Genomic DNA, 130,006 nt, shown 5'->3' on the forward strand with positions numbered 1-130,006 from the left:
ACACACGCATCGGTCTAAGGCACTGCAAGAGGCGTCACTACAGTCCCTGGTTCGAATCCAGGCTGTATCACATCCGGCCGCAATTGGGAGTCCCATAGGGCCACGCACAATTGGCCCAGCACTGTCCGGGTTTGGCCTGGGTAGGCCGTCATTGTAAATAAGCATTTGTTCTTAACGGACTTGCCTAGTTAAAAAATGGTCACACACACCAAAAAGTTATTTTGTTAGCATTTACGTATGTCACCATTACCAGTAAAACATAATCAAAACCTATTTCTTTCACTTACTTGCTGTGCTGTTTCGTTGTTCATTTCTTCAGTCGTTTCATTCTCAACCAGGATTTCTATGGAACGCCGTTTGGGTCTTTGCGTGTCAAAAAATATACTATTTAACGTGTCAAATAAGCTTTTTGACCAATCAGGACCTGAAAGACTGCACATCACATAAAAAAATGTATGAACACGTTAAATTATTAAGTAGTTATTACACATTACACTATCACTACAATTCATCGATACGTATGCTATGATGCTGGTAAAGTTCTCGCGCGTACCTACAGTGCTGGTCATTTTTTAAAAGCTAGCTAGCTCATGGATGCAAAAAATGTTCTTCCCCATAAACATTGCAAAATGACAATCTGTTTCAGTAGCTATAGTTAGCTAGCTAACGAAATAGCTAGGTGTCATCTAAAATAATTTATAAGACAGTTCTTATTTGATTAATGGTGGTCGGACCCATCTATGTGAAGCTAGCCACAATAGTGACTTTGCGGTTAGGCTTCAAAATAAAAGTATGGCAAAATTCTACTATGTATTAATTTGCATCACTGTCAATGACATACTTTCATTTTTAAGGCAAACCACAAATTCCACTATTGTGCCTAATCTTTATTGCGGCGAGCTTCACAACACATAACCCGGTCCGGTCGAGCCGGACTAGCCAGATGAAGCTAGCTGGCTGCTTATAACTTTAGCTTTGGGCAACAGGGTTAAGTAGCTGGCTAGCTATTTATTTTCATGGACCGAAATTTAATTTCAATTTGCGAACAACCTATCTAATACTTACTCACAAGGATTCCTAAATCATTGCTAAGAATAATGAAAATGACTGCAGTTTCTACTGGTCATTATTTTCAAGTTGGTTGTATTGGTGCTAGCTAGGTACCAAGCTAAAGCTAGCTACCCCAGAAGTTGAGGTCAATCAAATTATGCTTTATTACCAATTCGGTATTGTAAACACATTGTTAGTGGCCGGTATTTGCAGACTTTTTTGTACAGCTTTGACAGTGCTACTGTATCTTTTTTGACACAAAGACCCAAACGGCACGCCACAGTATGTATGTTGTAGAGCTAATAGCAGTGACACTATTACTGCATAACAACGGGAGGGCAACATCTGAAAAATAGTGCACTTGGTAGTGTGTACCGGTGCTCGACCAGTCGGCGAAAGCCAACATCACCCACGACAGAGAACAGTTGATTGTCAAGGGCAATGAAATTCATCATATGGCTTTAATGGATTTCGCCTTTGAGTTGTCTCACTGAAATGTTGTTACTCTTTCAAATTACTACTCGACTTGTTGACTGCTCGATCCACACAGCAGACATTGTGGGTTAGTTTAGGAATGCTGTGTTGCACGTATAGCGCAAAATTTTACGTGGCATCATTACGTCATGTACCAACGTTATATTGGTATGCACGTCAGCTTTAACAATGGTTTTGCACCTCGGCGTTAAATTAGACATCGCCCGATACCGATGTTGGCATTTTTAGCTATTATCGTCTGATTCCGATATGTTCACCGATATATCGTGCATCCCTACTTATCACTGAGACTTCAACCATTTAAAATGCACTTTGAATACAGTTTGATTTAATCCTATTATTCAACTTTTATTTTGGGTTGAGATGGAGACGTGAATCCAACATATTTATTATTAACTTGTAGATTCTATATACTGTCTATTTTTAGTTGAATCCTGGGTTGAATTTAAACAATAGCTGTTGATGACGTCCCAAATTCTATATACAATAGGCATAAATAGCAGTGGTATGAAGTACTTAGGTAAAAATAAGTACAACTTAAGTAGCTTTTATGGGTATCTGTACCTTAAATCGTTATATTTGACAACTTTTACATCACTATATTCCTAAAGAAAATAATATACTTTTTACTCCATACATTTTACTTGAAGTACTTGTCACATTTACAATGCTTAGCAGGACAGGAAAATGGTCCAATTCACACATTAACAAGAGAATATCCCTGGTATTCCCTACTGCCTATGATCTGGCTGACTCACAATCTACAAACAAAGCATGAATGTTTAGTATGAGTGTTGGAGTCTGCCACTGGCTATCCATACATTCAAATAACAAGAAAATGATTGCTTAATATAAAGAATTTGAAATTATTTATAACTTTAGTATATTTACTTTTGATCAGAGAGAGCGAGAGCGAGAGATTCAAGTAGTATTTTACTGGGTGACTTGTCCCTTTTCTATAAAAGTATCTTTGCTTTTAGTCAAGTATGACAACTGAGTACTTTTTCCAACACTACTAAATAGCAACATTGATAATGTATATGATTTGTTTGCTCTGTTGAACCTACCCTTTGGAATGACTTCGATAGCAACGGTGAATCTATTAAGTGGAGATTTATCAACCAATCCTTCTCACGATAGTACATTGGTAATAGTCAGTGACAAATAGTAAAGCGAAGCAGGGCTGGGAGACTGAAGGGATCGCTGTAGATAGAAACTCTCCAGTAGGACGTGCTATCCAGCCTATATATTATGTTGAAGATCTGGTCGTTTCAAAGGCACAAAATCAACATTTATACAAGGTTTGTCTATGTTGAAAATCGGTCACCAGGATTTAATAATCCTGTGGTGGAAACATTACCCTCAAAACAACAGTTTACAATGTATTTTCCACATCACAATGCGTTGACAAATTGCGTTGAAACAACATTGATTTAACCAGTTTGTGGTTAGTGGTCAAAGACTTTCTTGGTGACACAAGGCTGACAAAGTGATCAAGTTGTCACGGACAGTGTAGCCTTTGCTGAGCAAACAAGTCAAACAAACGCCCAGTCAAGGATAACTAAAGAAAAAGCTGAGCAACTGTGTGAAGTCCATACGGCCCACCACCTCCTCAAAGATCTCAGTACCGGGAGAGTGGTTCATTCTCATCCTAATGTATGCCATATGCATAGCCAATCAAGCCAATGGCTGTGGCTGCGTCCCAAATGGCACCGTATTCACTATTCACCAGAGGGATTTGGTCAAAAGTAGTGCACTAGATAGAGGAGAGGGTGCCATTTAGGAAGCATGGGGATCTGAGTTCAATAGCTGTGACTAACAGAAGCAGACAAGTCTGACACATGGCAGTAGTCCATGAAATTGGAATCTTTATCACCGCACATCAGTTGCCTCTCTCTCGCTCTCCTCTCTCCTCCTGGCCAGGTGTGAAAGCAGGCAGCAGAGTGGAGGAGATTGAACAGGAGGCCCCAATCGATTCTCCAGTCGAGCGCAAAACACACACAGCCATGGAACAGCCTTGGAATAGCCAATGTGTTTCTGGAGGTGGAACCAAGACTTTAAGACTGGAAGAGTGCTCAGTGTAACGGCCGTTCTGCCTCGCTGAGCCTCACTGGTCGTCCCCAGGCGTCGGGTGAAAAGTTCACCATCAGGAGATAGAAAAACAACAAATCTTTCGTCACAAAGCCAGGATTCACACGTTTGCGTCAGATGTCAGGCAAACGTTGCAACCAGTTGTGACATTTGAAGAGCTAGGTTTACTCCTTGGGCTCCATTTTAACAAACCTAGAGCAATGGTCAATCTAAGCGCCGGCGTTATAGGTTCGGGGGTGTGTCAAATAGTTTAGCTATTTTCACAAGCACAATTATTGGCGCAGTTGCTGGCATTGGCGTGAAAAGGGCTGTGTTTTGATGAATACACAAGTTGCAGGTGTGTCGAGGCTTGGCACCTCTGGCAAGGCAGACTGTGCTCTATGGTTAAATATGTTTGCTTTAGGTTGTGTATTTACGGGTTTTTATATAATCAAATCCAAATCCAACGTTAGGGAAAGGGAAAGACCTAGTCAGTTGTCGAACGGATTGTATTCGACTGAAATGTGTCTTCCGCATTTAACCCAACCCCTCTGAATCAGAGAGGTGCGGGGGGCCTTAAATCAACATCCACGTGTTAGTCCATTATAGTTTGTTAAACAGCTTACAGAAACAAACATGTCGATTATTCCATCATTGTTAAATATGTTAACTTGAACCTGTTGGTAGTCCACATTGTTCTGAGTAGTTGCATGGCTTCAATGTGGAAATATGCATACTGTAGCATTCACCCTGATATAGGGGCTAGGCCTACAGTAAATTGCATTATGGCTGAGCATGGTCATGCTAAATGTTGTCAATGAGCAAGATTAAAATTAATTATTGATAAGGCCTAAAAACACAGCGAATCAAAACGTGTTTTAAATGGGCTGTCTGAATACACTTACCGGCACCATAATTGCTTCCTGTGGGCATATAATATTAAAACAACGCCGACTATGATGGGTTTTACGCATATCCAAAACTTTTCACAACAGCTGAAGAGAAAGGGAGAATGTTCACTGACCGTTACACTGCGCCCAAATATGTTTCATATACATATAGAACCCATCTGACAGATCACATTCACACTTCTCCTGAAGTTGCTTTGCATGCGTGCCACGGACATTCTCACGGACATTCTCACCATTAAATCAGGACAGTGAATAATTCGAATAAGTTTGGTTTTAATAAATTGCAACCATTAAATTCCAACCACAATAAATAGATGTAAAACGTAATGACAAAAATCACCAGCATAAAAAAAAAGACAACGCATTGTGGTTGACCCAGCCTTCGTTATCATAGGCCTATGGTAAGGGTAGTCTACGGAGGGCTTGGGTTTTTTAAAATATGAAAACGGAAAACATAATTGTTACAAGAAAACCTAAATACGAGGTTCACCGGGGTTATCATCTCGCTTCATGATGGGCATGGATACATGTAAAAAAATATTTAAAAAAAAAAAAAAAAAAAAAAGGGAACGTCAACTCACTGTTTTGCGCCTCTCAAACTTGATATTTGAATAAAGCTTTGGTGATGAAGATTGATTTCCAAGCCGTCTCACGAACGTTATCGACGGTTTTACTTGATTACTGTACATTGGGCAGGACAAAGATAAAAACAGCCTTTATTGAGAGAAGAGGCCATGCTTGGATTTTTGTCAACTAAAACGGGGGGAAAACTAAATTTTTAAATCCTAAGAATACAGGCACCAGGGGCAGTGTGCGTCACAGCTAAAACCAGTTGTTGGTTGGTCTTAAATATCCCCACCAAGCGCTGCCTGAAATTAGCCCTTTGGGTAATTGTTTTAAATGACACACCTCATATTTCCACCGCAAACATGTTAGACAGGTAAATTGCCAAAACTGGCGTTAGGGCTGGAAAATGCCAGTGACCCAGTTTTTTACATGACGAAATGTTTAACTAAAGTGCGTTTGACACTAGCACCGCCTTAAAGCCAGCCGACAAATAGAGCCCCTTGTGTGAAAAGCATGGAAAAGACATAAACATTGGATTAAGGGATCTTTAAATCTGGGACTAAGCGAGTGTTTACACCTGCACATTCTAAACTGGGTTAGCACCGACTTTTCGGGGCTAGCCAATCACAGAGTTATTACACTGTTACCTAATTTGAATATTCTACTCCATAAAACGTGACATTTGGTTTCAGGTAGCTCTGGTTGTGTGGACACAGGCTAAGCTAGCCCAATGTCAGTCATAGCCTTGGGCTAAGAACAGCCCAGGGCTAAGAACAATGCCGTGTGAAAGGGCCTATCGTTTCTATAACCTAAAGAGAAATCCAAGGCATCTTCCTTGTTCTCCCTTCCACATCAACTCAACACCCACACGCCCCCCCCCCACTATGTTCAATAAACCAATCTGCTCCTTTCAGGGTCTTATGGGAGCTAAATGCAGAAAACACCAATTACAACACACCCCTGCTATTCACCATCAACAAACACTCTTTCATCTAGCGAGCCTCACGCCTTCGTACAGGGAGAAAACCACACTGAACCATTCATGCTAATCTGTGCATGCGTCTCTAATGGCACCCTATTTTCCTATGGGGCCTGGTCATATATAGGGAGTAGGATGCCATTTGGGACGCAGCCTGCCTCTAGCCTCCAGTCTGTGCTCGGGCTAAATCTGCGATGCTTTACAGGAAGAGGGAGGAAAGAAAAATGGATTTTATACAGTTATTGTCAAGGCTCCCACTACCGCCACATTGTTATTTCGGTTTAGGTTAAACCTGCATTGTCTCCCGCTAGGAAGTATTAGTAGACACCCACCACCATAACCCTGCATTTACTACAGTCTATTCAAAGGCTAAACTGCTGCCTTGTGAAAACATGGGAGACCTGTTTGCATCTTAATTCCAAAAGACACTGCTCCATTTCCCACTCCCTTTTACATAACTAAGATACATGGCTTTTTCACAAATCTCATTACAGAACAAAAAATAAAATGATAGAATTTGTTGTGTCACCTGAGAGTGCGCTATAGCGGAGGCCAGGATGTTCTAGAATGTTCCTGGCAGATGTTTCCAGTGGAGGCTCTGAGTGTTCCGACGGTTATGCCACGCCCAGTTATTTTGCAACGCTCGCGCACGCACCGCGACCGATGTGGTCAGCATATTAGGGTTAGAACCAGGCCCCAGGTTCTGGAATTCACCCTCTCTTCCCCTCCAGACCCACAAACACATGTCCAAAAGAAAATGACCCCTGAAGATCATAGGGGGTCATTTACTTAGGACCCTTTGTTGTTATATGTTTTTACTAGACACTAGTATGATCCTGGAGAAAATAGGATGTTAAGTAGAAATGTCCCTTTAAAAGGGTCAGGTAAACAGAGTCTCCTCTGGAATTCACACTCCACCTCCTGACCCATCTCCACAGTTCAGCTCAGCCGTACCTTTGTTGTGGTCATGTAAGTCTGCTCAGTATCATAGGGGCATAGAAATGTACTTGGAAGCAAGACAGGTAGATTTGTGGGAGGCTAGATATGTAGCATGTGCACATTATCTCCAATGGTAACATACAGCCGTGGCAGTCGGTGCAGTTTTTGATGAGGGAGGAAGATAAAAAAATATATATATATGAGCATGGCCTTTATTTCTATTAGAGCATATTGGATGACTGTCATTCATATTCCATTCACCCAGTTCAATGTAATGTTGATAGATTTAGGCTACTACATGATACTCAAATTTTCCCTATAACAACCATTAGGTTGCTACAACCTAGCCTATGAATTCTAGTTTACAACGTTGGCGCACGAGGTCGAGAGAAAAATTTGAGGTGACAGACAGTGACACATTCAATACCGCTATGCACACTCGACTGCATCTAGACGATCTAGGGTATAATCATTAGTCCAACAGTTGTAAAAGAGAGTTTCTATTGAACAAATTCAGGTATGTTTATCCCGGTTTCGTTCAGTTTGCTTCCATCAACAGATTCAGCGGAATGAATACACCGCTGATCACGCATAAACAAAGTTCACTTTCATAGCAGCCACGTCGTATTCCTTCTCACATATGCTCTCCCCTCCTCTCACCTTTTCCCCTCACTTGTGGACTTCAAATGGACAACACATCAGCTGTATGTGACCAAGTCAAACCATATAACCGCTACACACAGCCTACATCGTTGTCACCATATTAGCTAAAGTAACTTCATAGTCAACATAGCTAATAGAACTAACGCATTAGTAAACACGGTACAATGAAGCAGTAGCATTGCAGTGTATGGTCAAGTAAGCAGTTCCGCACTTACACCGGTGAGCCCCAGTGGCAATACATTTGTTAAACCAAAAGCTTACCTTGACAAGGAAGAGTTCCAGTAGTGTGTTGGATAGCCATAACCAGCTAGCTAACATAGCATCGCTCTGTTTGAGCAGGGTGTTTGAGTAGGCTAAACTAGTTAGTTGCATTTTCTAGCTAAGTGGAACTGAAAGTAAAAAGTAAAATAAAAATAATCTTGCTTCTCCTTCATTTTGGAAGAAATGTATTTGTTCAAACCTGTTCAACTATTGCCTCTCTGAGTCAATTACTCACCACATTTCATACACTGCAGTGCTAGCTGGCTGAAGCTTATGATTTCAGTACTAGATTAATTCTCTGATCTTTTGATTGGGTTGACATGTCAGTTCATGCTGCAAGAGCTCTGATAAGTTGGAGGACATCCTCCGGGAAGTTGTGATAATTCATGTGTAAGTCTATGGAAGGGGGTGAGAACCATGAGCCTCCTAGGTTTTGTATTGACGTCAACGTACCCAGAGGAAAACGGAAGCTAGCTGTCCTCCGGCTACACCATGGTGCTACCCTACAGAGTGCTGCTGAGGCTTCTGTAGACCTTCATTGCTAAACAGTCTGTTTTAATCAATAAATTGGGTGACGTGAATATATTTTGTATAGTTTTATTTACAAAGGAGCCTCCAGAGTATCTCTTACAGTAACATACACTGAGTGTACAAAACATTTCCATGACTGACTAGGTGAATCCAGGTGAAAGCTATGATCCCTTATTGATATCCCTTGTTAAATCCACTTCAAAATCAGTGTAGATGAAGGGAATGAGTCCGTTCAAAGATGGATTTTATTGGGGCCTTGAAACAATTGAGACATGGATTATGTGTGTGCCATTCAGCGGGTGAATGGGCAAGACAAAGGATTTAAGTGCCTTTGAACAGGGTTTGATAGTAGGTGCCAGGCACACCGGTTTGAGTGTGTCAAGAACTGCAATGCTGCTGGGTTTTTCACATTCAACTGTTTCCCTTGTGTATCAAGGATGGTCCACCACCCCAAGGACATCCAGCCAACTTGAGACAACTGTGGGAATAATTATTGAGTCAACATGGGCCAGCATCCCTGGGGAACGCCTTCGGCACCTTGTAGAGTCCATGCCCCGACGAATCGAGGCTGTTCTGAGGGCAAAAGGGGGTATAATTCAATATCAGGAAGGTGTTCTCAATGTTTTGTACACTTAGTCACAAGTCGTTCATCTGTTTTGTACACTTAGTCACAAGTCGTTCATCGAGTGGGGTTAAAATGATCCTGAACCTGTATTTGTAGGAGGCAGAGGCATCATGTGTATCTATTCCTGTCATTTGAGGGTCAGTTGCTCTGTGTAATTAAATCACTTCTAAGCAGAGTGGTGGTAAAATGATCCAGATCCTTGCTGATGAGAACATTACACTGCACATCATCTTAACCCTTAATTACATTTTAGTTCATGCATTGTAAAGGTATTGCATTTACTACTTTTACAGCATTCACATGCATGTGATCACCAGGTCAGCCCACATTTCTGGTTTGGCATCTTTTAAAGGATCCTGACTCAAAGATCAACAAAGCTGATATACGATCCAGACGGCCGTTTAAAATGTGCAGCTAAGGATAAATAAACTATCGAGCTAGGAAAGGACAGTCCTGGAACAGAACAGAGCAGGGGATGGCCTTGCCCTCTGAACTTGGCCTGTCCAATCCCCTCAACCCCTAAATCATGCTGGGGACAGCCAGCGGAGCCCAGTGGTGATGCTGATGAATCCACATGTTTCAGCTCAAGTGGCTGACCCCTGCCCTCTAGCATAGCAGCATCACTCTCACACACACACACACACACACACACACACACACACACACACACACACACACACACACACCCTCCCTCCTCTTCCCTGGCCTCTAACATAGCAGCATCCAGTCAAACACACACTCACTTATCCCTTCCCTACCCTGGTCTTGCATCTGGACATATGTGACATGGTTCTTTGTGCTAACAGCACGAGATCAGGTTCCTGTAACCTTACGGTCCACTGTTTCTCAACACTGGTCATACTGTACATAGTGTTACCCATTCTGTACTGTACTGCTCTGTCCAATGTTTCCCATCACTGGTGATTGAGTCAGAAAGGTTGGGAAACAAAGGAAACAAAATGTTACTCAAGATGTCATGGGGAGGAGGGTCTATACTTCAGCTGGTTTGATTCCTGCTGGTAACATTTGTTTTGTTTTTATCCTCTGTGTGAGTGAGGAGTCAGCTCCTCCCCCCATAGTCACATCACATACACTGTGGATTAATGGTCTCACTCTGTCCAGATGTTTCCCAGAGCTTGGAGGTGGGAGGCTAAGGCCCGGGAGAGTAGACCTATCTATGCTCGCTCACACGGGGTTCTTTAACAACCTCAAAAATGGTCCATATCCCAGGACATGTCAAAAATGAAATAAATAAGGAGCCCCCTTATTGCCCCTTTATTGTTAGATCTGGGCCGAAAAGTTTCTGGAATGTTCATTCTTTAAAAAGGTCCAGTGTAGTCAAAATTCAGTTTTGCCTGTATTTTATATTGTACAACATTGTAACACTGTAGAAGTGTGAAATAATTTGATCAGTTTCATTTCCTTCTATTTGCTGGTTGACAACACTATCTACACAGGACCTTCTAATCAGCAGGTTTGCATGGGCGGGAGTTTAATCTTTCCATGGTGACATCTCCATGCAGTAAATTGGTTCATTGACCAATAAAGTGAGTTTGAAACGGCTCTGCAAATAACAGATAGATTTCAGTTTTACCCCTCCCACTCAGACCACTCAGACAGTCCTAGCAAAATTCTTGCTTCAGAAAAGCATTTTTTGCCCATTTTAATGCTCATTCTTTTTCGTGCATACACATCACCATACACGTGGTCTGCGGTTGTGAAGCCAGTTGGACGTACTGCCTAATTCTCTAAAAATACATTGGAGGCAGTTTATGGTTTATTCTACTGCCAATGTTTGTCTTAATGTCTGTATTAGTGAACTCTCACTCCACATTGATCCACTTTGCCGGTTTGATTGGCAATCAACATGGTACAAATGTGAAGGCTACCGGTTGGCTTCTGGTATTTTTATGGGGCGCATGTAATAAAAACTACATTGAAAAGTTTGTTGTTTTATTAAATGAATCATTTCAAATGTCATGGTGTATCCTTGTACGTAGCAATGTCACATGGATATTTTTATTTAAATTTAGAAAAAGCCATTTCAGTGTCAAAAATAGGCCTATGTTTTACACACACACACAAAAAAAAGGGAATACTCACACACAATACTCAGTGTTCGAATAATAACATCTGTTCGGATATTCATAACCATGCACATCCCTATTCCAGTCCAGACCCAAAATCAACGTCCGTGGACATTGAAATCAAGGCCGGTCCATACCACACCAAAAAAAAGATGGCCAGCCCAGACAGGACCAAAAAAAGACATTGGCGTCAGTCCGTGCATAGTGGGTTCATTCCATTTCATTCAAGTTAACCATGCCAGTGACACTACAAATTATGGTCTACTTGACACTTTGTATTGCCAAGACATTGCCAGATGTTACAAATCTTTGGCTACAATGTTCTAGCTCTGAAAGTGCATGGCCACGGACAGAATCATTGTTGCAAGGACGCACTGTAGCCAGTCATTATTCTCAAACTAGCGAAGAGTCCAACGCAGCCCTGAGAAGCACATGAGGATTTTAGGATGGCAATACATTGCAACATTATTTAATTCAGTTTTCTATAGGCTACCTGACTGTCATCAATGTTAGTATCTGTTGTGATTCATGTAGTCCCCCCCCAGACATAAAATTCACTGCATGTCAGGACAAGTCATGACAACAGCCTACCTAGGTATAAAGATCACAACTGAAAAACCAAACACAGTTGTTTTTACTGCTTGCAGCTCAAAACAAACATGAAAACGTATATATCAACACAGTGATTCTGTTTGAACTATACCTTCTAAGGTGTAGCCTGGTCACTGCTAAAATCCTTAGTTTACAGCAGCCTGGTCTCAGAGTAGACGTAACGTAGTAAATGTAAATCTGGGACACTAAAATGTGTATGATGTTACGTTTGGTACGGTTACATAAGATAGAATTTAACCCTTTGACACATACCAACACACAGGTGTGTTCATTTTACAGTGGTCCCTGCAGCTCTACGCTCAAACCGGTGTGATTAGAACGCTTATTTAGAACGTCCAGTTTCGATTGATGCAACAGTCAGCGTTTGAGCTGGCCACACTTTTTTTCACAGAAACATTTTGCACAAACACAGATCTTACAATGTTACGTCCTGAATGTGACCAGTTTATTTTTTTAGATGCAATGTTCAGACATTCACAGAAGTAGCGACAGCATAGCACAATCATCCAAATCCGAAAAATGTGGGCTACATTAGTGCACGCGCTAACTGAGGAAATATTGACATAACACAAGTGGTCATATTTAGCCAACTCTAGCTCACCATTGATCGAAATAGTTTTGTAAAACACTTTCTAAAAGTCAGAAGTACTTCGACGATGGGTAGTTTGTGCGCACTGCCATGTTTGTTTTTTCGTGTCAACCAAAGATAAGGAGACAAAGATGAGTTTGGTCTGTTTGTAGTAAGCATGTTAAAGGGATTGTGTCACCTACCATCGTTCCCTTCCGGAAATCTACAAGAAAGATGAGTGAACCATCCGTTCACCTCATTTTGTCATAAGAACAGAAAATAAAGGCACTTACTTTGATAGGAATGCACACATGTTCAAAGAAAGTTATTGTTTGTAGGCGAAACAACAATGAAAGCAATGCGAGTGCCAGACAGAACATGTGCCAGGGGGAAAGGTTTCTACAAGACTGTGCCAATGTCTGCATACTTGATCTGGGGAAGTGCTTGGGCTCTCGTTGAAGAGAGAAGTTTGTCCAACTCAGTAAAGCCTCATAATAAATTGTCTGCTACAGTGAAATGGGCTACTTCTATGTAAATGAATGAGGAGGCGGAACATGCCTCAAATAAAACTTGGGTTAACTGTCCTGTTGCACAACAATTACATTGGAACAGTTGAGTGCACTGTGACCTCACAGGCTCAATTATTATTATTTTTTTTAAATCACGCTGGGGCAACGTTAGAGCTATTTGGAACTCAATTGTGAAAAGATATTTAGGCAAAAACGAAAGGAAGGTGGTTGGTTGGGGTGGATCGTGGGTGTATAACGGTTGTGTGTTCAAATCTCATCAAGGACAACTTTTCAACTACTTACTACTTTTTAGCTACTCTGCAACTACTTAGCTAACCCTTCCCCTAATGTTAACCTAACTCCTCACCTTAACCTAGCTAACTTTAACTAGCTAATGTTAGATTTAGCCACCTAGGTAACATTAATCACAACAAATTGGAATTCGTATCATAAGTTTTGAGAATTTGTAACATATTGTAGGTTTTACAAATTTGTAACAATGCATGAATTGCACATTCATAACATACCATACAAATTGCGTAACATCACACGAAATGGATGATCCACAAATGAATACATATCTTAATAAATGTGTATATCGGATTTATGTAGAGAATAATACGAAATGCTCTGAGAGCAGGTTGCAGCCAGACCAACAGCCAACCTTTCTGAACCATAAAGGATTCACACATAGAAGGCTACCGTTTAGAACCTGCAAATGATACAAATGTTGGGGGATTCCACAGCGGAGAAATCGGTGAAAAGCAGAGGCATGTTGATCGGGTCCGTGTAGCCTACTTATCGAATCAAGGTAGTGTGCTGCTGTGTCTGTCTAGCCTACCTAGAACTGGGGGGAAGCAGGCCTTTCACTGATGTGCTGAGATACCATAGCCTTGTTCTACCTGCTGAATGACCTTACAACATTGAACGACCACCTTCTTCATGAGCACGACAACAACAGAACATGAACAAAGGGCATATTAATTCTGAAACATTTGTGGGGCTACATCTGGGAATGGGAGTAAAACAGAGTAGCGGGCAGCACAACACTGAAGTCAATGTAGCCATGCACCGCTTTGAATCCCCGCTGATTAAAGCCAAAAAAATTCTGCCATATGAAACTCAACATCTGTGGACGAGCAGTTGTCTTTGTCATGTCAACAATACCCTAAAGGAAGCATGTATGCTAGGCTACAGCAGGTGGTCATGAAATGAGCAATTGCCAAAAGGTGGGCAAGCTAGATCGCCTTTAGGCTGTCACACAAACATGGCACCTCCTAGGTTGATTAGCTTAGCTAGAAGGAAAAGCCCATGGCTCATATCGATCACATCGAGTCTGAAGCCTATTGGTGTTATGAAGGCAAATAGGCTAGCCTACCGTGTGGTGAATAGGCCTACACTGTATAGGCCCTATGTTGCTAAGTGGACATGCAGTTTCACAAAGCCATAGGCTAGAGCACTAGAATGTCACTTACCATCAATAGCTCCTGTAGGAGACAGGATCTCCAAACCGAGTAGAAATCCCACGAAGAACAACCTCATTGCTAACACATTTGCATCACTTCTGTAGAAAATAATGGATAGAAAGGTCGATGGAATTCTAAAATCAAAGAATCTATTCAAACACCTCATCCGAACCCCGGAACGGTCCGGTGCGATTGTCCGTTCTCTTTACGCCCTGCAACCACGTACTACGAATAGCAAAGGTAGCTTCACAGTCAGCGGTATGGATAAAACTGCAGAAACAGGAGGGGGAGGCTTGTTACAGCCTAGTTGAAGCTAAGGGTTGTGCTCATGCACAGTCATGTATATTTCTTATATATACATTTCAGCATGCATAATCCATATAAACCCACACACTATTTTTCAAATTAAAATCTATTGTGAACACAATGTGGCTTCAACATTCCTTTAGAAAACGTCCAACTAGTTCTCAAGGTCCTCAGATCTCCGTCACTGCAGCATTGTTGAAAATATCCCATGCCATGAACCAAAAACTAAAAGCGTCTTTTTATTTGGGAGCTCCACTGCCTGTGTTGCTGGTGGTTACAACACGTTGACTGGATGGTGACTCTGAAGCACCAACACACACAGCCCTCTCGAACCAGATGACATCACCAATTAAATTCATTTGGAAATCGCGAAAACTACGAAGCAAGCTCCCTCTGAACAAAGGTTTTCTCCCGAATTTCAACGCTTTTCAAAGCATGAAGCTGGCGACCCTACACCAGCCATGTTGGCGCATGAATAGTTGTGCTCTGCGGTTTTCATTTGATACACATACAATAATAATAGGCATCAACTTGCAAACAAGTGGACACTCTCAAATGTATCTATTACTTTAGTAACAGGTCAGAAATATTTTAACACATATACAATTTAAGAATGCCACCTGGGTCTTGCAACATTGTAAAAGTGTTCCCCTGAGCTTTTTGCACGTGTGAAGTAACTAAGTAGAAATACTTTGAAGTACTAGGCTACTTAAGTAGTTTTGGGGGATATTTGTACTTTACTATTTATATTTTTCGCAACTTTTACTCTATATTCCTAAATAAAATATATGAAACAAAAATGTAAAAGCAGTTACAGTTCTTATAAGTGAATCAGTCAATTCAAATAAATCCATTAGGCCCTAATCTATGGATTTCACATGACTGGGCAGGGGCACAGCCGTGGGTGGGCCTGGGGAGCCAGACCCAGCCAATCAGAATGAGTTTTTCCCCATAAAAGGGCTTTATTACAGACAGAAGTAGGCATTGGCTTCGGCAACATGTCTGGTGGACATTTCTGCAATCATCATGCCAATTGCACGCTCCCTCAAATTTGAGACATCTGTTGCATTGTGTTGTGTGACGAAACTGCACATTTTAGTGTCCTTTTATTGTCCCCAGCACAAGGTGCACCTGTGTAATGATCATGCTTTTTTAAAATCCGCTTCTAGATATACCACACCTGTCAGGTGGATGGATTATCTTGGCAAAGGAGAAATGCTGACTAACAGGGATGTAAAACAAATTTGTGCGACTGGAACATTTCTGGGATCTTTTATTTCAGCTCTTGAAACATGGGACCAACACTTTACATGTTGCGCTTATATTTTTGTTCAGTGCATGTACTTTTACTCCATACATTTTCCCTGACACCCAAAAGTACTCGTTACATTTCGAATGCGAAGGCAGGACAGCAATATGGTCTGATACACACACCTATCAATATAACATGTCATCACTACTGCTGCTGGTCTTCCATTTTTACTTGAGTCCTTTACTTTTCCCACCACTGACACACAGCTGCTCTCAAGGTTATGTTATACACAATCTCTGATAATTGTGCATGGTAGAACTCTCCACAATCGTAACCTTAGGCTACTATGTTACCATACTGAAAGATGAGATGCATCCCGGCCAGGGTTGGCCAGTGGAAGGATGTTCTATTTTCTAAACAGTTTGTTGAATTTTCTATTCTATGACATCCAACTCAAGAGAACATTTCTGACTCGGACCCACTCCAAGTGCATTTCTCAGGAGAGAACCCCCTCTGGTGGTAGATGAAGGACATAGCAGATCATTTAGAGTGAGCACCATCTGTTCATCTCAATAGTGTAACGTGCTGAACAATAACTTTAATACCCAAACATTTGCACTGACTTCAGACAAAAGCACCAAAGTTAATGAAACATAACCAAAACTACAGTACTCTTCGAAAATTTACTCTGGACTCAGACATAAAATCTGACATCATGGTCAAATCATTTCTGATATATGGATTCCCATCCATCTATGAATGTCAGCTGACTTCACAGTGCTTTATAAAAAAATATCTACATTTTCTTCCCAAAGCAGCAGAGTTGTATTCTGGTTTCCAAGGATGTGTACCAAAAGCTTCAAGGTCCTTCACTTGAGGACCTGAAATTGTCCCACCACACCGACACCATGGGGAAGAAACCCCAACAACGCTTCTACAACCTATGGAGGCTTGTGTGCGGCTGCTCAGCCATGGAAACCCATTTCATGAAGCTCCCGACAAACAGTTCTTGTGCTGACGTTGCTTCCAGAGGAAGATTGGAACTCGGTAGTGAGTGTTGCAACCGAGGACAGATGATTTTTACACGCATCAGCACTCGGTGGTCCTGTTCTGTAAGCTTGTGTGGCCTACCACTTTGTGGCTGAGCCGTTGTTGCTCATAGACGTTTCTACTTCACAATAACAGCACATACAGTTGACTGGGGCAGCTCTAGCAGGGCAGAAATTTGACGAACTGACTTGTTGGATAGGTGGCATCCTATGACGGTGACACGGTGAAAGTCACTGAGCTCTTCAGTACGGGCCTTTCTACTGCCAATGTTTGTCTATGGAGATTGCATGGCTGTGTACGCGATTCTATACACCTGTCAGCAACAGGTGTGACTGAAATAGCCAAATCCATTCATTTGAAGGGTGTCCACATACTTTTGTATATATAGTGTATATTTTGGCGTATACAGTTGAAGTCGGAAGTTTACATACACCTTAGCCAAATACATTTAACCTCAGTTTTTCACAATTCCTGACATTTAGTCGAAGTAAAAATTCCCTGTCTTAGGTCAGTTAGGATCACCACTTTATTTTAAGAATGTGAAATGTCAGAATAATTATTTGTTACAGCTTTTATTTCTTTCATCACATTCCCAGTGGGTCAGAAGTTTACATACACTCAATTAGTATTTGGTAGCATTGCCTTTAAATTGTTTAACTTAGGCCAAACATTTCGGGTAGCCTTCCACAACCTTTCCCACAAAAAGTTGGGTGAATTTTGGCCCATTCCTCCTGGCAGAGCTGGTGTAACTGAGTCAGGTTTGTAGGCCTCCTTGCTCGTACACACGCTTTTTCAGTTCTGCCCACAAATAATCTATAGGATTGAGGTCAGGGCTTTGTGATGGCCACTCCAATACCTTGACTTTGTTGTCCTTAAGCCATTTTGTCACAACTTTGGAAGTATGCTTGGGTTCATTCTCCATTAGGAAGACCCATTTGCGACTAAGCTTTAACTTCCTGACTAATGTCTTGAGATGTTGCTTCAATATACCCGCATAATTTTCCTCCCTCATGATGCCATCCATTTTGTGAAGTGCACCAGTCCCTCCTGCAGCAAAGCACCCCCACAACATGATGCTGCCACCCCCCGCGCTTCACGGTTGGGATGGTGTTCTTCGGCTTGCAAGCATCCCCCTTTTTCCTCCAAACATAACATAATGAACATAAACATAATGATGGTCATTATGGCCAAACACTTCTATTTTTGTTTCATCAGACCAGAGGACATTTCTCCAAAAAGATTTTTGTCCACATGTGCAGTTGCAAACCGTAGTCTGGCTTTTTTATGGTGGTTTTGGAGCAGTGGCATCTTCCTTGCTGAGCGGCCTTTCAGGTTATGTCAATATAGGACTCGTTTTACTGTGGATATAGATACTTTTGTACCTGTTTCCTCCAGCATCTTCACGAGGTCCTTTGCTGCTGTTCTGGGATTGATTTGCACTTTTCGCACCAAAGTACGTTCATCTCTAGGAGACAGAACGCATCTCCTTCCTGAGCGGTATGACGGCTGCGTGGTCATACATGGTGTTTATACTTGCGTACTATTGTTTGTACAGATGAACGTGGTTCCTTCAGGCATTTGAAAATTGCTCCCAAGGAAGAACCAGACTTGTGGAGGTCTGAAGCCATGACATCATTTTCTGGAATTTTCCAAGCTTTTTAAAGGCACAATCAACTTAGTGTATGTAAACTTCAGACCCACTGGAATTGTGATACAGTGAGTTATAAGTGAAATAATCTGTCTGTAAACAATTGTTGGAAAAATGACTTGTGTCATGCACAAAGTCGATGTCCTAACCGACTTGCCAACAAGACATTTGTGCAGTGGTTGAAAAATGAGTTTTAATGACTCCAACCTAATTGTATGTAAACTTCCCACTTCAACTGTATTGAATTTGTTATTTGGATTGTCAACTGAATTCATTCTGACATTCGTGGTTTTCTTGTTTTTATTATTATTGTTATTGTTGGTGTACTTGGTTGACATTTTTTGCTGCACTGTTAGGAGCTAATAACGCAAGCATTTCGCTGCACCCGCTATAACATTTGCTGAACTGTGTATGAGACCAATCGACTTTTATTTGAAATGGCAATCCATTCTCGGTATAGTGCACTCCCCATGGGCCCTGGTCAAAAGCAGTGCACTACACAGGGAAGAGGACGCCAGTTGGGGAGCAGACAAGGCTTGAGGCAATAGAGGAATTTGGTTTCCATCTGGTGTAGTGAGCCAATGACAATGTCTATGTCCCCCTCAGAGAGAGAGTAAGAGATCTGAAGCTGGCTAAGATAACTAGCCATAACAGAACAAGATTGCTGAGTTTTAGCGGGGCCCACCATACTGTGCCTGTAGTCATTACTGAACTCTATCTCTCGCTTTCAGTCTCTCTCTTCCAGGCTCTCTCTCAGTCTACTTTGAAGACTGATACTCCAACAATCTGAGTGACTGAGTTGAAAATAAAATGATAACTGCTCCAACTTCCTACACAGTATACTGTGTAGTGAGTATGACTGTCCCGGGCAGTGGATTCCAATCGAAAGCACGTAGACGGTGTGTCAAGACATGTGGATGTAGCAAAGTTCGGGCCATTCATAATCCATTATCATGGCCTTAGAAAACATACAGGGATTTGGCCTGGTTTCCAAGGCCTGGAGCGAGAGGGGAAGTCAGAATCCAAACAGAGATCCTGTCTAGATCCCCTCTCTGAGAGAATCTCTATGTCCCAAATGGCACGCTATTCCCTATATATTGTATTCGTTTTGTTAAAGGTAGTGCACTATGTAGGGAATAGGGAGTCATTTGAAAGGGAGACAATGTAAGGCTGGGTTAGGCTCCTACTGCTATAAGAAGTAAGCAACTTTTTACAAAATGGAGAGGAGGGATTTGGAGGGAATCTCTGTCTGAGTTCACTGTGTCCCTTACCAGACTTACTAAGTCGGTCATATTGAGACGATAACAGTACTATATTTACCTTACCAGTGATACCTAGGGCTGTTAAGAATACATGTGCTGTACGTAAAACCCAGTGAGGCAGACAAGGGGCAGACCATCAGATCACAAACACATATTTTGCATGCCTCTACTCATGACTTCTGCGTACAGGAGTTGACCTGGTTTGTTGCCATAATCAATCTTCAATAATCAGCAAACTATCTCAAAAAAGTTCTTGGCACAAAAAAGGTTAATTATATTGTGATGATATGCCTTCTGATGGATTTTAGATAGAGAGCTTATGGTCAGTTGATGTTAGTGTGAAAACACCAACATCATGTCGACTGCAGAAACTCTACTTCTCTAGTAACCCTTCCAGACCTGCAGAGGGCGCTGAACACTTCACATGGTGTAAATGGAACGAACGCTCACTATAGTATAGATTTTCAACGGATATCAAACATCAAGATATGTGGGATCAATTATTATTGATGACAAATGATTATCAACACATATTTAGGGGTCTTTAATATGTTTACTTCTGTTATTTCATCTAAGAGCACAATAGCCATTTAATCATTGTAATAATATACTAATAACATTGAGATTCATTTTAAAAGTGGGAGGAACATTTTATAGAAGTAACGGCTGCAGCTTTCATTCGTGACGTTTGAGCTTACTCTCACCGACAAAGGCTGCAGGGTGGGTTTGGTGCAGAAGTGTTCCAACGCATTGATTGGTAGGAAACTAGATTCAGCCACAGTACGTTTTTTTTTTGTCTGAGCAGATGGTTGGGTGGCCCAAACATAATTATAATAACTTTTACACTGCAAATTGACCACAACAAAGCCCAAAAAGAGATTGTATTTGAAAATGACAATCATTCCATACTTTGATTACATTGAGACACGATCACATTTGTCTTTTTTTTTTTTTTGTGGGAATACTTGGTCTCCTAAATTAAACTATTTTTTTGCTGAATTCATGGTGATTTTTAAAATGTATTTGTAAAAATTTGGGGGGCAAAAATAAAATACCCGGGGCCACCTGTTGCCAACCCCTGCCATAGATGTTTGTTAATTAAGAGACAGAAGTACAGAATGGCAGAATGTGAGGTATGTGGAGAATCTGTGAAAAACAGTGTCTGGGTATCCCTAGACTCCAGCAGAATGTCCAGACAATCACACCTCAGCCCTTAGCTGAGAATAAACAAGCTTGGGAAGCTGAAGTGAATCAACCTCACTACAAAGCAACATATCTGACTGCCTTTTATATTTAGTTTAGCATATACTTGAATTCCTTTTATAATCCTGTTTAGTTGTTATCCTGTTTAGTTGTTTGTTCTGTTAATACAAATAACCGACAATGATCATTTTTCACAGTTCAACCTGATAATCCCCCTAGAAGTCAGTGCTGGCATTGTGAAGCTGGCATGGACACAGCATGTGTGGGAGACAGTTTGAGAGAGTGCCAAGGTAAACAGTGCCTGACCACATGTTCTCCCAGGCAAGGCAATCTGGCCCCTTTCCAGACTGCACATCTGCAGCAGCGCACAGTCAATCCCCCTGCTTAACTGACCCAGCCAAGGAGAGGAGACACGGGAGGGCATGAGAGGAGAGAGTCTAGGGGTGGAAGGGAAGAGAAGGAGTAGAGGGGGAAGGGAGGGACACTAGGCCAGGGGGAAGGAGTGGAGGGGGGAGGGGGGAGGGAGGGAGTCTATTGGGGGAGTAAAGAGGGAAAAGTAGCAGAGGAGGAGGTGAGGAGGGGCATTTTCCCAGATAGACAGAACCTGCTTCCGTATCACAGACAGAGAACCCCCCGACAACCCCTACACAACCCAGCCCAGGTGAAATGACAAGAGAAGTAGGTCTACCTGCTGATATATGGGACAATTGAACAGATGAGAGACAACACAGGTGGAAAAACCTGTCTTCGAGATAAGATAAGATAAGCTAACTTGCCATCTAAATGAAATGTGAATCCATGGACCCATATGCTGACAGTATGGGATTGATGGAGGTCAGTGTCACAAAGCGATTGAGATGTGTCCACACATTCGCAATGGTGTAAAAAAAAAAAATTATACCAGCAGCTGAATAGTGTCCCACTACTGGAGCTGTGTCAACATTACCCAACTGCATCGGCCCTCAGCCTTGGAATAAGAGGGATTGTTGTTGCATAAAATAAATGATGTTCTCTGTCACACATGTCCAGCTTCCGCTAGTACGCTGTGCTTCCATCTACAGTATGTTTGCAAGGAAACATAAAGAACATGTGCTTGCCTGTACACAAATCCTGGGCCTTGAAGGAACTGGAGACAGTTATAGTATGCGTGCCTGTTCAATAAGCCTGTCTTTAAGAAGAATGACTTCTCAAGCCATCTTGTGACAGTCCGTGTGAGTGTGTACTTCTGTCTGAAGTCCATTGGTATTATCAGATAGATTAGTGGTTCGGGTCATCAGGCTTGCTTCCTAACACTATACTACAGCTTAATTGACCCATATCTCATTTATTGCAATATTACCTGAGCTCGTACATATGGTTCCAATCTCTACGCATTACTCATCACACAAAATACATTTGCAAGACGAGCCACCCCCTCTAACTACTTGGCTCCATCTGCTCATCTGTTTAAGAAACTCATTATATTGTCTCTATCTACATCGTTAAAATACTCCAATTATGCACCTTCATCTTCAAATATACATACCTCCCAGACAGCCTACCTAAACCTTTCAATGGAGTCTGCCAGGATCATTCCCAAATCCATGCATACAACACAAGACACTGCGAAATCCTTCCCCCTCTCCACCTCACATAGTCAATTCTCTAGCAGATACAGAGGTTCCATTCTTTGTCATTCTTATCTTCATATTGCCAAAACATCATCATTCCCCTAAATAACTTCAAGCGTAGACTAGGGGTCAGCCTGATGAACCAAACTACCAAGTGCTCCCCTCCGTGTAGCCTAGCTGTTACTATCACGTTTCAGGTAAGACCCAAATGCAGACTGTGTTGAAGTAAAAAATGTTTATTACAGCAACAGGGGCAGGCAAACGCCAGGTCAAGGCAGGCAGGGGTCGATAATCCAGAGTAGTGGCAAAGGCACAGGCTTAGGGTCAGGTCAGGTCAGATCAGGTCAGACAGAGTGGTCAAACAGGCGGGCTCAGAGTCAGGACAGGAAAGGGTGAAAACCAGGAGAGCGAGAAAAAGAGAGATTGGGGAAAAGCAGGAGCTGAGACAAAATGCTGGTTGACTTGAAAAGCAGGAGCTGAGACAAAATGCTGGTTGACTTGACAAACAGGACGAACTGGCAACAGACAAACAGAGAACACAGGTATAAGTACCCAGGGGATAATGGGGAAGATGGGTGACACCTGGAGGGGGGTAGAGACAAGCAAAAGGACAGTTGAAACAGATCTGAGCGTGACAGTTACACTCATATACACACACATGCACACACAAACATTATCAAACATATGTTTTTATAATAATTTTCTAGGGGGAGGATCAGTTTTAATATTGCAAATAGATTGTGGCTTCTATCAATGTAATTGTCTGCACATTTCCAATCCGCCATATACATATGTTTTATAAATACAGTGTATATATATATATATATATATATATATATATATATATATATATATATATATATATATATTATTAATTTGATTTATATATATACACTACCGGTCAAACGTTTTAGAACACCAACTCATTCAAGGGTTTTTATTTATTTTTACTATTTTCTATATTGTATAATAATAGTGAAGACATCAAATCTATGAAATAACACATATGGAATCATGTAGTAACCAAAAAGGTGTTAAACAAATCAAAATATATTTTATATTTGAGATTCTTCAAATTGCCACCCTTTGACGTGATGACAGCTTTGCACACTCTCGGCATTCTCTCAACCAGCTTCATGAGGTAATCACCTGGAATGCATTTCAATTAACAGGTGTGCCTTCTTAAAAGTTCATTTGTGGAATTTCTTTCTGTCTTAATGTGTTTGAGCAAATCAGTTATGTTGTGACAAGGTAGGGGGGTATACAGAAGATAGCCCTGTTTGGTAAATCTCAAATAAGCAAAGAGAAACGACAGTCCATCATTACTTTAAGACGTGAAGGTCAGTCAATACGGAACATTTCTTCAAGTGCAGTCGCAAAAACCATCAAGCACTATGATTAATCAGGCTCTCATGAGGACCGCCACATGAAAGGAAGACCCAGAGTTACCTCTGCTGTAGAGGATAAGTTCATTAGAGTTACCAGCCTTAGAAATTGCAGCCCAAATAAATGTTTCACAGAGTTCAAGTTGACACATGTCAACATCAACTGTTCAGAGGAGACTGTGTGAATCAGACCTTCATGGTCGAATAGCTGCAAAGAAACCACTACTAAAGGACACCAATAATAAGAAGAGACTTGTTTGGACCAAGAAACACAAGCAATGGACATTAGACAAGTGGAAATGTATCCTTTTGTCTGGAGTCCAAATTGGAGATTTTTGGTTCCAACTGCCATGTCTTTGTGAGATGCGGTGTTGGTGAACGGATGTTCTCCGCATGTGTATTTCCCACCGTAAAGCATGGAGGAGGAGGTGTTATGATGTGGGGGTGCTTTGCTGGAGACAATGTCTGTTATTTATTTAGAACACTTAACCAGCATGGCTACCACAGCATTCTGCAGTGATACGGAATCCTATCTAGTTTGGGCTTAGTGGGACTATCATTTGATTTTCAACAGGACAATGACCCAACACACCTCCAGGTTGTGTAAGGGCTATTTTACCAGTAAGGAGAGTGATGGAGTGCAGACGACCTGGCCTCCACAATCCCCCGACCTCAACCAAGTTGAGATGGTTTGGGATGAGTTGGACCGCAGAGTGAAGGAAAGCATCCAACAAGTGCTCAGTATTTGAGGGAACTCCTTCAAGGCTGTTGGAAAAGCATTCCAGGTGAAGCTGCTTAAGAGAATGCCAAGAGTGTGCAAAGCTGTCATCAATGCAAAGGGTGGCTATTAGAAGAATCTCAAATATAAAATATATTTTGATTTGTTTAACACTTTTTTGGTTACTACAGGATTCCATATGTGTTATTTCATAGTTTTGATGTCTTCACTATTATTCTACAATGTAAAATTAAATAAATAAAAACCCTTGAATGAGTAGGTGTTCTAAAACTTTTGACCGGTAGTGTATATATATATTTTTTTTTTTCCTCTGTAATTTTCTCCTAACCCTACCACCCCTCCCCTAATTGGAGTAAACTAAAGGACAACAACACTTAGGCTTCTACTTCCAGCTTATACATACTGAATACTATTTACGGCCACATTATATTTTGTATTAGTTTGTTTATCGTTAGTTTATTTTTAGTCCCATCATTCAGCTACCCTCAACCCCTCCCATCTATCTCTGAACACCATCCAGTCCCATCATTCAGCTACCCTCAACCCATCCCATCTATCTCTGAACACCATCCAGTCCCATCATTCAGCTACCCTCAACCCCTCCCATCTATCTCTGAACACCATCCAGTCCCATCATTCAGCTACCCTCAACCCCTCCCATCTATCTCTGAACACCATCCAGTCCCATCATTCAGCTACCCTCAACCCCTCCCATCTATCTCTGAACACCATCCAGTCCCATCATTCAGCTACCCTCAACCCCTCCCATCTATCTCTGAACACCATCCAGTCCCATCATTCAGCTACCCTCAACCCATCCCATCTATCTCTGAACACCATCAAGTCCCATCATTCAGCTACCCTCAACCCCTCCCATCTATCTCTGAACACCATCCAGTCCCATCATTCAGCTACCCTCAACCCATCCCATCTATCTCTGAACACCATCCAGTCCCATCATTCAGCTACCCTCAACCCATCCCATCTATCTCTGAACACCATCCAGTCCCATCATTCAGCTACCCTCAACCCATCCCATCTATCTCTGAACACCATCCAGTCCCATCATTCAGCTACCCTCAACCCATCCCATCTATCTCTGAACACCATCCAGTCCCATCATTCAGCTACCCTCAACCCATCCCATCTATCTCTGAACACCATCCAGTCCCATCATTCAGCTACCCTCAACCCCTCCCATCTATCTCTGAACACCATCCAGTCCCATCATTCAGCTACCCTCAACCCATCCCATCTATCTCTGAACACCATCCAGTCCCATCATTCAGCTACCCTCAACCCATCCCATCTATCTCTGAACACCATCCAGTCCCATCATTCAGCTACCCTCAACCCATCCCATCTATCTCTGAACACCATCCAGTCCCATCATTCAGCTACCCCAACCCATCCCATCTATCTCTGAACACCATCCAGTCCCATCATTCAGCTACCCTCAACCCATCCCATCTATCTCTGAACACCATCCAGTCCCATCATTCAGCTACCCTCAACCCATCCCATCTATCTCTGAACACCATCCAGTCCCATCATTCAGCTACCCTCAACCCATCCCATCTATCTCTGAACACCATCCAGTCCCATCATTCAGCTACCCTCAACCCCTCCCATCTATCTCTGAACACCATCCAGTCCCATCATTCAGCTACCCTCAACCCATCCCATCTATCTCTGAACACCATCCAGTCCCATCATTCAGCTACCCTCAACCCATCCCATCTATCTCTGAACACCATCCAGTCCCATCATTCAGCTACCCTCAACCCCTCCCATCTATCTCTGAACACCATCCAGTCCCATCATTCAGCTACCCTCAACCCATCCCATCTATCTCTGAACACCATCCAGTCCCATCATTCAGCTACCCTCAACCCATCCCATCTATCTCTGAACACCATCCAGTCCCATCATTCAGCTACCCTCAACCCATCCCATCTATCTCTGAACACCATCCAGTTCTATTTGCCATATACATTTCAACTGTGCTGTGATGTTTCACAAAAGTTCTGAACCTTTCTATTCTCATAGTTTCTACAGATTGTAAACGAAATTAAAACAATTTTGCGAAGAGTATACTATTGATAGGTTGATTATGACTTTTCATATCACTCAGCAGTGCTTACTTGCAGAGTTAACTCCGGGTAAATGTTGCAATTCTTCAGCCACTCCGAAACCTGTGACCAAAAACAAGCTACATATGGACAGTACCAAAACAATAGAATGATTATGTCTCATCGCAGAAAGGTCTGCAGAACTGGGATGGTTGTATATACAGTGCATTCGGAAAGTATTTAGACCCCTTGACTTTTTCCTCATTGTGTTACATTACAGCCTTATTCTAAAATGGATTAAATAGTATTTTCCCCCCTCATCAATCTACGCACAATACCCCATAATGACAATGCAAAAACAGGTTTTTAGACATTTTTGTACATGTATTAAAAATAAAAACCTGAAATATGACATTTACATAAGTATTCAGAGACTTTACTCAGTACTTTCTTGAAGCACCTTTGGGAGCGATTACAGCCTCGACTCTTCTTGGGTATGACGCTACAATCTTGGCACACCTGTATTTGGGGAGTTTCTCCCATTCTTCTCTGCAGATCCTTTCAAGCTCTGTCAGGTTGGATGGGGAGTGTTGCTCTGGAGAGACCCAGAGATGAACCCAGAGATGTTCAAGTCCGGGCTCTGGTTGGGCCACTCAAGGACATTCAGAGACTTGACCCGAAGCCACTCCTGTGTTGTCTTGGCTGTGTGCTTAGGGTTGTTGTCCTGTTTGGAGGGCAACCTTCGCCCCAGTCTGAGGTCCTGAGCGCTCTGGAGCAGGTTTTTATCAAGGATCTCTCTGTGGTTTTCTCTGTTAATCTTTCCCTTGATCCTGACTAGTCTCCCTTTCCCTGCCGCTGAAAAACATCCCCACAGGATGATGCTGCCACCACCATGCTTCACCGATGGTGCCAGGTTTCCTCCAGACGTGACGCTTGGCATTCAGGCAGAATGCAGAGTTCAATCTTGGTTTCATCAAATCAGAGCATCTTGTTTCTCATTGACTGAGAGTCCTTTAGGTTCCTTTTTGGCAAACTCCAAGCGGGCTGTCATGTGCCTTTTACTGAGGAGTGGCTTCACTGGTCACTCTACCATAAAGGCCTGATAGGTGGAGTGATGCAGTGATGGTTGCCTTCTGGAAGGTTCTCCCATCTCCACAGAGGAACTCTGGAGCCTTGTCAGACTGACCATCGGGTTCTTGGTTACCTCCCTGACAAAGGCCCTTCTCCCCGATTGCTCAGGAGCCAGCTCTAGGAAGAGTCTTGGTGATTCCAAACTTCTTCCATTTAAGAACAATTGAGGACATTGTGTTCTTTGGGACCTTCAATGCTGCAGACATTTTTTTGCTACCCTTCCCCGGATATGTGCCTCAACACAATCCTGTCTCGGAGCTCTACGGACAATTCCTTCGAATGCATGGCTTGGTTTTTGCTCTGACATGCACTGTCAACTGTGCACTGTCAACTGTGAGACCTTATATAGACAGGTGTGTGCCCAATCAGTGTCCAATCAATTATATTTACCACAGGTGGACTCCAATCAAGTTTTTGAAACATCTCAAGGATGATCTGAGCTCAATTTCAAGTCTCATAGCAAAGGGTCTGAGTACTTATGTAAATAAGGTATTTCTGTTTGTTTTGTTTTTTATACATTTGCAAACATTTCTAAAAACCTGTTTTCGCTTTGTCAATATAGGGTGTTGTGTGTAGATTTACGAGAAACAACATTAATTGAATTTTAGAATAAGGCTGTAACGTAACAAAATGTTGAAAAAAGGAAGGGGCCTCAACACTTTCCAAATACACTTTACATCAAAAATCTCCTCCCAACTCTTTAGCAATCTGTATGGCACAGGTGTCCATTTTTGGTCATTAAACGAAACTGGTATTCTTTTTTATTTATCACAATTTTCTTTAACCCATTTTGGTCTTTAATGCAGGGCCAACAGACAAGTTTCTTACTTTCTCCCCCTTCCTCCTGCCTCTTCCATTTTTTAGGTAATGCTGCGATTATTTGGTTGTTTTTATTTTAAATAATGTTTTTACCTTTATTTATACAGGTTTTTCTCATTGAGATAATATCTCTTTTTCAAGAGAGACCTGGTCCAATAGCAGCAGGGGGAACAACGTTTCATTGTGTATTTTTGTTGTGTATTTTTTTTAAATATATATGTATATGTTTAATCAATTAGTATATTTGTGTTTAAGCATAATATTAGTTGTAATTTTTCTTCTGTCTTTTCTTGTGGATTAAACTGATTTTGCAACTAACTTTCAATGGCTTATTTTGAAAATAGCTATATTTTATTATATTTTTGGAGGTTATTTAATTTACAAATAACCAAAAGAGAGAGTTTGTAATCTGAATAAAGATAAAAAGGCCATTCTTGAACACGGGGTGAGCCATTCTTACTAATCTGTTAGAGAACCAGTTCAGATTTAAGTGCAGATTTTGTGAGAGTCATCATGCTTTCATTTTTGTACTATCTGCCCTCCGAATTTATATCAACTATATAAATCGGCCATTTTAATATTGTCTGGCTTGCCATTACAAATGAAATGGAATATATTTTACTCATATATTTATTTTTTTACAATTAGTTAGGTGTAGGCAGGACCATAAGCAAGTTAAGTCCCTAAGTTTGTTCTATTCACTGCTTTAGCACACTCTGCCAACCCGGATATTCTAGCTGTGTCTGAATCCTGGTTTAGGAAGACCACCAAAAATTCTGAAATTTTAATCCCAAACTACAACATGTTCAGACAAGATAGAACTGCCAAAGGGGGCGGTGTTGCAATCTACTGCAAAGATAGCCTGCAGAGTTCTGTCCTACTATCCAGGTCTGTACCCAAACAATTTGAACTTCTACTTTTAAAAATCCACCTCTCTAAAAACAAGTCTCTCACCGTTGCCGCCTGCTATAGACCACCCTCTGCCCCCAGCTGTGCTCTGGACACCATATGTGAACTGATTGCCCCCCATCTATCTTCAGAGCTCATGCTGCTAGGCGACCTAAACTGGAACATGCTTAACACCCCAGCCATCCTACAATCTAAGCTTGATGCCCTCAATCTCACACAGATTATCAATGAACCTACCAGGTGCCTCCCCAAAGCCTTAAACACGGGCACCCTCATAGATATCATCCTAACCAACTTGCCCTCTAAATACACCTCTGCTGTCTTCAACCAAGATCTCAGCGATCACTGCCTCATTGCCTGCATCCGTAATGGGTCAGCGGTCAAACGACCTCCACTCATCACTGTCAAACGCTCCCTGAAACACTTCAGCGAGCAGGCCTTTCTAATCGACCTGGCCGGGGTATCCTGGAAGGATATTGATCTCATCCCGTCAGTAGAGGATGCCTGGATATTTTAAATGCCTTCCTAACCATCTTAAATAAACATGCCCCATTCAAGAAATTTAGAACCAGGAACAGATATAGCCCTTGGTTCTCCCCAGACCTGACTGCCCTTAACCAACACAAAACATCCTATGGCGTTCTGCATTAGCATCGAACAGCCCCCGTGATATGCAGCTGTTCAGGGAAGCTAGAAACCATTATACACAGGCAGTTAGAAAAGCCAAGGCTAGCTTTTTCAAGCAGAAATTTGCTTCCTGCAACACTAACTCAAAAAGTTCTGGGACACTGTAAAGTCCATGGAGAATAAGAACACCTCCTCCCAGCTGCCCACTGCACTGAAGATAGGAAACACTGTCACCACTGATAAATCCACCATAATTGAGAATTTCAATTAGCATTTTTCTCCGGCTGGCCATGCTTTCCACCTGGCTACTCCTACCCCGGTCAACAGCACTGCACCCCCCACAGCAACTCGCCCAAGCCTTCCCCATTTCTCCTTCTCCCAAATCCGTTCAGCTGATGTTCTGAAAGAGCTGCAAAATCTGGACCCCTACAAATCAGCCGGGCTAGACAATCTGGACCCTTTCTTTCTAAAATGATCTGCCGAAATTGTTGCCACCCCTATTACTAGCCTGTTCAACCTCTCTTTCGTGTCGTCTGAGATTCCCAAAGATTGAAAGCAGCTGTGGTCATCCCCTCTTCAAAGGGGGACACTCTTGACCCAAACTGCTACAGACTTATATCTATCCTACCATGCCTTTCTAAGGTCTTCGAAAACCAAGTCAACAAACAGATTACCGACCATTTCGAATCTCACCATACCTTCTCTGCTATGCAATCTGGTTTCAGAGCTGGTCATGGGTGCACCTCAGCCACGCTCAAGGTCCTAAACGATATCTTAACCGCCATCGATAACAAACATTACTGTGCAGCCGTATTCATTGATCTGGCCAAGGCTTTCGACTCTGTCAATCACCACATCCTCATCGGCAGACTCGACAGCCTTGGTTTCTCAAATGATTGCCTCGCCTGGTTCACCAACTACTTCTCTGATAGAGTTCAGTGTGTCAAATCGGAGGGTCTGCTGTCCGGACCTCTGGCAGTCTCTATGGGGGTGCCACAGGGTTCAATTCTTGGACCGACTCTCTTCTCTGTATACATCAATGAGGTCGCTCTTGCTGCTGGTGAGTCTCTGATCCACCTCTACGCAGACGACACATCTGTATACTTCTGGCCCTTCTTTGGACACTGTGTTAACAACCCTCCAGGCAAGTTTCAATGCCATACAACTCTCCTTCCGTGGCCTCCAATTGCTCTTAAATACAAGTAAAACTAAATGTATGCTCTTCAACCGATCGCTACCTGCACCTGCCCGCCTGTCCAACATCACTACTCTGGACGGCTCTGACTTAGAATACGTGGACAACTACAAATACTTACTGTAGGTGTCTGGTTAGACTGTAAACTCTCCTTCCAGACCCATATCAAACATCTCCAATCCAAAGTTAAATCTAGAATTGGCTTCCTATTTCGCAACAAAGCATCCTTCACTCATGCTGCCAAACATACCCTTGTAAAACTGACCATCCTACCAATCCTCGACTTTGACGATGTAATTTACAAAATAGCCTCCAATACCCTACTCAACAAATTGGATGCAGTCTATCACAGTGCAATCCGTTTTGTCACCAAAGCCCCATATACTACCCACCATTGCGACCTGTACGCTCTCGTTGGCTGGCCCTCGCTTCATACTCGTCGCCAAACCCACTGGCTCCATGTCATCTACAAGACCCTGCTCGGTAAAGTCCCCCCTTATCTCAGCTCGCTGGTCACCATAGCATCTCCCACCTGTAGCACACGCTCCAGCAGCTATATTTCTCTAGTCACCCCCAAAACCAATTCTTTCTTTGGCTGCCTCTCCTTCCAGTTCTCTGCTGCCAATGACTGGAACAAACTACAAAAATCTCTGAAACTGGAAACACTTATCTCCCTCACTAGCTTTAAGCACCAACTGTCAGAGCAGCTCACAGATTACTGCACCTGTACATAGCCCACCTATAATTTAGCCCAAACAACTACCTCTTTCCCTACTGTATTTAATTTATTTATTTATTTTGCTCCTTTGCACCCCATTATTTTTATTTCTACTTTGCGCATTCTTCCACTGCAAATCTACCATTCCAGTGTTTTACTTGCTATATTGTATTTACTTTGCCACCATGGCCTTTTTTGCCTTTACCTCCCTTATCTCACCTCATTTGCTCACATCGTATATAGACTTGTTTATACTGTATTATTGACTGTATGTTTGTTTTACTCCATGTGTAACTCTGTGTCGTTGTATGTGTCGAACTGCTTTGCTTTATCTTGGCCAGGTCGCAATTGTAAATGAGAACTTGTTCTCAACTTGCCTACCTGGTTAAATAAAGGTGAAATAAATCAATTGTGGATTTAAAAGAAAGCAGGAATCAATAGCATCCAATGACACCTTTGCTTTTAATTGCTGGATTTCAAGCCCCTTGATATTGTTGTCGGGTCTCATTTTAATAGCTAACATTTATATGGCCATAATAAAGAAATATGTCGATAGTGGACAACCTTGTTTTACTCCTTTCTAAGAAGTAGCCATTATTTACTATTTTATACGTAGGGTTACCATACATAACTTTAACCCATTGTATAATATATTTTCCAAAATTGAAATATTCTAGGCATTTATATATAAATTCCAGTAGTACTTTATCAAAAGTCTTTTCAAAGTCAGTTATGAATACCAGGCCTGGTTTCCCAGATGTTTCATAGTGTTCTATTGTTTAGAGTGACCTTTGATTATCCCTAGTGCAAGGTGCACCTGTGTAATGATCATGCTGTTTAATCACTTGATATGCCACAACTGTCAGGCGGATGGATTATTTTAGTAGAGGAGAAATGTTCACTAACAGGGATATTAACAAATTTGTGGACATTCGAGAGAAATGAACTTTTTGTGCGTATTGAACATTTCTGGGATATTTTATTTCAGCTCATGAAACATGGAACCAACACTTTACATGTTGCACTTATATTTTTGTTCAGTGTATGTAATCTCCTGAGCTGCTTCCCTAGGCTGCCTTTCAGGCACTGTAGCTATAGCCTAGTTAAGGGTGTGTGTGTTTGTGTGTGTCTGGTACCTACCAGGGTATCTAGCCTTGTAAAGGGAGTATCTGCATGTTATCACAGATAGGTAATTACTTAGCTGGCAAAGCTGACCTCAGGAATGTAGACTTCTCCCTTCCCCCTAACCCCGCCCTTCCCCCTCCCGCTACACCCCTCCCCCTATGCCCTTCTCTCCCATGTCTCCCTTCCCCCGGAACTCATTCACCTTTACCTTCCCCCTGCACTCTTTCACCTTTCCCTTCCCTCCACCCTACACTGGCATCCCCCTACCTCCTTTCTATTACACTCACCCCCTTCCTTCCCTCGCTTCCTCCCTCAACCCCTCCTTGACGGCACACCCCCTCTCTCGTGAGGCTCAAAGTTCACCCCGACGCTTTCACAGAATTCTTAGATTACCTGTAATCTTCTTTTTTTTTTAAAGGAAAGGGAGAAAAAAAACCTGTCGGTACAAGGCTGAATGGAATGGAATTATCAGTGTTTTGGTCATAGCGAAAATGGTATATCGACGGATGAATGTAAAAAGTACACCATTGCACAACACAACAGAGTTTTCCCCAAAGACTGAAAAGCATATCTGGGGAATCAGTTTTCGTCTGCATTTCACAAATTGAGGAATTTGATGACCTCAGTCACTGCAGCTCGGCTCCTTTCCTGACTACTTCTTTCCTGTTACTTGTGATGAGGAGAGTTCTGCTGAAGTCCCAGGCTTACCTCTCATAGTACACTACATAGTACACTACTTTACATAGTACACTACTTTTGACCAGAGCCATATAGGTCCTATAAAGGGAATAGAGTGCCGTTTGAAATTCAGAGAGGTTGGAAAAAGGCTTTATGCTGGCTCTGACACATACTGACTGAGTCACTCTACAAACTGTCCTTGAGCAGAGGGAAACACACTCCTTCTTGCCAGGACTGAACATCAACAGAGGCGAAGCCATGGCAGAGCCGGGCATAGGCCCTGCCAGATTGAACACTGGCCCTCCCAATCAGGATGGCTTAAAATTTTAAAAAATCAATATAAAATTAAATAAATGATTTTGACTTGTTGTTTGTATTGCCTCCTTACTAATCATACATGTTGAAAAATGCAGTAGGAGGTTCCAGGGATATAACTGGCTATATCGTAATTATATGGTACAACTTATTGCAATAGCCATAGATATGGATCATTGTTATATTGTCTGTGGTAATAACAATAGTGGCAGGCTACATACATTGTAGCCTACTTACAACTGTTACAGTCTACCTGTCCCCATGAAAACGAAACAATATACTCTCAAAAGGATAACGTTGATTTAAATGCAGGCCACTTGCACCCAGCCAATAATAACACCTTATAATTTGGTTTCAGTCACTTTAGTCACACGGTCCTGGCTCAAGACGGAAACAAATGATCACACTATGATGACATCTGGGTGAAATCCCACCTGCCTTATATTCTGTATATCAAGGAGATGAGAGCTTGTTTCTGTGTGCTGACTAGCCTAAGCTGGCATTTAAACAAGGTTTAAACTGTCATTTGTGACTGTTCGGTGTATTTCTCTATCAGAAAGAACACTAGTAGTTGTATCTGTCATGTGAATTCATGAGTTATGCTGTTATGTGTTTATTATCTAATATGAATGCCACAACCAAAGTTCCCCCTGGGAACAATAAAGGTATTCTATTTTTTACTCTATTCTATTCTGTGCACATTCATACTACTATGTGGCTGAGAGTACGCTTTTGCATACACACGTTGTGCACACTTGAGGGCTAATCAGGGTAGATACACAAGGAGTCAAGGCAGAGGGTTGAGGGACTGTGTTGCCAAGCAACTTGCAGTTGATTATAAAAACACTTGTGCCATTACATGATAATATGAGCCATCCCAGGACATCAGTGTCCTGATAATGACTAGGTTTTGAGATCATCCATGACCCACTGCCATTCGTTTTTTTACTGATGGTGTAATGCCATGTACCTTTACCAAAATATTGGGCCATGGTCAAGATTATAACATTAGTCTATTAGTCCCTATGTTAGATATGCTTAATGATGTGTATTAATAATTGATAATGTTATTGAAGACTATACAAGCTACAAAAAGCCTTTATAAAATGCCAATAAAAGTGAAATGTGTGTCCAGACTTTCATAGGAAATAGTAACATGTCCAAAGTCATACGTGTTCATTGTCTGGTGGTTTCCAGGTTTACCAAATAGCCTACATGGAAAGAGGAACACAGAAACGCGCGCTTTTTTTTTAACGCAAAGTCACATAGAAGGCTACACAATACCAGTGGCTGGGAGCTGGGAGAGCGCTAGTCAAATCACAACCCCAGTCAGATTCTAAACTGAATTTCCCTGTCTGACGTCAGCTGACTGCCTGCCTTGGCTGTGCTCTTCGCTCCAGACATAGTGCTGCTGCTGAAAAAAATGCTGCTCTCTGTGCCGCCGAGGACAGGATTCAACCCATACAACGGCTACACTAACAGAACCAGTAAAAAGGTAAAGCGATGCTGTATTTTACTCCATCTGAATAATGTGCTATATATGTTATATGTAGGCTATATGCCGGTCTCATTCCTCCTGGATTGTTTCTGGCAGTTAGGTTGCCTGGCTATTAAGCTGCAGTGTCCTTGAAAGTGGACCATTTATGCTACAAAATAACTATAGGCTATTTTGTCGATTTAAAATAGCTTGTAACTCTTGTCTATCCCCCAAACAAGATTGGGAATAGATAATAGAATAGAATACCGGTATAATGCATGGATTTATTGTAGGCTATGCGTCGGGGTGAACGTTAGTGCTCTTCCTCGCTCTGGTCATTGGCACAGAGAAAGTCAATGTACGGATTAAACTTGCGCGGCGAATAGCCTAGATCATTTTTGCGCTCGTTCTCGGGTTTATACCAATGTCTAATTGTTAACTGAACGACCTGAACGTTGGATGTGTCAAATACATTTTTCATCGTGATGAGAGTAAGATCTCTCTTTGAGTAGACCGTAACGTAAGTTAACCAAATAAGTTTATTTAGTGTAAAGATTTACACCACCCCTTGAAATCCAACCTGGTCTCAGAGTATTTCGTATTATTATTTATGTAAATTCGAGATACGCCAATTAAAGGTAAAGGGAAAGGAAACTGAATGTATTCACCTGGAATTAGTATGATATATTATGTTTCGTATGATATGTATTAATTTGTGGCTGTCCATAACTAATTTTGTATGTTATGTTATGAATTTGCAAAACGTATGATATGTTAGCAAGGTGGCTAGGTGGCAAACATTAGCTAGCTGGCTAATGTTAGTTAGACTAGGGGTTAGGCGTTAGGTTTACATTTAGGAGTTAGGTTAAAGGGTTAAGGTTAGGGGTAGGGTAAGGGTTAGCTAAAATTTTTAGGGTTAGGGTTAGCTAACATGCTAAGTAGTTGCAAAGTAGCTAAAAAGTTAGTAGTAGTTGAAAGTATTAGTAGTTAGTAGTAGTTGAAAGTAGTTGAAAAGTTACTAATTAGCTCAAACGCTAAAGTTGTCTGTGTTGAGATTCGTACTCACCTTTGGGTTCCTAGATGTTTGCTTTATACGCCTATCCGTCCACCCCAATGTGTGTAACCATACCAAACATAATACATCATACTAATTTGCATGTCCCGGATTCACATTTACTATGTTACGTCTAGTCTATGAGACCAGGCTGTGAACCCCTATATTGTCCGATGGCTGGTAACATTGGTCAATATAAAACAGTGATTTATAGATATGGAAATATGAATATGCACTGCTGTACATAGTGTAGCCTATTGAAATTGTTCAATTCAATATGCTGATTATTATTTAACATATTTGTAACAACCTAACAGTTTGTAATGATAAATTATATTTTTGGGAAGTTGATAAGATTTTTTTATTTTAAGATGAACATCCAGAAAACAGGAAAAATATAATGATGAAGTTGAATATGGAGTGTTGGATTGGGTGAGATATTACGGGAATTGAAATTAAGAAACGATAAAGCATATATTTTTTTCAAATGTAGCCTAATTGTAAAATTATACATTTTAATAAATTTTTTTGTGATCCTAGTTTTGATCCTGATGCTTTCACATTATGGATGGGGAAAAATGCATGTTTCTTTTGTCAAAAGCATATTCTATTATTCTGCATTGTGAATCTTGGTGCTGACTTGGTGCAACATTGCTGAAATACGCATTGGTAGTGTTCAACTTTCCTGAAACATAACCCTAGCTTCCACCTCCCAGGGCTGTGTTATTCCTTTCCCTGCGTCATGGTTTGCAGGAATTCAGATTGCTCAGATTAATGGCCTGGAATTCCTGGAATTCTGCATGCATCCCAAATGGCACCCTATTCCCTATACAGTGCACTACTCTGCCTTCAAACAATGTGCTCGTGTCAGGATAGAAGGGGTGTCTGCTACTCTGCTTTTGCAAACTCATGCCTTTTTTTTTTTTTTTTTTTTTTGCTCATCGTGAGAGCTCAAACGTCACTCTGAGGGAAAACATGTAAACCCAAGGTCAAGTGGTAAACCCTGCTTTTTTATACCAGGAAAAAAGGGTGGAGGAAAGAGAGGGATTAAGATTTTTTTTCTTTCTTTCTTTCTTCTGCTTTCGATTACGCACCCCTCCCTTCCCGCACCCCTCCCGCACCCCTCCCTTACCCTCCTCTCTTCCCTCCCCCATTTTCTTCTTTTTTCCCTCTCACATACCTTGATTTCTTTGGTTGTTAGGGGTTCAGTTCCCGTGGACAAGGGAGCCACCAGACCTTTCCTCTGTATAGAGTAAAGTGAACCACTTTTCTCAAACCCAATGTGTTTGTCTTATTCATCAGATTGCTCTGTCTCCATTTTCTCTTTCTTCAATGTCTTTTCTGCATATCTGAAACAAACAAAAAAAACGGTTTAGTTTTTTTTTTGTACTTTTGAGTGTAGAGTTGGATCGACTCAGAGAGGGAAGAATGAAGACCCACCTGCCGTCTCTATGTTGTTGAAGAGTTGGTGAGGTTGCAGGTTGAAGTAGAAGCACCAGAAGAGTGCCATCGTTGTGTTTTCCCCCCAAAACCTTTTCTGCACACTGTGGCAGAATACAGTACCAGGCAGCAAACACAGAAAGCTTATACTTTCAGAAACATGATCTTTTCTACCGTGCCTTTGAAAATCTCTTGTGCCAAGCAGGTAGGCCTTTGCTTATTTAGACAGATAAAACGTGTATTTATTTTCGCAGAAATGGAGTGTCATGCAATGTGTGATGTGTTTTGTTGACAGATTTTGAAAATGTGTTTATGGAGAACTGAGTATAAATAGAACTGGGATCATATTTCAGTGGGAGATCAAGTTTTTTTTTCTCTCCTTTGGATCTTCTCCTCAAAAAGCTTTCCTTGCTTCCCTGTGACGATTTGAGAAGGAGGCAAGGAGGGTGGATGTGAGGAATCGAGGAACATATTTTTGAGACTCCAGCTGTGGCCTGAGGTGTGGGAGCAAAACTCCGTCGCTTGCTGTGTACAGTAACATACTGTACATTGTGGAAACATACATCCAATAACCTCCAGGGCTAATACTTACAGTGCTGTAGTTCAGTGAGAGAGGAAAGAACAGCTCAGAGCTATCACCTACACTTAAAATGTCTCTTAAATATGTCCTATTGTGTACTGGAAAAGAATGGAAAGACTGCACTCAGATGGGATATTATCTATATCACTTCCGGCGCCGACAGAGATGGCCGCCTCGCTTCGCGTTCCTAGGAAACTATGCAGTTTTTTGTTTTTTTACGTGTTATTTCTTACACTAGTACCCCAGGTCATCTTAGGTTTCATTACATACAGCCGAGAAGAACTACTGAATATAAGATCAGCGTCAACTCACCATCAGTACGACCAAGAATATGTTTTTCGCGATGCGGATCCTGTGTTCTGCCTTACAACCAGTGTAACGGAGTGGATTACATGCAGCGACCCAAAAAAACGACTCAGAAAAAGAGGGAAACGAAGCGGTCTTCTGGTCAGACTCCGGAGACGGGCACACCGTGCACCACTCCCTAGCATTCTTCTCGCCAATGTCCAGTCTCTTGACAACAAGGTTGATGAAATCCGAGCAAGGGTAGCATTCCAGAGGGACATCAGAGACTGCAACGTTCTCTGCTTCACGGAAACATGGCTAACCAGAGAGACGCTATCCGAAGCGGTGCAGCCAGCGGGTTTCTCCACGCATCGCGCCGACAGAAACGAACATCTTTCTGGTAAGAAGAGGGGCGGGGGCGTATGCCTTATGACTAACGTGACATGGTGTGATGACAGAAACATACAGGAACTCAAATCCTTCTGTTCACCTGATTTAGAATTCCTCACAATCAAATGTAGACCGCATTATCTACCAAGAGAATTCTCTTCGATTATAATCACAGCCGTATATATCCCCCCCAAGCAGACACATCGATGGCTCTGAACGAACTTTATTTAACTCTCTGCAAACTGGAAACGATTTATCCGGAGGCTGCATTCATTGTAGCTGGGGATTTTAACAAGGCTAATCTGAAAACAAGACTCCCTAAATTTTATCAGCATATCGATTGCGCAACCAGGGGTGGAAAGACCCTGGATCATTGTTACTCTAACTTCCGCGACGCATATAAGGCCCTGCCCCGCCCCCTTTCGGAAAAGCTGACCACGACTCCATTTTGTTGATCCCTGCCTACAGACAGAAACTAAAACAAGAGGCTCCCACGCTGAGGTCTGTCCAACGCTGGTCCGACCAAGCTGACTCCACACTCCAAGACTGCTTCCATCACGTGGACTGGGAGATGTTTCGTATTGCGTCAGACAACAACATTGACGAATACGCTGATTCGGTGTGCGAGTTCATTAGAACGTGCGTTGAAAATGTCGTTCCCATAGCAACGATTAAAACATTCCCTAACCAGAAACCTTGGACTGATGGCAGCATTCGTGTGAAACTGAAGGCACGAACCACTGCTTTTAATCAGGGCAAGGTGTCTGGTGACATGACTGAATACAAACAGTGCAGCTATTCCCTCCGCAAGGCTATCAAACAAGCTAAGCGCCAGTACAGAGACAAAGTAGAATCTCAATTCAACGGCTCAGACACAAGAGGCATGTGGCAGGGTCTACAGTCAATCACGGACTACAGGAAGAAACCCAGCCCAGTCACGGACCAGGATGTCTTGCTCCCAGGCAGACTAAATAACTTTTTTGCCCGCTTTGAGGACAATACAGTGCCACTGACACGGCCTGCAACGAAAACATGCAGTCTCTCCTTCACTGCAGCCGAAGTGAGTAAGACATTTAAACGTGTTAACCCTTGCAAGGCTGCAGGCCCAGACGGCATTCCCAGCCGCGCCCTCAGAGCATGCGCAGACCAGCTGGCCGGTGTGTTTACGGACATATACAATCAATCCCTATACCAGTCTGCTGTTCCCACATGCTTCAAGAGGGCCACCATTGTTCCTGTTCCCAAGAAAGCTAAGGTAACTGAGCTAAACGACTACCGCCCCGTAGCACTCACATCCGTCATCATGAAGTGCTTTGAGAGACTAGTCAAGGACCATATCACCTCCACCCTACCTGACACTCTAGACCCACTCCAATTTGCTTACCGCCCAAATAGGTCCACAGACGATGCAATCTCAACCACACTGCACACTGCCCTAACCCATCTGGACAAGAGGAATACCTATGTGAGAATGCTGTTCATCGACTACAGCTCGGCATTCAACACCATAGTACCCTCCAAGCTCGTCATCAAGCTCGAGACCCTGGGTCTCGACCCCGCCCTGTGCAACTGGGTTCTGGACTTCCTGACGGGCCGCCCCCAGGTGGTGAGGGTAGGCAACAACATCTCCTCCCCGCTGATCCTCAACACTGGGGCCCCACAAGGGTGCGTTCTGAGCCCTCTACTGTACTCCCTGTTCACCCACGACTGCGTGGCCACGCACGCCTCCAACTCAATCATCAAGTTTGCGGACGACACAACAGTGGTAGGCTTGATTACCAACAACGACGAGACGGCCTACAGGGAGGAGGTGAGGGCCCTCGGAGTGTGGTGTCAGGAAAATAACCTCACACTCAACGTCAACAAAACTAAGGAGATGATTGTGGACTTCAGGAAACAGCAGAGGGAACACCCCCCATCCACATCGATGGAACAGTAGTGGAGAGGGTAGCAAGTTTTAAGTTCCTCGGCATACACATCACAGACAAACTGAATTGGTCCACTCACACAGACAGCATCGTGAGGAAGGCGCAGCAGCGCCTCTTCAACCTCAGGAGGCTGAAGAAATTCGGCTTGTCACCAAAAGCACTCACAAACTTCTACAGATGCACAATCGAGAGCATCCTGGCGGGCTGTATCACCGCCTGGTATGGCAACTGCACCGCCCTCAACCGTAAGGCTCTCCAGAGGGTAGTGAGGTCTGCCTAACGCATCACCGGGGCAAACTACCTGCCCTCCAGGACACCTACACCACCCGATGCTACAGGAAGGCCATAAAGATCATCAAGGACATCAACCACCCGAGCCACTGCCTGTTCACCCCGCTGTCATCCAGAAGGCGAGGTCAGTACAGGTGCATCAAAGCTGGGACCGAGAGACTGAAAAACAGCTTCTATCTCAAGGCCATCAGACTGTTAAACAGCCACCACTAACATTGAGTGGCTACTGCCAACACACTGTCAATGACACTGACTCTACTCCAGCCACTTTAATAATGGGAATTGATGGGAAATGATGTAAATATATCACTAGCCACTTTAAACTATGCTACCTTATATAATGTTACTTACCCTACATTATTCATCTCATATGCATACGTAGATACTGTACTCTATATCATCGACTGCATCCTTATGTAATACATGTATCACTAGCCACTTTAACTATGCCACTTGGTTTACATACTCATCTCATATGTATATACTGTACTCGATATCATCTACTGTATCTTGCCTATGCTGCTCTGTACCATCACTCATTCATATATCCTTATGTACATATTCTTTATCCCCTTACACTGTGTATAAGACAGTAGTTTTTTTGGAATTGTTAGTTAGATTACTTGTTCGTTATTACTGCATTGTCGGAACTAGAAGCACAAGCATTTCACTACACTCGCATTAACATCTGCTAACCATGTGTATGTGACAAATAAAATTTGATTTGATTTGATATCACCTTATTACAATACATTCTAAAGGCTCTACGTGCTTATAATGATATATAGAGCATTGTATATTTAGGTAATAATGTGTAAACCATGTGATTTTAAAAGTAAGGTTTTCCTAGCCTGGTGTTGCATCCAGTCTGCTTGTGCTATAAGCCAACTCCTCTCTATGTTCGATGCCTAAGATGTTTGGCTTGCCAATGGTAGAAGTGTCGCCTACAGCACATACAAACAGTATGGGGCAAGACTAGGAGTTTCCCAGTACTCACTAGGTCATATTTAAAGGAAAACTCCACCCAAAAACAATATTTTGATATTTGTCTCATTAGTCCATTGTTGATTTTTTTATTGTATTTATTTAATTGAACCGTTATTTAACTAGGCAAGTCAGTTACGAACAAATTCTTATTTACAATGACGGCCAACTCCGGCCAAAGCCTAACCCGGACGACGCTGGGCCAATTGTGCGCCGCCCTATGGGACTCCCAATCAAGGCCGGTTGTGATACAGCCTGGACTATATCAACAATGGACTAATGAAACAAATACCAAAAGATAGTTCTCGGGTGGAGTTTTCCCTCTAATCCTTCATTGTCTTGAGAGACACATTCTTTAGTCTGTGTTCCGGTACTAATTGAGGCTTTTAGGAATGTGGAGAACGTGAAAACGGCCGTAGAAAAGAAACCCCCTCTGTCTTACCCCCAATTCTGAGGGTAACTAACTAACACAAACATTTGTTTATGGCGTGGGAATGCAAAGAAATAATTTAACTCCACATTCTAATGCTGCTGCTGTCTGTAAGGAGCAGTGAGAACAAACATGTAGGAGGCTGTGTGTTTACAGTAGGGGAACAGGACAGGAAGGACTTCCATCAGATGCCAGTGTGGGTCAAACTCAGTGCAGTGATCCAAGAGTGCATATAAGAGCACACATTGTTCACACAATGCTGCAAAACCAACCTACCGGTAGCTACCGAATGGTAATGACTCAAGATTTGTGATTCATTAGCATGTTCAGAAACAAATGAAAGATGGACTACACACACTGACTGCACACATTGCAGCACATTAGCTTCCCCTATGTATATTTGGGATGTACCTAGTTACAGCTAGTGTATGCACCTATACATCATGGAAATTCCACAAATTCATTTATTCATACCAATGCTATTAATCATGCACTGTGTTTTGTTTGTTCTTTATCCAACCAGGTGAATCCCATTGAGATATCAATCTCTTTTTCATGGGAGCCCTTCTGTACTGTTTGGTAGAACAGAACACCTGGAGCTGGCAGGCAGGCCGCAGACAGGCAGACAGGCAGACAGGCAGGCCGCAGACAGGCAGGCATGCAGACAGGCAGACAGGCAGGCCGCAGACAGGCAGACAGGCAGACAGGCAGGCCGCAGACAGGCAGACAGGCAGACAGGCAGGCCGCAGACAGGCAGGCATGCAGACAGGCAGATAGGCAGACAGGCAGACAGGCAGGCCGCAGACAGGCAGGCATGCAGACAGGCAGACAGGCAGACAGGCAGGCCGCAGACAGGCAGACAGGCAGACAGGCAGACAGGCAGGGCAGACAGGCAGACAGGCAGACAGGCAGACAGGCAGGCCAGACAGGCAGACAGGCAGACAGGCAGACAGGCAGGCCGCAGACAGGCAGACAGGCAGACAGGCATGCAGACAGGCAGACAGGCAGACAGGCAGGCCGCAGACAGGCAGGCATGCAGACAGGCAGGCAGGCAGACAGGCAGGCAGGCAGGCAGGCAGGCAGGCAGGCCGTAGACAGGCAGGCAGGCAGGCCGCAGGCAGGCAGACAGGCAGACAGACAGGCAGGCAGGCAGGCAGGCCGCAGACAGGCAGGCAGACAGGCAGACAGACAGGCAGACAGGCAGGCAGGCAGGCAGGCAGGCAGGGCAGGCAGGCAGACAGGCAGACAGACAGACAGGCAGGCAGGCAGGCAGGCAGGCCGCAGACAGGCAGGCAGGCCGCAGGCAGACAGGCAGGCAGGCAGGCAGGCAGGCAGGCAGACAGGCAGGCAGGCCGCAGGCAGACAGGCAGGCAGGCAGGCCGCAGACAAGCAGGCAGGCCGCAGGCAGACAGGCAGGCAGGCAGGCCGCAGATAGACAGGGAGGCAGACAGGCAGATAGACAGAGACAAACAGCAAACAGACAGACAGGCAGGCAGATGGGAGCCTGGTGGGTGTGGATCCATCTCATTCTCTGGTTCTCTGCCATCTTCCTTGTCTCAGAACGAGCAGAGCAGAGCAGCCTTAATGAGACAGTACCTTCTGACTGGAGAGCACATGAGAGGGATTAGTGCCTTCCGCTAGCAAGCTCCCCAATTATCTCCCCAATTAGATAGGCTTCAATGGCCCAGGCCCCATCCATCCATCCCCATTCATCCATCCATCACATAGATCCAGACAGGTCTCGTCCAACAGCATACAGCTCTATTTAGCACCAGTGCCAGGCTCCATCCTCTATCAAGCAGCGCACCAATCCTTTAGCCAGGCCCAGGCCACATCTATCCAGCCGCATCATCCATCCAACACACAAATCCAGACAGGCCTCATCTAGACCTAGGCCCCATCCAGCATACAGATTATATCTACCACCAGGCTTCATACAGCTCCATTCTGTACCATACAGATTCTATAGCCAACACCCAGACCCAGCTCCATCCATTCACCAGCCACATACAGATCCCAGTACCCAGGCAGGTGGATCCCTCCTGATAGGGTTTACATGCAGGCTGGTATGCTGGGAGTGAAGGCAAGAGCTAGCCACAGGGAGAGGTCGCGGTTGTGGGAAAACAAACAATGTGCTGCCCTGCTACTGATGCTGAAAAGAGGCAGATTAGAGGTGTAGAATGGGTATGGTGAATGAATGGGCTCTGTGAGAGTAACAACAGTGATTAATGACAGGGTGGTAAAACTCCTATGGAGGGGTTCAAGGCTGCGTGCTGCTGGGTGTTGTGAAGGCCATGATGAATGCAGAACTGTGGAAAAACAGACAGAGTGGTATAGCAGTAGAGCAGTGGTTTGGGAAGGATGTAAATTGTTAGAGAGAGAGGAGGAGGAGGAGAAAAAAGGGGAAAAAAGAAGAAGAGGAACTGTTTCATTAGAGCGGGTTACCAATCACACTTGCAGGAAACAATGGGCCAGCTAGTTGGACACCATTAGGTCAGCACTGGAGCAGAGTGGAGCGGAGTGGGAGGTGACTACTGAGGGCTGGAATCAAGCTCATTCGGGCTACTTTAGAGACACTAGGCGCTTTCCAGTTTTTCCTGTGTCTAATATGCTCTCATTTTCGACCGATCTGACCACATCGATTCACAGGGGGACTGTTATAGGTTAAAACAGTAACTGATTTCCCCTCCAAAGCAGTGTCAGCTCAGTATTGATATAAATTGAGTTGTGGCTGTAGCAGCCCTGCAGAGTGCCGACTCGACTGAAATGTGATTCGTGCAAGGAGTCCTCTGTCTAGATGTGTATCCATGGTCTGGTGTTTATAGGTCATGATGGTAATGTTTTATGTTATTACTGCCCCCATTAGCAGACCATAGTAGCCTTACACTGAAAGCCTATCTAGCAGACAGTTAAGTACACTGAAATCCTATCTAGCAGACAGTTAAGTACACTGAAATCCTATCTAGGAGGCAGTGTAGTGAAATAACCAAATTGCTATTGATTTCGCAGCCCTGGCCCCGGATTTGTAGGGTACTATATTGACATGTTGCCCTTTGCTTAACCACCCACTGTAACAGGTTATCCTGCTAATTGTTTCCTGAATAGATTTTTGTAGATTAGGTTACACTCTAGATAAATATAAATCGCTGGATCATGAACAGCCTGGAGAGTTGACTGATAACAGCCCAGATGTGATCTAATGGACGTGCCTATTCAGGACTGTCGAGGAGTGTAGCATTTTACTGTGACAGATTGGGGTGCAAATCTTGGTTTCCTGCACATTTTAGCCAAAGCCTATAGGCATAATGTCTCAAGCAAGGTTAGCCTACTCATCATGCCAATTGGTTTTTACCAAACCACCTCCCTTACATCCTCACCAAATGTCTAATCTCACCCATAATCAAATCTTGCATACATGCTAGCCAGCGACTGCCCAATGTAATCATATCCTGTTTCTGATGTCATATCCTGTCTCTGCCTCGCTCCAGCCGACGTATGTGTCTTCCAGCCACCAGATGGCTCTACCCAGCCCCAACCACACCACCACCAGCAGCAGCAGTAACGGCAGCCTCAGCGCAGAGCAGCTGAGCAAAACTAACCTCTACATCCGCGGCCTCCACCCGGGAACCACAGACCAGGACCTGGTCAAACTGTGTCAGCCGTGAGTAACTCATCAACAAATCACTCCGCCACCACACGTCTCAGTGAATCTATGGCTCTGTGTAAAATGAACGAACTGTGGTGGAAGAGAATAGTGAGAGAGGAAATTGTGTTAATGGGGATAGACAGGGCCTGAAATAATGCTTGAGCTTAAAAGGGCAAGAAGCGGGTGCACCTTTCACAAGTGTCTCACCAGTCAGTGGCCTGTGGACAGATCAACTGGAAGGTTTCAGGCAGGCACAACTGAGGGCAGACTTTCCAACAGCTAGCTTACTTAGCACGTTTTGCCTCTCTCCCTGGCGCTTCCTCTCTGTATGATGGTCTTGCCATCACCAGAGAATGGGCTCACTCAGCTTCCAGTGGTCTGAGTGGTTGGTATCTCCGCATTCAATTAAATCATATGATTACAGCATTTCCAATATGCATTAGACACACGGCAGTGGTAACCAGAACTGTCATGCCAGAGCCACTTGGTCTGTGTCTGTTCGATCTTCCATGAAACACCAAATGAAAAAGCTCGTTGGGTGAAGATGAAGGAGTTGGCTGCCCATCATTGAATACTGGAGCCTGAGGAGAAACGAAACAGTAGAACGAGTGAGACGTCAAGATAGATGCTGAGGGAAGGAAGGAGAAAGAGGAGGGGGAGGGAGAGGGAAGGAGAGATTAAATGGGGAGAAAGTGAATGAAGGAGAGAGAGAGAGTGTGGGAAGTAAGAGAGGGAGAGGAAGGGAATCAGATGGAGAGAAAGCGAGAGAGAATGCAAGAGGGAGGGGGAAGGAGAGAAGCAGAGTGAATGAGGCTTGCTATTTTCCAGCTGTCTAGAAGATATGGCTCATACGAGGCTGCCCAAACCCACAGGAAACCCTGAGCCCAGGGGAAAGGGAAATACAAACAAGGCCAGTGGCATGAAGAGGGGGATGGAGAGAGACAGCGGGAGAGAGAGGGGGATGGAGGGAGAGGGGGAATTAGGCGGAGGAATGTAGGGAGTTAAGGTTTTCTGTGTGAGGTGGTATGTGGGTAGTTCTGCTGTTACAGAGTAGATACAATCACTGCATTTGCTTGTGAGTAGAGGAGGGCATTAAACAAGGCGTACGGTTTTGTATACCATTGTTGAGATGAAAATATGCTTTGTTAAAAATAGGCAATAAGAATGGATGGCGCTATGCAAGGTCTACTCTACTGTCCACTGAGTGTACAAAACATTAGGAACACTTGCTCTTTCCATGACATAGACTGACCAGATGAATCCAGGTGAAAGCTATGATCCCTTATTAATGTCACTTGTTAAATCCACTTCAATCAGTGTAGGTGAAGGGGAGGAGACAGGTTAAAGAAGGACTTATAAGCCTGGAGACAATTGAGACATGGATTGTGTATGTGTCCCATTCAGAGGGTGAATGGGCAAGACAAAAGATTTATTTGCATTTGAACAGGGTATGGTAGCAGGTGCCAGGCGCACCGGTTTGTGTCAAGAACTGCAACACTGCTGGTTGACGCTCAACAGTTTCCTGCGTGTATCAAGAATGGTCCACCACTCCGAGGACATCTAGCCAACTTGACACAACCGTGGGAAGCATTGGAGTCAACATGGGCCAGCATCCCTGTGGAACGCTTTCGACACCTTGTAGAGTCCATGCCCTGATGACTGTTCTGAGGGCAAAGGGGGTACAACTCAATATTAAGAACGTGTTCCTAATGTTTTGTCCACTCAGTGTATGTAACTATAGAGAGCTTGGCAATACAGGGAAGAACATGAATAAAGTGACGAAGTGAAAACCACAGGAAACATGAATTTGACATAACTAACGAACTAACTAACTAACTAACTGCCAGTTGCTCCATGTGAAGCGAGGAGCTTTGAGCTCTGATGGGGGTATCACACCTGGGTTCAAATAGTATGTTAAATCCTTTAAATACTTACTCTGTGCTTGATTAGGCTTTCCTGGTGCAAAGAAATCAATGGATAAGTTTCATAAATACCAACCTTGCTCATCCGGCTCAAAACTGACATGCTTAATCAAACGCTCAAATTATTTGAAGGAAAACAAATACCGTTTGAACCCAGGCCTGGGGGTTATGGAAGGGAGGTTGTTCTGCCTCCTAGCCCCAGCAGCACACCCTCTTTGGGTGGCTGGTTCTGGCCTGGCTCTAGCTGACTATGGGTGCAATGCTAGACACTGTACTCTCTGCTCTCTCACACATGACGGAGTCTCCTGCCCCTCCAACCTCCCTCTCTCCACACCATATAGCCACAGGGTTAGACCTCCCAGCTGAATGCACTAGTAGATGGGCATCTCTCCATTGCACAATTAAGGAGGCCAGCAAATACTGTACTGTACACAACTAGTACCCAGGAGGAGAGAGAGAGAGAGAGCTTGTAGCAATCTTTCCCTCATGCAGTATTCTATGGGGATATCCATAGTTCAACTAAGGAGGCCTGCAAATGCGATATAATGCCCAGAACAGAGAGCTAGTAGCAACCAGTTTCCCCCATGCTGTTGTCCTATTCTAGGGATTGCTTTTCATTTGCACACAGAACAGTACTATCCATAAATAATGTTACTAGAAAACAGTGGATATGTTATGCCAAAGCACAATGTATTTGTTGGCATAATGTATTTGATGGCATAATGTATTTGATGGCATAATGTATTTGATGGCATAATGTATTTGATGGCATAATGTATTTGATGGCATAATGTATTTGATGGCATAATGTATTTGATGGCATAATGTATTTGATGGCATAATGTATTTGATGGCATAATGTATTTGATGGCATAATGTATTTGATGGCATAATGTATTTGATGGCATAATGTATTTGATGGCATAATGTATTTGATGGCATAATGTATTTGATGGCATAATGTATTTGATGGCATAATGTATTTGATGGCATAATGTATTTGATGGCATAATGTATTTGATAATGTATTTGATGGCATAATGTATTTATTTGATTTGGCATAATGTATTTGATGGCATAATGTATTTGATGGCATAATGTATTTGATGGCATAATGTATTTGATGGCATAATGTATTTGATGGCATAATGTATTTGATGGCATAATGTATTTGACGGCATAATGTATTTGACGGCATAATGTATTTGATGGCATAATGTATTTGACGGCATAATGTATTTGACGGCATAATGTATTTGACGGCATAATGTATTTGATGGCATAATGTATTTGATGGCATAATGTATTTGATGGCATAATGTATTTGACGGCATCCTGCATAGATCAGCAAACATAACATGAAACACTAATGTTACATTAGAGGTCATATGGGACAAGTTTGCTTTAGAGCATATTGACTGTATGGCAGAGAATGTCCTTTAGCTAATTCAAATCTCTAAAGTTGTTTGGAATTGTAGTCACCAGTGTAATATATGCAGAATAGCTTCATTTCCTGTTAGGTTTTAGTAGCCTGTTTTTGGAAGATGCCAGTTGGAGGAACATGTGTATAGAAAGAGCAGGGGACACCTGTCCGGTCTGTCTCTGTTAGTAGGTTGAGAAACCATGAGAGGATTTTCAAAACAACACCCGTCTCCTTAAACAAGTGTGTGATGTTCATGTGCTGTAGTAAAACAAAAAGTTCAAGGGCAGCCCTTACTCCTTTGGTTCGTGTGTGCCTGTGCTCTGTTGTAAAGCCAGGGGGGTATGCTAGGGAGATAGAGTGTTAGCTAGACCCAGAGAGAGGCTCTGTTCTGGGCATTGTGTTAGCTAGCAGAGTGAGAGAGAAAGTGTTGCTGTGGATCCCAGCCAGCCAGCCATGCAGGGGTTGCTTGTACAGCACAGAACAGCACAGCCAAGGCAAGGAGAGTGAGATCAGGTTACAGAACATACACATGCCTTAGAGAGATGCAGGGAGCTGATATCCTGCTTCTGCAGTGTTGGTGCAGAAACAGGGGAGATTGTAAAGCTAGGTCTACAGTACAAATAATTAATAGAAGGCAATGTACAAGCCCAATATGTTCCTCCTGGAACAAAGATGATAAAGACAAGACTTCTACATATACAGTGAGCTCCAAAAGTATTGGGACAGTGAAAAAAAAAAATTTCAACATTTTTCTTTTTTTGGGGGCGGGGATTTGTAATGATACAATGACTATGAGGTTAATAAAGTGTAGACTGTCAGATTTAATTTGAGGGTATTTCCATATCGAGTGAACCGTTGAGAAATTACAGCACTTTTTCTTACACAGTCCCTGTCACGGATCCCCTCCGGAACTTTCATCCCGCACACCTGTCCCCTATTATCACTGATTAGTACTTGTATAAGTGTGTCCTTGGTTTACCATTGTCCGGTTGATTATTGTTACAATGTCCATTCTTTTGTGTGAGTACCTGTGCTGAGTGTTTTGGCTTTCATGCCATTGTGGATTGCGCAGATAATTACTAATCATTGTGCGCTTGTGTTATTTATTCGAGGTACTCCTCACTCTTTTGTTTGGGTTTCAACCCTGTGTTTTGTGTGGTCTTTGTCCCCGTGCCTTTACACGGCACGCCGTAATTTGGGTATAATTTTTAAAAAACTATTAAGCATTCCTGCGCCTGTCTCCCGACCCTTCATACTAGTTTTTTGGTACCAAAAGTATTGGGACAAATTCACTTATGCGTATTAAAGTTGTACAAAGTTTAGTATTTGGTCCCATATTCCTAGCACGCAATGATTAGATCAAGCTTGTGATTTTACAAACTTGTTGAATGCATTTCCTGTTTGTTTTGGTTGTGTTTCAGTTTATTTTGTGCCCAATAGAAATGAATGGCAAATAATGTCATTGTATCAGTTTAAATCCAAAGTGCTGGAGTACAGAGCCAAAACCACAAATGTTTCACTGTCCCAATACTTTTGGAGATCACTATTTCCAACTACAACAACATAATTAGCAATCATGCATTGGGTCATTTGTTATAAGCTAGGTCTATAATATGCATTAATAGACAGCATGTACAGCCCCTATATGTTCCTCCTGGGAAGAAGATAATTAGGTCAGATGAGTAAGATAGAAATGTACGGCTGCCAGGGAAACAGAGATCGTATTGGTATATTTATGTTTAGTACTACACAGTGTGTCATGTAGTATTGCTTATCTACAATCTCAGGAAATACAACCGTACACCAACACTCCATTTCAGTGTGCTCTGCCTTGAGATGACACTGTTAGGGTGAGCCTCATAGACAATGATGGAGTGATGTTGGATTGAGTAGGATGTTGGCATCCTCATGGGAATCCCTCCACCGATTCTACCCCCCCCATGCCTTTATAATACCTCCACCCTGCCAACTTTACTAATGTGATATGACGTTAGTGATGGTCTGTACGCAGCAGAAGCGTTGCTTGGTCCCCAGAAACCCTGACCATCCATCCACCTTTGTGTTTTCCAGGTATGGGAAAATTATGTCCACTAAAGCCATCCTGGACAAGACCACCAACAAATGCAAAGGTGAGGAGAGATACACCCACCCAAACACACTCACAAACAAACACACTCACACCTACAGTACACGCAGATGTATGTCACGATCAGCTCAAACATGACTTGCAGACATCCCAGAGAGCCTCTGTCTGTTTCTTCTCAACGGGTGTTTCCGTGATGTGACCCAGAACGTGGGCAGCGTCGCGTTGGTTACATGCAGGAACTCCACATCTGGCCACAGTAGAAGGATAGACTATATTCTCCTAAACCTGCCTCCACCACAGAGGTTCTGTTCTGTAGCGTTATCCTAAACCTGCCTCCACCACAGAGGTTCTGTTCTGTAGCGTTATCCTAAACCTGCCTCCACCACAGAGGTTCTGTTCTGTAGCGTTATCCTAAACCTGCCTCCACCACAGAGGTTCTGTTCTGTAGCGTTATCCTAAACCTGCCTCCACCACAGAGGTTCTGTTCTGTAGTGTTATCCTAAACCTGCCTCCACCACAGAGGTTCTGTTCTGTAGCGTTATCCTAAACCTGCCTCCACCACAGAGGTTCTGTTCTGTAGCGTTATCCTAAACCTGTCCACAGTGCAGTAGTGGAGAGATTCTGTTCTGTCATATTATCCTTAACCTGTCTGCTGTTTCAGCCCCATTCAATGCTTACCTGCACAGGACCTGCATGATTTGAGGTGTCATGGCCATAGGTAGATACTGTATCTATCTCTATGTTCATGCCTAAGGACAGGTGGTTTTCATTATCATGTTACCTGGCAAGGAATAACCCTGGTCCCTAGTTACAGTCTATAGTTTAACTTTTTTTCGTGGTCAGGTCACATAGTCCTAGTCAGAAAACTCCCTGCCCTAGGCCTGTTGCCATAGTATGTACTTCTCAGTGTCACAACTCAAAGTATATTTGTCTGTCGTTGTCCCTGCAGGCTATGGCTTTGTTGACTTTGACAGTCCGTCCGCGGCACAGAAAGCAGTGACAGCATTGAAAGCTGGTGGAGTCCAGGCTCAGATGGCTAAGGTAAGATGTCTACTCTCTCTCTCTCTCTCTCTCTCTCTTTCTCTCTAGCTCTCCCTGTCTCTATATCGCTCCCCCCTTTCTGAGAGCAGAGCTCTCCTTGTTGTGGTTGTTCTTTTGTCTTTGTGTGGTGACCCTTGAGAGAGTAGTGTGTTGACCAATTAAGCCCATCGGTGTGTGTATGTGTGCCTGCGCTTGCCTGCGTGAGTGTTTTACAGAGGTGCTCAGGGAGTGTGTCCCAGGCAGGCAGCTCCTGCTCCCTCAGCAACCTGTACAAAGGGCTAGCCTGTTCTCCCTGGTGGAGGGAGGCAGGAGGCTGAGTCACTGTCTGAGCAGCTCTCTCCCCAGCCTCCCCAGCCCAGTACCAGGGCCCAATGCCCAGCCACGAGCCTTGTCACACCGGCTGGCCTCTCGGCAAACTCTCAAACCACACATTTGGCATCCGCAAACACTCACACACAGACTGCTTCAACCTCAGGCCCGCACCATCTCTGACACACACTAAACGTACACTTGGCAACTACACACACACACATACAGTCCGTCCATGGCACAGAAACACACACACAGCCCACAGGATCAGAACGAGGCAGATGCGAATTTCACCAGAAATGACTCACAACACATTTGGCAACCACGCATGCACGCACACACAAACTGCTCCAACCTCAGCCCCACACCATCTCTGACACACACTTAACTTACACTTGGCAACTACACACACACACACACACACACACACACACACACACACACACACACACACACACACACACACACACACACACACACACACACACACACACACACACACAGGATCAGAACAGAGCAGATGACATTTCACCAGAATGACTCACAATGAGTCAGAAATGTGTCTGGGTAGGTATCAGCCAAGGTTGTAAACCTCCCGATGAACACCAGACATATATACAGACTGAAATATGGGTTATTCAGTATGTGAGAACACTTGTGAATGTCAGTAATCCAGCACGAATGGAGATCAGCTTCCCAGCTAACAATTCTAGGGAGAGAGAACATTTTTGTAATGTTACCCATAATGTTCCCCTAACGTTTGAGTGGTCCAGTTCTCCGTTAGTCAGGGGAACATTTTATCTATTGCTTCTGAGTGGCGCAGCGTTCTAAGGCACTGCGTTGTAGTGTTAGAGGCGTCACTACAGACCCTAGTTTGATTCTGGGCTGTATCACAACCGGCCATGATCGGGAGTCCCATAGGGTGGGGCACAATTGGTCCAGCATCGTCCGGGTTAGGGCTGGGGTAGGCTGTCATTGTAAATAAGAATTTGTTCTTAACTGGCTTGCCTAGTTAAAGAAAGGTTGGAGAAAAATAAATCTATGCTAGCAAAAACGTTCTGAGAACCTTTTTAGCATATTTTGGTGTTAACGTTAGGAGAACATTCCCTTAATGTCAAGAATAACTTATCTACAATGTGGTTATAATGTTCTCAGAATATACAACATTAATGTTCTAGACACGTTGAATGGGACATTGCTGCAACATTCATGTGTCCAGTTGTCTGAGGGTTCGAAAAAATATTCCATCAAGGTCCCATCAAACATATACAGGACAGGGATGCCATCTTCTCCAAATATAAGATATGAATGTTCTAGAGACCATTCATGAGAACATTGCAAGAACAAGCTGGTGTCCAGTTTTCGGGGGGGGGTTGGGAGAATATTCCATCAACGTCACATCAAACATACACAAAACATGGTTGCCATGTTCTCAGAATATAAGACATGAATGTTCTAGACAGGTTTTATGAGAACATTGAAAGAACATTCTGGTTTTCCAGTTTCCAGGCCTTGTTACTGTTTCCAAGCTTATGGGTTTGTAGCTTCAACCCCGCAGGACACACGCACACTAACACACACCAACGGATTAATGGCCTGCTGAATGTTGTTTTCTCTTTTCTCTTGATTAGTTTGTTAATTTCCATATTATGTCTAACTCTGAGAATCTACCCAGGGCTGAAAATAGCCCATATTAATATATGTACCCTTAGAAATAAGGTTCATGACATCAATAACTTGCTAACGTCACATAACATTCATATATTAGCCATTTCTGAGACTCACTTAGATCATTCCTTTGACGATACAGCAGTAGCAATACAAGCAAATAACATCTAAGAGACAGGAATGCTCATGGGGGAGGTGTTGCTGTATATATTCAGAGCCGTATCCCTGTATTGCTTAAAGAAGATCTCATGCCAATTGTTATTGAAGTGCTGTGGTAGGTAGCAGGTTCATTTGCCTCGTCTAAAGACTATTATTTTGGGGTGTTGCTATAGGCCACCAAGTGCTAACAGTCAGTATCTAAATAATGTGTGAAATGCTTGATAGTGTATGTGATGTAAACAGAGAGGTCTACTTTCTTGGGGACCTGAATATTGACTGGTTTTCATCAAGCTGTCCGCTCAAGAGTAAGTTTCTCACTCTAACCAGTGCCTGTCATCTGGTTCAGGTTATTAATCAACCTACCAGGGTGGTTACAAACACTACAGGAACAAGATCATCCACATGTATCGATCACATTTTTATTAGTACTGTAGAACTTTGTTCTAAAGCTGTATCTGTCCCCATTGGATGCAGTGATCACAATATAGTGGCTATATCCAGGAAAGCCCAAGTTAAAACAGCTGGGCCTAAAATAGTGTATAAGAGATTATACAAAAGATTTTGCTGTGACTCTTATGTGGATGATGTTAAAAATATTTGTTGGTCTGATGTGGTTAATGAGGAGCATCCAGATGCTGCACTTGATGAATTTATGAAGTTACTTCTTCCAATTAATGATAAACATGCACCTGTTAAGAAACTATATGTTACAACTGTTAAGGTTCCATGGATTGATGAGGAGTTGAAAAGCTGTATGGTTGAAAGAGATGAGAGGAGTGGCTAATAAGTGGCTAATAAGTCTGGCTGCACATCTGACTGGCGGACTTACTGCAAACTGAGAAATGATGTGACTAAACTCAACTAAAAGAAGAAGAAACTGTATTATGAAGCCAAGAATGATGGAACAAACACATTTGAGTACTTTAAATGAAATTAGGTGCAGAAAGACAAATTCAACTCTTTTATCCAAGGTTAAGCTGCAGCTGGCCCAGAACAGAGCAGCATGTCCTGCTCTTCATTGTAATCAGAGGGCTAATATTAATACTATAATACCAGTCTCTCTTGGCTAAGAGTTGAGGAAAGACTGACTGCATCATTTCTTATTTTTTATAAAGAAACATTAATGGGTTGAAAATTCCACATTGTTTTCATAGTCAACTGACACTCAGCACTGACAAAAAGCTCAAAGTATTATCTAGAGCCATGAGTACATGGAACTCCCTTCCATCTCATATTGCTCAAATAAACAGCAAACCTGCTTTCAAAAAACAGATAAAGCAACACCTCACGGCACAACACCTCGCCCCGATTTGACCTAGATATTTTGTGTGTGATATGTAGGTTATGAATGTCGTTTTTAAATGTATGTAGTTCTGATCTTGAGCTGATCTTGTCTATTAATGCTCTCTTTATTATGTCATGTTTCACAACAGCTAGTTGGGATTTTGCAACAGCGAATGGGGATCCTAATAAAATATCAATACCAAGCCCATCAAGGCCCTGATTGGTGAACCACTGATCCATTCATAGCTCTTTCCGTCTGTTGGCAAGTTTAGGGATACACACACACACACACACACACACACACACACACACACAGTGTTTTCAACGTACATATTTCTCAGACTTCGACATACATGATTACATGTTCATTTATACAGTAACTATAGGTGTAAGCAGCAGGGTGAATGCGCTTTGAAGTATTTATTTCTTTATTTTATTTAGTTCACCTTTATTTAACCAGGTAGGCCAGTTGAGAACAAGTTCTCATTTACAACTGCGACCTGGCCAAGATAAAGCAATGCAGTGCGACACAAACAACAACAGAGTTACACATGGAATAAACAAACATACAGTCAATAATGCAATAGAGAAAAAGTCTATATACATTGTGTGCAAATGAGGTAAGATAAGGGAGGTAAGGCAATAAATAGGCTATTGTGGTCGAAGTAATTACAATATAGCAATTAAACACTGGAGTGAAAGATGTGCAAAATATGAATGTGCAAGTAGAGATACTGGGGTGCAAAGGAGCAAAAAAAGAAATAATAAATAACAGTATGGGGATGAGGTAGTTGGATGGGCTATGTCCATGTGCAGTGATCTGTGAGCTGCTCTGACAGCTGGTGCTTAAAGTTAGTGAGGGAGATATGGAAAGCTCTGTTAAAAGTACATTCAAGAAAAACTTGTATTGGTCATAGTGATTCAGGAGTACAATTAAAACAGGTTAACATGCCCCACCAACATCAGACAACTATACTGAAAACCCTTAAATTGTTGAAATAAGTCGATCAAAGTCACTGATGAGGACTGTCAGATTAAGTGGTACCTGCCATGGACATGGTCGTGTAGTAGGAAGATCGGCATACCATGAACGAGGAGGTTGTGAGTGCAAATCCCAGGTGAGGATATGATGAATAATAATTACTGTATAAATGAACGTGCACAATATAATCATGTATGTCACATATGTAAGTTAAAAAATGTGTACACTGAGTGAACAAACAATTAGGAACACCTGCTTTTTCCATAACATAGACTAACCAGGTGATGTCACCAGTTGAATCCACTTCAATCAGTGTAGATGAAGGGGAGGAGACATGTTAAAGAAAGATTTTTAAGCCTTAAGACAATTGAGACATGGATTGTGTGGGTGCCATTCAGAGGGTGAATGGGCAAGACAAAATATTTAAGTGCCTTTGAACAGGGTATGGTAGTAGGTGCCAGGCGCACCGGTTTGAGTGTGTCAAGAACGGCAAAGCTGCCGAGTTTTTCTCGCACAACAGTTTCCCGTGTGTATCAAGAATGGTCCACACCCGAATGACATGCAGCCAACATGACACAACCGTGGGAAGCATTGGATTCAACATGGGCCAGCATCCCTGGGGAACGCTTTCCACACCTTGTAGAGTCCTCGCCCCGAAGAATTGAGGCTGTTCTGTGGGAAAAAAGTAGGGGGTGCAACTCTATATTAGGAAGGTGTTCCTAATGTTTTGTACACTCAGTGTATAATAAAAGCACCGTGTGTGTGAGTATCCCTAACTTTTTCAACCGACTAAGAGGGGAACGGATCAGTGGTTCACCAATCAGGACCTTGATTGGCCCTGTAACAAGACGTGATGTGTAATTTTTCTTGGGACACAAACGTTCTCGCAACGTTCCCATGAAACGTGTCTAGAACATGAATATCTTAAGTTCTGAGAAAATGGGAAACAGCTTCTGGGTATGTTCTATGTTACATTAAGGGAATGGTCTCTCGGAAACATTCCTTGCACATCACAGGAACGTTCCTACCTGAGACGGTCGTACCCCCATCACAACCAATAATATAAGCTTGTTTACACAATTGTTGTGTAAACAATGCAATTGTAAACCAAGACTCCATAGCCTCAAAACATGATTATAAGAATATTTTGGATATCATGGATGGTCAGTCCTTGCATCCATACCTCTGTCTATGAATTTGAGAGGGTTTATATTTCTCCAGCCCCATCCCTCAGCTGTTTACCAAACTGCTTTGTTATTGTTTGAACTGCAGATTGCCTCGAAGGGAACGTTCTCTAAAATAGTTGGGTTCTCAGTGGTGTTGGGTGTGCGTGTCTGTGATGGTTGGAATAGTGTGTGTGTGTGTGCTTGCAAAGTGTCGATTTGGTGTTGGTTGTTGTTGATGTGGCAATGAGAGGTGTGTGTGTGTGTGTGTGTGTGTGTGTGTGTGTGTGTGTGTGTGTGTGTGTGTGTTCCTCGGGGAGAGACAAATCACCTTCACTGCAGGTCGCAGTGATTACACTATGCATGATTCATGAGCTTGAGATGAATATCAAATGCATTTTACAGCTTTTTAATCACATCTGCACACTAATGAATATGCAAAACAGTTATGGTTGAAATTCAGATACGCTATCATACAAGTATCTTACTTTGCTGTTATTTCAATTCAATTTGTTTGGGCAGGCAGGTAGTTTACTGAGTAGAAGTGGAAGATCTATCGAATGAATCAAAAGCATATGACATCATCCAAGCATTCCTACTTGGGAAGGACTACTTTGAGCTTCAGATCGTATTTGTCACAGCTGCATAATTTTACTGATGCCTGCATATGAATTCAAGGTCAGGATTATGCATGTGACTGACATATTTGGTCATGCCCTGGTCAGAGCCCCATTGGGAATATGATGGGGCGTGGAACCATAGGAATGAATCAGAATGATTTCCAAAAGTCTCTGTCCAAATCTGCCCTCACACAGTGTATAATTCTCCACAAAGATCACCCAATTATCGTAGAGACTCAGAGCTCATTGAATTGCAATTATTCTGTGATATCACATTACTTCACTGACGCATGAACCCTCAGTGCTGTTAACACAGCTAGTCTCACACAATGGGCCTGTCTTCTTCTCTCTCAGTGACTGGCTGTCTAATAAAGTGTTGAAGGGGGGGAGACTTGAGAGAGACGGACTTGAGAGACAGAGAGAGCGAGTGAGGGAGTGAGGCAGAGAGAGAGAGAGGGAGTGAGACAGAGAGAAAGGAAGGCAAAGAGAGGAGTAGAGAGAGAAGTCCAGCCAGACTCCCAGCTAACAACAAACGTTCCCACAACTTGAGAGAACGTGTCCTGAAGAATCTCATTAGGTCATTAACTAACATTTTCATAGGAATGTTCCTGTGATGAGCAACTGTAATATCCTATGAATCTCAGAGTCATGGCTGAACAAGGACATGGAAAACATAATTCGAACACGGATTACAAAGGGAAATCCAGCTGCAAGCTGCCCAGTGACGCAAGCCTACCAGATGAACTAAATTCCTTCTATGCTTGCTTCGAGGCTAGCAACACTGAACCATGCATGAGAACACCAGCTGTTCCGGACTACTGTGTGATCACACTCTCCGTAGCCAATTTGTCTTTTAATTGTTTTAATTTAATCTTTATTTAACTAGGCAAGTCGGTTAAGAACAAATTCTTATTTACAATGACAGCCTACCAAAAGGCAAAAGGCCTCTTGCAGGGACAGGGCTAGGATAAAAAAAAAATATATAGGACAAAACACACATCACGACAAGAGAGACACCGCAATACTACATGAAGAGAGACCTAAGACAACATCATAACATGGCAGCAACATAGCATGGTAGCATCACAACATGGCAGCAGCACAACATGGTAGCAGTCCAAAACATGGTACAAACATTATTGGGCACAGACAACAGCACAAAGGCAAGAAGTTAGAGACAACAATACATCTCGCAAAGCAGCCACAATTGTCATTAAGAGTGTCCATTATTGAGTCTTTGAATGAAGAGATTGAGAACTGTCTAATTAGAGTTTTTTTTCCAGCTCGTTCCAGTCGCTAGCTGCAGCAAACTGAAAAGAGGAGCGACCCAGGGCTGTGTGTGCTTTGGGGGACCTTTAACAGAATGTGACTGGCAGAACGGTGTTGTATGTGGAGGATGGGGGCTGCAGTAGGTATCTCAGATAGGGGGGAGTGAAGCATAAGAGGATTTTATAAATAAGCATCAACCAGTGGGTCTTGCGACAGGTATACAGAGACCAGTTTACAGAGAAGTATAGAGTGCAGTGATGTGTCCTATAAGGAGCATTGGTGGCAAATCTGATGGCCGAATGGTAAAGAACATCTAGCTACTGAAGAGCACCTTTACCTGCCGATCTATAAATTACATCTCCGTAATCTAGCATGGGTAGGATGGTCATCTGAATCAGGGTATTGTCAGCTGGGTGAAAAAGGAGTGATTACGATAGAGGAAACCAAGTCTAGATTTAACCTTATCCTGCAGCTTTGATGTGTGCTGAGAGAAGGACAGTGTACCGTCTAGCCATACTCCCAGGTACTTGTATGAGGTGACTACCTCAAGCTCTAAACCCTCAGAGATAGGAATCACACCGGTGGGGAGAGGGCTTTCTTCTTACCAAACCACATGACCTTTGGTTTAGAGGTGTTCAGAACAGGGTTAAAGGCAGAGAAAGCTTGTTGGACACTAAGAAAGCTTTGTTGTAGAGCGTTTAACACAAAATCCGGGGAGCGGCCAGCTGAGTGTAAGACTGTATCATCTGCATATAAATGGATGAGAGAGATTCCTACTGCCTGAGCTATGTTGTTGATGTAAATTGAGAAGAGTGTGGGGCCTATGTTCGAGCCTTGGGGTACTCCCTTGGTGACAGGCAGTGGCTGAGACAGCAGATGTTCTGACTTTATATACTGCACTATTTGAGAGAGGTAGTTCGCAAACCAGGCCAAAGACCCCTCAGAGACACCAATACTCAGCACAACATTGTTTAGAATCAAGGGCAATTGTGACGTCATTTAGGACCTTTAAGGTCGCAGTGACACATCCATAACCTGAGCGGAAACCAGATTGCATACCAGAGAGAATACTATAGACATCAAGAAAGTGAGTCAGTTGATTATTTACTAGTTTTTCAACACAGTTAAGATCAGCTTGATCTCCCTCTCTAAATAAAGGACACATGTGGCTGCCTTCCAAGCAAAGGGACCTCCCCAGAGAGGAGAGACAGGTTAAAAAGGTCAGAGATAGGCTTGGCGATGATAGAGGCTGCAACCATAAAAAACAAAGTGTCTAAACCAATTGAGCCAGATGTTATTTGGGGGTCAAGTTTAAGGCGCTCCTTTAACGTCTCAGACTCAATGACTTCCTGCAGGGAGAACCTTTGTAGAGAATCGGGGCTAATCGCATTAGAAGGGGTGGAAGATGAGGAAATGTTGGACAGGCAATGAGGCATGGTTGAGTCAAACAGGAATCCTAACTTAATGAAGTTGTGATTAAAGAGCTCCTTGTCAGTAACAACCACATCATCAACATTAAAACCTGTTAGAGATAGGGGGCAGTATTTCCCCTTTGGATTAATTGCGTAGTGAACCCATAGTGAACTGCATCAAAATCTGTCCTAAATTGCTAATATATGCATATTATTATTAATATTGGATATAAAACACTCTGAAATTTCTAAAACCGTTTGAATTATGTCTGTGAGTATAACAGAACTCACAGGGCAGGCAATCTTCCAAACTAGTTTTGAAATCCTGAAAGTTGGGCAACTTTGACGTCATCGCCCCCTCCCTTCCCAACAAGTTATGGATCTGGAAACACTTCCTATGTCTTCCACTAGATGTCCTCATTCAGTAGAAAGTGTAATGGAGCATTTGCTGTGAACTTTGACCTAATGGGAAGGAAAGTAGTAAGTGTTGCAAAAGTTTTCCATGTGCTTGAAGGCGCGTTTGCGTTTGAGTGCGTCGGCTGTTCCAATCAGCCCCAGATGAAAATGAATAGTCCGGTTGGAATGCTATTCGATCTGTATGATTATAACATCCTGAAGATTGATTCTGCACTTAGTTTGACCAGTTTCGTCGACCTGTAATATGTAATTTGGAAGTTTTGATGCAAAGTTATCCTGGACCAGAAGTAATTTTTTGGGCATTTGAGCTGAACGTGGTAGCAAATGCTGCTACTTGGACACTAGAATTGAACATTATGAAACAAAACGATTTATTGTTGAACTAGGACTCCTTGCACTACATTCTGATGGAAGATCATCAAAGGTAAGGGAATATTCATGTTGTAATTTTGTATTTCTGTTGACTCCAACATAGCGGAGAAATATTGTTACGTCTGAGCGCCGTCTCAGATTATTGCAATGTTAGGCTTTTTCCGTAATGTTAAAAAAAATGTGACATAGCGGTTGCATTAAGAACCAGTGTATCTTTTTAATTATATGTAGAACATGTATCTTTAGTCAACGTTTATGATGAGTATTTCTGTGATCTGGCGTAGCTTTCTATAATTCCTCCGGACATTTTGGAGAATTTTATGAACATGGCGTCAATGAAAACCGAGATTTATGGATATAAAATGCATATTATCGAACAAAACATAAATGTACTGTGTAACATGTCATATGACTGTCATCTGATGAAGATTTTCAAGAGGTTAGTGAATGATTTTAAAAAAAAATCCTGCTTTTGTCAATTTATATTTTGCTGGACAAAATGGCTACGTTTTTTCTTTGTTTTGGTGGTGGTCTAACATAAATATATGCTGTGTTTTCGCCGTAAAACATTAAAAGAATCTGACACGCTGGGTAGATGAACAAGGTGTTTATCTTTCATTTGAGGTATTGGACTTGTTAATGTGTGGAGGTTAAATATTTCTACGAATATTTTTGCATTCCCTGCGCCACCTATTCAGCTGAACGGGGGTGGGGGTGGAGTTCCTGTAGGGGAACCCATAGGCTTAAGAAGTTTTTAAGGGAGGAGGAGGGTTTATTCTCCAGGTCTTTAACCGTTTTCCAGAACTTCTTGGGTTTAGACCCACAGAGAGAGAACTGCTCCTTAAAGTAACTAACTAAGGCCTTCCAGATAGTCTGGGTGCACGTATTTCTCATTGTCCTGAACGACAGCCAGTCAGCCTGAGTATGTGTGTGCCGAGCCTTTCTCCAAATGGAATTCTTGAGGTGGAGTATCTCTGTCAGGTCGAACCAGGGGCTGAACCAAATTTAATTCAAATTTTCTTTATGGGGCGTGTTTGTCAACAATACCACTGAAAATGTCAAAAAAGAAGGTCTAAGCGTGTTTGACAGAGGGGATCATGCTGATTCTATACCATTTTACAGAGGCCAGGTCATGAAGGAAGGCTTGCTCATTAAAGGTTTTTAGCAAGTGTGTATGACAAATCAGGACAGGTCGTTTCAGTGAGCAGCCATTACGAACACAGGCTGTAAAACAGTGATGACTAAAGTCATTACAGAAAACACCAGACTGATACCTATCAGGACTATTTGTGAGGATAACATCAAGGAGAGTAGGCTTTTCTGGGTGTTTGGAGTCATACCTTGTGGGATTGGTAATAATCTGGGAAAGATTTAGGGAGTCCCATTGTTTTAGGGCTTGGTCATGTGGTTTAAGGAGGTTCCAGTTTAGGACAAATTCAGACATAGTGTAAGGGGCCAGGGGAGAGTTTAGGGAAGGTAGAGCACAGGCCGGTGTTGATGGTGGACAATGACACCCAGCAACAGTCAACAAGAAGCTATTTGAAAGTGTAATGCTTAAAACCAGCAGATCAAGTTGTTTGGGGACAGACTTGGTGGAGACAACCGAGCACTGAAGGTGTTCCTTGGTAAAGATTGCTACTCCACCCCCTTTGGAAGATCTGTCTTGCCAAAAAAGGTTATAACCAGAAAGGTTAACATCAGTGTTCAAAACACTGCACATTTCCAGATATCATCAGCAGTAATAAAATCAGGGCACGGCAGAGGGGCGATCTCTGCAGTGTTAATTTTTGATGACATTTGAATGTGCATCAGATGGCAACAAGATTATATTGTACAGCAATGTCATCAGATAACATGAATACAAAGCCGGCGAGAGGTGGTTAGAATAGGATGGGAGGCCGAGAGTCTGTCGACCCAATAGAGAGTCAGAGTCCCTAGTGTGGGAACAAACATAGTCTGTCCCACAGTTGGGTAAACAAGCACGTTCATAGTCAACAAGCATGCAGGAGTCATGAGGCAAATAGCATAGGCACAAGAAATAGATATAACGGCCATTGTAAGTTCAAAGAGTCACTCGCCCCAACAAGACAACTTGAGAGAGTAGCTCTCTGAGTCCAGTAGGCTACAAAAGTCTGAGATAAAATCAATAAATAGTAGTCGTATACCAGTTAATTTAAGTGCCTCTGATGAAGCTCACATAATAAGCTTCACAAGTTAATTAGCCTACCTAAAATTCTGATCAGTCCAAAGTCTGCAGTGTGTGTGTGTAAGTGTGTGTGTGCTGGAGGCCAGTGAAAGCTCGGGAGAGGAAGACCTTTAAACAACATTCACAAGGCCACAAGGCCAGATGGATTATCAGGAAGCGTACTCAGAGCATACGCTGACCAGCTGGCAAGTGTCTACACTGACATTTTCAACCTCTCCCTGACCCAGTCTGTAACGTTTCAGGCAGACCACCATAGTCCCTGTGCCAAAGAACGCCCAGGTAACCTCTCTAAATGATTATCGCCCCGTAGCACTCACATCTGTAGCCATAAAATGCTTTTAAAGGCTGGTCATGGCTCACATCAACACCATCCTCCAGGACACCCTGGACCCACTACAATTCACATACCGCCCCAACAGATCCACAAATGATGCATTCGCTATTGCACTCCGCACTGCCCTTTCCGGCCTGGAATGCTGTTCATTGACTACAGCTCAGCGTTCAACACCATAGTGCCCTCCAAGCTCATCACTAAGCTAAGGACCCTGGGACTGAACACCTACCTCTGCAACTGGATCCTGGAATTCCTGACGGGCTGCCCCCAGGTGGTGAGTTTAGGCAACAACACATTCGCTATGCTGACCCTCAACATGGGGGCCCCTCAGGGGTGCGTGCTTAGTCCCCTCCTGTTCACCAATGACTGTGTGGGCTCGCACGACTCCAACACCATCATTAAGTTTCCAGATGACACAACTGTGGTAGGCCCGATCACTGACGATGATGAGACAGCCTCTAGGGAGTAGGTCAGAGACCTGGCAGTGTGGTGCCAGGACAACAACCTCTACCTCAATGTCAGCAAGACAAATGAGCTGATCATGGACTACAGGAAATGGAAGGCAGAGTACGTCCCCATTCACATCGACAGAGCTGTAGTGGAGTGGGTTGAGAGCTTCCAGTTCCTCGGTGTCCACATCACTAAGGACCTATCATGGTCCAAACACACCAACACAGTCGTGAAGAGGGCACAACAACCCCTCTTCCCCCCCAGGAAGCTGAAAAGATTTTGCATGGGCCCTCAGATCCTCAAAAAGTTCTACAGCTGCACCATTGAGACCTTCTTGACTTGCTGCATCACCGCTTGGTATGGCGACTGCTTGGCATCCGACCATAAGGCGCTACAGAGGGTAATGAATACAGCCCAGTACATCCCTGGGGCCGAGCTACCTGCCATCTAGGACCTCTATACCAGGCGGTGTCAGAAGAAGGCCCTAAAAAGTGTTAACCACTCCAGCCACCCTGGTCACAGACTGTCCTCTATGCTACCACACGGCAAGTGGTACCGGAGCGCCAAGTCTGGGACCAAAAGGCTCCTGAGCAGGTTCTACCCCCAGCCATAAGACTACTGAACAGTTAATCAAATGGCTACCCTGACTATTTGCATTGACCCCCTGTTTATCTGCACTGGCCCTCTTGCACCGGCTCTATGCACACTCACTGGACTCTACTCACACACTCAGACATACTACAATGACACTCCAACACACACACAGGCTACATACGCTCACACACACAAAACAAACACACACATGCATATTGATGCCACACACACATAGACACACTTTCACACCTTTCACATGTATATATATATATGCTACTCTGTATATTATCTATCCTGATTGCCTAGTTAACCCTACCTACATGTACACATTACCTCAATTATCTCAAGTACCCCATACCCCTGCACATAGACTCGGTACCACTACTCCTTGTATATAGTCTTGTTATTGTTATTTTATTGTGTTACTATTTCCATTTGAATTTTTTTTTTTTTAAACTCTGCATTGTTGGGAAAGGGCTCATTTCACGCTAAAGTCGACACCTGTTATATTCGGCGCATGTGACAAATAACATTTGATTTGTGTATGTTCTGTTTGACATTAAGAGACTGTTTTCCTAACTCTAACACCAAACCATGCTAAAAAAAAGATTCCCAGAAGGATTTTGCTAACATAGATACAAAATGTTCCCCTAACTTACGGAAAACTAGACACTCAAACATTAAAACATTAAGGCAAAGTTACAGGTAACATTACAAGAACATTCTCCCTAGAATAGTTTTCCTCTACATCTCCAGTGCCCTTCTTTCCACTCCACAGCCTCCTCAAAACGTTGTCAAGCTTAGAAAGGCAAGTGTGTATGTTGTTAAAGGCCCCTCTCTCTCTTCTCCCTGTCTGTGATCCAGCAACGGGAGCAGGACCCCACTAACCTGTACTTCTCCAACCTGCCTGTGTCTATGGACGAGCAAATGTAACCCTGTATTTTTCTCCCTCCCTCCCTCCCTCCCTCCCTCCCTCCCTCCCTCCCTCCCTCCCTCCCTCCCTCCCTCCCTCCCTCCCTCCCTCCCTCCCTCCACAGCAACAGGAGCAGGACCCCACTAACCTGTACATCTCCAACCTGCCTGTGTCCATGGATGAGCAGGAGCTGGAGAATATACTGAAGCCCTTCAGTCAGGTCATCTCTACACGCATCCTCAGAGACGCCAACGGCACCAGCAGAGGAGTGGGCTTTGCCAGGTAACCAACTTTGTCACCTCTGAAAATAAAGTCTTAGGTCACAGCTATGTAGGAGATGCAAAAATAGATTCCTGCGTACTGTATCATGTATACCTCCACACTTAAACATTTATTGACAAATGCAATGTTATGATCATATATATCTTGGCTTTGTCAAGGCATGGCTAGCTTGCCATGGTCACATTCAGTTGCCAAATGTTGTCGAACATTGCAGATAGAAATGCCATGAATAGAGGTGATGTGATTCTGTATGTTAGAGAGGCATGTTTGTTCTACATAACCTATTTCTCTCTGAGCGTTCCAAAACATTGTGTCCTGCTAGATGTGCCCCTGGTAAACTCACCTGTCTGCTGAGCCCTCTGCTGGTTACTGGGGATAGTACAGCATCCTGTAAATCAAGTTTTATTTGCAGGATGGAGTCAACAGAGAAATGTGAGACTATCATTCAACATTTCAATGGCAAATATATCAAGACTCCACCTGGAGTACCCGGTGAGTCATCTTTATCTCATCATGTTTTCAATTTCTTTTGAGAACAAAGTTTATTCTGTATGATGCCTTGGTTGAAAGGGTCAGGAGCAACAGAAAGGCTAGATCTTCCACAGTATCTTGGTTCACTGTCATATTTTAATTAAGCAATAAGGCCCGGTGGTATATGGCCAATATACCACGGCTAAGGGCTGTTCTTAACCACGACGCAATGCCGAGTGCCTGGACACAGACCTTAGCCGTGGTATATTGGCCATATATCACAAACTCCAGAGGTGCCTTACTGCTATTATAAATTGTTTACCAACGTAATTAGAGCAGTAAAAATAACTGTTTTGTCATACCTGTGGTATACGGTCTGATATACCACAGCTGCCAGCCAATCAGCGTTCAGGTATCGAACCACCCAGTTTATAATGTATAATATACAGTATAAACACACAGACTATACCCCTTCAGTGCTCCACAGTCACTCAACCCTCTTCTTCTCCTCTCCTCCCAGTGCCCTTGGAACCCCTGTTGTGTAAGTTTGCAGACGGAGGACAGAAGAAGAGACAGAGCCAGGGAAAGTACCTGCAGAATGGCCGTCCCTGGACAACAGATGGGGAAACGGTGAGTTCTCATTCAGACAGTAAACAGTCTGCCATCTTCCCTGTAGTCTTTCTTGTTGCCATTTCACCAAGGCTATTCAGGTACTTTCAACTGTTTACAGTACAGTGACATTAAAGTAACTGTGTTGCTTCATCTTCTACAAGGAAATAGCAAGGATTTTTTAAATGGTCGGTTTGAGATACAAGTTTGAAGTGTTTTCTCTCCAATTTATGCTTTGGCCACAAATACGAGTATAGGATGAGTCAACAACATCATTTGGGTACGAGGTAACAGAACATGAACTTTTACTTTACAGTCAGTTACTTTAAAGCTCAAGCGGGATTTTTTTGTCCCAATTTCTTTCTGGTTAGATATTTCTCATTCAAACGCATGTATTACTGTATGTGTGCTTACTGCATTGTATCTGAATGTGTTTGACCACAGGGAGGAATGACACTGACCTATGACCCCACCACAGCCTTACAGAACGGGTGAGCGAATACTCCACCAACGCCTCCACCACACCAACGGCAGTCATTGCATTTTGGTACACCGTTCCAACGGAACGCTGCGCTTTGCCTTGCAGCTTTGCGGAGACAGTGGCGGTGCGCACCGTGTGGTGCTAATCGAGCGTACGCGTCAAACTGTAGGGGTAGGCGGCTTGACAGAAATGGTAGCAGAAGGCGAATGTCGAACTTTTGTCGCGCACAGAGCCAGATGATGCCTCGTACCATTCTGCGCCGCGACGCTGTCGGTTTGATCAAAGGTGTTAAAACCTCAATGAGATGATCCTGGACATATGTACAACAGGGATGACCGTGTGTGTTGGATACTGATGGGTTTCTTCTTCTTCTCTCTGTGTGTCTGCAGGTTCTACTCATCTCCCTACAGTATGGCCCCTAACAGAATGATCGCTCAGACATCCCTCGTCCCCTACATGCACTCTCCTGTTAATACCTACCAGGTCCGTCTGTTGTATTTCTGTGGATATATTACTGTGTACAGAGGATTTATTTCTTGTTATAAACTGGGTGGGTTCGAGCCCTGAATGCTGATTGGCTGACCACCGACTGTCTGCCACGGGTATGACAAAATGCTTGTTTTTACTGCTTTAATTACATTGGTAACCAGTTTCTAACAGCAATAAGGCCCTTCGGGGGTTTGTGGTGCATGGCCAATAATGCCACGGCTAATGGCTGTGTCCAGGCACTCCGCGTTGCGCTTAAGAACAGCCCTTAGCCGTGGTATATTGGCCATATACCACAGGCCTTCGGCCCTTTTTGCTTCATTCTGAACATTTGCTGAAAACACATCTTATGTTGTGTGTCTGTCTTTCTTCTCTGCTGCAGATCCACAGTCCACAGTCCTGGATGCATCATCATCAGTCGTACCTCATGCAGCCCTCAGTGAGTTTTACCCACTGCTACTGTGGGTCTGTTACTGCCTATTAGTGAATCAGTGTGATCTGCCTGTCTCTCACTTTCTGTGTCTGAGAGAAACACCTGTTAGACATAAACATACCGACGCTCTGTGTGATGTTTGCACTCGATGTTTGAGCTGCGTGACAAACAATTGTGTGTGTATGTGTATACGTGCATTTTTGTTTGTGTGTGTGTGTGTGTGTGTGTGTGTGTGTGTGTGTGTGTGTGTCCGTAGGGCCAAGTCCTGACGCCAGGCATGGACCATACCATGTCCATCCAGCCAACCCCTATGATGGGGCCTCTCACACAGCAGCTCAGCCACCTCTCTATGGGCAGCAGTGGCACGGTCAGTCCCAACGGAACACTACTGTCTAGACATACAGTAGATACTTTGGACAAAGACATTGTGTTGTCAGTGCCATCCATAACGCCACTTTCTATCCCTCAATGAAGACAGTTTTACTCAGAAAAGAGACAAATGTGAATAAAATTCTATAATGATTACCAGGGGCGCAAAGTGGGTGGGGGGGCATAATCCATTTTTTTCTCTCTCTATTTTTTTATCCAGTTGGATAAACACTCCAAACAGCCTACCCGGCCGCTTGGAGGCGTCCACATAGTCCTAAAGCACAACGTTGCCTCATTTTGTATCACATTCCAATGATAAAACAAATGCAATTTCAGAATGTCCCCCCCGTCCCCAGTGAAAGTTGTGCCCCTGATGATTACGTTCTAATAGTTTCCTCCTCTCTATTTTAGTATATGCCTGCAAACACACCTATGCAAGGGACCTACATCCCCCAGTACACCCAAGTGCCTCAGACCACTGTTTCAGTCGAGGTAAGAAACGTCCTACTACAATTTACTTTACTGACTTTATTGTTCCCGTGGGGAAAATGTGTTGCATTTCCACATTTAAAACTATAATGTGGTATGAAACAACTGGTCTCTTTACTGACGATTGGTCGATTGATTGATGAATTCTTCTTCAATATGTTAACAGGAAAGTGTCATCCAGCAACAGGTTTCCCTGGAGACTCCCACAGAACACACAGGTTACTCCTATCAGCTTAGAAAGTGAAGAGGAGGGACAGGTGGGATATACTAGAGTCTATTTCCTGGGCCACCTGCGGTCCTGTACAGCTCAGCGCATAGTGACTCTGGACAGAAGCACCAGACAGTCACACAATGGACAAAAGGATATTTCAAAATCAGAGGTTATGGTAAACTCTTGAATACAGACGAATGGATACTGTGAAAACGAACAGAACATGGGGCATCTATTTTGACCACAGAACATGACACTATAGTCGAAGAAAGAGAAACCACACACAGGATTTTTTTTTTGTGCACATATTAACAAATTATTTTCCTAAATATTCTGGGGAGTCAGAATGAAATCAGGATCATAAAAGTTACAACAACATGTGTTGTCGATTAGCTGTACTTTTTTGTTGTAAAATATGCTGATTTCGTTTTTCATTTCATCATGTTATTTGTAAGCTTTTTACCTGTATTTTTTTGGTATAGATTCAAAAAGTCACTAATCAAAGATGTTTTTTTGTTCATTTCACAATGCCATTGTTGTTTTTGTTCATTTCACAATGCCATTGTTGTTTTTGTTCACTTCACAGTGTTTTTATTGGTACATTTTTGACGAGAGAAGGCTGAACCAACTGCTTAAGTTACTTAGTACCAGATATGACACCGTCTATGATCTATCAACTCAGATACCGTTTTTAGCACTTGGGTCCCTAGTTGAAATTCTCACAATAATCCTCAGAATCTAAATATATATTTAGAAATAAAGCTTAAGACAATCAAACATTGAATTGATTATTTCCTGATTCTGGCCAATTATAATAAAATCATGCAGGGAATAAAATATATATATATGCATGATTAAATTTGACATGAAATACATTTAGTTGCTGGTTATATTTGGGGAATTTAATCTTATTATTTCTCCAATGCCAACCAACAACATAAATAAGTCTCTACATTTGGTTTTAGTGGGTTAAGCTGCTACCCTTTAAACAGACCCAAAGTTGTTGTTAGGAGTTCACATTATTGAGTGTTGCGCTCGTAGTTTAAACAAGTAAATTCGAGATCCAACGCTACTTTCTCTCTGTCTGTTTTTAGATGCCTCTGTTTTTGTTTATTCGGTTTTGTTTTGATTCCCGAGTGACTGTTTTTTTTATTTAAAGAAAGTTTGTGAGATCTTTTTTATTCGATTTAATACTTTTCAGATTGATACATTTTATTTTTTGGTAGTGTGCAGTGAGTGGTTACATGTTTCTATGGACAAGTAGATTTGTTTTTGAAAAGATTTGTTGGCTTTTTCTTTTGGAATAATGTCTGTCATTAGTCATTTTTGTTTTTTCTTGTTCTCAATCTGTTTTAATTTTCAATCACATGGAAAATGCTCTAAATGTTTGAGGGATTTCAAATCAGTCTGTTGCATCAGTTTTGGCACGTTCACCGTTTTAAATAGGTGTGCTCAACTACTCATCACTCCAAGATAATTATGGGCTCGATTCAATCCAAATTGAAATTTAAAGGCAATGTGACCGCATTCACGGTAAACGCTGCATATGTTGGCTCAATTGGAAATGACCATTAAATGTCTATTGCGCAATCCGTAACAATTTCAGCTTCGCTGACTGAATCGAGCTCTAAGTGTAATGCCTCTTAGAAATGATTTCAGAAATGTGTCCTACGTGGTAGAGTAGTCACTAAATCAGTGGTTAGGGAATGCGGTGTGAAAAGTAACAATACCTCCTACCCAACAAGAGCAATGTAAAGTCAGCTGAGTGTTCGTGTGCAAGATTCGGAGACGTTTTCTAAACTCTTAACTTCTATGGTTCTCCAGGCTGCCCCGCACAGTCACAGCGGGTACTGTCTCCATAGCTTCACTCTTCTGTCAAACGTTCACAAACCAGGCCTAAATCCCAGGTCAAACATCCAATCAGACTGTTTTGTTTCTTAAAAAGGCCAGTGATCTATGCAATAAAAAACACACACATCCACAATAATGCAATACTTACGCTATATAGATGAATTTCAGATGACAATGGGCTGTTTGTTTGTCTATAGTGACTTTTGAAACTTAGCATTCTGCTATTGGTGGCTTTCATTTGAGTTCATCCAAAACGTTTAGTTGTAAGATTACACGCCTCACTGTTCATCGAAATGACAGTGAGATCGCTGCATAGAAGGGAATTTCTGTATATGCTCTACAGGCAATCAACTAACCCTAACCTTAAATCGGTGATAGTATGACCATCTGTAGAAAGAGCATCGACAGGTGACCTATCCAAATAAAGTGTTACCATGTACAGCATGGTTCATGAGGTTGGAGAAAAATCACTCAGCTATCTTGCTAAAGGCCTCACACCATCTCCTAAAAACGGGATACTGACTACCTTGTCCATCCAGATACAGTCCTTATTGTTGGTCAACCAAAATATTGGTTGTTGATTTTTTTGTTTGTTACCAAAGACATCATCCAGTAGACATTTCTAAGTGATCAATGCTTGGTTTAGAATACATCTGTAGTTCTTTCTTTTTCCTTGATTTGTGACTGTACATGAAAAGGTTTGTTGACACTATCAATAAGCTTTATGAATTGTCTCATGAATTAATTTGTGGTAGGAAGAATATTATCAGAAATGCCTTGTAGATTTCATCAAGAGAGGATTTAAAAAGGGTGCTACACACTAATATGCTATCTGGAAACATTTATGCACTGTCTGCAAAGTGTTTGATAAAACAGGAATTATTTTATTGTAATATTTACACCCACGTAGTATCAGTCTTAGGAAACCCCAATTTAACATTTGTTACACTCATTTAATTTTGAGGACATAATCATTCCAGATTTGAGTTTAAATCAAAAAGCCCTTGCCGTAGTTCAGACAATCATTTACATGAAGTCCACTTGAAACATCGTGCTGCTAATTTAGGATTTTAAAGGTTGCGTAGGAGTGGGCTCTACTGCTTTGTCTTTCATTGTACAATGCCAACTAGAGGGAGGAAATATTAGCTGAAGCTCCGTCCAGCAATAAGTCACCAATGTCATGTCAGGTTAAAAAGGAACACATTTCATAGTCATTGGCTCACAGCCTTAACATCTACTATCCCCTGGCTTTATCAAGTCCATTATAAAGCAATCATGTACAATCATTCATTTGCCCTTATGTGCCACACTAGCAGGTCTATGGCAGTGTTTTAAACACAGACTTTAAATAAGAAAAATCCCCCTTTCTAGACTAACAGCTTTTCAAAATGATTTTTTTTTGGGGGTTGAAGTTATTTTTGAACTAGGTCATTTTTTTAATTAAAAGGAATCCACATTTTTTTTTAATTTTACACTTTGTCCATGTGCCTTTTATTATTACTAAGTGTGTATGTCATGTACAGTACACCTTTCCAAACAGATGCACACACACAATACTTGAGGAATTTATTTCTAAAAAGACTTTGTTCTAGATACAAAACAGATAATAAAAAAGGTACAAAATGTATATTAAATACATTATCCAAGAAACTGTATACTCATCAGTATATACACATGTTGAAAATATCCAGAGAAAAATGCACTAAAGTGTTTGTTTGTTTGTTGCTTTGCTTATTAAAACAAAATAGACTTTAAATTTCAGGTTACACAATTTAGTCTTGGAATAACAGGTCTCTTGGTCAAGGAAGCATCACGGCTGCTTATCTGTTGATGGGGTCCAAATTAACCAATGAGGATACTCGTGTCACCTCAAGTTCCACACAATAGCAATGTATAGAAACACACCACTGCCATATCTAGGCCTACCCTTTTACAAATTATACTCTGAGGTCAGTTGCATATATTTTCCATTTAGCTAAAAAGATACAAAGCAAAGAATGTCACTGCATCTCGAACTCTGTTCTCTCATTTAACCAGTTTATTGAACCAGGTAAGGGGTGTTGACCATAGACTAGAAAAATAAAAGGTGTTAACAGTCATCACATCACCAAGCTCTCGTCGAACTATACTTCTGAGTAGTTTACAAAAATATCGACAGTGACAAAAATACAAGCAGTTGCACTGGTTGGCCCAACTTCACTAGACGGGATGCTCTGACGGGAACATTTCAGAGTATCATTTGTAAAATGAGAACAACCCCCCAATTGAAAGAGAGACCTTTGCTTGCTAATACACAGGAGGTTGTGGTTGCAATAAATGTATCCTCCTGCAATGGAACAGCCACAGCGTCATGGGCACCATCGTCATTTCAGACACTTCCTCGCTCTTGACCTGTTCAGAAATCTCTTCCCAATTTCATCACAATAGTTTCCGATTCAATATCTCCCAGACCATGCGTCTCCTGAAGTAGGGCATGTGTTTCTGTCAATTGGAGGGAAGGGAAATACAGAGTTAAATACTGAGTTAGTTACTCATAGGCTCAATCCCAATGCCCCCCCCCTCCCCGATATATGGGCGTTTGACATTTGTATGAATTGTAATTCATGTTTTAGGGACTCCTGAGCAAACAAGCAGATTTAAAAGATTCTAGCTAAAGCATTTAACGTTTCTGCAAATGTAAAATAAATACATTTGCAAGCTTGCCTTCCCTTCATAAAAACTTTTTTTTTTTTTACGTAAAAGTCCGACTTGCCATTGTTCTTCATCGTGGTAACGTTAGAGATTGAAAATATTGGCCAAGCAATGCAGTTGAAGTAATGTAGCAGGCAAACTGCTGTTATGCAATGTCGTGCTTCAGTACTACTCCACATTGGACTACAGCCAGAGGATGGGTAACGCGACAGGCACATTGTTATTTTGTAGTTCTCATACTAGTTCTCATACTACGGTGAGAAATGGAAGGAAAGCCATTACTACCGCAGCTACAGGCACTGTGGAAAACAAGGCTCGTCGTCAATGAATTGCATGGCAGGTTACACTTTGGCCGCTTCTGCTGTTCCCGAGTGATGTCTCGTTCCACAGGGTTATTCATCTCTCCCTACCACTAGTTGCTCTGTTTGAGGAATGCTCATGCTTACCGCTACACTTCTATTAAAAGCAGAGTCGCCAACAAGTGCCAATCTCTTATAGTGATCGAGCATCACATTTGAGCAAATAAACAGCGGTCTCTTACAAGTGCCAGGTCAAAAAAGCTTTAGGCCAGTCTGCTCTGGTGGAATTTCCCCGCATCTCTCTACCTCGCGCTACATGAGTGATCCCTGCATTTCAAAACGCAAGTCTGTCCGTATAACCAGGGAGAAATACTGATCAATTCAATTGCTTTGGCAACATATGCAGTGCATTCTAAATGCAGCCAGTGTTCCAAATATAGAACAGGGCTGTTTTAGAGTCTATTGACACACCCATATGTCAATCCAAGTAATATAATAATAAAATCCATCCAAATCCAACAGTTTAATCTAAAGATATCCCTTTATTTGCATGGGCTGCATCTCAATCCATCGCAACGGTGTTTGTCAGACCATGAAACATCCCGGAAAATCAGTCTTCTCACAAAAAAAAAAATCCTTAACGTCCGAACGGTTAGGCCTACAAAACGAATATGAACCATCCATTGAAAGTTGACTCTCAAGAACACGATGGTGTTCTCCGTTTTGCTCTATGACCCCCACAGGTGTCACGGGACTCATCTGAAGCTAACCCAAACAAATGAATGGAAGTATGGAGGTAGTTTTGTGCCTACAAAAATAAGGGGTTAAATGTGTGTCAAAAAAAAAGAAAAAGGCTGAGGAAATATTTTTTGTTTATCTCCTAGATATAGGACAGACACTGACACCACATACATTTCTTTGACTGTATTTGTTGCCATTTATGAATGTGTTATTCACTGCGTTATGGGCTATAGTAGTAGAGGCCAAATTCAACATTTTATCAAATAAAACTTTTTCAAAACACCTCAAGATGGTATTAAACACTGGCCTTTCCCACCAACAGACACAGTGGCAGCTTGGCGGTTGAAGTACTTACTTGTGTAAATGTGATTGGCTTGTCTTTGGTGATGTACTCAGCATATTTGCAGGTGAACATTCCACAGTCACTTCCGTTCATCTGCTGAGGAATCTCCTGTTGGGAGAAATGGCTTGAGATCCATTTTTCAAAAGACGGCAACAATCTATCAGTGAAGTGTCAAAGCATGTTGAGTTGAGAGAGATCTCGGGTTAGATATAGTGTAACACGTACATTGCGTTTCTTGCTTTGCAGAGTCCATTCTGACGTATCCAGGTCTTTGCCCTTCTTGTCCTTGCTTTCCTGCTGCAGGTATTGCAGCAATATCCTGCAGGCTTCGTCATTGTTCCCTCCCATTGAATCAAAGTACGTGACAGTCTTCTTACGGAGATCCACCACCTGAGAGAATTATTTTATTTATATATTTATATATATATATTTTAATATTAAAAATATAGAACAGTCAATATAAACATCACACGACAAATTCTGTCTAGTGTGATTCCCACGTTAGAACCAATCTAAACCGTACTGTGGTGGCTGCGATTTTTTTGCCATTTTCACATAGTCCTTTCCCAGCATCTATGGTGGATGCATAACCAGGCCAGGCCACTGTACCCCCCCCAGGTAGACGGGCAGCAGCAAAGTACAATATATTGTATGTTAACTCACAGAGAGGCACCAGTGCACCCCGAGGTGGACGGGCACCAGTATGACGTCCACTGAGAAGATGTCCATCTTTTTGGTCCATCGGCGTACGGCAGAGTAGCCTGCGCCGCGGAGCTTGGGGAAGAAGAAGGTGTTGAAGGTGTGGACCGTCGGCAGGCCGGGATCCTTCCCGCGCTCCACTAGCAGGTTCATGTAGAAGTTGATCACCTTGGAAAGAGGAAGCAGGGGGGTCAAGCAGAGAAAACAGCATAGAGCCACAGATAAACCCCTTCTGTATTAGTTACTCTTTTCTGTGTAGGCACAGACACACAGAGAGAAGAAATGACTAGCCGTCTCCAAAAACAGTGGTATGAGACGGCGATATAAACAGAAGCAGCGTGTGACGTGCTCTCACCTCGTCGTTGAGCCAGTTGAGGTGGCTGAGTGTCTGGAGGTCTTTGCGTGTGATGGTGAGTCTGAATCCTTCACTCAGCATCTCGTCCTGGCTGCCTCCCCTCAGCGCCCGGCACACCTCCCCCTCCATATCCTGGCCACAGACACGCAAACATGCCGGCTCAGCTAAAGGCTGCACGCTATGTACATTCCTGACGCACACAGTGAGCAAATCCATTTCACTTATTTAAAAACACACTTAGTATAATTATCGCAATGCATTTTTATTGGTAATGAGCTGGCTCACAAACGCAAAGTGCAGAAATAGGCACAACATACGGAGGTAAAAACAAACGGTGAATTGTACCTCGGTGAGCTCAGGGAACTCCTCGGTGGGTTTGGGTCCCTCGACGAGAGGAGTCAGAGGAACCTCCTTCTCCAGAGGGACTCTGACATGCAGCTCCACAGACCTGTTGCCCAGCTGGCTGTCATCTGACAGACGCTGGACCAGACCACAGGACAGGAGGGTTAGACAGACCACCAAATCATTTTCTATTGAGTACAGGCTTAGCAGGACAAGTTGAGTTGAATGCTGACTTCCTATATTTTCCCATTGGCCGCAACGGTGGTAAATGTGGGACTCGGTATAGACATGAGGGCTGACGTCACACCATTGAAGGCAGAGAAGGGGATGCTAACTACCTGTCTCAGCAGCTGAGCAGCTAGGGCCTCCTGCTCCTCGATCTGCCTCCGTCTCTCCCGGGCACGAGAGTCATACATGCTAGTCCTGGAAAACACAGACACACACATCCGACTTGAGGACTTCTAGAATGAGCTAGAGGAGGATTTCAATTGTATTCAGTATGCACAGGCGCACAGCAAGATACGCCGTATGAATTTATCAAGGAATGGTGACAAATTAGGGGACTTACAATTCCTTGATCCAGAGTTCAGCTTGGAAGCATGGCACACTGGAGAGACAGACAGAGAGAGAGTAACCAGGCTAGATGGGAAACACAAAGTAAATAACGCACACCAACATAAACGATTCAAAACACATACCTTGAACTGCATGGCTTTTTGCCCTTCTGCTCTCTCACAATGATTACGGAGTCCCCATCATGCGCTGCAGAACAAGCCATGGTCCAAATTAGTACAAGAGAGACAAACAGGCTTTTATAGAAACACAACACATAAAACTAAAGATGGCACTGCGGCGTTATCATGTCCCGTCTCTGTATACAGCTGTATACCGCTGGTGGCGATAAATCAATGTCCCTCCTTGGGGTCAATAAACTACTACATCAACTCTGATGAAGTGGAAACGGGCTAAGACGTTTCACCTGATGATTGTGTGTCCTGAGAAGAGGTGTCCTGTAGGGTAGCTGGAGAGGGGGCAGACTGTAGTGTCTCTGGTCCCCTGGGGCTGAGGTCTGAGTCGGGGGCCCAGGTGTGGTTCCCTGCCCCACTGGAGGAGCCCTTCCCTGGGCTGGGGACGTTGCTGTAGCCCTGGCTGAACTCTGGACGGGGGCTTGGGGGTTCACTGGGGCCCTCGGAGGCATCTCCTGCCCCCGTAGGGGATGAACACTGGAGCAGATGCCTGCTGGTGCTCAGGAAGCTGGTGCTGAGAGAGAGAGAGATTATAAGAAAGGAGCACCAGCACACCAAATGGCCAAGACGTAGGACAATCAAACCCCGGGGAGAAGTAGAAAAGGGTAGATTTCCTGATGAAAACGTGTGTGGTTGCATCAACGTGAGAGTACAGGTCCTTGAGCACGACTGAACTGTCAGTCATCCTCGGGGACTTGAGGAGAGCGAGAGGACTGTAGCATTAGCGGTGTGCTTGTTGTACTCACAAGTCTCTGTGTGAGCGCGGAAAGCCATGGGGGCTGCCGTTGTGGAACGACAAGGACTGGCCACCTGAGACCATGGCCAGCAGCTGTCTGTACACAATCTTCTCCTCCTCACAGACAGACTGGAGCAACACAGAGAGGACCCATCACTCTATATTATAAATAAAGCTTGGATATGAGGTAGAGGCAACATTCTCCAGGTATATTAAAGACTACGTGATATGAGCAGGTCGTAACTGAACTTCCCCCTGGGGAAAAAACACTTATTCTACTGTATCTATATGGACTTATGTTAGTCGAGACAAACACACACACACACACACACACACACACACACACACAACACACACACACACACACACACACACACTAGAATAAGTATTTTTCCCCAGAGGGAAGTTCAGTTACACCATGCTTCTATCACGTAGTCCTGAATATACCTGGAGAATGCCTGGATCCTTTTAGCTGTTGGGCTGTTTTCAAATAACTCTGTAACATAACAGCGTTATTTGAAAACAGCACCAATAGCAAAAGTTCAGCAAGTGGGAGCCATAAATATTCTGGTCGCTGGTATCTCACCTCTTGCGCGGTGCAGCGAGCCCTGGCTCTGAGGAGGCGGTTGGAAGGGCTGCCGTGTGAAGGACTCTGCACAACGCGGATGGGGAAGGACTTCTCATACATGCTGGTGAAAGAGCTGCATCCTGCTGAGGTCAACTGGCTACAGAGAGAATTCAATTACTGCACCGAACATGTTACTCATATTATTGTGAATAGAACCATATCAAGCACAGGAAATAGAACATTTTCAAGCACTTTGAAATTCAAGCTCTTTAACAACCTTGCAAAGGGCCCTGTTCAAAAATCAAGCCTTTTCAAGGTTTTCAATGCTTGATTAATAGCAGAATGCATTTTTTACCCAGTGAGAAAGGCAGGCCTAGATCTATTGACAATATGAACATACCTTGTTGATGCAGGTGTTCTGAGGTGGCTCCTGCCCAGACGGGTAGAGGGACATGGCTTAGGGGTACTGCTGGAGGAATGAGGCAGACTGACAGAGTGCCCATTCGTTTTGGGCGCATCACGATGCGTGAGAGCCATGCACACTTGCCGTCTGCAAACCTTCGATCCTATCATCGTCTTCTCAATTCTAAAGGACTCTGCCGTGAACGGAGGAGGAGAGAAAGTGTGTCTATTAAACAACTGTTCCATTTCCATATCAACATTACTGACATTTCCAGCCGGCAGCAGGAATGGTTTCATAGACATTCTTAGAAAAGAGTCTTGCCTGATTTAGAGTTTCTCCATTCCAGAGTTGTCAAGGGAGCGACACACATCCCATCCAGGGGATCAGAGTACCTCACTTCAAGGACCTGAAAACAATACCATAAAAACGAATGGCATCATTGTTCAATATGAATATAACAGAGCGCTGGCCTTGTAATAAACTGGAGTAATGAATACGTATGAATCTACTACTAGATCTGGGCTCATATTCAAAAACTGTCTCAAAAGTGCTGATCTATAATCAAGCCCCCCTATTCATTATGATTTAAAACTCAAAAACCTATCCAAGATTAGCACTAATACTTTGTGAATTAAGAGCCCTGAAACATCAGAGATCCAATACCTCAGTCTCTTCCCAGACAGATGAGGGACGAGGTGCAGAAGTTGAGAGTTCAGGTTGAAGCTCTTTTGCTGGCTCTTCATGAAAGTGTTCTTCCGGAGGGGGGTCTGGGGAAGTGGGCAGTATGTTCCTCAAGGTAGGAGTCACACTATTCCGTACCCAGGATGCCACGTTGGAGCTATGGCTCTTCACCCCTTCAGCTGCAGTCTTCACTGTGTCAATGAAGACCCCTGTCGTCATATGCACAAACACATCATATCAGTTCAGATAGGGAACCATGGACTGTATACACTACATGACCAAAAGTATCTCATTACAAAATCATGGGCATTAATATGGAGTTGGTCCCCCCCTCTACTGCTATAACAGCCTCCACTCTTCTGGGAAGGCTTTCCACTAGATGTTAGAGGGACTTGCTTCCATCCAACCACAAGAGCATTTGTGACACCGGAAATGTTGGGCGAGTTGGCCTGGCTCGCAGTCGGTGTTCCAATTCATCCCAAAGGTGTTCAATGGGGTTGAGGTCATGGCTCTGTGCAGGCCAGTCAAGTTCAAGTTCGCTTTGTGCACGAGGGCATTGTCATGCTGGAACAGGAAAGGGCATCCCAAACTGTTGCCACAAAGATGTGAGCACAGAATCGTCTATGCTGTAGTGTTACGATTTCCCTTCACTGAAACTAAGGGGTCTAACTCGAACCATGAAAAACAACCCCAGACCATTATTCCTCCTCCACCAAACTTTACAGTTGGCCCTATGCATTGGGACAGGTAGCGCCCTCCTGGCAGCCGCCAAACCCAGATTCGTCCGTCGGACTGCCAGATGGTGAAGCATGATTCATCACTCCAGAGAACGTGTTTCCACTGCTCCATAGTCCAATAGCGGCAAGCTTTACACCACGCCAGCGACACTTGGCATTGTGCATGGTGATCTCAGGCTTGTGTACAGCTGCTCTGCTATGGAAACCCATTTCACGAAGCTCCCGGCGAACAGATCTTGTGCGGACATTGCTTCCAGAGGCAGTTTGGAACTTGATAACTTGTGTTGCAACCGAGTACATACAATGTTTATGCGCCACGCGCTTCAGCACTCCCGATCTGTGAGCTTGTGTGGCCTAGCACTTCACGGCTAAGCCGTTGTTGCTTCTAGACGTTTGCACTTCACAATAACGGCACTTACAGTTTCCCGGGGCAGCTCTAGCAGGGCAGAAATTTGACAAACTGACTTGTTGGAAAGGTGACATGCTAAGATGGGGCAGCAGGGTAGCCTAGTGGTTAGCGCATTGGACTATTAACCGAAAGGTTGCAAGTTCATATCCCCGAGCTGACAAGGTACAAATCTGTCGTTCTGCCCCTGAACAGGCAGTTAACCCACTGTTCCTAGGCCGTCATTGAAAATATGAATTTGTTCTTAACTGGCTTGCCTAGTTAAATAAAGGTATAAATAAAAAAGATGGTGCCATGCTGAAAGTCACTGAGCTTTTCAGTAAGACCATTCTACTGTAAATGTTTGTCTATGGAGATTGCATGGCAGTGTGCTCTATTTTATACACCTGTCAGCAATGGGTGTGGCTGAAATAGCCTAATCCACTCATTTGAAAGGGTGTCCACATACCTTTGACCATGTGGATGTAAAACATCTTTTGCAAAAATGCACAGCCAAGATTGCTGTTAGCTTACCCATCCGAAATCTCTTCACTGCCAGTGCCTGGTCATCTTGGTCACCATCCTCCAAACTATAAAAACAGGGGGGAAACAATATCCAACATGAACATGTGCCAGAGAATCACTGACAGGGTGGGTGGGGGGTGGGTGGGGGGTGGGGGTCTTGCTGAGTACGCACTTTGGTTGCTCAACCCAACTGTGTCAGACAGTGTGCCATACTTCTGTAACGTTAGCTAGCTAGTAGTAGCTAACTGGCTGGTCGAAATCTTACCACCATCTCAAATAGACAGGTCCTCAAGTTTAGCTACAACTCACACATAGTTGACAATTAGCTAAACATAGCATCTAGTTAGGTCATCCAGTGCCACCACGAGCAGGTACACTAAGCTATATTAGCTAGGTAACGTTAGCTTATTAGATTACTAACGTTAGTAAACTAACGTTATCCAAGTTAGATTACTACACAACAAATAGATGACAGCTAAGTTAGCTAGCTAACATTAGAATAACCTTAACTTACCAGTCGATGGGTCTTTTTGTCCTTATCCGACCACCTTGTTGTACTCCGTGTGTATCATTATCTTGTTGGTCGGGAGCTGGTACTCCATTGCGGAGATTAGCGAAACCCGTTCCAATTAATTCATAAAATTTATTGAACATGTTTAGAGAAGTTTAAAACCTCCCGCCCGCGAAAATGTGTATCGCTATGGTTGCTTCCAACCCGCCTGCCAGCGCAGGAAAAAGCACATAAAGCCACCCAACGTCATTCGACCGGGGAAAGTAAATCGTTGCTAGTTAGCTAAACAACACTGCTAACCAGCTAGCTATCAAGTTACCGTTCTCCGTCCCTTGAAATTAGCTAGCTTGTGGTTAGCTAAACTAGCTAGCTAACAATCCTGGTTATGTGGCTGTAGCGACTAAGATTTCAATCACTACTATCACATTCGACAATGCCATGTATATTTCTTAAATAGCAAAGAAGTCCAAAGTAACTCAATGTAGTACTTCAAATAAAAAATAACTAATTAAACGATAACCTCTAACCTCTCCCGCTTCTTCCTCATTCAAAACCACAACATGGTCGTCACTAGTTACCACAGCCACTAAGTAAAAAACCATCCCTATTTCTAAAATTTATATTTTTAAAATGTGATTTTAAACCTAACCTTAACCACACTGCCAACCATATGTATAACACTAAACTTAAATTAGGACCAAAAAGCAAATGTCTTACAAATGAATTTGTAGGAAATAGCCACGTTTGACTTTGTGGCTGTGGTAACTAATGGAAACCACACAACATGGCCGACCTTGGCGTTCTACCATGACACGTTTTCATTGGATGAGCAAATTGAATAGATACAATTATTATGAAACGCGATTGGCTGGTTGGAATGCTTTTTTTATGGTGCTTCTTTGACGAAGTCAACGTCAGTTCAACTCGTATCAAAAAGTAGAGGCGGAACGAGAGGGTTTACTACATCCGAAATCTGTCCGCCAAAATGAGACCACAAAGTGAGGAATTTTTCTATGGAGGATAAAATGAGTGTCGAATGTGGAAAATGTCCATTTGTTAGAGCGGTCCCTCGACTATCTTGTCAATATAATATAAATCGTTGCTCGTATCTAGTTTAGTGTCGGAGATTAAAAAAAACCTAGAAGATTGGTGAGTACATTTTTTATTTTATTTACAGCAAGAATTGTAAACAGAAATTAATTTTCTAACACACTATGGAATAACACTCAACGCACTTAACCAAGAGAAACATTTTTTTTTACAACAGCAAATTAAGTACAGTTTGTTCAGATAAGACTATTCCAAGGCCACATATTTCATACACAGATGAACCATTCAGGGTTTTATTAAGAAAATATATGTACGCTTTTTTCAGGCCAAATACAATGTAGTATTATTTTCTTGCCCATGTACACATCAAGAAAGTTTGCACGCATGTTTAAAGTTAACTCTTTCTTGTCACAATAATCAAAACTCTTTGCTTTTACAAAAAAATATCAACTCTTTCAGTGTCTATAAAAACATTATGCCACGAGGTTAAGCCATCAATTTACAGTGCCCTCTGTAATTATTGGGACAGTGATTTGGTTGTTGCTCTGTACTCCAGCACTTTGGATTTGAAATTATACAACGATTTTGAGGTGAGAAGTGAAGACTGTCAGCTTTAATTTGAGTGCATTTTCATGCATAGCGGGTGAACCGTTTAGACATTTCAGCACTTTTTGTACATAGTCCCCCCCATTTTAGTGGACCCAACATGTTGGGATAAATTCACTTATATGTACAATAATTTCGCTTAATAACATCTGCTAACCATGTGTATGTGACCAATAAAATTTGATTTGATTAAAGTAGTCAAAAGTGTAGTATTTTGTCCCATATTCCCAACACGCAACAATTACATTTAACTTTTGACTACACACTTGTTGGATGCATTTGCTGTTTGTGTTGATCGTGTTTCAGATTATTTTGTGCCCAATAGAAATGAATGGCAAATAATGTATTGTGTCATTTCGGAGTCACTTTTACTGTAAATAAGAATAGAATGTTTCTAAACACTTCTACATTAATGTGGATGCTACTATGATTACCTCCCCTGATATTGTAATGGTGAGAGGTTAGCATGTCTTGGGGGTATGATATTTGTGCGTCTAACTTTCTCACTCATCGTTATTCACGGTTCATTCAGGACTAACCTTAATCATGGTAGCATCCACATGAATGTAGAAATGTTTAGAGACATTATTTTCTTACTTACAATAAAAGTGATTCTAAAATGACACAATACATTATTTACCATGAATGTCTATTGGGCACAAAATAATCGGAAACACAACCAAAATAAACAGCAAATGCATCCAACAAGTGTGTAGAGTCACAAGCTTGATTTAATCATTGCGTGCTAGGAATATGCGACCAAATACTAAACTTGACTACTTTAATACACATATAAAGGGAATTTGTCCCAATAATTTTGGTCCCCTAAAATGGGGTGACTATATGCAAAAGGTGCTGTAATTTCTAAATGGTTCACCCGATATGATTGAAAATACCCACAAATTCAAGCTGACGGTCTGCATGTTAACCTCATGGTCATTGTGTAATTTAAAATCCTAAGCGCTACAGTACAGAGCCAAAACAACAACAATGTGTCACTGTCCCAATAATTATGGAGGGCACTGTATAACTAACTACTGGAGCAAATACATATATTTTCCACATCCCCACATTGTAAAGGTTTTCAAGATTGGCCCCCAAAACATGCTTAGCAAAGCATATGTATCGAATCATTGGTTTAACCCAGTCCCAGAGCCATATATTTAGATTCTAAATACATTCCACTGGGCACACACTGGTTGAATCAACGTTGTTTCCACGTCATTTCAACAAAATGACGTTGAACCAATGTGGAATAGACATTGGATTGACATCTGTGCCCAGTGGGATGACTCCCGTTTAGCTATCTGTAAATAAATAAAAACTTAAAAGAGTTAAATAGCAGCCAACCTAGCTGGAAAATTGTAACATGGAGGGAATAATACAGAACCGAATGTTACAAAGAAAGAGAAGGGTGGTGAGTAAACCCCTACTGACATCATTGGACTATGGCTCATCATATTGACAGGATTGCATTACATCTCCAGTTTTAGTGCAACTAGATTAACTCATGTTTAGTCTAAAGCAGCTAAGGAAAGCCAAGCAATTTGCCTACGTTCAAATGAAATCAGAATTGGATCGAATTGCCTGCATGCTCCGGATCTTATGTTCCTTTGAGATTTCAACCAGTAGGCTAAGAGTTGACAGACTGGAGGAGAAACAACAAACCACAGACTTCCTGTGCACAGATGCCATTGATTTAAATGTGTCTTAATATGTGTTTAATTTATTTTGTCATGGATACGTGTCTTGTCCTTTTTGGATTTATTGTGTGATAAAACAATTTCCCAAGTTTGGATCAAAAAAAGGAACTACTTTACTCTCTCTCGCTTTACTCTAAAGCTGAGGGTCACCACAATGTGTTATGCACTGATGGAATTGGATGTAGCCTAGTGCACTACTGATGAACTAAGCACAATGATATCTACGTTGCTACACTGAAAGATATTCATGTCTTTCAGGGCAGATACTTTTACCTTCCTCTTCATAAGAGGTGATAAGCTCCTGTAGAGCAGTGTCATTCATGACTGTTGTTGTTAAAAGACTGGAGAAAGTAAGGACATCACATCTGCATAAAACAAAAACACCTACAGTTCTAGCTTTTAGACAGACTCAGTGTTTTGCATGTGTTTTTCACACCTATCTACCGTTAGCAATGTAATTCTATAGATCGCTGACCCTATAGGTGAAAAGTACTGTACATTCTGGAGATTGACAGCTAAGCAGACAATAAAGTAGTATAGGTCCATATCATGCTAGAGGGGGAAGGAAAATCACACTAAGCTGAGACTGTGGGAAGAAGTGGTGGATCAATGGGTTGTGTACAGTACATCTGGTGAGATCAGAGCCTGTATTCATACCGTGTCTCCGAGTAGTGTCGACCTAGGATCATATCCCCCCCTGTGTGTATGACACTTTTCACCGTGATCTAAATGCCAAAGCCGATCCTAGATCAGCACTACCACTCTGAGACTATGAATACGGGCCGTGTTTGGATGGAAAAGCTGAGATGCTGGCCTGGAGGTGGATTCAGTTTGTCCTCTCTGTTCCGAACAGGGACAGGAAGAAGGAGAAGATGTAGATAATGTCGAGGTAGATGTTGAGAGTGGCAAAGACGTATTCCTCTGGACTTATTGTGTAGCGCTTGTTCCCCATCAGTAGCTGGGTGTCAAATGCCAAAAACTGAAACGGAGAAAAGAGTTGAAGTATTACAGTAGTTGTACATCTCTCTTTGTCATTGGTGGACTGTCAAGTAAAAACAGACTCTATAGGTTTTACACTTACCATGGTAAAAAGTAACGCTCCCAAGGCACCATAGACACCATGCACCCAGGGCACCTGGAGCACAAAACAAGCTGATATTATATCTCTCGAAAACGTGAACGTTCAATTAGATCTGACGCAGCTGTAAGCTTGATGGGTTTTTTTTCTCACTAATTGGTCTTCTGACCAATCGGATGAGCTCTGAGAAAGATCTGATCTGATTTGTCAAAAGACTAGTTAGTGGGGGGGAAGAACAGAATTGGCAGCCTGTCTAAACACTGCCAATTCCTCATGTTAGTCTCCCCCTGCATTTACTTATTCACCTCATTCATTATATAGTTTCTGATTAGGTTAGTTTTACTTCCTGCTATGTATAGCACTTTACTTTGCAGGCTTTCATGTATGACAATGTGCTCTACAAATAAAGTGTATTATTATAACTTACATATCCGTAGGGCAATGCAATGGCCAGGACCAGTCCAGACACCATCATGACCATGCAGAAGGTAAACAATACACCTTGGCATGATGTCACATCAAACTGAATAGGGAAAAAAAGGGAAGATTGGGCAGCAAAAGAGAAGGTAACTTGGCCATGAGGAATAATAACAACCTATAACCAATTGTGAATCATAGAAGCACAGAGATCCTATTAAATTATAGAATTCCCTTTTTCACAGGCAGACTGACCTTAGTTTGGAAGCTGACGAGAGTGACAGTAAGACAGACCATAGCAGTAATACCCAAACACATCACCACTGACTTGGTGTTGTAATAACTATTAGAGGGGGGAAGATATGGTACAGAAATTATTTGCCAAGTATTTATTTACTAAGAAATGACACCATTTTTTTTATACAGGAATAACATATTAATGACTTATTTTGGTGAATACGCAGTAACTAAGCAAGCCTAAAATGTATAACAGTGTTACTAAGCCCATGTATACCTTTGGCATATCTGATCGACACTCACACTGGTTAAAGCAGGGCTGCACCAAACCTCTTCCTGGAGATTTACCAACCCATACGTGTTTTCAATCCAAAACTAATTTAACCCACCTGATTCTACTTATTAGCTGTTCACCAAGACCTTAGCTGAATTTAATGTAACACGTTAGCTGTTTAACTGGCTGCAATTAACCATCGTGCTAGCCATACTGAAAGTCTGAAGAAGCAGGCATGCAAAAGCATAGTGGACAACGGAGACAAAACAAACTGTAGACACAGCTATGGGAGACCGTACCTGGATAGCATCCCTGTCATATAGGAGAGAGAGAGGGTCTGCAACAGGAGAGATTACAAAGTGAACAGACATTACAAAGGAGAAGTCTGTGATTCTGAATTATGTGTAGTACTTCAAAGTCTTTGGACAATGTGTATAAATGTTGTAAAGATATGGATTGTTTCCAACACTCTATGATACGTACAAAGATGGCGAGCAGGATCAGATTCCATGGAAACTGTCTCCTGTAGGAAATACAAATCAAACATAATAAGTACTGTAGTTAAGTACTGTCGTTAAATTCTGCTAAAATGATACATTCTCTAGTATCATAATAACTGAAGTTGTGTTCACCACACACATTAACACTGTAAACTCACCTTGGTCCAGGACAGCAGACGAGTGTAATATATGTGACAAAGAACACAGCACTGTGTAAAGAAATAACACATATTTTAGTACTTTCAGAATGAAATCAACATAGTAATGATGTATGCAAGATCAAAGCTGTGACTTACTAGGAAGCCCAGTACCATCCAGGGTTGGACTGAATGTAGTTCTTCACTGGTTCACTGATGAAGGGACCAAAAATTATTGTAAATATGCAACGTTTGCCCATTTTCATCAAAGTACTTGTTCCTGTGTGTGTTTTCCTGCCTGTTATGGTAACAGGCCTGTTATGGTAAACTGCTGCTTCCTATCTAGCACCTGTGACAGGTTTATGTCTGGGTGCACAGTGATGTAACATTACTGTATCAAAGTGTAGGACTTCCTGCGATTGTCATGACCATCTATTGCCTGACCAGGTAAAACTATAGAAGGATGGAGAGTGGCATCCGTATTTAGAGGTTATAGAACACGTACCAGAATGTGAAGAGAGCCACAATGGAAAGAGTGACAAGTAGTTGAATCATCAAGATGGCGTAAACCTAAACAATGGTAACGGGGGGAAAAAGACAACTAAAAGGAGGTAATGAAAAACACAGCTTAAAAATAGCATACAGTATCTGTATGGCCTTAACATACGGTAGTAATAATGTAGTAATTGGGTAGTGTTATAGTAGTAATTGGCTTATATAGGTAATGCAATGTAATAGGGTAATGAGGTAGTAATAAGGTGCTAATAGCTATAGTCATAGCCTACCTTGCGGATAAAGATCCGTCGGATGTTTTTATCACTCCAGCTGAATTCTGTGAGCATCTCCCCATCACTAGGATAAGCCCCACTGTAACAGGGGCTGCCGCTGATGCCTGCTGACAAGTTCAACACAAACACACACACAGTAAATGGTCAGTTGTTTTTTCACACTTTTGTTTATAAATAGAGGGGAGTGAAGAAATGACGGTTCTTTCTGCGACACTGACATACCTTTCTCACCTGCGCCAGTGGCCTCCTCATAGGTGGGAGGGGCCGGTGGCCCTCCTGCTTCTCCACTTGAAGTGCCATACTGCTTCTCTCCTGCTTCAGCAGCCTTGTTTGCGACTGTAAGCTGAGGGTACATAACATAAGATAACGAATCAGGACTAAATAGCTGTTTGGAAATAAAAAATACCTTTTAATAAAACAACAGAGGATGATTATGAGCCACTAATCAACTGAGAAACTTGAGCTGAAACTTTTAAATCCAAATTCCTTTTTAACAACAATATATATTTTTTTAAATCCACATTTTAAAAGCAAATACGATGAATTCAGATTCACAATTTAGGACTAATTTGAAATCTGATCTGATGCTCTGATTGCTGACTGTACGATTTGGACTGAGATCGGTCCTTAGACAAACCCTCTGCTGTAGCATAGCTCCACACTGGGTGTAGACGATCCAGGATCAGTGAATGAGTCATCATTACACAACACTGTCCAGATGGCTAATGAATGTGCCAATGAATATCCCTCTGCTCACTCTCCATATTTCCTACATAAAAATAGAAATCTGTTGTGATCTCATTTACAGTCATTAGTACGGGTAGGCTAATACAATTTCTTTAACTTCCTCAGCTTTGAGTCAATGCATAACAGCAACACTTATATATAATGGGGGGGTTCATCCGTGTCTTTGGACTGAAGGATAGTGACGCAGGCTGAACATTACCCTCTCTCCATCTCCATACAATCGAGTTTTATAGCTGTCATTTCGTTAACTCTGCCATTCTCTGATGACAATACTATTTTGTGCTGCCGAAGAGACGTTGCGTCCTTACTGAGCAACACAAGATTAGCTCCTCAACAGAGGCAGGTGAGAGGATGGAGCGACAGGTACAGCCTACGTACATGCTGCCACAATGATTACGTAACATTGTGGACCACACGCACTGAAATGAAAAAATATAAGCCAAGAACTTTCCTTTTTTTTGACTATGGGTTTACTGCAGAATGAGCATGGGAATGAATGAGGATACAGTGAGATCTATAGGATGTATCTGTAAAGCCCTTACCTTGCCCTGGGTCATAATGGCTGTGTCTGGTGTCTGCAGCAGGCACTATGAGGCTTTATTTATCTCTCTGCTCCAGTCAAACAAGCTGTTTTCCTCCTTCCTTTGATATTCTATCCTCTCTTGTATGTGTCCTTGATGCCCAGCAGTTCTTGTACAGTCAAGTAAAAGAACTGACAAACGGGGTAAAATAGAGCCTGGGAAATAGTGTCTCTCTCTGCTGCTGCTTCTCGTAGATTAAACCCCTTCTGATGCTGCAGCAGTGGCTTAATCCAACAGCCCACGCAGTTAGGATTCTCACAGACCCCCCACCCCCAAAAAAGGAACATTCTAGCAACATCCAGGTGAAGCAGCAGTGCTGTGGGAAGCTCGGACAGTACCAAACTGCTCAGCAAAAAGGGGTGGGCAGATGCTGTATCGGTATGTGAGGATAGGGCCAGAGAGAACTGGAATATTTGGTCTGCAGTATAAAAAAAAAGGAGAGAAGGTGACGTAGAAGGGAATACATGATCTGAAAGTTACATATTTGCCCTCTACTTCTCTGTCTGTAGCACTTAGGCTAGAAATAAAACCTTTTTTTCCCCCTCTCGTTTTGAAATCACATATTTTCTCCATTAACTAAAAAGCCAGAAAATGCATCACTGGTTTAAAATGTTCTATGTTTAGGTAATGCACTGATGCAGCGTTCGGCATTCATTCATGAAAGGCTACTAACATTCACGAAAATACTGGAAGCTCCTACTAATAAAACATTCATGTAACACTGTAGAAGAGGCCTGCATTTGATCTACATACACCAGACAGTTTATTAGGTACACCCATCTAGTACCGGGTCAGACCCCCCTTTGCCTCCAGAACAGCCTGAATTATTCAGGGCATTCTACAGGGTGTCGGAAACCTTCCACAGGGATGTTGGTCCATGCTGATGCGATGGCATCGCGCAGTTGCTGCAGATTGAATGGTGGTACATTCATGCCGTGAAAAGCTACAGGTACAATTTTCTTTAATTCACAACAGCATTTGTAAAGGTCCACAGATGAGCAGCAAGTGCTTCTAATCAGGGTTGCCAGGGATGAAGCTTTTCCAGTCTACCTGTTTACAAATTATTCACAAAGAATTACAGTCCATATCAAATTTTGCATGTCGTTTATGAGTTGACCCCACATATTTATGAACGGCTTTGCCTGATGTCCTTGAATTGATATGATGCATTTAGGTGAGCGGACACCTGGGGCGATTGATTTGGGAGTTGCCCTTCGTGCCCAATCCCATAATTCTATTTCTATGTGACTAATTTGTATACAGGTAGACCCCAAAAAAAAGCCACATTCCTGATAGTCAAATTAAAATAAAATTGTACCTACACACACTGAAGGCGGCTGTAAAGCCAAAACGTCTGCGTACGCTATCCCTGATGCAGTGAAAATAATAAAACACATAGAATAACGAAGTAAGCTTTTTGAGTGCGAACCCATCACCCCTTTATATAACAAGCCACGGCCAAGTGACTCACTGTCTGTTGGAGCGATCCATTTTTGAGAACGGGGTGGTCTACCTAATAAACTGGACAGCAAGTGCATGTGTAGTATCACAACCTGAATCTGTCTTAACCTGTTAACCAACAGGTTAACCCATTATCACTGCAATTCAAAAGGATCACACAATGACAAAGACGGTATTAAAATCACATTTATTCCATATTTACAATATGTCCTATTTTACCAAAGGTTCTGGAGAATAGAAAGCGAAAAAGAACAAGGCAAATATACACACCTCTCCAAGACACATTAAGTATCCATTCAGAATCTAAACACCCTTAACATTGGTGTTTAATTACTACAATGTACCTAGCAAGCCCCTTAAGTCAAAATAGCAACTGTTTGTATACCAAAACAGGCATTGATAATGGAATGGCCCTGATATTCATCCACACAAGCTATTTATAATATTTTTTCCCCCCTTTTGGACACTACTGACAATGTCAAGAACTCATGTGTAGCTACACATGCCCGCTGATTGACTTCACAGTTGCTTTCATCATAAGCAGTAAGACTGAATTGATATATTTGTACTTGTTTTAAATGATATGAGAGTGGGTGATATTTCTGCCGAAGCGAGCAGCTGGGCTAGTGATGTAAGCCCCGTTCTGCCGTGGCTGAGTGGTACACCCTGAACAACGCAGTTGATAAACACTACAGCATGTACAGGCTAGAATATGAAGAACATCCTGGAGCAAGACTGGCACCACCTACTGGCACAACATTATTACACCAGCATGTGCGTCAGTGCGTATGCAAGTGTGCTTCAAAAGAAGGGAGATGACGCAGACTGCAGCATAATAACTTAAGAACATGTTTTTCTTCATATACCCAACAATATAGCAAAACAATTGCTAGTCCCAGTTAACAAAACGAAAACAAATATATCGACACCAGATTATTTTAAATCATTGTCTAATATTGGTAAATCCTAGGTTGATTAAATGTCAGGTTTCAGTCCCTCAAAAGTTCATTTTACTTTCCCAAACGAGTCTTCATCTGTCAACAAAGCAGTAACTGTATTCCTCATCATTGTCCATTGTTGGGACAATAAAGACCTCTGAATGTCATATCTCTCCCTCTCCTTTGGGCCCCTCTAATCTGAGATCCACATCATTCCTTCCCAGAGTAAAGAGACTAACCACAGCCAAGAGTGCAGCTAGCATCATAACAGCACAGCCCCCAAACATGTTTCTAGTTCCACTACCACTCTCACCCCCTCCAGTCCCAGACACCTCTCCATGGAGCGCTAGGAGCCCCAGGCAGGCCAGAAGGTGCAGAGGCAGCCTGAACCAGGCCAGCACCCCGGCCCTCTTCTCCTCCGGGATCACCCTCCCCTGGAGGAAGCTGACAGCGGGGAAGTAGAGGCCACTGGCCAGCTCCAGCAGCAGGAAGGCCAGCAGGGACTCACGGGGTCTGGGCTGGCCCGGGGCAGTGGAGAAGATAAGCATGAAGAAGGAGAAAAATGCAAGCAGCATGGAGAAGCAGAGGAGGTGACCAGGCTGGAGGCGGTAGCGGGTGGATGTGGCCAGGCGGTAGAGCAGGGACCCAGCCATACTGGCTGCCATCAGGCAGGAGAAGACAATGCCCAGCGGAGGGCCGTGGGGGTCCAGGACCGGGGTCCACAGGAAGACAAATATATAAAGTACACTCTCAAACAGAGCTTGGACACCTCCTAGCAGCATCACCCGTCTGTCTGATAACAGACAGCGGAGACATTCCTGACAGCTGCGCCAGAACCGGGCCCGTGCTGATGCCCGGGCCAGGGGCACTGAAGCAGCAGGACCAAGCAAGGACGTCTTGTCCCTCTCCAGGCCTCCCTTCTCCTCCGTGCCCCAGTCAGTCAGCACCACCCAGCCACAGGCCCCCAGGCAGGGTACAGCCAGGAGGAAGGGAGCCACAGGCCCCAGGTGGAGCCACTCAGCCAGCATGTTAGCCACCAGCCCAGCCCCCACTGCCAGCCCGTGGTTCCAGCTAGCAGCCTTGGTGAAGGTGCTGGGGATCCATTCTTTAGGGAAGTCGTGGGCGTTCACATGTCGATGCACGTACCAGGCCTCGAAGGCTGTGGAGAGCAGAGAGGTGGACAGGCCCCCTAGCATGCGACCCGCGATAAGGACAAAGTAGTCCCGGGATAGCTTGGTGAGGCAACAGGCTGAGTAGGCTACGCAGAAGAGCAGGCAGGTCTGTCTGCGCCCCAGGACCTGAATTAATGCATTAAAAAAAAAAAAAAATGTATTTTTAAAACACATAGTTGCCTAATCCATACAACAATACATACATAAAACAATTATTGAGGATACAAATTTTAAAAAGTCTAACAATGTATTTACTTCGTGGTCTTCGTTATTGTTACCTGAGGGAGCCAGCCGGCCACGGGGGCAAACAACACACAGGAGGCCAGGCCAACGACATACAGGATGGCTATCTGGGACTCCAGGAAGCTGTAGTGACGGTACAGCTTGTAGAGGTATGGCCCCTGCAGCCAGTCAGCCCACAGGGCTAGGAGGTAGCCTCTTAGGAACAGGGTCTGGAAGCGGCGGAAAGCAGGGTTGGTGCCCACAGCAGAGGGAGTGGGTTGAGGCGGGGTGAGGCGACGTGCCGTGAGCTCCAGACCGACACATAGCGCCAGTAGGACCACGATGGCCAGGTAGGCTGTCACCAACATGGTGAGTTTGTCCAAGTGAGACTGTTGGGATGAGGGAGGTCTATTCACTCCGGTCTTGTAGCCCTAGGAGGATTAATCAAAGGCTGTGGAGAAAGAGACATAACCTTTACTTAAAGACAGAAATATTGAATATCTGGTAACACAAATAAGGTAGGCCATGTCAACGTGGCATCCACACTTGCCAGATAAGTTGTTTGCTTAGTGTCATCATCCTTCATGGTAACATAGAATGTAACCTAGTCTATACTGTTCGAGGCTGAAAACTGAACCAAAGATCAGTACGGTGGCAACCTCACTGACCACCAACGTAAATGGTGTACGTTTGCTGACGACAATCAGATATTTTACAAGTTAAAAGCAGCTAGCCTAGGCAGTTAGTAACGTTCGCTTAGTTATATGCAGCCAAAGCCTTCTTTAACGCCGTGCGCATTTCAATTTATCCTTCCATTATAGTATAATTTTCGTAGTGACAACGAAGTTTTCTATGTATGTGCAAACTATCGTTTTTCTAAAATACGACCTAAACTTTTTAACAATTTGTTTACCGCCAGTCTAGTTGTGGTGTGTTCAATGCGCATACAACGCATGCGCAAGGACAACAGCTAAACATTGAGATACAAGTTCCTCAGCAACATTTATACTTTGGTGAGTAACAAAAGTATGTTGAAACCAATCATTAAACTAAAGCGTGAAAAACATACTATGGAGACATGAATGAAAAAGATTCAGGGAGTTGATTTGATTGAAAGTTCAAGCCTCGCGTAACGGTCGTCAGTAGTTACCACAGTCACAATTATGGCTAAACCCCGCCTTTTTTCGACAATTTCTTAAAAATCTGATTTTGAACCTAACCTAAACCAAACTGCTACCCCTATGACTAACCCGTATCTTAAGACTAAATGCATTTTTACGATATAGCCCATTTTTTTTACTTTGTGGCTGTGGTAACTAGTGACAACTGCACTGGGCCAGAGCTAGGCAGATAGCATAGTTAGCCATTTTGCCATGTGACGCCACCTAATCGGCTACAAACAAGCTGACTGATTTGCTTACCATCTTGTTTGATACTCGCATCATACCACTTTACATACTCAAAGTCGTGTTAAAATCAATAAGAACGGAATTAGCTAGATAGCTAGCTTCGAAGTACGATAAACCGCGCTCTACAACAACATCCTCCTTCAACTTCCGGGTTTTGCTGCAGTTGTCTTTTCAACTTGACCACTGAGCGGCAGCCTTTCTCTATACTGATGGTGCGGTCAGACTTCTTCTTTGGTATTATGGCGGTCCGCAAACAAATGTTATAGGTGCACGCCGCCACCTATTATATTGGCTGTGTATCAGCCCACAATGCTGTAGTATGAATTCATTACATTTTGTGAAAAAATTGCCATACCGACTAACTCTGCACCCTCATCCCTATTCCACTACTTTGGCCTTACCTGATCCTACTCCAGGCCAGCAGCCTGGGAGGATGGGACACTATCGTTCAAAACATATTTGAACTATTCTTCAGTAAAATCTTGTACACTCAAGTGCTTCTCTGCAACTGTCACGGCCAACATATATCCTCTGTGATTTCCGTTCCATTCCTGCGGTACTATTGACAACCATGGCCATGACGGCCAAATAAACAACCTTGAAAATGCTATTTCTATCACTATTGTCCTCGGCCTACTCACAGATCCTCTTAGGATCCCTCGCCCTGGACCCATCTTCCTCTACTACTTTCTTCACTGACTCAACACCTTCTGCACTACTCTGATCCTGGTAAGCTGAACCTGCCTTTCTATCACCGGACACCTCTGATCTCCAGCACCATGGGTAGCCCTACAGTTTACACACACAACCTATCCCACCGATACTACACATTCCTTTGTCTCATGTCCTCCTGCACACTTCTCACATCTAGGAATCTCCTTCCTACACACTGCTGCCACATGACCATGAACTTTACGCCTAAAACACCATAATGGATTTGGGACAAAAGCTCTTAAAGGATAACTGACACATCCCAACTTCACTTTATCTGGTAAAGACTGCATCAAAGTTCAGTAGTACAGACAGTATCTTCTCTGTTTCACCACACTCTCCACCGGGTCTGCGTTGCACCAAATGGCGGGAGTCACAGACACTGGGAATCTTCAACTCCAGATATCACTCCTTTCAATGGTGCCCTGCTCCGGAGTGGAAAGCAAGTCACAGTTCTTGTCTCCAGTTGTGTGATGTGGAGCACACGTGCCCTCTGGACGGAAGAAATGCAAAAAATCAACACGATTCCACTTTGCGACACTTTCGCCGACCCTTTGGCTGAAACAGCATTTCAGCCGTGTCTATATCAGACAATATACCACGGGTTTGATGCAAAAATATGTATATATTGGTAACCAGTTTAGAATACCAATAAGGCACCTCTGGGGTTTCCGCTTAGCATCGTGCCTGAGAACAGCCCTTAGCCGTGGTATATTGGCCATTGTACTACTGTGAATACGTTTGTCATTACTAGTTTGAAATTCTTTAAGGCATAGTTTTATTTACAGTGCCTTCGGAAAGTATTCAGACCCCTTGAGTTTTTCCACATTTTGTTACGTTACAGCCTTATTCTACAATGGATTAAATTCACATTTTCCTCGCCAATCTACACACAATATGAATAATGACAAAGCAAAAACAGGATTTTAGACATTTTAGCAAATTTATAAAAAAATATAAATACCTTATTTACACAAGTATTCAGCTTTTGCAATGAGACTTGAAATTGATCTCAGGTGCATCCTGTTTCCATTGATCATCCTTGAGATGTTTCTACAACTTGATTGGAGTCCACCTGTAGTAAATTCAATTGATTGGACATGATTTGGAAAGGCACACACCTGCCTATATAGTGTCCCACAGTTGACAGTGCATGTCAGAGCAAAACTAAGCCATGAGGTTAAAGGAATTGTCCATAGAGCTCAGAGACAGTATTGTAGAGGCACAGATCTGGGGAAGGGTACCAAAATGTTTCTGCAGCATTGAAGGTCCCCCAAAACACAGTGGCCTCCATTATTCTTAGACACTCTAATGTAATGGTCCTACTGCTCAGTTGTGCACCGGGGCCTCCCACAACTCTTTCTATTCTGGTTAGGGCCAGTTTGCGCTGTTCTGTGAAGGGAGTAGTACACAGTGTTGTACAAGATATTCAGTTTCTTAACAATTTCTCACATGGAATAGCCTTCATTTCTCAGAACAAGAATAGACTGATGAGTTTCAAAAGAAAGTGCTTTGTTTCTGGCCATTTTGAGCCTGTAATCAAACCCACAAATGCGGATGCTCCAGATACTCAACTAGTCTAAAGAAGGCCAGTTTTATTGCTTCTTTAAGCAGAACAACCGTTTTCAGCTGTGCTAACATAATTGCAAAAGGGTTTTCTAATAATGAATTAGCCTTTTAAATGATACACTTGGGTTAGCTAACACAATGTGCCATTGGAACACAGGAGTGATGGTTGCTGATATTGGTTGCTGATATTGGGCCTCTGTACGTCTATGTAGATATTTCATTAAAAACCTGCAGTTTCCAGCTACAATAATCATTTACAACATTAACAATGTCTACACTGTATTTCTGATCAATTTGATGTTATTTTAATGGACAATTTTTTTTGATTTTCTTTCAAAAACAAGGACATTTCTAAGTGACCCCAAACTTTTGAACAGTAGTGTATATGTACAAATGACCTTGACTAACCTGTACCACCGCACAATGACTCGGTACCGGTACCCCCTGTTTATAGCCTTGTTATTGTTATTTTTTTTATTTCGTTTATTTCTTAAATATTTTCATGATTCTTTCTTGAACTGCATTGTTGGTTAAGGGCTCATAAGTAAGAATTTCACGGTAAGATACACCTATTGTATTCAGCGAATGTGACAAATATAATTTGATTTGATAATGTCCAAAGGCAACAATGTTGTAGAAGATTTATTTTCACTACCAACCTCTGTACAATCAGCCTCTTTGTGTTACAAAATACTGTTAAAGGTTAGTAATGACACCTGTGAAAACGTGAGAATTGTGTGGCAAAGGGATTTAGAATAGTTGTATATTATTTCAAATATTGGGCAAAATGTCAGAGAAGCTAAGGGAAAAGGTATCCAATTTAAAGTTTTTCATCAATTTTATTTCACTCCCCCAAGGATACATAGGATGGCTTTGTCAAAGGATGATGTGTTGTTGGCGATGTGAAGGGGCAAAAGGAACCCTCCTACATGCGCTGTGGAGATGCCCGGTTGTGCACCCCCTATGGGGGAAAAGCCTCACAGTGCATGTGAGATGGCCTTGGATTCCATGGCTGGATTCCACCAAGACTGTTGAGTGACGAGGCTTAAATAAGAGGGATTAACCAGACAGAGGTTCAAATATTATGTTTAAGTATTGTGTCTGTGTTAAGGCTGGTCCTGAAACATTGGAAAAGCTCTAATAAGCCAATGTTCATGGAGTGGATGAGTATGCTGATCAAAACAATATCATATTAACTCATCTTAGCAAAGAGGCTGGAGATAATTAATACAGACTCCAAAAATATATGGGAATGATTCTTGTGTTTCCTTACTAAGGGCACAAAAAATAATACTATGGCATGAAATAGCATAGAATTTATCAGGAAAGATCTCCCTATGTGGTTTTGTATTTGTGTTGTTTTGTTTAATATGTTGGTTGTTGTTTTGTGTTTAAAGATTTTACATTTAAAACTGTCTACACAATAAAAAGTAAATATGTATCTCATGGATTGTTTGCCAAACCTCCTGTAATGTTTACATGCTGATTTTTTTTATTTTATTCTGTTCATAGGACAGAATGAACACCAAAGAAGCAACGCAAGAGGCAGAATTCAATAGGTACATCTTTATATCTTATTATAATGGAAGAAATCATTTACAAAATGTAGAAGATGTGCTCAATCAACCATAATCTCAACTAGCAGTGAGTGGATCAGATCTGTAGCAATCAAATGAGATCCTCCACCTTGAAAGTATCTTTTTTTCAGTTTGTATGACAAACCTTGGGGATGGGGATAGGGGAGAAGGTGCATTTTGTGGGTTGTGGAGTGAGGAGTGCTGGTGAATGCAGGTATTCCGCTGGTTTGGTACCTCATCTGATCTGATCTGACACCATGGTGAGTGTTACTGGCACAGTCCCTCTCACCAATACAATACAGAGCCCTCCCCAACATGATTTCCTCCTGTGCATAACCCACTTCTTCATTGCCAAACCCCAGCCTTTACAGATGCTCCATTATGTTCCTATAATCTCTGATCCATAGGCTTATCTTATACACTCTGATCTTGCCAGATCTGCCATACATTGTTATTAATACAGAGACATTTGAATAACACAATATTATTTACAACAACAAAAGAATCAAAACAAACCTAACATGCTTGGAGACAAAGTTCTGGTTCTGTCTCCATTACACCTGATGTGATTCCTGATGTAGACTTAATATACCCACACAGACAGGATTTTAATCCATGACGGCGTAGTGTGTTACTAATGGTCTTCTTTGAGACTGTGGTCCCAGCTCTCTTCGACTTGAAATCGCTGGCCACTTTAAATGTTTACACTACCGTTCAAAAGTTTGGGATCACTTAGAAATGTCCTTGTTTTCCATGAAAACATACATGAAATTAGTTGCAAAATGAATAGGAAATATAGTCAAGACGTGGACAAGGTTATAAATAATGATTTTTAATTTAAATAATTGTGTTCTTCAAACTTGGCTTTTGTCAAAGAATCTTCCATTTGCAGCAATTTCAGCCTTGCAGACTTTTCGCGTTCTAGTTGTCAGTTTGTTGAGGTAATCTGAAGAGATTTCACCCCATGTGTCCTGAAGCCCCTCCCACAAGTTGGATTGGCTTGATGGGCACTTCTTATGTACCATACGGTCAAGCTGCTCCCACAACTGTTCTATAGGGTTGAGATCCAGTGACTGTGCTGGCCACTACATTATAGACAGAATACCAGCTGACTGCTTCTTCCCTAAATAGTTCTTGCAAAGTTTGGAGCTGTGCTTTGGGTCATTGTCCTGTTCTAGGAGGAAATTGGCTCCAATTAAGCGCCGTCCACAGGGCGTTGCAAAATGGAGTGATAGCCTTCCTTCTTCAAGATCCATTTTACCTTGTAAATATCTCCCCCTTTACCGTCACCAAAGCACCCCCAGATCATCACATTGCCTCCACCATACTTGACAGATGGGGTCAAGCTCCTCCAGCATCTTTTCATTTGTTCTGCGTCTCGCGAATGTTCTTTGTTATCCGAACACCTCAAACGTAGGTCTGTCTATAACACTTTTTTCCAATCTTCCTCTGTCCAGTGTCTGTGTTCTTAATCTTTTATTTTTATTGGCCAGTCTGAGTTATGGCTTTTTCTTTGCAACTCTGCCTAGAAGGCCAGCATCCCGGAGTCGCCTCTTCACTGTTGACGTTAAGTCTGGTGTTTTGCGGGTACTATTTATTGAAGCTGCCAGTTGAGGACTTGTGAGGCATCTGTTTCTCAAACCAAACAATCTAATGTACTTGTCCTCTTGCTCAGTTGTGCACTGGGGCCTCCCATTCCTCTTTCCATTCTGGTTAGGGCCAGTTTGCCCTGTTCTGTGAAGGGAGTAGTACACCGCGCTGTATGAGATCTTCAGTTTCTTGGCAATGTCTCGCATGGAATAGCCTTCATTTCTCAGAACAAGAATAGACTCATGACTTTCAGAAGAAAGTTATTTGTTTCTGGCCATTTTGAGCCTGTAATCGAACCCACAAATGCTGATGCTCCAGATACTCACCTAGTCTAAAGAAGGCCAGTTTTATTGCTTCTTTAAAATCAGCACAACAGTTTTCAGCGGTTGCTAACATTATTGCAAAAGGGTTTTCTAATGATCAATTAGCCTTTTAAATGATAAACTTGGATTAACGAACACAACGTGCCATTGGAACACAGGAGTGATTGTTGCTGATATTCGGCCACTGTACGTCTATGTACAGTTGAAGTCGGAAGTTTACATACACCTTAGCCAAACACATTTCAACTCAGTTTTTCACAATTCCTAACATTTAATCCTAGTAAAAATTCCCTGTCTTAGGTCAGTTAGGATCACCATTTTATTTTAAGAATGTGAAATGTCAGAATAATAGTAGAGGGAATGATTTAATTCAGCTTTTAATTCTTTCATTACATTCCCAGTGGGTCAGAACTTTACATACACTGAATTAGTATTTGGTAGCATTGCCATTTAAATTGTTTAATTTGGGTCAAACGTTTCTGATAGAGGACCACAAGCTTCCCACAATAAGTTGGGTGAATTTTGGCCCATTCCTCCTGACAGAGCTGGTGTACAGAGTCAGGTTTGTACAGTTGTACTCCTTGCTCGCACGTGCTTTTTCAGTTCTGCCCACACATTTTCTATAGGATCGAGGTCAGGGATTTGTGAAGGCCACTCCAATACCTAGACTTTGTTGTCCTTAAGCCATTTCACTTTGGAAGTATGCTTGGGGTCATTGTCCATTTGGAAGACCCATTTGCGACCAAGCTTTAACTTCCTGATGTCTTGAGATGTTGCTTCAATATATCCACACAATTTTCCTCCCTCATGATGCCAACTATTTTGTGAAGTGCACCAGTCCATCCTGCAGCAAAGCACCCCCACATCATGATGCTGCCACCCCCGAGCTTCCGGTTGGGATGGTGTTCTTCGGTTTGAAGGATCCCCCTTTTTCTCCCAATGTAACGATGGTCATTATGGCCAAACAGTTCTATTTTTGTTTCATCAGACCAGAGGACATTTTTTTTCTGAGGTCTTGGCTGATTTCTTTAGATTTTCCCATGATGTCAAGCAAGGCAGTGAGTTTGTAGGTAGGCCTTGAAATACATCCAGAGGTACACCTCCAATTGACTCAAATTACGTCAATTAGCCTATCAGAAGCTTCAAAAGCCATTACATAATTTTCTGGAATTTTCCAAGCTGTTTAAAGGCACAGTCAACTTAGTGTATGTAAACTTCTGACACACTGGAATTGTGATTAAGTGAAATAATCTGTCTGTAAACAATTGTTGGAAAAATTACTTGTGTCAACTATAGTTTGTTAACAAGAAATTTGTGGAGTGATTCCAACCTAAGTGTATGTAAACTTCGGACCTCAACTGTAGATATTCCATTTAAAAAATAAGCCGTTTCCAGCTACAGTAGTCATTTACAACATTAACAATGTCTACACTGTATTTCTGATCAATTTGATGTTATTGTAATGGACAAAAATAATTGACATTTCTATGGGACCCCAAACTTTTGAACGGTAGTGTACATATATGAGCTTTACTCATCTCAAATGGGGCGGCAGGGTAGCCTAGTGGTTAGTGTTGGACTAGTAACCGAAAGGTTGCAAGTTCAAATCCCTGAGCTGACAAGGTAAAAATCTGTCGTTCTGCCCCTGAACAGGCAGTTACTCCTCTGTTCCTAGGCAGTCATTGAAAATAAGAATTTGTTCTTAACTGACTTGCCTAGTTAAATAAAGGTTAAATTAAATATGTATATACTGTATTCTATTCTACTGTATTTAGTCTATGCCACTCTGACATTGATCATTCTAATATTTATATATTCCTTAATTCCATTCTTTTAATTTTAGGTTGTGTGTGTATTGTTAGATATTACTGCACTGTTGGAGCTAGAAACACAAGCATTTCTCTACACCTGCAATAACATCTGCTAAACATGTGAATGTGACAAATACAATTTGATTTGCCAATATACAGAATATCGCATTTCTATATGCAATTTGTCTGTTGAATATATTTGAGTCTTAATTGTATATTTAAACCCCAGATGTGTTTATAAGTGAAATGGCAGTCATATGATCTTAAGTGTAAATTGTATGTATTATTATTATTATTATTATATACAGGGTCCCTTTCTCTTATACAAACACTAAACACCCACACATTCAGTCACCAATAATGGTCCCTAAACTTATCATTGTCCACAAACATCTTCCTCTCTGATTCTCTCTCAACTGTGGTTTGGCAATGGTCGGGAGATTAGGATTAGACTTTTGGCTTTTGGTCTCTTAAAGACTGGAAAACAACAGGTAAACTGCCATACACATCTGTCCAAAAGGGTAACGGTAAGCCTAAAACACTGATGTACGTTCTAACAGACTTTCTTTCTCCAAGTGTGGTTGTGTGTGTGTGTGTGTGTGTGTGTGTGTGTGTGCACATGAAAACAGGATGGAGATCAATATATTAATTATTGTCCTTTTTCAAACATGCATCTTGAATATTTTTGTTGTTGTTTGATTGCCCAAGTCAGTGTTCCTCAATCTCCTGGGAAGTCTTGCCCTGAGAGACTGGTGGTTCTGAATTGCTATGTGTGTGTGTGTTCAGGGCTGTTCACGAGTCAATCCGGAAGGCCAACAGCTTGTCGGAGTGCAGGTTGTTGAGGGTGCGCAGGTCGGGCAGGTGCAGGAGCAGCTTGGGGAAGATGGACGCACTCTCGTCGGGACGACGGCAGTGGATGAGGGAATGCAGGGCACGGATTAACCCCTCCTGGAGCTGTTCTACTGACCCCATATCAACGATGCCAGAAAGGTCTAAGGAGACAAGAAGAGAGGGTGAGAGCTTGTTTGAGAGACACAATAGCTATCTATCTATGGATGTCTGCACAACTTTTGTCGGTTTATCGTTATGCTCATATTAAGCTCTTCATGCTTACTCGGTCACATTTTCTTATCATACCATTTAAGATCTACATCTCTTCTATGACTTCCTAATGCCATGTTGTTCATATTGACACTGCTTTAGTGATGAATTCAATGGCAATTTTCCCCCCTCACCTGCAGAAACCAGCACCACGGCCATGAACAGAGCCATCTCATCAGGCTCCAGCCTCAGAGTTCCCAGCTTCTCACTGAAGTCAAAGATGGCGTCGAGCAGCGCCCCCATCCCCAGCGCCCGCAGGGTGGACAGAGGGTACGTCTGGCCATTCAGGAAGGTCACCGTCCGCTCCTCAGGGTTAAACATTGTACAAAACCTCACCATCAACACCTGACCGAGACAGAAGACCCAGTGGAAGGTTAGTCGATATGGATCGGGATTACATTTATTGGGAGAGAGAATTAAGGCGTTTTGTCCTTTTCGTATTTCTATTTTCACAGCTGAAATAATCGGATTTAGGGCCAGTTTCCTGAGTACAGGTAAAGCCTAGTCCTGGACAAAAATAGACTACTTTAAAAAAACAAGAGGTTATTACCTGGAAGGTGCCTGATTTGAGCAGCATGACCTGGTCGTGCTGGCTAAGCTCCTGGAAGCCAGGGATACCCTTAGCAAACTCCACCACTTCCCTCACTGCCGGGGTGAAACACTGGGAGAAAGACTCCCATATCTGCTGTCCAGAACGACTGGCCGCAGATACAGGACACGCATTGAGAGGACAGGCCTGAGGGATAGAGAGAGAAAGTTAGATTCAAATCCATACTATACTGTTTTTTTATTGAATTTAGTTTTATTTTTTTTAACGTCACATATGTAAAGCTTCATAACGGCTCTTGGTTTACTCACCAGCACTTTGGTTCCAGCAGCTAATTTCCATGGACAGGATGTCTGAGTTTGCGGCTCTTGGGTCTCTTCCTTCATGGAGAAACTGTTGTGATTGGCCGAGCTGCCCCGTTGAGTTGTGCCAACATTAGACTGTCCGTGGTCATGATTGGACAAAGTAGCGGGGCAACTATAGCTACTTTTGTCCACAGAGGGGAACGTATGGTGGTTGTCATTGGTGTCTGGGCAGTGAGGGGCAAGGCCTGCAGGACAGGACTGGTACCCCAGGGTGGAGTCAGAGCCGAGGTGGGAGGAGCCATTGGTGTAGCTGGTCTCCTGAGATGTGTTGCTCTTGAACAGAGATGTTGTTGGTAAGTTGGTGATGTTGAGTTCACTCTTGGATGCCCTGTCTTGGTTGCTGGAAGAGATGTCCTGATAGGCCCGCGAGATGGCTCTGATGGCCTCTTTAGAAGGAACCTCTGCTAGGCTGGGAGGGGCTTCGGAGACGGGGGAGGACTCTATGTCCATGGTGGCAGACTCATTCAGGCTGTTCATGTAGCTTTGCATCTCATCCAGAAGCCTCTGCTTCTCCCTCTTAGGGATACGGCCAAAACGCACAGCTGATGAAGACACAAACAGGGGACTGGTCAACGTCGGGCCATAGTTCTCTTATAGATATTAAGTCTTAAGGTCCAGTCTCCACAGAATGTTCATACATTCCCCTTCGTAAAAAATATGCATTAATTGCATCTTGTGTATTTCATGCATGAACGTGTAAAGCAGTCTTTTGTGGGTCCCATCCCTCGTACTCTCCATCCCCCTCGCCAACAATATCCATCAGCTGAAAATGCTATTTATAGACCTCCATCTCTCTCTCTCTCCTCTCCTTCCCTCCCTCTCTACTTTGTAAGTAGGGCAGTGGCTCATCGTGAACGTGATGTCACTGCTACTGCGACGGAGGGAGAGAAATAGAGGTGGGCTAGCACGCAAGGGGGAGGAAAGAGGATGTAGAGGGGGGAGGAGAGGTTGCAGAGAAGTAAGGTGAGAGTGAAGAGTAGTGTTGAAAATAGGAGCTTGCAGAGAGAACGTAGTGAGTGAAACACCACAAAGTGGAGTGTGACATAAGAGAGAAGCTTCAAATGGCGGTCCTGCTGCCGAGAGTTCTTCAACCAAGCCAGCACAATGCATGAGGCAAGATGTAAATGATCTATAATTCATAGAAACAAACTAACTTAAAGTGTTTGAGATCAAAACAAGATACTGCACTAAGCTATGACATCGGGGGAGAATTTTTTTGTATTCTGCTTCAGTGAAATGTATGACTGTGAACATCTGTGTTAACACATCTCTGGCACCATTACATGATCTCGTGGGTCTCTCTCTGCAGTGTGCAATGCACTGTCCCTAAAGAGCGTAGGATCTAGATCATGCTAAAAAAAAGGGCTATAACAGTGACATTCTGTTACAGAAGATCTATGGAATTCTGCTGTAGTCATTCGCATCAATCCACTTTGTTACGCGTGCATGGATAGTCTCTCGACTTTAGCTGGTCATTACAGTTGTGAGAATGGGCTTTAATGCACTTCGTTGTGGATGAAAGTGTTGGCTGTCTTTAAGAAGATGAACTGGTTTCGGGGAGGGAAAGGGACTTCAATATTTGCCTTGTCTATATGGTAATCCCAAGACCCACCAATCACAGGCTCCTGAGAAATCAGGACGTCTCCTGTCATGTGGACTGCAGGCAGTTGACTGAGAGGTTTTTCTGTTTTCACAACAGCTGCAGTCGAAGGAATGAGGTTTCTAGGTTGTGGTTCTTGACACTTTCGAGATCGTGCCTTTAACAGGGTCAATATGAGCGTTTTTCCTTCCATCAAAACATCTTCACTGGCCTTGTTTCTCGTACCCCACCTTTTGAGCGCCCAAACTGTCGACTGCATGCAGAAATCACACTTGGTTCTCTTGTAGATTAGGCAATAGATTAAGCACGAGAGAGAACACAGGAGGGTTGAAGCCACACTGAGAAGACACTGAAGGCAGGCAAACTATCCCAACTAGGTCACCATGTACCAGCATGCTATAGGTAAAATGCTTGCTGTGCTTTTTTAGGTCAACGGAAACCATCCCACACTATTTTCGTAATACGTTATGATGGGGCAATTTATCAATACTTAGCTATCAAGGCTAAAAGTAAAGTAGGTGAGATTAGCTTTGCATACGGCTGATTAATTGTATGACAAGGACGGGCTGTTTTGTTCTGCATCTCGAGCTTAATTGTTTGCCGTCTCCCTCATTAATTGTTAAAGATGTTATAAGGGTAAACAGTATACAAGGTAATCAAGTTGCCCCTGTTCCAATTCCCCAAAATAATTCCTGTGTTTGCTGCAGTTTCCTGTATGACAGATAGCTTCAGGAGCTTCAGGGACTTCAAGGCTCCCGTTCTCATAAATCACTGTCGGAGAGGAGAGAAGAGCGGGATAGAGGGAGAGCTCAGGGAACACGGAGGGGAGGAACATGGAGAGGGGAGGAATCGGAACAAGAGGAAGAAAGACTGACTTTGAAACTTATGAATGTGCAAGAGGCTGTGTGTATATAGGTTATTTTCCAACGTGTGCCCTTCAACAGTAGGTCAGTGCAATGTCTCAGGCGAAAGATAAGGCTGGTGCAGTGCTGAGAAACTCGCATTGTATGGCCTCTAACGATTGTCTGAGCCTGCACTCTCAGTAAGATTTCACTCTAACTCTTACCATCTCTGGACATGCCCACGGAGAGGCATTTCTTGAAGCGACAGTGTTGGCAGCGGTTGCGGTTCATTCTCATAATGAGGCAGTTCTCGTTCTTCACACACATCTTGTAGTTGATGTTTTGCTGAATGCTGCGACGGAAGAAGCCCTAGACAGGATATTCAAGCAGATGTACAGTTAGTTTGAAATGGTGAATGTGAATGTGACCCACCACCTTATTATACACAGTAGGAGTGCATCTGAAATGGTCAAAAGAGGTGCGCTATATAGGGCCTAGGGAGCCATTTCAGGGGCACTTACTGTATGCGTTTAGTCATCATGGTCTTCTTACCTTGCAACCCTCACAGGCGTGCACTCCGTAGTGGAACCCAGATGCAATGTCTCCACACACTGTACACAGGAGCACCATACCGCCTGTCTCTGTAGAGATATATATATATATATGAGACAGAGGTACAGCCAGTCAGAAATGTGATCATAAGTGAAGGTGACTACCGACCTACGTCACAAGCAACAAAAGATGTTGTGTAGTGTACATTATAGAAAAGGATTGTGGGAGGAGATGAGTATTGGATAGGGGTGGATGTTTTGGTTTAGGCTAGAAAGAGTAAGGAGGGATGACAAAAGAAGGCTGGAAGGAATGCTACTCACTGGTGAAAGGTCCTGTGAATCCACTAGGCCTTTTCCCAGCGATGGGGTGTTGGTACGAGTGCTGGTGGGTGGACGTTGATGTAGCCACATTGTAGACTTCTGGGAAGTGGAACACCAGCTTGGAGGATGATGGAGGTGTGCATCCTCCCCCTCTCTGGCCCTTCAGGGACCCCAGGGGCCCGAGTTCTGTGAAGGTGATCTCCTCTGGGGAGGAGGGCTGGGAGAGGGTGGAGGAGGGGGACTGGGTCTGGTACCCACTGGACGGGCTGCCAGGGCTGGGGCTGCCGGAGGAGCGCGCATACAGAATAACACCTCCTGTTGGAAAACCAGAGACCGAGGTAGTGGGGTTAGTCAGATAGCTGAAAAGAAGTTTACTCTAAAAAAAAAAGGTCACCGAGTTCAGGAAGTGGTGCAGAATGCAACGTTTAAAGGCATGCAAAAGCATACAGTGGTTCTTCCTTTAAAAGTTGAGGTTATGCCGCTACCGTTTGTGGTAGATGTTGGCAAAAGGCAGCTCTCTGTAGGACTAATAGGTATAATTGTGCATTCAGGGAGAGAAAAGGTGGCAAAAATGGTTGGAAGCACAGTAACAGAGTGAGCGCGGATTCTGTCCCAACCAAACTCACACTAACCACGTTTCCATCCACAGTTTTATGCGCGTAAAGTCATACCGTATAAAAACGTTTTTCACAACAGCTGTGATGGACACAGGCAGTGTCGGTACAATTGCATAAATGCCAACAGATGATTTGTTTGACATGGGGATCTTTTTGTGTCTGTAAAATAAATGACACGAGAAATAGCGGTGGAAATTATTTTATGCGCAAATATAGATATAATAACCATAATATGGAAGTAAACTTGGAGTCACATGATTACATGTTGTGTGGTCCTTCCACTATGACTTGTTGGGAAAGGATGCAAGTTTATTAGGCTACCAGAGGTTGAGGCTAAAGATTAAATAAGTTCTGATGTACTTCACAGGGTGGTGAAAGTGCAAGCTGATGAGCTTGATGCTCCTTTCCAATAAATAGCAAGGGTCTTATTCTGGTGACATAATCATCAATGCTTGGCTACCATTTGTCATATAAAAATAAAATGTTGCTCTTTTGTCCACAATAATCTCATCATGTAGGCCAAGGTTCTCCAAATGGCAACCCGCGGGCCATTTGGCCCCCAAGTTCTGAGCCCCAAAAAAATTGTGCTTAAATTTTTAAATTCATTGTTGTACATAAAAGACTGTAAAAACACCAGGAAATCCACTCCATTTTTGTTTTGGAAATCTTTTCCCATGCATAATAAAGAGATGTAGAAAGTATTCACAACCCTTTGACTTTTAACACACAAAAAAATTGTGTTACAGCCTGAATTTAAAATGGATAATAGTGTTCAACATGTTTTTTGAATGACTGCCTCATCTCTGTACTCCTCAGTCGAGCAGTGAATTTCAAACACAGATTCAACCACAAAGACCAGGGAGGTTTTCCAATGCCTCACAATCTATTGGTAGATGGGTCAAAATAGTTTTAAAAAAGCAGGCATTGAATCTTCCTTTGAGCATGGTGAAGTTATTAATTACACTTTGGATGGTGTATCAATACACCCAGTCACTACAAAGATGGTGTCCTAACTCGGTTGCCGGAGAGGACGGAAACTGCACAGGGATTTCACCATGAGGCCAATGAGGACTTTAAAACAGTTAGAGTTTAATGGCTGTGATAGGAAAAAACTGAGGATGGACCAAAAACACCTATTTACTCCACAATACTAACCTCAATGACAGAGTGAAAAGAAGGAAGCCTATACAGAATGCAAATATTCAAAACACATGCATCATATTTGCATCAAGGCACTAAAGTCATACTTCAAAAAATGACAAAGCAGTTTGTAAGTTTCTATTTCTAAGTGGCCAAATTACAGTTGACTTAAATCTGCTTGAAAATCTATGGCAAGACCTGAAAATGGTCATTGATCATTGCTCAACAACCAATTTGACAGAGCTTTAAGGTTTTTGAAAAGAATAATGGGCAAATACTGCACAATCCAGGTGTGGAAGCTCTTAGACATTTACCCAGAAAGTCTAATCTCTGCCAAATGTGCGTTTATAAAGCATTGCCTCAGGGTGTAAATACTTATATATTTTTGCAAAAATTTCTAAAAACACATGTTTCTACTTCAACATGATGATTGTGTGTAGATGAATGAGAAAAACGTACATTTAATCCATTTTTAATTCAGGCTGTAACACAATGTGGAATAAGTCAAGGGGTGTGAATACTTTGACTGCGCTGTATGTGATCGTATACAAATGTAAGCAAGGGATGAAAGTATTGTTTCAGTCAAATATTATGTCTGTTTTGGCTTCTTTCGGTCATTTTGCAATCTAAAATGTATTTTTTATTATGTTCTGGCCCCCCGACCCAGCCGCTCAAGAAAAAAAATGGCTGAATCTAGTTGATGATCCCCGATGTAGGCTATACGTGTGCTATATAACAATATTTAAAAAATGTGAGAAAACCATCAGTAAAATTGCGATGAAAACCCATTTAATTTGCATTTTTTATTCAGTACATGGGAATTTAAATTATATGGAAACACATTTATGGTAGGAAAGTGCGCATACTGTTTATGCGGATTTGAGAATATTCACATGAAAATCTGTCGCCAATTGAATGGAACCCTAGCTAGACATTTTTTTTGCGTCACGCAAACAACTTCAGTATTTATATAGGCAGTCAATATAAATTACAGTAAATAAATCAACGTTGCTCTTTTTCTGTTTTTCTTTTTTTTTTTAAAGTTATCCTCTGTTCGTCTGCCTTCGCATCCTCTCTAAAAATGTTTTTGCATCTCTTGCACCCCCGAGATACGGCCGCGCGGGCTATGCGGTGCTTCTGCTCCCTCCATGCCCAGCGCCCGCAAGCAGCACGATACCTGACCGCCGACTCACATGGACTTCTGACACGGTTACTGCCTGGACCAAATTTGCAGTATCGTGTAGACATTTACAACAATCACAAACCGGTTCCGTGATTAAAATTAATATACTGGGGGAGTCCCAGGGATGCTGTGGTAGTGAACTGTACTCGTTTCTTCACCGACAGTAAGCTATGGAGAAAGTGAATCCCGTTTTCTCATAGAGAGAGAACCACTCGAACGGGCTACCTAATAAAAAATCTATAAAAAACATTTCTTGGTGAGTTTGAGACAGGTGGCTGCTATAATTTTATCACTGCCCTACACAAGGTGTCATGGTAATAGTTAGCCTACCGTATGTATACTTCGAATATAAACTACACTGAACAAAAATATAAACTATAACTATAAAAATATAAACATGTAACGTTCTGGACCCATGTTTCATGAGCTGAAATAAAAGATTCCAGAAATGTTCCATTTGTGCACAAATTTGTTTACATCCCTGTTAGTGAGCATTTCTCATTTGCCAAGATAATCCATCCAACTGACAGTTGTGGCATATCAAGAAGCTGATTAAACAGCATGATCATTACACATGTGCACCTTGTGCTGGGGACAATAAAAGGCAACTCCAAAATGTGCAGTTCTGTCACACAACACAATGCCACAGATGTCTCAAGTTGAGGGAGTGTGCAATTGGCATGGTGACTGCCGGAATGTCCAACAGAGCTGTTGCTAGAGAATTTAATGTTAATTTCTCTACCATAAGCCGCCTCCAATGTAATTTTAAAGAATTTTTCAGTACATCCAACTGGCCTCACAACCTTAGACCACATGTAACCATGCCAGCTCAGGACCTCCACATCCGGCTACTTCAAAAAACAGATAAAGCAACGCCTCTCCCCTATTTGATCTACATAGTTTGTGTGTATGCATTGATATGTAGACTACGTGTGCCTTTAAAAAAAAAAATGTAGTTCTGTCCTTGAGCTGTTCTTGTCTATTAATGTTCTGTATTATGTTCTGTTTTATATGTTTTGTGTGGACCCCAGGAAGAGTAGCTGCTGCTTTTGCAACAGCTAATGGGGATTCTAATAAAATACCAAATACCTGTGGGATCGTCTGAGGGGGTGCTGAGGAGTTTTTCTGTCTGTAATAAAGCACTTATGTGGGGAAAAACTCATTCTGATTGGCTGGGCCTGGCTCCTCAGTGGGTGGGCGTGGCTCCCAAGTGGGTGGACCGATACCCTCTCAGGCCCCATAATGACAAAGCAAATTCATAAAACATAACTGAAATATCACATTTACATAACTATTCAGACCATTTACTCAGTACTTGCTGAAGCACCTTTGGCAGTGATTACAGCCTTGAGTCTTCTTGTGTATGATGACACAAGCTTGGCACACATGTATTTGGGGAGTTTCTCCCATTCCTCTGCAGATCCTCTCAAGCTCTGTCAGGTTGGATGGGGAGTGTCACTGCACAGCTATTTTCAAGTCCGGGCTCTGGTTGGGACATTCAGGGACGTGTCCCGAGTTGTCTTGTCTGTGTGCTTAGGGTCGTTGTCTTGTTGGAAGGTGAACCTTCGCCCCAGTCTGAGGTTCTGTGCCCTCTGAAGCAGGTTTTCAACAAGAATCTTTGTACTTTGCCCCTTTAATCGTTGCCTTTATCCTGACTAGTCTCCCTTTCCTTGCCGCTGAAAAAACATCCCCACAGCATGATGCTGCCACCACCATGCTTCACTGTAGAGATGTTGCCAGGTTTTCACCAATACGTGATGCTTGGGATTCAGGCCAAAGAGTTCAATCTTGGTTTCATCAATCCAGAGAATCTTGTTTCTCCTTTTTTGAGAGTCTTTAGGTGCCTTTTGCCAAACTCCAAGCGGCCGGTCATGTGCCTTTTACTGAGAGGTGGCTTCCGTCTGGCTCTACCATACAGGTCTGATTGGTGGAGTGCTGCAGAGTTGGTTGTCCTTCTGGAAGGTTCTCCCATCTCCACAGAGGAACTCTGGAGCTCTGTCAGAGTGACCATCGGGTTCTTGGTCACCTCCCTGGCCAAGGCCCTTCTCCCTCGATTGCTCTGTTTGGCTGGGCGGAGAGCTCTAGGAAGAGTCTTGGTGGTTCCAAACTTCTTCCATTTAAGAATGATTGAGGCCACTGTGTTCATGGGGACCTTCAATGCTGCAGACATTTTTGGGCACCCTTCCCCAGATCTGTGCCTCGACACAATCCTGTCTCGGAGCTCTGCGGACAATTCCTTTGACCCCAAGGCTTGGTTTTTGCTCTGACATGCACTGTTAACTGTGGGACCTTATATAGACAGCTGTGTGCCATTCCAAATCATGTCCAATCAATTGAATCTACCACAGGTGGACTCCAATCAAGTTGTAGAAACATCTCAAGGATGATCAATGGAAACAGGATGCACTTGAGAGCTCAATTTCAAGTGTCAAAGCAAATGGTCTCAATACTAATGTAAATAAGGTATCAGATTTTTATTTGTAATACATTTGCTCAAATTGATAAACCTGTTTTCGCTTTGTCATTATGGGGTATTTTTGTATAGATTGCTGAGAGAATTTAAAAAAAATCAATTTTAGAATAAGGCTGTAACGTAACAAAATGTGGAAAAAAGTCAAGAGGTATGAATACTTGTCGAAGGCACTTTATATTCCCAAATACTATGCACCTGTCATGGAGTCTTACATTTGTATGAGAAACATTAGTAAATCTGCCCTGGGTTTGTATTTCTTTCCTCTTATTGACTTCTCCGTTTTTCCCTGTGGTGCTGCTGAACCAAGTATTTGTTTATCTCAAGTGTTTTTATAATCCCTCAGCCAGCACGTGCTACAGGATTTATTATTGACACACTGCAGAGCCAGAGATCTAGAGCAAGTCTTAGCAGACATATGACAGGGACCTGCTGTCCTGTTCTGGCCAGCCACTACCTGAGACTGGAAACAGACTGCCTCCAGACCCAGCCGGGGCTTGCCAAACCTCCACACCCACCCAAACACATTGCATATCCACTTGAACACATGTGAGCTACTTCTGTGTTTACGTTTGTGAGCGTCCTTTAGGACTGAACTACCATGCCATAAATGGTAGCCTAGTCAGTAAATAATCAGCTTTTACAGGCCTCTCCAAGGCTAAGCTTGACTATACTGCCATATACTGTTCGGTACTCCCATAATATACCATTACATAGAGCTCTTTGCCAAGTATAGGGCCTGGCCTTTTTTGTCAATTAACTCCAATTCAGAGGACATCATGGTATGGCCCTCATGACAGGAGAGAAAATATAGGGGGCCATAGGAATTTGTGAATTGTCTTTGATGTTCACCCAGTAGGATTATACTACATAGCCCATAGCAAACTCCAGAGGATGCCCCATGTAACTCAGAGAAGACAAAATAGCCATACACTCACTGGCAAGCCAGTTAGAATTGAGGTCAGTGCAGACAGACACTAGTGTTAATTGTGGAATCGGCAGCAGGTTGGAGAGTGAGGCGAGCAGCTTCCCATCGTGAGGTCAGTAACCCCTACAGCCACTAATCTGCCTGAGTGGGTGAGTTGAGCCAGGCAGGCAGAGAAATGTGAGCATTGAGCACTTTACAGGCACAACAATCCTTCCGCCCATCTTCCTCCCCCCTATTCTATCCTTCCTCTTGTTTGCGCTCTGCTGTGCTGTGGGTCAGGAAGCCACACACAACGCTGTAAGGCTGCTAGTGTTTTGTGCAATGACCGGTCATGGAGGGTGGCACACATTCGGCTCCATACGATGTTTACGCCACATAAATGTTAGATTATAACAGTCAGTGAATTATTGTTGATGTAATATTAAAGCCAGGATCCAAATGTACAGATGCAAATGCATCCTATGTAATACGAGGATGCAACAGGATGATGAGCTAAGTAAATACTGTACATTACAGTAAACATCATATACCCATGAGGAGTGTGTTTCGATGTCTATAACATTAACCTAGCTAGGAGTAGAGAAGTAGGACACGGTCTCAGTTAAAGGTGAATTGTCTTTGGATGTGCACTCTGTGGCTGAAACATATGCTGCAGCAGGAGGGAAGCATTCACAGCCTGTCCAATTTCACCTGCCCCCAGTGGGCCAAAGGGCCTCAACGGGGGTGGATAGAATGAGTTATATTATGTTATGGGATTGCCTGCATGTATATTTAATGTATGAGTTTGGGACAGATGTTTATGCAAGGGACATACGCTATAGGAATCAGGACTAATGTATTTGCTTAGAATACAATAAAGTGCGCATGAGGTGGGAAAACGTGACTACAGATAAAGTTAATGCATGAAATGGCTGATCCACTGACCAACCCCCCCCCCCTTCCATCACCTCAGGCAGCATCACAACAGAAGTGTCCGAGAGAGAGAAGACAGAGCTGAGAGAGATAGAGAACTGCAGGGGAGGAGGTCCTGGGAAATCACGCGCCGCACGCGGCTCTGCAAGTGCGTCAACGTGAGGATGAATTGAGAATACGAGGAGTGCATTCAGTGGGAAGACTCGCACTGCATGAAGCTCCCATCAGAAGTCAGAATTTCTAAGCACTCCACGCGGCATATAGTCTCTGTCATAATTAAAGAGGAAAAATAAATAGAGCAGGATGTAGCGTTGGCTGAGGATGTTCTGAGTTCGCTCCAAGGAGACCCATGCACCCATGCACCGCATAGCACAACCTGGTCTCAGAGCACTTTGTGTTATTCTGTATGTAAATCAGGAACACTCCATTTAGTATGATATGTTATGTTTGGTATGGTTACATAAGACATAGTGGATGGGTGGGTGTGGTATGGTTATATAAGACAGGGTGGATGGGTGGGTGTATAACACAAACATCTAGCAAACCAAGTTAGAATCTTATCACAGACAACATTAGCATTTTAGCTAATTAGCTACTTTGCAACTACTTAGCATATCACCTAACCCTAACCGTTTAGCTAACCTAAATCCTAAATTTAACCCTAGCCTAGCCAAATGTAGGCACATATATAAAGGCCAATAGTTACTGAATACGTTACTGAATGTATTTTTTTTAGCAATAAATGATTAAGATAGTAAAGAATGCAGAGCTCTGACGCGCCCCATTGCCCTTTACAGATAATAACTGACATGGAACAAGTTCTGACATGGAGCGTGAGCCTTCCCACTGAATGCACTCCTCGCATTCTCAATTCATCCTCACGTCGATGCACTTGCAGAGTGCATCACAATATTTGTTCACCTATTCCACTTCCAGCTGTTGAGTGGTTCCAGTCCATGTGATGGAAACGACTGTGGAAACGGGTGCCTTGACCCAAAGCCGTTTCCATCCATGTACTGGAACGTGACTGCAGAGTTAGTAAATGAATTACCACTCAACAGCCGGAAGTGGAATAGGTGAACAAATATTATGATGCCTGGTGTATTTTGGCTAACCTCTATGAAACAACGCCCAATGTGTAACTGTAGAGCTTCCCATGGCCATAAACTTTGCCTTATGAACCAATATCACTGCTCCCGCCTCCAATAGTAATCACAACACTTCTACCTATTTATTATCTCAATGCCAACTGGGTGGTATAGAGCAGGGGTTTACACACTTTTTCACTCAGGCCCCCCTTCCATCATTGGGGAATATCCCATGGCCCCCTGCGTACCCGCGCCACGTCTATTTCTGTGTGCACAAGCACTGTTCTTGACACAAATTGTTCACACCCCTCTTGTTGGTGGAGACAATTTTACCAGTTTAAAGCTTAGTTCCTGCAATTCTATACATTTTGTCATGTGGTGCGAAGAATATTTAGCAGTTTTAAAGCTTCTTTTTGTGCAATTCTATAAAGAAATTCTATTTTTTTAAATGTTGTAATCTATGGGCTAAAAAGAGTTGCAAAGAAAAAGCCATATCTCAGACTGGCCAATAAAAATAAAATATTAAGATGGGCCACAGACACTGGACAGAGATATGGCTTTTTCTTTGTAACTCTGCCTAGAAGGACAGCATGCCGGAGTCTCCTCTTCACTGTTGACGTTGAGACTGGTGTTTTGCGGGTACTATTTAATGAAGTTGCCAGTTGAGGACTTGTGAGGCGTCTGTTTCTCAAACTAGACACTAATGTACTTGTCCTCTTGCTTAGTTGTGCACCAGGGCCTCCCACTCCTCTTTCCATTCTGGTTAGAGACAGTTTGCGTGGTTCTGTGAAGGGAGTAGTACACAGCGTTGTACGAGATCTTCAGTTTCTTGGCAATTTCTCGCATGGAATAGCCTTCATTTCTCAGAACAAGAATAGATATGACTTTCAGAAGAAAGTTCTTTGTTTCCAGCCATTTTGAGCCTGTAAACAAACCCACAAATGCTGATGCTCCAGATACTCAACTAGTCTAAAGAAGGCCAGTTTTATTGCTTCTTTAATCAGAACAACAGTTTTCAGCTGTGCTAACATAATTGCAAAAGGGTTTTGTAATGATCAATTAGTCTTTTAAAATTATAAACTTGGATTAGCTAACACAACGTGCCATTAGAACAAAGGAGGGATGGTTGCTGATAATGGGCCTCTGTAGATATTCCATTAAACTTTTTTTTTTTTTTTAATCAGCCGTTTCCAGCTACAACAGTCATTTACAACATGAACAATGTCTACAATGTATTTCTGATCAATTTGATTGGACACTTTTTTTTTGCTTTTCTTTCAAAAACAAGGATATTTCTAAGTGAAGCCAAACTTTTGAACGGAGGTGTATATAAAAAAAGGGGTCGCCCCACAGTTTGGGAACCACTACGCACGAAAACAAAATAATCTGCCTACTGTTTGCAAAAGGCATCGAATGCGTTGGAACCAATGACAGGTCGCTCCACGTGAGTTTGTTTTTATGAGGAAAAACAGGAAGTGGGTCAACAAAGCTGCGTGAACTTCAAGCACTGTCACGTATCATCATCGTCAAAACTTTGTAACATTTTCGGAGTGCACCTTTGCAGGCTTAAAAGAAAACACCCACTTCTTGGGATGTTACAACTTTCATAACTTATATCAAAACAGGGTTGATTTCATTTTCCAGGTTCATGCATGGGATGATAATGCACAAAAACCATGAGGGTCCTGCTATAAAGATGGATTGTTCTCATCTCGCAATTTGATAAACATATAGAATTGGACATGCGGTGCTAGCCTAATAACGTTGTTTTCAATCGTATTAACTCGACTGCCTTTCTAACATATGCTGATGAGGAGACACTTAATGCAAAACCTCATAATGGGAACGTATTTGCGCACAATTACGCACGACTGCAAAGAGAAACCATACCAATGCAACACAATAACAAAAATGTTAACAATTTTAAAAACCTTCAGCATTCTCAACTAAGCAGGTATAACTCCAACGCCAAATGCAATATTGAACTACAAAAAAATTGCAACAAATATAATCACAATCATAATACTTACCACCTGGAGTGTCCATGTTTCTTGATGTGTCTTTTGTTTGCTGTGGTGAATGATGCTGACTTTTCGATATATAGCTGCAGGATCAATACTCAAGTGGAGACAGGTAGGAGTCGAGAACTAGTTATGCGTGGATAATTGACCCATAGAACGAGCGCGCGGTTGAAGACAATCGTATTGATCTGCCAAACGACTGAAACTTCCGTCGTATACTGTACGCACAGTGATGTCCAGCTGTATGCTATGCAGAACAGTTATGTCTAATTGTCTCAGGTGTGCAGGAGAGATTTTCTCGGAAGCTACCTGAATCCGTTCTGCGCTCGGAAGAACTCTAGGCTACTAGACTAGTGAGTTGCTTGGTTCAGCGGATTTGAGTGTCACAAGCCAAGAACAAACAAGTGATTTTCTGAAATCCTAAGAATACACAGCCCCATCAGCATCTCCGAAAATGAAATGAATTTAGCCAGGCTAGACACACCCAATAATACACCAATCCACCACTGCCACATCAATAACGTTTTCAGGTAACTGAAATAAATGGGACTCGCTCCCGGTGTCCTCTCTCAACTTCGGTTGTGTCTGTTTGGTTAAAGGGGTGCATCTCATCTCACTATATGTCCCCTGTTAATTCACTCTACTGTCACTCTCTCCCTCCTTCCTTTTACTATTGGGTGTGTTCTCATTGGCCGGTACCCAGAGCTGAGGGGAGTTTTAATGTGCTTATTCAACCTGACCTGCTATGTTTTTACTAAAGCCACGATGCATGTGCACTCTGCATGTGCCGGGGCGAGCGCTCAGCGCTGCCCTACTGACATACATTTTATGCATAATACTGAGCGTGCGATAACGAGAGGTGGGAGGATGAGGCACATGCACAATGGGCAGGGCTCACCGTGACTGGTATGGTAGTTGTTACAAAGATTGGGCGCGTTGCATTACTGACACATGACAGATCTTACAAGGCCTGGATAGGTATTTTAAGTATCAGCAAACCATATTATATGTTAAAGCAATCGGTCAGTCGATGACACTGTCGATTATGTGGCACCCAACCATTGGTTGATGCATGCAATGTCTGAGCAGGGGAGTGCGACCATTATCTATTATATTGACAAGATACTCGAGGGACCGCTCTAACAATGGAAATACATGTCCTCAAAAATGGAAGGCAGGCGGGAGGAGGCGAGATTAGGTAGGACCATTCTAGCCAATGAGACGGCAGATAGGCGCCAACAGGCACAGCTCTGATATAATGTCGTTTTTTTCAAAGTTGCCGAAATGCTACCTAACCATTATGAAACTTCTATTTGATCAAATAAGCCTCACGTAGGAAATTAGCAATTATTTTTTGCTGTTAACTAAATTAGACATTTATTGACCTCCATACAAAAATGTGTAATTTCTTGGTAATATTTTGTGGAGATTTTGGGCCGTTTTTTTTCGCTTCTTCCTCTTTAGTTGTTAGTAGCTGATGGCCAAACGTTCAGATCATGTGTTTTAGGAAAATGTAAACAAACAAGTAATACACGTTGGGGGCATACTTGCGAACATAAGCAACCATTTAAATGTAAATACTTTCTCCAGCTCAAAATGCCTATCAGCCAATTCAAATCATCGATTTACTTGCACGTGACAGAACGCTAAATTGTAGCTGGTCCCATCAGATAACATGGCACACGTTAGCCCTAATGCTAACCTCACCAGGTGGCAGTGATTATATCCTGTAACAAATTCTTCATCAGCCTATCAAAGATCTTAGTCTTTATATGCACCAACCAATGGCATTTCTTAAAATAGATCAACTGTCGCCACTAGAGGGCTATTTTAAACCTACAAATTTAAGGTTTACTTCTGTTATGTTGGTCTGAAACAAAATGTTGTGAGCCGATATTGCATTGATACATGCTTGACTAGGATTCTAGCTACTACTAACATTAGACAACATTTTCGCTTATATGACAAAATCTTGTGTTTTTGTTAATCTGTTTCACACACCTCCATGTGCTTTTAAGGCAAAAAGATAAATGAGTTCCTTACAACATGTATGTTTATTGTACATCGTAAAAAACAAAAACAGAAGAGCCTTAGGGATTTGTCAAACAGCAGTCATGAAGGCTACCATTTTTTTGTAGGAAAAAACTGTTCACTGCCGGTCCTTGATGCTCGATTCAAAACGCATGTGACGAAATGGATGATTATAATAATGCATAGCCTATAAAACGCTCTAGGCCTACATGTAAGTGTAGCCTACATAACAATAAAGCTTACTAATGGTAGCTTACACTGATGTCTCTTCGCCAGGAGAGGGCGTAATCAGTCTATGGGTAGGATCCACCAGGCTTTCACCCCATCAGCCTGGAAGCAGAGGCTACATATGGAATACAACCAAGGTGGCTAATGGGGTTCATCATGAATTGAGGTGTACCATATACACATTCAAGCTGTTGGGTGTAGACTATGTCCCTTTTCAACACACTAACACCAATATCTCTACCTGTACATGACCATCTGATCATTTATCACTCCAGTGTTAATCTGCAAAATTGTAACTATTCGTCTACCTCCTCATGCCTTTTGCACACATTGTATATAGACTCCCCCTTTGTTTTCTACTGTGTTATTGACTTGTTAATTGTTTATTCCATGTGTAACTCTGTGTTGTCTGCTCACACTGCTATGCTTTATCTTGGCCAGGTCGCAGTTGTAAATGAGAACTTGTTCTCAACTACCCTACCTGGTTAAATAAAGGTGAAATAAATAAAAAAAAAAAAAATACATGTATATCAAAAAAACAAATGGGGGGGGGACTCATGTGAGATTCATACCCTTTGCAAAAATCTGCGACAATTACATTGACCCGTCACTTTACACAGAGAGCAATTTGACCAGTCTGTCAAACACAAGGGAGAGTTGCTTTGATGATCAGAACATGTTGTTGGACTGAGGTACTGTATGTTAAGGATGCTTACGTGAACAATTGTTGGAACACATCCATCTACGTTAACGATTTAATTGGTTGTTTCAGGATATAATCCCTGCCATCTGGTGAGGTGCGCATAGCGCTAATGTGTGCCATTATCTAATGGGACCAGCTACAATTTAGCGCTCTGTCACCTGTCACGTTAATTGGTTGATACGCATTTTGAGCCAGAGAAATTGTTTACATTTAAATGGTTGCTTATGTTTGGAAGTATGGCCCCCTTGTCATATGTTTATATGTGTGTGAGTGAGAGAGGGAGAGAGAGAGTTTGCGCGTGTGTGTGTGGACGTGTTTAGCTATATTTGTGGGGAACAGAAGTCCCAACGAGAATAGTAAACAAACAAAAATGTGACCAACTACGGACATTTTGTTAGTCCCCACAAGGTCAAATGCTATTTCTAGGGGGGTTAAGGTTAGAATTAGTGTTAGGAGCTAGGGTTAGTTTTAGGGTTAGGTTTAGCTTTTCGGCTTAAGGTTAGGGTAAGGGTACGAGTTAGGGAAAATAGGATTTTGAGTGGGACTGAATTGTGTGTCCCCACAAGGTTAGTTATACAAGACTGTGTGTGTGTGTGTTAATGGAGGAAATGTAGACTATGCCAGTATAACATACAGTATTTTAGTTTTAGTCAATTCAGGGGCCCATCAAGTGCAACTTATTCTTGTTATAGATAGGGCCTAATATGTTCATTTACTAAGACAGATGCCCGCAGTGGTCAAATGTGGCTTGTGTACACATAATGGTCTTAAAGAAGGTCTCTTCCTTTTGAATTTTGTTCTCACCTTCTGTGGAGCCTGCACAAATAAATGCCTGCTGGTTTGCATGAAGAATGCACCCCTTGGTGGCTGGATTATAAGTATGGTAACAATCAATTGCAGTTCATTCTTTTGTCACTAGAGAGAGCTGCAATCCCATCGTTGTCATTAAATTGGCATAAGGGTGTCTATACAGTGCATTGGGAAATTATTCAGACCCCTTGACTTTTTCCACATTTTGTTACGGGGGGGCAACCAAATCTTGTTTAGGGTCCCCGAAAGGCAAGAGCAGGCCCTGTGTAAGTATGATGATTGAGATAGGATACCATGATATTAGGGCTAGGCCTACTTGACGATGATGTTGTGTAAACACGTTGTTCATCTGTTTGTCTTTCTCAAGCAACATGGCATGAAGACTTGACTGGGTCATTCTACGCTTGTGCTGCCTTTTTGTCACTGGTGTTACCTATATTGTAGATGACAATTCAGGCTTTCCAGAATGTCATTTGACTATTTAATTAGCATATATAATCAAAGACAGAAAGGGTTAATGATAATATTAAGAACATGTTTTGATTAGTAATAATGTACTTTAAACGGGTATGTGTAAAGTTATATTGTATGACATTGTTCTATTAACACCAGTGACAGTAACACCAGACCAGTAACACTATTAACGCTACTCCATTACCACCATGCAGTGACTAGTAAGACCAGTGACAGTAACACCAATGACAAATAAGCAGACAAGATGGCAAAGCTAAGATGGTGGCCACAGTAGCTCAAACCACACTTCTTAAATTGTAAATAAATCACTTAATCATGTGATTTGATCAATTATTTTAAACACATAGATTTTTTCATTACTATAAACTGTGTAAACCCATTGACACATATTAAGGCCTTGCATAAAATGACAAAATGAATAATCAAATTGCCAACACAGAGAGTGCAGACTCGTGCTTTTCAAAACAGCCCCGCCTCCAATGAACCTTTGACCCAGGAAGAAGTTAAGGATGTAGAATTTTTTTCAAGGTGGTGGTTTTTATAAAGGGTAACATCTTCTGTCATGTCTCGTGGGTTTCATAACCATGTCTATAACAATTCAATAATGATGTGACGGGAGATGGGAATCAGTTTAACCATTTATCTTGAAGGTGCTCAGTCTACAATACATAGAACCCATAGTAAGGTGTGTTCCTATAGGATATCACAAAGCTGTTCAAGTCCCTTGACCCAGAGGCGCTTTTAAGACATGTTTCATGGTCTACAAACCTCTCCGCCAACCCTTTGGTAGATGGATGATCCAGCGAGGACCTGATGGGTTGTACGCCATTCACCTGTTGCAACGTGACCATTTCTTGCGACACTGGCTGTGGTCCGTTGTCCCTAACGAGTTGGAGTGGCAGCTAAACACTTCTCCAAGCATCTCGATGGTCTTCACAGCAGCAGTAGGACATGATGGCAACATCTGGCCACTTGCCAGGAGCATCCACGACCATAAGAAACATTCTGTCTTCGAATGGACCTGCAAAGTCGATGTTTATGCGTTACCATGCCTCCTCCGGCCAATCCCACGGATGAAGAGGTGCAAGTTGTGGCACCTTAAGGCACGAGGAACATGTTTTGACTTTTTCTTCAATGCTTCCATCTAATCCAGGCCAGCAGAAGTGACTTTGTGCAATTTCCTTCATGCAAACCATTCCACAATGACCTGAGTGTAGCTGTTGCAACACTGGTTTCCTCAACGAAGGTGGAATGATATCTCTCCTTCCCCACAGCAGACAACCGGACTGTACTGACAGCTCAGTTTTCCTCGAAAGGTAAGGTTTCAGTTCCGGAGCATCTCCCGAGGCTCTACCTCTGATGACGATGTCCATCACTACAGATAACACTGGGTCATTTCTGGTGTTTTTCCAGACTTGTGTTGAAGTGGCTGGTGCATTTTCCACTTGTTTGAAGTAGAAGATGTCCACTTGGCATGAATCTGGCTTGACCACAGGCAACCTGGAAAGTCCATCTGCGTTGCAGTGCTGTTCTGACTTGTGGTACTTGATGTTGTAGGTGTGTGCTGACAACAACAAAGCCCACCTTTGCATTCAGCTTGCAGCAAGTGACGGAATCACAGTATGCGGTCCAAAGATGCTCGTCATATGTAAGACGGGTGAACTTTCTCCCATAGTTACAAACTCCATAAACAATGGTTGGATAGGGAGAATCTTGTTTCTCCTGGTTGGAGAGTCCTTTAGTGGCCTTTTTGGCAAACTCCAAGCGGGCCGTCATGTGCCTTTTACTGAGGAGTGGCTTTCGTCTGGCCACTCTACCATAAAGGCCTGATTTGTGGAGTGCAGCAGAGATGGTTGTCCTTCTGGAAGGATCTCCCATCTCTACAGAGGAACTCTGGAGCTCTATCAGAGTGACAATCGGGTTCTTGGTCACCTCCCTGACCACGGCCCTTCTCCCCTGATTGCTCAGTTTGGCAAGGGCGACCAGCTCTAGGAAGAGAAACTTCTTCCATTTAAGAATGATGGAGGCCAATGGGAACCTTCATGGGAACCTTCAATGCTACAGTCATTTTTTGGTACCCAGAACTGTGCCTCGACACAATCCTGTCTCGGAGCTCTACGCACCATTCCTTTGACCTCATAGCTTGGTTTTTGCTCTGACATGCACTGTCAACTGTGGGACCTTATATAGACAGGTGTGTGGCACGCCTTAGCAACTCCTGTGGCGGGCCGGGCGCATGCACGCTGACACGGTCGCCAGGTGTGCGGTGTTTCCTCCGACACATTGGTGCCGCTGGCTTCCGGGTTAAGTGGGCATTGTCTCAAGAAGCAGTGCGGCTTGGCTGGGTCATGTTTCGGAGGACGCACAGCTCTCAACTTCCATATGGGAGTTGCAGCCATGGGACAAGACTGTAACTACCAATTGGATACCACGAAAAGGGATTACATTTTTTTAAATAAAATTATAATAATAAGGCTGTAACAAAATATGGAAAAAGTCAAGGGGTCTGAATGCACTGTGCATACGCATTGATAACACCTTTATGGAATCATTCATAACCCCTTCATGAATGTTGCAGTAACATTCATCATAACTTTCAGTATCAACCATATGTAATCTTCAAAACAGAAGTCCTGTTTTCCTTACAGTATTATAAGTTATTTTATAGTAAAAATATCTGGTTGGATTGAACGGTTGCTGGTGTTACCGACTGGATTAGTTATTTGATATTCTCTGCTGAGTTTAAGCCAAGGTGTTAGCTTGTGATTTCAGGCAAGTTTACACAACATGTTCATTTGACACCAGTTGCCCTGGTGCCATCCAGATCTGCCATTCAGATTTGAAATTGTTTAAATACTTTGAGGGTTTGCTTGAGCCTGCCTGGAGTGCCAGATTGATGGATTTTATATAGCACTTTTCTACCAACTTAGGTACTCAAAGTGCTTTACATAGTAGGGGGGAAACTCACCTCATCCACCACCAATGTGTGGCAGCCACCTGGGTGATGCACGATGACCATTTTTGTGCCGGAACGCTGACCACACATCATCTGGAGAGGTGAGGAGTGACATATGCCAATTAGGAATGAGGGAGATGATTAGATGGCCATGATGGAATGAGGTGTCATGGGATTTTTTTTATGACCACAGTGAGTTAGGACACCCGATTAACATCCCATCTGAAAGATGACACCCTACGCAGGGCAATGTCCCCCTCACTGCCCTGGGATCTCCTTAGAAGAGAGGGAAGAGTGCCCCTTACTGGCCCTCCAGCACCACTTCCAGGAGAATCTGGTCTCCCATTCAGGGACCAACCAGGACCAAGCCTGCTTAGCTTCAGAGGCAATCCAGCAGAGTGTGTGTGTGTATATGAGTATTCCTGTTTGATGTGGATGAGTTTGTTTGTGTTGTGATTAGCAGTAGGGGGTGGGGGGTACAGGATGTGGGAAGTAGTACATAAAAACATAGACTTTGGTATGTTATTACATGATTGGTTGAAGTTATTAAATTATTCCCCCCCAAAAAATCACGGGTTAATGTAATAAGTACCGGTTAATGTAATAACTTATATAACTTATATCACTTACCGGCAAGTTATTACATTTACCAGTTTCATTACATAAAAAAATCTGAAAGTTATTACAAATAAAAAAGTTGTCACATTTACCGGTGTTATTACATTTATCGTTGTCACAGTGTATTTTTGTAGACTTAGTCTGACACGAGATACAGCTGCAGCTGCTCCATATGCACCAGCTGCCCCTCTAGCAAGGGAGAGGCATAGTAGTCGTGCGGCCCCCCCTTTTAACAGTCAGTATATCCAGTGTGACTTCCTGGTCTGTTGAGTCACTCACCTCAGTGTTCTCCTGCTCAACAGCATGAACACGTCTCTTTTTCTTTTGTTGGAATGTCTCTTTCTTGTTGTCCACCAATTTGTGCCCTTACACCAGCATGTAGACGTCTGATGCCCCCGCTTTGCCACAGTGGAAGTATGTGCCTTGTTTTCCCCGTCTCTGATTTTAAGTTGCATTTCTGTGCTCTCGTCCTGATTAACTCAAGTGCTGAGCATTTTTTAGCAGCTAGTTCCATTGACAAACTGACTTCGATGACCATTGCCAAGGTCAGATTACTTTCAGTCGATAGTCTCTTTTCATGTAGTTTCACTCCGTAGCCCACAGTCTGTCTCTAGTGGTGTCATTTAGAACAGGGCTCCCCAACTGGCGGCCCGTGGGCCGAATTTGGCCCGTGGGTGGTTTTATTTGGCCCCACAAATTTTCTGAGCAAGTGGATAAATAATTGTTGGACACAAAAGACTGTAAAAACACCAGGAAATCAGCTCAAATTGATTTTAATTTTGGAAATCTGTTCCCAAGTATTCTCACGCATAATAGAGAGACACGTGATTGTATAGAAATGTAAGCAAGGTTTATTAAGTTTTAGTCAAATCTGTTTGGGATTCTTGCGGTCAAATTGCAGCCTACAAATGATTTGTAATTATGTTCTGGCCCCTTAGACCATCCGCTCGAGAAAATCGGCCTGATTTTAGTTTCTTTAATGCAGCAGCAAACATTATAACTGATTCTCCCTTTTACTGATTTGTTCTGTGGAACCTTTCAGCAATAAATAGTGGTTTTGGTGAAAAATGTCCTTTAAGTATTGCCACAATATCCCCATATGTCTTATTACCTGGCCTGTCTGGCTTTAGTAGGCTGCGTAGTAAATTAAATGTCTTTGGTCCCATTACACAAAAACTGTAGGCACAATTTAGTCTTCATTAATGTGATGTCCAAGAACAGCTGCACTACCTGAGCCACTTGTGTGGGTTGTAGACTCCGTTTCATGCTACCACTAGAGTGAAAGCACCGCCAGCATTCAAAGGTGACCAAAACATCAGCCAGGAAGCATAGGAACTGAGAAGTGGTCTGTGGTGCCCACCTGCAGAACCACTCCTTTATTGGGGGTGTCTTGCTAATTGCCTATAATTTCCACCTGTTGTCTATTCCATTTGCACAACAGCATGTACAATTTATTGTCAATCAGTGTTGCTTCCTAAGTGGACAGTTTGATTTCACAGAAGTGTGATTGACTTGGAGTTACATTGTGTTGTTTAAGTGTTCCCTTTATTTTTTTGAGCAGTGTATTTTAATATATCAATAAACCACAACTCATGACCCGAGGGTCAAGCCAATTGTATTGTACTGACCGTATTTTACAATTGGCCCAG

General features: G+C 42.7%; 5 protein-coding genes and 1 pseudogene across 8 annotated transcripts; 1 reads left to right on the forward strand and 5 right to left on the reverse strand.

Moving 5' to 3' along the window:
* LOC112221512 overlaps nucleotides 1-14,979 on the reverse strand; it is a 144,127-nt pseudogene extending 129,148 nt beyond the window's left edge.
* Nucleotides 14,980-35,740: 20,761 nt separating this feature from the next.
* LOC112221721 (RNA-binding motif, single-stranded-interacting protein 2-like) lies at nucleotides 35,741-72,090 on the forward strand. Its single transcript, XM_042303683.1, has 13 exons — nucleotides 35,741-35,872; nucleotides 46,725-46,897; nucleotides 52,298-52,356; nucleotides 53,263-53,354; nucleotides 67,631-67,788; nucleotides 68,201-68,280; nucleotides 68,780-68,889; nucleotides 69,313-69,359; nucleotides 69,739-69,832; nucleotides 70,218-70,274; nucleotides 70,525-70,635; nucleotides 71,049-71,129; nucleotides 71,293-72,090. Exons 1-13 carry the CDS (start codon nucleotides 35,801-35,803, stop codon nucleotides 71,368-71,370), a joined length of 1,212 nt encoding a protein of 403 aa, XP_042159617.1. The 5' UTR covers nucleotides 35,741-35,800; the 3' UTR covers nucleotides 71,371-72,090.
* A 2,649-nt stretch (nucleotides 72,091-74,739) lies between these two features.
* Nucleotides 74,740-84,529, reverse strand: LOC112221513 (sentrin-specific protease 1). Its single transcript, XM_042303682.1, has 17 exons — nucleotides 83,954-84,529; nucleotides 83,449-83,504; nucleotides 81,775-82,001; nucleotides 81,433-81,517; nucleotides 81,109-81,304; nucleotides 80,727-80,865; nucleotides 80,151-80,269; nucleotides 79,638-79,918; nucleotides 79,357-79,420; nucleotides 79,227-79,265; nucleotides 78,997-79,081; nucleotides 78,662-78,796; nucleotides 78,317-78,448; nucleotides 77,926-78,129; nucleotides 77,488-77,652; nucleotides 77,275-77,370; nucleotides 74,740-75,669 (listed from the first exon to the last, which is right to left on the reverse strand). Exons 1-17 carry the CDS (start codon nucleotides 84,091-84,093, stop codon nucleotides 75,607-75,609), a joined length of 2,226 nt encoding a protein of 741 aa, XP_042159616.1. The 5' UTR covers nucleotides 84,094-84,529; the 3' UTR covers nucleotides 74,740-75,606.
* Nucleotides 84,530-86,857: 2,328 nt separating this feature from the next.
* On the reverse strand, nucleotides 86,858-92,362 carry LOC112221717 (protein lifeguard 2). Of its 4 annotated transcripts, none has more exons than XM_024383975.2 (12): nucleotides 92,030-92,362; nucleotides 90,972-91,083; nucleotides 90,738-90,844; nucleotides 90,458-90,522; nucleotides 90,112-90,165; nucleotides 89,974-90,024; nucleotides 89,799-89,838; nucleotides 89,615-89,652; nucleotides 89,060-89,147; nucleotides 88,815-88,910; nucleotides 88,391-88,444; nucleotides 86,858-88,288 (listed from the first exon to the last, which is right to left on the reverse strand). In XM_024383975.2, exons 1-12 carry the CDS (start codon nucleotides 92,042-92,044, stop codon nucleotides 88,136-88,138), a joined length of 873 nt encoding a protein of 290 aa, XP_024239743.1. In that variant the 5' UTR covers nucleotides 92,045-92,362; the 3' UTR covers nucleotides 86,858-88,135. The 4 variants fall into 4 exon arrangements, with proteins under 4 accessions (XP_024239743.1, XP_024239742.1, XP_024239741.1 ...); XM_024383974.2 differs by having other exon boundaries at nucleotides 90,738-90,847; XM_024383973.2 differs by having other exon boundaries at nucleotides 90,963-91,083; nucleotides 92,030-92,361.
* A 1,339-nt stretch (nucleotides 92,363-93,701) lies between these two features.
* On the reverse strand, nucleotides 93,702-97,458 carry LOC112221711 (molybdate-anion transporter). The gene is made up of 3 exons (XM_024383964.2): nucleotides 97,283-97,458; nucleotides 95,918-96,312; nucleotides 93,702-95,765 (listed from the first exon to the last, which is right to left on the reverse strand). Exons 2-3 carry the CDS (start codon nucleotides 96,227-96,229, stop codon nucleotides 94,632-94,634), a joined length of 1,446 nt encoding a protein of 481 aa, XP_024239732.1. The 5' UTR covers nucleotides 96,230-96,312; nucleotides 97,283-97,458; the 3' UTR covers nucleotides 93,702-94,631.
* Nucleotides 97,459-104,890: 7,432 nt separating this feature from the next.
* LOC112221708 (nuclear receptor subfamily 1 group D member 1-like) lies at nucleotides 104,891-121,207 on the reverse strand. The gene is made up of 8 exons (XM_024383958.2): nucleotides 120,547-121,207; nucleotides 110,179-110,493; nucleotides 109,859-109,947; nucleotides 109,531-109,675; nucleotides 106,811-107,406; nucleotides 106,503-106,688; nucleotides 106,087-106,297; nucleotides 104,891-105,843 (listed from the first exon to the last, which is right to left on the reverse strand). The coding sequence occupies exons 1-8, from the start codon at nucleotides 120,560-120,562 to the stop codon at nucleotides 105,644-105,646; spliced, it is 1,758 nt and encodes a 585-aa protein (XP_024239726.1). The 5' UTR covers nucleotides 120,563-121,207; the 3' UTR covers nucleotides 104,891-105,643.
* Nucleotides 121,208-130,006: the final 8,799 nt, after the last annotated feature.

Source organism: Oncorhynchus tshawytscha, linkage group LG22 (genome assembly GCF_018296145.1).
Source record: "Oncorhynchus tshawytscha isolate Ot180627B linkage group LG22, Otsh_v2.0, whole genome shotgun sequence".
Taxonomy (NCBI): Eukaryota; Metazoa; Chordata; class Actinopteri; order Salmoniformes; family Salmonidae; genus Oncorhynchus; species Oncorhynchus tshawytscha.

Excerpts from the sequence above, each read along its gene's own strand:
- LOC112221708 (XM_024383958.2), bottom strand. Across the intron at positions 107,407-109,530 it reads CGTGGGCATGTCCAGAGATG|CTGTGCGTTTTGGCCGTATC; the intron begins GTAAGAGTTAGA and ends TGTCTTCATCAG. Across the intron at positions 105,844-106,086 it reads CGTGGTGCTGGTTTCTGCAG|ACCTTTCTGGCATCGTTGAT; the intron begins GTGAGGGGGGAA and ends TTGTCTCCTTAG.
- LOC112221711 (XM_024383964.2), bottom strand. The coding sequence starts at position 96,229 with ATGTTGGTGACAGCCTACCTGGCCATCGTGGTCCTACTGGCGCTATGT. Across the intron at positions 95,766-95,917 it reads TGGCCGGCTGGCTCCCTCAG|GTCCTGGGGCGCAGACAGAC; the intron begins GTAACAATAACG and ends GCATTAATTCAG.
- LOC112221717 (XM_024383972.2), bottom strand. Across the intron at positions 89,653-89,798 it reads TGATCCTGCTCGCCATCTTT|ACCCTCTCTCTCTCCTATAT; the intron begins GTACGTATCATA and ends CTCCTGTTGCAG. Across the intron at positions 88,289-88,390 it reads GAGCGTTACTTTTTACCATG|TTTTTGGCATTTGACACCCA; the intron begins GTAAGTGTAAAA and ends TCTCCGTTTCAG.
- LOC112221513 (XM_042303682.1), bottom strand. The coding sequence starts at position 84,093 with ATGTTCAATAAATTTTATGAATTAATTGGAACGGGTTTCGCTAATCTC. Across the intron at positions 79,919-80,150 it reads CCGCGCTCACACAGAGACTT|CACCAGCTTCCTGAGCACCA; the intron begins GTGAGTACAACA and ends TCTCTCTCTCAG. Across the intron at positions 75,670-77,274 it reads AGCCAATCACATTTACACAA|AAACACATGCCCTACTTCAG; the intron begins GTAAGTACTTCA and ends TCCAATTGACAG.
- LOC112221721 (XM_042303683.1), top strand. The coding sequence starts at position 35,801 with ATGCTGCTCTCTGTGCCGCCGAGGACAGGATTCAACCCATACAACGGC. Across the intron at positions 52,357-53,262 it reads GACCACCAACAAATGCAAAG|GCTATGGCTTTGTTGACTTT; the intron begins GTGAGGAGAGAT and ends TTGTCCCTGCAG. Across the intron at positions 71,130-71,292 it reads AGACCACTGTTTCAGTCGAG|GAAAGTGTCATCCAGCAACA; the intron begins GTAAGAAACGTC and ends ATATGTTAACAG.